At 39.9% G+C, this 144,179-nt stretch overlaps 1 protein-coding gene across 1 annotated transcript; it reads right to left on the reverse strand.

Moving 5' to 3' along the window:
- Positions 1–1,659: 1,659 nt before the first annotated feature.
- On the reverse strand, positions 1,660–94,495 carry LOC126267090 (uncharacterized). The gene is made up of 6 exons (XM_049971958.1): positions 94,262–94,495; positions 66,762–66,911; positions 47,409–47,570; positions 24,108–24,241; positions 4,866–4,987; positions 1,660–3,136 (listed from the first exon to the last, which is right to left on the reverse strand). Exons 1-6 carry the CDS (start codon positions 94,409–94,411, stop codon positions 2,913–2,915), a joined length of 942 nt encoding a protein of 313 aa, XP_049827915.1. The 5' UTR covers positions 94,412–94,495; the 3' UTR covers positions 1,660–2,912.
- Positions 94,496–144,179: the final 49,684 nt, after the last annotated feature.

Genomic DNA, 144,179 nt, shown 5'->3' on the forward strand with positions numbered 1-144,179 from the left:
CTGTCACAGAAATTTTACTTGTGAGACATACATCATTGAAGCCATGAGATGTTTATATTCATATTCAGCAAGGGCACTGATGACCACACAAATGCATGCACACACTGGAAGAGATAAGTACTTATTTTTTTATGTCATTTCACCTCCTTGTCTGTGATTGGAGGGGCGGGGGGGGGGGGGGGGGGGGGGGATAAACGGGATGAAGAAAGTACAAACTATCTTCTATATAGTCAGTCAGCAATGTGTTCCACTTCTGTTAAGGTAATGCACTCACTGGTTGTTACTCACCTGTGCAATAATGAGATATTTAACCATCAACTGACATCTTCTGTGATTATTCTATGGCATCTGAATACGTCATTCATAACATTGTACTGTATTAGCGTACATGGTGAATCACATATTCCACGAAAATGGGACTTTTCTAATTATTTTTGCATATATCTGTGACTGTGCAGACCTCTACATGTATGCACTTACAATACATGGCAGAATGTACTTTTTAGTATGTCCTCTTAAATTCACATATGAAGGGCAGTACTAGACTAAAAGAAACGGTCAGCTGATGGGGCACATCCTGGAGAATAGGAATAGTAAATTTAGAATGGAAGGAAGTGTGAGGGTAGAAATTGTAAAGGGGGACCAAGAATCGAGTAGAGTAAGCACATTCAAATTTATTGTAGGTTGCAGTAGTTATTCAGGAGTGAAGATGCTTGCACAGAATAGACTAGTATGGGGAGCTGCATCACACCAGTCTTTAGACAGAAGACTGGAATGACGATGTAGAATAGGGGGAGTTACCCTGAAGGCATTGCTGCTGTTAGGTATATAATAAAAGACTTGGTAACAAAATTCCTCCTTCCCAGTGAATTTTAATTTAAAGTAATGAATGCCATTTTTTGTTCTGGTATATATTTTAAGTCTGCAGCTCATTGTCTCACGGTAACGCTCTCACTTCCTGAGCACAGGGTCCCAAGTTCGATTCCCAGCGGGTCAGGGATTTTCACCTGCCATGGGATGACTGGGTGTTGTGTCATTTTCATCATCATCGTTCATCCTAATTATGATCGGAGGAACGCAACGGCAAATTACCTCCATTAGGACTTTGCCTAGTACAGCAGTGCGGGTCTCCCGCATCATTCCCTTACACTCTGTCAAGGAGCATGGGACTTCATTTCCATTTATTGTAATCTTCAATGTACATTTCTGGTTTGTTCAAGAATTTTCTTCATATGCTGAAAACCCTTTTTGCCAGCCAGGAAATGGCTAGATTCTTGTGTTACAGTATTATCTAATATGATGTAGGAATCACATTGGATAAACTTACTACAGATAACTGTTTTAGATAAAAGTGCCATTAACTGCTGTGGTTCTGAGAGAATCTCCACCAGTGCAAACAAACTGCTTTGTATAGCTGAAAAGATGGGTTTCAGATGACTGAAATATATATGAATAGAAAAATAAGATTCTCATTACTATGTGTGATGGGATTCAACAAAAGGTTGGTGCCACTTGCATATAGCATAAGTGCACTACGAAATTATTTGTATGAGCAGTCACGGAAGTGGGTTGGATGATATAGACTGGTTCATTTCTTGTTAACTTTGATTTCCATTATCATCCTTTAAAATGCAACAGGGAAATTAAGTAATACATGGATTCACTTCTGATATCTTTTAATCGACTAATACAGAGTCGAAGAAATATTAATTGTGATTATTTCTTCAAAATAACAATCAATATGATTTGCACAAAGCAATATGTCCTTTTTTACACTAACTTATAAGAAGAAATTATTTGTCTTGACTTGGATCTCTAAAGACACAGAGATAAAAGTTATCTCATGACGATTATCATTTTATACAATCCTATGCTAGTTGAAACAATAAAAACACTTCATCATATACATTCTAACCAAATACAGTGGATATATTAAGGTTACTGAAGTTATTGGGCATTGTGTGGGTTTGTGAAAGTTTTCCTCAAATTATAGTGTGTTTTGATGCAGTACTCATCTGTCATCTTTGGCCACTGACACTAATATTTTGGTGGGAAACTTGTGGACAGCGTCTTTATGTCATGGAGTAGTGTATAAGAAAACAAGAAACAATGGAAGTAATGAGAAATGATTATCAGCAGCCATACCTAGATAACAGTGTACTTTATTGAAAAAGATATGAAAACTGGCCAGTGAGTGGGTTGTCAAATTCTCGAATTAAAAAGTCCTAGACCACCTAGTCCATTTGTGACACTGTCCTTTGTAATCAACATGATTTCAATGTGGCCAGCTCTCTTTTATTGTTCACCAACTATTAACTTTTGTGACTGCCCTAATGATGCACAGCAATTTTATTTATTCTTCATGATACAGCAACAGATAAGAAATCGAGAAAAATCAGGAGTCACTGTGTGCTAGGTACATACAGGACATAAGATACATTACGTCACCACCACAATCCTTGCTGGTGCTTCTTTGTTCTGTAATACTGTATAAAAAACTGTCCTTACATTTATAGCTGATAATTTAATTAAATAGATGCAGTAAATATTATTCCAGCAGGGCATGTGATCTGTGTCAGGCTATGAATCATATTGTCCATGGAAGACAATGAGCAAGATAAACACAAGAGCCACAGCTTTACAAATCAGGGTTTGTCTACCCACTTTATGATCCATCTTCATTGCATTTCAACACAGAAAATTTTATCCAGGAGTCAGGCATTAGTTCACCAAAACATAAACAGATAGTCAACATTATTGACTCAAGGTAAGCAGCATGTGATTTGCAAAGTGTTGCTTAGCTTGGAAGAGAAACCATCAGCTGTGACTTCTGAGTGCTTTCACACCAGGAAAGCCTTAGACAACATAATAGTTTTAGTGTTATTTTCTATACCAGTAATTTCACAGTAGCTCTATAAGGGATATTTGTTTCTCAAACTGTTAAGTATTTTTATATGCTGATTTATTTCTTCATCACTGTCATTATCAGTCTGAATATCCACTTGCTTGATGCTGCCTGATGGTAATTGATGGATAAAACTCATTGGAGATGCAATCTTCTGTTTTCGTAATGGGGAAGACTTCTGTGCAGCATCCTTTAAAAATTTTTGTTTGTTGTCTCCCAAATTGAGAGATTCTGAAAAAATGAAAGATTATGGCAAAAGTCATACACATTTAGGATATATAAATTATGAATTTTCCAGTACAAAAAAATCACCCACAGAAAATATAACCTACACAAATTTAACTAAAATTAATTAATTTACATAAAATCTAATAAATACATCTTTACATGGTGTCTCACTATATTTTTCCTGCACTACATTTTGATGCAATCTCTTATTCACACTTGGGCCTTTAGTGGATTGTTTGCATCTCATAGAAACTAAGCTGAAAAATGACATCTTACCTCTCTTCATCATCCTACTTTTTATTCAATAATCAATATTTCAGACAAACTGGCAGCTTTGATCAAAGATGCTGTAATCCATATGATTTTGGAGGTATGTTGATGACATCTTTGTGGTATGTACATATGGGGCTGCAACACTTCCTTCATTTTAGAACATTTAAACTCTGTTCACCTTAGCATTTGTTCCACCATAGAGGAAGAGAAAAATGGATACCTCTGTTTTCTGAATGTCATGCTTTGTAGGAAAAAACATGGCTCACAATCGCTCACAGAGATTGGGTTACCTCAGATCCAGAAAGTTTGTCATCTGAACTTAGCCATCTCCACCCTATTTTTTTCCAGAACGGGTAGTACAATAAGCAGATCCACTGTGTATTTCAACAAACACATATCAAATATCAAGAGCAACCAGAAGATACAAAGAACTCCAGCAGGACGACTTTCCTGCCTTATATTGGCAATGTGTCCTTCAGTATCAGCAAGCTCTTTGTCTAAGTGCGCCAGGAAAATACAGTATGAGAAATCACACTTTAGTCTATATGTTGCATTGTTAAAGACAGATATGATAAACGTAGATGACACACCGAACTATGTAAGCCAAAAATATCTGCTGGTGCTGAGCTACGTCTTGATGTGGAACATGGCATTAATTATGTAGAGACCAAAATCTTATCTGCCTTCACCTATTAGGTTTCCATAATTAAAGAATCAGTAGAAATAAGCATAGCAAATTATTTACTCAACAGAAGAAACATGATTTCAGTTTAGCAAAATACATGAACCAGAATTTGTACCACTTAGGCATCATCGACCACAGGTGAACAATTAAATGAGATCACACTGACTAGGGTTCAGAGCCAGGACAGTAGACAAAATATAAACACCGTGCCTGCATGCATACACTGGGGTCCATTGTATTCCAGCTGGGCTATCCTGTGTTATGTGTGCTGCTTCTGTAGCACATTTCTCCACATCAGGCTCTATATGTCAGTGTTCCCAGTGATGATGTTATACCTCTGGCTCCTCATGCCTGCACTTTTCTAGCAGACCAGCATACAAATTTGTGATCTTCTACAACTCCCCACAGTTGCATTTGAAGGTGAGCAGCTGCCTCGTTGGTATATTGTGTAGTTTTCATGACACTGTCTGAAGCAATGCCTGAAACCCTTTTAAACAGTTGTTACATCAAGGAAGGCGCTCAAACAACACAGCATGAACGATTTTACATTTGACTGAGTGAAAATGATCTCTTGTGTCGTGGTAGTAGCCTTGTCACCACTCTACCACTACTAAGAGACCAATCCTCTCTATTAATCTACCTTACCCTCAGAAAGAAATGTTTACTTTATTATATCTTATTTTTGTAATAAATAGTTACTGGGAACTTCAGTTAGTGAGGCCTGTTTTAAATAATATATAATATGCATATGTGTTTGTGCATATTAAAAGTTACCTTTGCGTTTGTGTGTCTGGATATTTTTTGATGTATCGTTTTTAAAATAGCTGCTGTGCAGAAACTCTCGAGGCAACTGAGATGTTGAACAGCTCTCACCATATGCAGTAGCAGAGGGTGCCCTGCATATATAAACAACATCATAAACATTTGTGTGGCCATGACAACTGTAGTATCATTACTTAAGATACTCTATCTTTTCAGCTACTAAAAATACTTTATGAATGCTTCACTCATTAAATCCAAAACAAGTACCTGAAGGTATAAACTCAAAAATAAAAGAGGAACACATCGCACAAAGAGAAGCACAACAGTAGAAGGGACAAGCCACAATTCACATCACAAGTGGAAATGTGCATGTACAAATAAGATATTCAAAACAGTCAGTGAAATATTAATCAGCTGAACAGTGTAGCTAGAAAAATGATGTTCATTTATTCAAAAGATACTGTGACATGGCCAGAAGTAAGCACTGTGATAGTCCAAATGAAAGTTTCTCTATTGGCAAAATATGTTAATGAAGATTTTTACTTGAAAAGAAATTCTCATAAATTATGATATTTATGTTTTCTTTGTAGAAATCTTTTATGTTGTGGTTGGAATCCCAATTGTGGCTATCTTCTCATCTGCAACATGACACAAATAAAAATCTTTCTTTTAGCTGTACAAAAATTAAACAAATGAAATTAAATTAGCAGCAAAACCTCCAGTATCAAGGCAGATGTATATGTTGAATCACACTTACATTTTGTTCCACGGCATTTTACACTTGATGGAGTTACTTGCTTTAAAGATTTGACTGAAAACCATGTTTCAACAGGATAAGTGTACAGACCTGTCTTAGTAATTTGTTGCAAGCGATGGAGACAAATGAAGTTATTTATGGTAAGATAATATTGATTTATGTTGTTGAAATGTAACACGACACAGAATTTTGTATAGCAGAGATGTTCCAGCTCGTAAGTGAAATAGGAATTTAACGCTATCTTTAAGGGCAAGCAATAATGTTCACAGTACAGCTGATTTGTTCTGAAAGTGTTCGATGATCTAGGTCATTAGACCCATACAGTTATAATTTATCAATCAAATTTGTGTACTGCCTCCATTATAGGTCTTGAATATTTAAAACTGTGTAAAGGAAATCAGCATTAAGAATTTGGTGTATTTAAAATATATTATCTAAAATATACACTGACAGAAAAAATGAATTGCAGCACCAAGGAGTAGTTGTGTGACATAAACAAAAGTTGGTAGGCATGTTTAATCAAGATCATGAAAGACCATGTTTATAAAATTTCATGCCAGTCACATAAGAGTGGTGCGAGTAGTACCACTATGATGATGCAAATTACGTTTGCTTTAAATACACACTGTAAGAGCATTTGTTAGCATTTAGATTGGACATGGCGGGTTGATGTTAATCAAGAATGCGCCTTCAAGGCAACAAAGACACCATTATCAGCACCTTACTGAGTTTGAACGAGGTCATGTAATAGGGCTACAGGGAGCTGGATGTTCCTTCCATGATACTGCAGAAAGACTTGGCAGGAATGTAGCCACTGAACATGATCCTGGTAGGGGTGGTCATGAGAACGTACAGTCATAAGAAGATTGGGCTCCAGACAGCCACATGGCACTACCAAGAGGGAAGATCATCACATTTAGGCTTTGGCTCTGGTGCATTGTACTGCATCTGCAACAGCAGTATGAGCTGCAGTTGGAACCACAGTGACACAATGAACAGTTACAGATCAGTTACTTCAAGGACAGCATGTGCAATCCGTAACTACTAATGGGATACTTGTGTCTATTGTTCCCAGATTTGTTCTTTTCCACTGTCCTATGACTATGTCAGGATTAGTTTTGGTGGTTGTGCCTGGGAAGGGCCCCAAGACATGAACCACTGAAACCAGCGGTATGTATGCAGTGTAACCTACCAGGTCATGTGGCTTCATGCATTGAGTCACATGACGTGGTATGGAGTATGGCGACAAAGAGTGAATTACACCAGGTAAGCATAGGAACATGGGTACCAGGGAAGTTTAGGCAAATGTAGGAAGTAAGCAATTGAAGGTGTAGTTTATTGTAAAGAGTGTTTCACGGAAGTTACAAGTTTAGGAGTTCTCCAATTGTCTTTGCTCATAGATATGTAGTTTATGTGGAGAGATTGCCTGAGTCACATGTAGAACTTTTCTTTTTCCCATCCATTTCTACACTGCCCTACTCCTGCTCCATTTGTGATTCTATTCTGCTATAGGGTTGTTGTATGCTATTGAACTGAGCTAATAAGATAAAACATGGAGCAATGTCACAACAGTATCTTATGGTTTGGATTTTTGTCTTTTTTATCATGTGACACTGACTTAAAAAAGTATAACAATGTTCTGAGAAACCACAGATGCAAGATAGGTCATTACCCATGACATCATTGTTATATCACTCATGGTCCACAGAAGTTCAGTCAGCATGATAGCTGAGAGTCTGCTAAGGTAATTGTCACAATCAGTGAAAGGAAGGACAGAAGAGCATTTCAAGGTTCATGGAAATATGACGAGGAGAAATGTTACTGTGTTTTAGGAGTTGATTTAAGTGGCATAGTTTATAGCTGGCATTGCACCTGTGGTTAAATAAATACATTAGTGATATCATAAATGTAATGAAGCACGATACGCTCAATGGTCTCTATGAGATGAGAGGTGAAGTTTTAGAATTTAAGCATAGTTCTCCAGATGCTACCATCAGATGTGTGACTGCAGTGACTTTATTACAGATTCCTTTTTTTATAAATAATTTGTGTTAACTTCTTGTTGCAAACTTTTATGCCTGTTCCACAAAATAGTAATAAGATGTAATAGACTATTAGGAGAATCTATAATATGGGGGTTAGACAACTAGTTTGATGAATATGAGTGATACATCGATGAAGCTAGGCATGGGTTTAAGGGAGATAATTCATGGAAAAGAACAAATACCTATTTCTGTAATGTCAGGCAAGAGTACTGTTGTAGGACACTCCACACAATCCCAAAACCCCTAGTCCTACAAGATAGTTTGACACTGCTGAATGGACAAGTCACAGTCTTGGACTGTAAATATGTTACGGAAAACTCAGCTTGGAGAATACAGCAGAGAGCACCAAGTGAATTGTGTAATGTGGACATAAGCACATATGTAGTGGACAAAAAGCAAAGTGTGATAACATTTCGAAGTATCCCAGTATTTGTTCACAGGGCAGCCAGTGACTGGAATAATATAAAATGTGGACATATTTTATATGTATCAGGGAATATGTTTTAGCCTCAGAAGAGCTGTAAAAAGGACTTCTAAGAATGATGTGAATCTTTGACTAACTGAATTATATTTCTAGGTACAGTAACAGAGAGAATTTGGAGGGCTGATTTTTTCAAAGAGGAAAAGAGTGTAACAGAGCAACCCTAGGCAAGAGCACTCGTTGCTGTAAAAAAAATACACTTGCAGTTATGTGCTGGTACAGAATTACACTGCGGCACCTGTTGGGCACCGTCACCCATCTGCTCATCGCTGTCCGTTACTTATGAAACCAGGGACACATTGGGATGTGGCATACATGTATTTGTGGCAGCAACATCACAATCTGTTTTGGTGCATATAAATACTGGCTGTCCAGCAAGGCATGTCACAGAACTAGTGAGTCACCAAGTCATATCGTCAGCCTCTACTGTGAATTCGCTAGTGCTCCACTGTCATCCTGACAGGATTGCCTGCCAGGGCAGTCCAGCCACCACTGGAAGGGCTGAGGGCCAAACTGAGGCCCTCCTAGTTGCAGCCAGCTACTTGCCAAAGAGGGGTTTGCTCCCTGAGCGTCTTCTCCCGGTCACTTGCCACAGCTGTGAAAGGAGACTAGCTGTCCCAAACTCAGCCAGCTGTACTGAACTGCCACAGCAGTTTCTGGTGTAGCTTGGCCAACAACTGGTATTGTAGGCCAACAACTGGTATTGTACACCACACAAGGTAATGCTGTGTCTGGGCTGTGCTGAGTTTAGCAGCTGCCACCATCTTCATGGCAATGCATCATTACTAGGGTCTGTGCGTCAAGACCAGCCTTCCAGTGCTGCACCAGATGTGGGCTTCAGCTTGTAATACGAAATACTGAGAAGTAACAAAGGGATTCTGATTCTCCTCTCATTGGGTAGTCTGCGACTCAGTTTGTTGCACCATCCTCCAAAAGAGAACACCTGCCATCCTCTTCAGTACTGATTATACTGAAAAATTTGGTTCATTTGTTAATGACTGTTGTGTATCAGTTCAAACTGTTTGTTACTGGAGAAGGTGTAGAACTAAAAAATTAATAAATTTACAATCCATGTTCATTCTTGCTGATTAAAAAATTATGAAGCAGCTGAATTTCCCAAGAACAAGCCTGATTTAATCTTCAATATAGCAGAGGAATGTGCATTTCAGATCACTTAATTACAGCTAATGTCGGATACAGTTTGGAAAGTTAAGTGCTAAAAAACAGTATTGGCAGTGAACCTGGCTAAATAGGTAGAAAAAAGCTGTAGAGTATGGTAGTCAAAACTGTCAAGAGGAATGTTGTTACTGTATGACACAGTACTTTTTCTTTAGTGAAAAATTTCAAGATTTTGTTGAAAAAGAGGGTTATACTCTTGATCAGTGGTATAGTGCTGAAGAGCCATACTTAAATTTTACAATATTATTCACCAAACATTAGCACCATAAAATTTAATGATATGTTCTAATGCTTAAGGCTCTCACTACTTAACACTGTATTAGTAAATACAGAAGACCAAAAGACCTGAAAAATTTGTGGCAGAAAAATGTTCCTGTGTACCACAAAAGTCATCAAAGTGCATCATTGTCCATAGCTCACTATTATTTTTAAAAGTTAAAAAAATGTAACATATCTATGTGGCTGCTATGGAAAGCTCTTCTATTGCTGGACTACGCTCCATCTCACCTGATGGACATTTATCCAAAATGTGGGAAAGTAACTGCGAAATTTCTTGCATCCAGCATTATGAGCCTAATTACTACCATGGCAAGGCATTATTGAATTTTTACCTGAGATAAATGGAAACTTGTAATCTACCCCTCCCTCAATTTGTTGATGTCACTACTATTTACAATATACTTTTTACTAATCTTCTTTTCTTGTAGGTGGCTTCAGTTCTTCTTGTCTAGGGGCTGAGTCATGAAACTGAAATTTTTGACATTTTAGGTCCTCATGGCTCCAACTGACGTAATTAACTTTGAAGAATGCCAGTGCAAATTTTTTGTTTTGTTGATAATTTATTTTCTCACAGTTTTCTATATCACAGTCTTTTGAATTTTCTCATTAACAAAGTCAAAATTACATTGTTCTTCCTAAAATACAAAAACCCATCCGATCACATCAGAGGCACGCCCACTACTACTTCATCTGCAGTAATAACAATATTCCAAAAAGTTTACAAAGTTTCTTGACAAATGAATTTCTGTTAATTTATATTATTATTTTATAAATAAATCCAGAAATAAACATAATAAATAGCACCAAATTGCATAATTCATAATAGAAATTTTAAGTGTGCCAAATATCTCATAATTTCAAATGTTACTAAAAAAATAATTTTAATTGAACAATCAGAGCTAGTACATATACATCTACATGTAAATCTACATCCATACTCCGCAAGCCACCTGACGGTGTGTGGCGGAGGGTACCCTGAGAACCTCTATCGCTTCTCCCTTCTATTCCAGTCTCGTATTGTTTGTGAAAGAAAGATTGTCGGTATGCCTCTGTGTGGTCTGTAATCTCTCTGATTTTATCCTCGTGCTCTCTTTGCAAGATACGCGTAGGAGGGAGCAATATACTGCATTACAGATTGTAACAAAGAAAATAAAGTTATCTTTTTTAATAGATTTTAGCTTGTAATATAACACACTGTGTACAAAATCATGTGAAATTTTTTATAAAAACAGCTGAGGCAATATTGATCTGTCCAAAATTCGAAAATTAGTTCTGGTATCGACTACTTCTGTTGAGTAAAAGTAATCCTACAGGAGGGAGTCACTTTACAATATCCACCTCACAAAATTTGGAAACAATTTGTTCACAATTTTGTGATCTACTATCAAGTTTGCCAAACAGTGTACAAAATTATGCCAAAAGATAGAATACAGATGTATATTAAGTATCTGATACATATTACAGAAAACTTAAGAAAAATATGTACTATGCAAGTCATAATTTATACGTATATCAGGACATGGTATTCAGATTTTAAGATCCGTGGAACATTCTGTCACAAGACAAATGATACGAAGTCAAAACTACAACTGTAAAACACTAAACTATAGAAATAAGCGCAGTGACAATGTAAATTACTAGAATTACAAATCACAAGTTTGCATCTATAAAGTGACACCTTCAAACTCTTCAAAAGAGAAGAGAAAAAATTCCGCACCTAAATGTATGACGAGTGAGCTGACTCAAAAAACTCATGACATCGGGTACAGACCAGAAGAATGTATTCAGTCATCAGTAGGAATATTACACAAAATCAATCAGCCACTTAAACCAGAGTTTTTAAGAGTATGTTGATTCAGGAAAGGAGAAAATAATGAAAAACGATCAGGCCTAAGGATATGATGTGGGGACTGACCCACGAATCCAAACCACCCCGGGTACACACCAGCAAAAATTTTTCGACATAACAAAATGAATAAAGTTCACAATCATATCACTAAGTTCAATCACACGTAAAGGGTAGTTATAGGAAGCATCAAGCCTTGAGTGATAGTTGCACACTCTCCTTCAGTACACACACACACACACACACACACACACACACACACACACACACAGTCGTCATGACCAGGGATACCCAAAACAAAGTTAAGCATGAATTTGCCCACTACTCTAGTTCCAATGAGATGTAATATTACTCAGGGTAAATACAGGCCATCAGACTCAAAATTATCTTTGAGTGATGACATAATGGAGAGGACCAAAATCAGTGTGTAAAATCAGAAATGTATACACCTAGTTATACTGCATATACTCTTCCACACTATTTGCTAATTGTTCGTACAAACTAACCTACGTACATAGAGGCCTAGAAGATTCCTTTACAATTGATAAAAAAATACACACTGATTTAAAGTTACGCGAGGTATTTGGAGGTTAATCCCTCTACTTGAGAAAACATACATTTGTGTGGAATATCACTGCCCATGCCAGTTTCTAAGCAAACAGTTCCATGGATTCTTATTATAGGGTAACTTCTTGTCTAACAATTTACATAGTTGACAGGTGCTTGTGTACATTGCCCCACACCCATGATCCCTTGTAATTCAACTACACCAGCAAGGGTACAGCCATACACCAATGTGGAGTGGATCCACCCACATCTCTCAGTTTCCTCCCTAGAGTTCTCATCACACACTCCAATGGCTAGGTTACTTCCTGTCTAACATTCACATCAAATCCTGCAACACTGTTTTTTGTACTAAGTATGCTGTTCAATACCACCCTCACATTACATGACATATGCTCTGCATATATTTATATTGACAAAAAGAAAAGTATACAGGGTTTACGTCAGACTGGATTAAAAGGTGTTCACATATGAAACTTTAATAAATAGAGCTAAATGTAACGAAAAAATGAACTAATAAGGTGATACACATAGATATTCTAAGACACTATTCCTAATTCTTACAGTACAAAATATGAAAATTTATTACTAGTTATTTAATGGCATTGTCCCACTTCAAAATTGTAAAAGGAGATACTCATTTAGACTCGTAGCATAAATGATCAAATTCTAAAGCACAAATCTATAACAACACAATATTCTATAGTTGTATGAACTTGTAAATATAGTGTGTCACAGATTTAAACACAGTCAATAGATAAGAAAGAACTTTAGAAAGCACATCATCTTACATACTACATTCATGGCAACAAGACAGAACTTTAGAGATAACATGATCTTACATATTACATCCCTGACAAACAACACAATTATGTACTTGTATGAATCTGCAAACATAGAGTATATTTTCTTCCAAAGTAGGGGTCACTATAATCCGTGTTCAAAGGTCTTGTCTTCTATACGGAAAGTTAAAAGTACCTGAGATTTTACCAATTTGCTTTGCTTACCTGTAGCTCTCTTATCTTTATATCTAGAATGGGCAATTCCACAAAAAGATATTATGGGCTGTTACATTTCTTTCTGCTGTTTTTGAATCCTCCTATTTGGAGCAATGATCATTCTTTTTCTATACATATACGTTGCAGAGTTCTGATAGGTGAGGAAATCTTGATAGTCAATAAAAGTGTTTGCTTGCCTTCTCTCTTTCAGCTTTCCTTGTGCAGATTATGCTCAATGTTTGGAAATAATTTACTTTTGAAGAGTCAGTTTCACAAGGCTGGTCTAAGGGCCCAATGACACAAGCCACAGTTTAGAGGATCCATAACACGAACAGCCCGATCGAGGTGGTCTCCTCACAGATCCTTGATTGTGTTTAAATCCAGGAGGTTTGATGGCCAGAGGAGAATGGTAAACTCATCCTGTTGCACTTCAAACCACACACATACACTGCACGCTGGACATGTTGCACTGTCCTACTGGCAGAACTATTGGGCTGAGGGAAAACAAATTGCATGTACGAGTGGACATGGTCCCCAAAGATAGATGCATACTTTTCTTGATCCATTGTGCCTTTCAAAATGATGAAATCATCCAGGGGATGACACAAAATCATTCCTAGATCAATTACAATCACTCTTGGTTGGAGGGTGTTTTATTCCCTGACGTTTTACAACATATATGCCAACAGCCATGTCAGATGTAGCATAAAATGTGATTCATCTGAAAAGGCCACCTGTCGCCACTCGGTGGACATCCAATTGTGGTAGTCCTAAGCAAATTCCACCCTTCACTGCTTATTACTAACAGCCGGCTTGTGTGCATGAACCAAGCACCTACTGCAGAGGCCCTTATGCAGCAACATATGCTGAACAGTCACTGAGGAGACACTATTGGTAACCTGTCAGTTCCTCTGGGCAGTCAGTTGCTCAACTGTGGCCTGTCTATTCCCCCGTATACATCTATACAGCCATCATACAACTCTGTCATGTATGGCCCACGGTACACCACAGCTGCCTTGGCAACGGTTTTGGTCAGCACCATTTGCCATGCACAGTATACTTTAACCATGGTGGCATGCAAACAGCTTACAGACTTTGCTACTTCAGAGATGCTTCCACCCTTGGTCCACAAGCCATTATCATGCTCTTTTGGACATCAGGTAAATTGCTCCATTTCCACATGACAACAATGACTGCACTGTTTTTGGTGTCCCCCATACCCGCCGCTCCCCCATTCCTCCCTCCGGCATGTTTTATATGCCCCCCACTGTTAGGGCTATCACCTGCTGTCTTTGAGTGATTAATGCATGTTGACATCTTACATAGGTGGTGATCACATTAATATAACTGGACTGTGTCTCATAATTAGTAGCGGCCGCTCGGTGTATCAAGCTGAGAGGAGTGTCAAGGGCATCAAAAGTGCAAGTGCAAGATTTGTATACAGTGTGTATCAGAACTATTTTTGAAAACTGTCATGGTGAAGAAAAGGGGGGGAAGGGTGGCACAAAATGGTAAGCCACATGTGTGGCAAAATGTTCTCAAACCAGCCCTGTAGTTATTTGGTATGTAGTGTATTCTATGGCCTATTACAAGGACACTACAGTTTTCAGTCTTGTAGAAAATTTATAAAAAGTTAAAACCAGGCTTGATGGAAAATTCATGGACTCTGATTCAAGCCTCCCATTTCTGTCAAAATCAGAATATCAAGCTGAATTGAAGCACTGGACCAACTCACATGTTTTTTTCAATTTTCTTCATTTACTGCATTTAATGGAGCTGTAAGAAAATCCTTGATTATTTGAAAGTTTTTAGTATCTATCGATAATAATAGATGGTGACATGAGCACTATTGGCAAAATCAAACACAGCCACTTCTATGTGTACAACTGTGACTTAATCCATAATCCAATAATTCATATGTAAGAAGACATGTGGAAACTAGAACAGTTTCCTAGTCAATAATCCACCACTTGTACCATGCCTTTCAACTCAAGATAAAAATTATTTACCATATGTGTGTGTTCCTAGTGACTGGGTTCAGATTTTAAAAAAAAGAGCAAGAATGCTATTTATGTTACTCAGTATCAGAAGTGGGAGCGCTTTACTTCAGAGAAATTTGGAGAGGCAATCACCAAAGGAAAAGTGTCAACTGAAAAATTAAAAGCTGAGTTTCTATTAATCCAGTCTTGGTCAATTAAGTTCCTTTTCTGTAGTATATAAGAATTCTAATATTACTGACAAAACTGGATGTTTCTCTCCAAAAGAACTTTATTCTCTCAAGTAAATCAGATCCCTACTTTGATCAGAGAACAAATTTTTTCTGAGAATAAACAGGACTGTTCATCTGCCATTAGTCCTTTTCCCCATCTTGTATTATCAGTATTCTTTGTCAGAATATCTGGAAACTGAATATCCATACACTTTTTGTTTGTAACTGATGGAATATGTGACAATTGGATGTAAACATTAAAAAATAAAACAAACCTGGGGATGTTTTGCAAAATTATTTAGTAGTTAGATTTCCAGAGTTACAGATATTCTATATTTCATCATTAGTTCGCCCCACTTCTGGACACTAATAAGAAACTATACTTTTCTTTGCAGCGTTTTACCCTGCTCTTTAAAAGCTAGCTATCACACAAACCAAAATTGATATATTTACCACTGAATGACTTCTTCCAGAACTTTGCAACAGGAACTACAAAAGGTAAATCTCATGTTGCTAACTTAACTTATAATAGTTAGTATTTACTGTCAATAGAAGTCATCTCAATTATAAAATATGCTCTCTATTTAATAACATTTAACAGTCTTTCAAGTAATATATATAGAAATTTATATTCTAGGGATCACGCAATACCACTGTTTGTACACAGACTTTGGTGAACACGTTTCCAGGACTGCTTAAATTTTTTGATCTAAAACATTTTAGTTTGCATATTGTTTTCAACATTTAAAATTTTTTGGTTTGAACTGGCAAGGTCTTGTTCCACAGCCTTCTGTTCAACTCTGATGTCATCAACATCCTTCACTGATTCAACTATCAACTCATTTTTGAAAACAATAAATTTATTTTCTAAAACATCAACTTTTTCATTCAAACTCTTACTCATCTGACAACCCATGTTTTAGCTCTGAAACTCGATTACTAAGTTGATCCTTTTGATCTTGTATCCTGTCCACTTTACTATTGTTTTCAGTTTTCAGGTCATTTAACTGTCCTTGTAGTGAAGTAAATTTGCTATCGTTATGTGTTCTTATTTCAGTTAACTGATCATTAACTGCATTAAATTTGCTATTGTAGTCTGTACTTATTTCAGTTAATGCTCACTAACTGCACTAAATTTGCTATTTTTATTTGTCTTCCTTTCTTCTAGTTTTGCCAAAATTAATTGCAAAATATCAGTTTTTACTATTTCTTTACTGACTATGATTTTACTCAGCACAGACATGTCCTCGTTGGATACTACAGCTTTCAGTTTTACATCACTCCTACCCTCGTGCCTATTCATTTTGTTAACAAGCACACAAGTCCACAAACAAATTAAATTCAAAAAAAGTTTGTTCTTACTGTTATCTTTCCTTTTTCATGTCCCTGGTTGTAGCTGTAAAGTCCTCTTTCATTTGATCTGGTCCGTCAATGTTGGTAGTACATTGTCACTGTTGATATGATTTACTTTGTTGGAGCCTTCTTTCTTCATGTGATCGGAAATCTATTCATACATAAACTGGAAACTAGGTCCTCAAGGTTCCAATTGACGTAATTAACTTTGAACAATGCCTGTGAAATTTTTTTATTTTGATGATAATTTATTCTCTCACATTTTTCTATATCACCCTGTCTTTTGAATTTTCACATTAACAAAGCTGAAATTACATTATTCTTCCCGAAATACAAAAACATGTCCGATCACATGAAAGGCATGCCCACTACCACTTCACTCTGCGGTAATAACAATATTCCAAAGGGTTCACAAATTTTCTCATTAACTGAGTTTCCATTAATTTATCTTATTATTTTATAAATGAATCCAGAAATAAACATAATAAATATCACTAAATGGCATAATTAATAATGGCAACTTTAAGTGTGGCAAATATTGCATAATTTCAAATTTTACTAAAAAATATAATTTTAACTGCACAATCAGAGCTAGTACATATGGACTGTAACAAAGAAAATAAAGTAATTTCTTTTTATAGATTTTAGCTTGTAATATAACACATTGTGTACAAAATCATATGACTTTTTTTTAGAAAAACAGCTGAGACAATACTGACCTGTTCAAAATTTGAAAATTAGTTCTGGTATTGACGACTTTTGTTGAAGAAAAGAGATGCTACAGGAGGGTGTACCTTTACAAACTGTTACATGAAAAATTGTTTTTCAATCTCAGCAATGATGTATCTTTGCAAGAATATATGTGTACCACAATGGGCTGATGAAATTTGGAGCACAACTTGATAAAATTTCCTAACATCATCATGGAATAACTTTCTGCATCTGAAGAATGTAAAGAAATGTGGTACCTGACAGCAGCTGATAATCCTATTTGAAATATAATAAACAATATTCCTGAGCATAAAGACATTGTATTCAGGCAGGTAATGTAGAATTCATACTTAAATGATGAGAAGCTTGTTGAGATAGCTAAGAAATTTGTTGACTGAAAAACACAGTTTTGACAAATAATATAACAATGAGAAGAATGTTCCAGAGGATTCTGTTTTGGGTTAGGGCTTTTGAACCCACAATTAGTTTGTTTTTTAATTTTGATACCAATGTTGCATGTAAATATGTATGTATCAATCATTCATTATATAATTTAACAAGAGCTTATTTTTCTGTACAGACATGGATATAAATTCTTTCACACAGTTAAGGATTTTCTGTTTCAAATACATATGTATATACATTGTGCTCTAGATTAGTCCATCTTCATATTATTCAAAGGTGGAGGGAGGGGGGGGGGGGGAGGGGGGGGTTTATGGGCACTCAACATCGAGGTCATCAGCACTTATTCAAAGGTAATTTTGGAACCAACCACCACAATAATCAGGCTCTTCTGTACTTTGAGATTTAATTTCTTTGTTCTACTTACAGTTCAGACTGTGAAATTATTGATTTATTATTTTTACATGAGCCAACAAACAACTAGCCAGTTAATACAGGCTCCGGTACATTTTTAGCAGAGTGAAGGTGTTCATTGCTTTGATTTAGGCAGCAAGGCATGCCTACAGAACATGGCTGGACTGGGCTGTCAAATGTTTTTAAAATAGCCTCAGATTTTAACCGTTTTCTTATTTTGGTAGATATAGGTTCTCTTACAATCTTTTTGTTATATCCTCATTCACTCTTGGAGCGGCTACTCAAACTGGAAAAAACATTTCCTGAGAATTCCATAGATGAGGAGGAAGATGATGTCATAAGAAGCCCCTGAGAAATTAAGTGAGCAGGAGGAGAGATAGAGTATTTTAAATTGTTTGATTTATAAAGCTTGATAATATTAAATTTCAATTCAGTCTTCTTGTTTACAAATTAAATTAGTCATGAGGTTCCACTAAAGAAAATTGGTTGGCCATGTTTAAGTGCCTCAAGGCATTGACTCTTCATGTTATATGTTTTATAAGTACCAGAAATCTGCAATTATGTAAAAGGATAATTACTCCAGCAGCCCAATTAACAAGGGCCACTAACTTTCTTTTCATAAGTTTTTTCTCAAACTCTACAAAAACGATGTTCAGTTTCACAAACACATCTTTAATCGCTGTAACAATGTGAATTAGGATGGGCTGCTACTAACCACACAGACGACACATTGACCAGCACTGACATGCACATTTAAAAGTAGACACTTCAAAATTATTAGGCTATCAGACAAGGTCCTTCATCAAACGTAGAAACACGTGCAATTCACACATACAGTGCCACTGTCGTCTCTGGACACAGTTGTCCTGCAAGAAGGGTACAAATGCAGCTGAGATATTATGGGCCGGTACATTTCTTTCCGCTGTTTTTGAATCCTCCTATTTGGAGCAATGATCATTCTTTTTCTATACAAATATGTTGCAGAGTTCTGATAGGTGAAGAAATCTCGATAGTCAATAAATGTGTTTGTTTGCCTTCTCTCTTTCAGTTTTCCTTGTGCAGATTATGCTTAATGTTTGGAAATAATTTACTTTTGAAGAGTCAGTTACACAAAGCTGGTCTAAGGGCCCAATGACACAAGCCACAGTTTAGAGGATCCATAACACGAACAGCCCGGTCGAGGTGGTCTCCTCACAGATCCTTGATTGTGTTTAAATCCAGGAGGTTTGATGGCCAGAGGAGAATGGTAAACTCATCTTGTTGCACTTCAAACCACACACATACACTGCACGCTGGACATGTTGCACTGTCCTACTGGCAGCACTATTGGGCTGAGGGAAAACAAATTGCATGTACGAGTGGACATGGTTCCCAAAGATAGATGCATACTTTTCATGATCCATTGTGCCTTTCAAAATGATGAAATCATCCAGGGGATGACACAAAATCATTCCTAGATCAATTACAATCACCCTTGGTTGGAGGGTGTTTTATTCCCTGACGTTTTACAACATATATGCCAACAGCCATGTCAGATGTAGCATAAAATGTGATTCATCTGAAAAGGCCACCTGTCGCCACTCGGTGGACATCCAATTGTGGTAGTCCTGTGCAAATTCCACCCTTCATTGCTTATTACTAACAGCCGGCTTGTGTGCATGAACCAAGCACCTACTGCAGAGGCCCTTATGCAGCAACATATGCTGAACAGTCACTGAGGAGACACTGTTGGTAACCTGTCGGTTCCTCTGGGCAGTCAGTTGCTCAACAGTGGCCTGTCTATTCCCCCATATACATCTATACAGTCATCATACAACTCTGTCATGTATGGCCCACGGTACACCACAGCTGCCTTGGCAACGGTTTTGGTCAGCACCATTTGCCATGCACAGTATACTTTAACCATGGTGGCATGCAAACAGCTTACAGACTTTGCTACTTCAGAGATGCTTCCACCCTTGGTCCACAAGCCATTATCATGCTCTTTTGGACATCAGGTAAATTGCTCCATTTCCACATGACAACAATGACTGCACTGTTTTTGGTGTCCCCCATACCCGCCGCTCCCCCATTCCTCCCTCCGGCATGTTTTATATGCCCCCCACTGTTAGGGCTATCACCTGCTGTCTTTGAGTGATTAATGCATGTTGACATCTTACATAGGTGGTGATCACATTAATATAACTGGACTGTGTCTCATAATTAGTAGCGGCCGCTCGGTGTATCAAGCTGAGAGGAGTGTCAAGGGCATCAAAAGTGCAAGTGCAAGATTTGTATACAGTGCGTATCAGAACTATTTTTGAAAACTGTCATGAATGAAAGCCTATGAAGAAAAAGGAGGGAAAGGGTGGCACAAAATGGTAAGCCACATGTGTTGCAAATTTGTTCTCAAACCAGCCCTTTAGTTACTTTGTATGTAGTATATTCTATGGCCTATTACGAGGACACTACAGTTTTCAGTCTTGTAGAAAATTTATAAAAAGTTAAAACCAGGCTTGATGGAAAATTCATGGACTCTGATTCAAGCCTCCCATTTCTGTCAAAATCAGAATATCAAGCTGAATTGAAGCACTGGACCAACTCACATGTTTTTTTCAATTTTCTTCATTTACTGCATTTAATGGAGCTGTAAGAAAATCCTTGATTATTTGAAAGTTTTTAGTATCTATCGATAATAATAGATGGTGACATGAGCACTATTGGCAAAATCAAACACAGCCACTTCTATGTGTACAACTGTGACTTAATCCATAATCCAATAATTCATATGTAAGAAGACATGTGGAAACTAGAACAGTTTCCTAGTCAATAATCCACCACTTGTACCATGCCTTTCAACTCAAGATAAAAATTATTTACCATATGTGTGTGTTCCTAGTGACTGGGTTCAGATTTTAAAAAAAAGAGCAAGAATGCTATTTATGTTACTCAGTATCAGAAGTGGGAGCGCTTTACTTCAGAGAAATTTGGAGAGGCAATCACCAAAGGAAAAGTGTCAACTGAAAAATTAAAAGCTGAGTTTCTATTAATCCAGTCTTGGTCAATTAAGTTCCTTTTCTGTAGTATATAAGAATTCTAATATTACTGACAAAACTGGATGTTTCTCTCCAAAAGAACTTTATTCTCTCAAGTAAATCAGATCCCTACTTTGATCAGAGAACAAATTTTTTCTGAGAATAAACAGGACTGTTCATCTGCCATTAGTCCTTTTCCCCATCTTGTATTATCAGTATTCTTTGTCAGAATATCTGGAAACTGAATATCCATACACTTTTTGTTTGTAACTGATAGAATATGTGACAATTGGATGTACACATTAACATATAAGAAGATTTTTTTTTTAAATGAGTGACCTAAACAAAAGAGAGAGGGATAGACTTGATACAAACCTAAAGCACATATTCTCAGAAGGAAAAGGACCATCCTACAACATTGTCTGTTCCTATTACATTGAAATACTGGGCAGGCCAATCTTTCTTTACTGATATCACATTTAAAACAAAAATAATATATACAGAAACTAAGTTCACATAGAATATATTGTTACTGTAAAAACTAAGAATGGTTATATACCACAAGAGAGAAAATAAGTTCATAATGGCAGTTAACACAATTTCATCTGCCTCAGTATTACTATGTTGTGGGTTGATCACAGCTGCTTTCTTAGCCTCAATTCTTGATATCAGTCTGTGGAATGTAAACCTGTCAAAATAGTATTCAACCACACCTATGGTATATAAGGCACATGTGTGCCATTCAAGAGTACTCTTTAACTCTAAATATTATGGTAAACTTTTGAAAAATAACAAACTAGATCACTAGAGTATGTGCAGTGTCTGACACAAGCCTTCCACCTGTCTCAAAATTAGAATGGCATGCTCATTTATAAGGCTGTATTTTACAGATTGAGAGACTGCAGAAATTCTCTAAACAAGCTGAGCTTGTTCCATATTTTCTGGCTGTCATTAGAAAAAGCAAGTTACTTCAGAACTTGGTGGCAGGCATGTTATACAAAATGAGCAAGTGCACCACAAAGCCCGGAACTGCTGGGTTAAGAAATGAAACAGTCTATCACGCGAGAAGCGCTCGTTAAACGCGAACGGCGACGTATCAGCTGTCTGAAGCGTTCCCAATAAAATGTGATACTGCACAGACAGATGTGCAGATGGAAGGCTGCTTGTTTGTCTTTGTTGTTGGCAGGGAACAGACATTTTTAATGGATACTGGGGCGCATGTATTTGTCGTCGCACTATATCCATCAGTAGAAAGACACTAGGAGGTCCTCGTCCTAGATTGCTTGCAGTAGGTGACAATGACATAGATTCATGGGAGACAACTGACTGACAAATGACTGCTGCTGGCCACTTCAATATGCTGGAAGAATATCCAAGGCATATAGACTTACTTTGTGACCCTTCCCATTCCTTGGCCCCATTTCCATTAAAATGTGTCACATTGTTATGAAATAGGGGTAATGCAGGCATAGGTTTAGTAATGGATAGAAAAACATAGGAATGCAGATAAGCTACTATGAATAGCATACAGCAGTGAACGCATCACTGCAGCCAATATAGACACAAAGCCACACCCATAACAGAAGTACACATTTATATGCCAGCTAGCTCTGCAAATGATGAAGAGATTGAAGAAATGTATGATGAGATAAAAGAAATTATTCAGATATTTATGGCAGATGAAAATTTAATTGTGATGGGAAACTAGAATTCATTAGTAGGAAAAGGAAGAGTGGGAACACTTCTAGGTGAGTAAGGACTGGGGGAAAGGAATCAGAGGGGAAGTTGCCTGGTAGAATTTTGAATGGAGCCTAATTTCATTATAGCTAACATTTGGATTAAGAATCATGAAAGAAAATTTATAAGTGGAAGAGACCTGGATACACTTGAAGGTTTCAGATTGATTACGTAATGGTACAACAGAAATTTTGGAACCAGGCTTTTAATTGTAAGGCATTTCCAGGGGCAGACGTGAACTCTGGCCACAATTTATTGGTGTCATTTATATGGTAAGTAGCAATCTATCTTTCCTTATTATGACACACTAGTTATCTTTCTGTATCCTTTCACATATGTTTCCTCAATAATTTGCCTCAATTTGTAATGAATGGAATATCATAAATGTGTCATCAGTGAGTTACAAAAGCATACATTATAATTAAATCCAACATCATGTTAATGCTGACTACAGTAATTATTTATGTCATCCACTTGGCATTTACCTTTTATCATGATGTAAATGAGATGGACTAGCACTAATGAGTCACACTTTGTTATATGTTATACAGGTGGCCACCCCTTCACAAAAATATTGGAAAAATTTACTACACATTTTCTTTCAAGCAAAAAGCTGTCCTTGCAGTTCACACTGACTTGTAATGATGGCAAAGCAAGCCTTTCGGCTTACCTATAGCAGTCACCAATAAGAGATGTGGAAGGACACGCCGTGAATTGCACAGGTTGTGGGCACGTCGTGGAATGAAGAACGAGTCTCTCTCTGCTTGCGGCCTTCAAATGGTAACATGTTCCCTCTCCTCGCTCCATTATCAAAACATTATCCTCCAGGCTGCCCCTGGCTACTTTCCCCAATGGAGCTCTAAGTACCCTGTACATTGAAATATAGACCCATTTGACAAGTTTTTCTGTTCTCTTTAAAAATCTACCTGGACAGCCAGCTGATAAGTCCTGGCCCTCAACCTCCTGTACAATTTAATCTAATAGTCCAGAAGACACACAACTTCCAGTCAAAAACCACATTCCTAAACATCACATCAACTGATGGATTCCCAACAACATTATTACAAAGGGAAGTATGATTGTTCTGAATCAAGAACAAGAAGAAAACTCATCTATATGCTCATCTGACAAGAAATTTCTTTGATCAGTTGCAACATGTATATCCCCTAAGAAAATCAAAGGATGAAGTCTACGTGTGGAGCAAAACTGATGATTTATATACACTGGGAGTCAAATTACTGCCTTATTCATTATTATTGACATACCTCTTGTAATGAGTGCCTTCATCTTTACAGTTGCGTTGGTTACTTTTTCTGTGATCTGGAATCCTGTTGCACTGTTCTGTTGTTCCATTAAAGTCAAATGAAGTACTTCTCTCCTGTGTCTTGTGAGTGTGTGCCTGTTAAAATAGTTTTTGGCTGCTGTTGTAACTAATAAAACAGCAACAACTATTTACAGTAGCGGCCATAAGTACAAGATCTACAATTTCAGAGGAATATCTTACAGCAAGCAGTATCAACTATGAGAAAAGTTGTATAAATGCAAATAAAAATCTCACTAATAATACCTTCCCATTCACAGATGGCATACATTTCATGTTCCAAAAACAGTAGTACCACTTTGTCCCATGTCAGATTACAGCAATTCAGATACACCCAAAACAATCTGCACTTCAGTTATGATTATTAGCTTTCGAGATTCACTTTGGTATTCAAATATCTTATTTGTTAATTATACAGTACTAGTCATTAAAGCTGTGTCATGCAAGAACAGCCAAATTGGCATAAAGTATACAAATTGTTTGCTATACAAATGACTGGCATTTCAGTGCAACTGCATAAAGTAGGGAGGAGAAGCTACATCTAGATTCTGTATATAAGGAAAGATTATGTAATCTTTTCAGATGAGCCCCATTTCTGCATACAACATTACAATGGACATATCCATGTGTGGAGACTGAGGAGAATGAATAAGGTTGGACTTCATTTGCCATCATCACACAGGCCCAGTACATACTGTGATCGTATGCAATGCCACTGGGTACATAACATGAGCACCTCTGGCTCTCTTCCCACACAACATGGAAGTGTACACTTCTTATTATATTTTGTAAGCAGCACACTGATAGATAATGTTTTCATAGACCAAAATAAATTTAATCAAATAAAAACTTTTCCTGTTAAGAATGGTCTGTCTGATCATGATGCACAGCTAGTTACAGTATATGATATAGCTACATACAGTACTGCAAAACAGTCCTCCAAAATAGTGCATACAATTAACAATTTAAGAATTCAAAATTTTAGCAAAAGCTTACAACAGTTAGACTGGGACAAGGTGTACAGGGGACATGATGCTAATTTAAAATTTAACCTATTTCATGATAATTTTGTGAATATATTTGTAAACAGTTTCCCTAAGAAAACAGTGAAATATAATTGTAAGAAACTACAGGGATAAAAATATCTTTAAACAGAAAAGAGAAATGTATCTTATAGCTAGGAGGATTAATGATCCCGAAACAGTAAAACATTATAAAAACTACTGCATTGTATTAAGAAAAGTTATTAAAAAGTCCAAAAGCATGAGGTTAGGTTAGGTTAGAACCTCGCCTACAAGTGAGCGTTATGTTAACACATCTGCTAATAGAATTAAAACAATTTTGAATATTGTTAAAAGGGAAACAGGGCAACCAAGAGCACAGCAACACTGTATTTCTATCAAACACAATGAAAATGTAAATAAAATAGAAAGAAACTTCCACGTGGGAAAAATATATTAAAAACAAAGATTCCAAGACTTACCAAGCAGGAAAGCGCCGGCAGCCAGGCACAATGAACTGAGCACACAAACACACACACAGAATTACTAGCTTTCGCAACCGATGGTTGCTTCTTCAGGAAAGAGGGAAGGAGAGAGAAAGACGAAAGGATGTGGGTTTTAAGGGAGTGGGTAAGGAGTCATTCCAATCCGGGGAGCGGAAAGACTTCCCTTAGGGGGAAAAAAGGACAGGTGTGCACTCGCACACACACACATATCCATCCGCACATACACAGACGCAAGCAGACATATTTAAAGGCAAAGAGTATCATGGAAGTCCTGCTGTCCCGCGGTAGGATAGTCTGTCCTGTAACCCAGCAGTACTGGTGTGGGCGTGTTACTAGCAAACAGTCCCGAACAATGGCCAGTTGCATTGTCCCTGATGAGTCGCGGAAGCACAACATGGCAGGCATGGTTGGTACTGTGGGAATGAATGGATGAGCAGCCAGTGAGGTACGCCCCTAAACTGGACCAGAGGTTAAAGGCACAGTACTTAAATTTTCCACCTTGTAAATGATGTGGAAGGCTGGTGTGACAGGCACAGACAGTACTGCGGAAGGAGTGAGCAGCTGTATGGTCAGAATCGGGGCCCCCATAAGTGAGGGGGTGTAGGGGGGTTGTTTGGTACTTGATGTGGCAACAGTGAGTGTTTTCTGTGCACATCAGAAATGCACCCCATGTGGTAGGACCATAAATCACTGGTGAAACCTGCTGGTGGTCACATTGTCATATTACGACGTTCCTAGATGGTGAAGTGCATCAGGTGTGCTCGAACCCATGTGGTCGAGAAACTGGGCGACAGATCTGGTGTTTGAGCCCGACGAACTTGATGTATAAAAAGGTCCGTTATTAAATTGTGAGGAAGGCAAAACTGGCAGAGCTTGATAGCAGTTGACCATGTGTGCGTTTTGCATGAATGGAGACGTTCCTCACGGCACAACTGTAATCGATGTTGCGGCGTGTAGAGGCTCAAAGCACATGTGCGAATTTGGGTCCCTTTGAACATTAAATGAGTCGTCGATCGTTACACTATTCTGGAAATTGCCCACTTCACCTTTCACATGTTGGCATGCACAGTCCGGCAATACAAAACCTGAGTCCATTGTTTGAGGTAACAGCATAACACTTGGCCATTGTAAAGATGCAAAGTTTGAGATTAACTTTGTTGGAGATCGCAAATCGCTGTACGTTGGTGGTGAAACAACCATTGGCAGGGGATTGGAGTGGCCTAGTAGTAGTAGCGAAGCCTCCAAATCCTCGTATAAAATGTTGGGTGAGGCAGCCATGGCATTGAATGTAAAACCTGTTCAATTCCGCACAACCGGCATGGAAGTCGTAGAAATTTCAGGGTCATCAATGTGGGAAACAGGAATACGGACAATAAAATGTTCCCATAAATGTCTATACGTACATATATTTCAGCACAAAGAAAGATACATGTGTACACTGTACAAGGCACAAAGGCTGACTGGAATATTAACATGGCGGCTTGTCAGAGCAGTTAGAGTTCAAAAATTATGCTTTACATAGTCGATGTGACCTACCAACGCCACAGTAGCATCACATATTTGCAAAAATTAAGTACTAACAAAATTTCAATTTGGTTTTCAGAAAGGCTTTCCAACAGAAAATGCTATATATGCTTTCACTGATCAAATATTAAAGGCATTGAATAACCAAACATCACCCATTGGAATATTTTGTGATGTCTCAAAGGCTTTTGATTCTGTGAATCATGGAAGTCTTCTAGATAAACTTAAATATTGTGGTATGAGTGGAACTGTGCACAAATGGTTTAATTCATACTTAACTGGAAGAAAGCAGAAGGTTGAAATTAATAGTACAGATAGTCTGCAAAAGCAAGCAGAGTCCTTTAACTGGGGAAATATCACAAATGGTGTCCCACAGGGTTCAATCTGATACAACTAGAAAATCACACCCAACAAGCAAGAATTAACTGAGGAAATTGCAAATAATGTCTTTCAGAAAATTATTAACTGATTCTCTGCATATGCACTCTCACTAAATTTGGAGAAAACAGAGTTTATACAATTCTGTAGAGTAAATGGCATAAAACATTGATAAATAGATACTATGAACAGAAGTCTGTTGCTAAGGTGGAATATTCAAAATTTCTGGGTGATAGCAATGATGAGAAATTGAATTGGAAGAAACACATCGATGATCTGCTGAAACAGTTAGGTTCAGCTACTTATGCTATAAGGGTCATTGCAAATTTTGGTGATAAACATATCAGTAAATTAGCCTTATTCCTATTTTCAATCACTGCTTTCATATGGCATCATATTTTGGGGCAATTAGTCATTAAGAGAGAAAGTACTCATTGCACAAAAGCGTGTAATCAGAGTAATAGCTGGAGCCCACCCAAGATCACCTTTCAGGCATTTATTTAAGGAACTCAGGATATTCACAGTACCTTCGCAATACATATATTCACTTATGACATTTGTCATTAATAACCCATCCCAATTCAAAAATAACAGCAAAGTGCATGGCTACAACACTTCTGAATGACAACTCCTTCTACTCAATAGATGAATTTTTAGATGTGAAGTAGTAACTGCAAAAAAATCAATTAATTAATTATTTTGTGTAAAGAAAACCTATGTTAAAGTGAAATGTTCCACATCATTACGAAATGTCATATTCATGATCTATGGAACAAGGATTAATGTATGTATGTATTGCACTTTGTACACTCACATCCAACCAGTCGAAGGCCTACCCATCTGTCTCCTGTGTTTCACATACATCCGGCACTCATGCCTTCTAATCAGTCATTGTGGACATTCCTGTGCTGGTCCTGCTACCTTCTGAACACACTCACAGCACACTGCACTTTCACTCAGTTCCAGGCATATCCACTGCGCCCATCTTCTGGAGCTTGCGTTCCAAGCTTGCTTGAGCCCCTCACGTCCCTGGACCACCTCACATCATCGCACCAGCACAAGCTGCTGGTAAAGCCTGGTTCCCATCAGCCGCCAACATCTAATGTTTTCCTGGTACCATCATCCTCGACGTCCTGCCAGGATCTCAGTGAGCCTGCAAAGTGTCACTCCCCACAGCCCAGTCTTTTCTTTGTCATGCTTTTGAGCTTGCTTCTGCAAGGAATGCAGTGTTGGCTGGGCACTTATATCTCATGTCTCATACCCTTGCAATGTTTCAGGATGAGGGCTCAGCATGACACAGACTGCCATCTGCTTTTCTTCATCTGGTGATGCCCTCTCCAGCCACCTCTGAGTTCTGATCAACCTTGTGATATGTGGGATTTGTTACTGCATGTGGTTAGCCCCAGTGCCCTCTTTCCCCTTCCTGCGGCTGTCCCTCCGCATTGTCTGGCTTATCTCACTCACCCATTGGCATCGTCACATTCTGCGTGGTTGTCACTGGTCAAGCATTGCCTCTTATCAGCTGCACACACATGTGGTGCTGCTGACCTCTCCTCAGCCGTCCCCCGCCAGAGACACATTGCACGCCTCACCTTCAGGACATGTTTCTCACCTCTAGTCTCTCAGGCCTCAAGATGGCTTCACCATCTCTGCTTTAAGGGAGGAGGGTTGTGGTATCAATATGTGGCGCCCCTGGAAACTCAGCTATACCATAATAGAATCAGACTACTGGCAATCATCTCGCCACAACTTGACCACCAACAATAAACTGTGGGTCAGTGGAAGACACTCTATTCTCTAACAGTAAACATAAAGAGAATTACAGAAAGTTCTGCACAATCTCAAGGTGCCAGTGTTACCCCAGACAGCGCCACCACACAGAACTATTTTCAGACACTGGTGATGTGCCAAGTCACTGCACTGTCACCTTGCGCTGTCACTGCTTGCCACTGACAACAGCCTCATTGGATTCTACTTCTCTGTACGCTCCACAAACCACTGTGTGCAGTTGCCGCTCACTGCTTGCTGTACATTGTTCGAGTCACATGAAGCATTTATAGACACTGTGAGAAACTTCCTATCCCTGTGATCGAATGTAGACTCTGTGAGAACTTTCTGTTTGTGGTATGTTCATTGGACCGTCAAGCAATGTCTCTTATTTTCTTGTCATCAAGCAGTGACTCTCATTTTCCTTTGTAGATAGATTTTCATTGTATCTGTTGGTCATGTTCAGTGTTCAGTGACAATAAAGCCATTTTTCTATGTCTACCTGGGAGCACGTTCATTCTGTGTGCACCATACCACCAGACACTAACCCTCTTTTAGCCATATTTGAAGCATGATAGTATTTTAAATTTTCCTAGAAAAGTTCCTATTTAGTTCAAATGTATGTGAATTGCTATGGGACCAAACTGCAGAGGTCATTGGTCCCAGACTTACACACCACTAAAACTAACTTACTCTAACTTACGCTAAGAACAACACACACACCCATGCTCGAGGGAGGACTCGAACCTCCGTTGGGTGCGGCCATGCAATCCGTGTGACATGGCGCCTCTAACCGCGCGGCTCCTATTCAGTAAATGTATAAGAAGAGCTCTTTACACTTCTGGTATATTTGCTTCTACTGATGTTTTAGCCAAAACTACTTAGGTCTATTATCTTACATGTATGATTGTTCCTCACAAATTCACCTCTTTGTGCAATACTTCTGTGATAGCAAATGTTGATTTACAATCCTTTACATTTCTCTTCAATGGTTTTTAAATGACATTCAGAAAGGCATAGTAGAGTGCTTCTTTCTTCCTTTACTACTTGCTATTTTGTTTAAGAGCACAAGAATATTAATTAGTTCATTTTTTCAATTGTATAATAATTCAGTGGAATCACCATATATCCTTTCCCTCTTGATTTTGCAAGTTTAGGTACTTTATGTTGTCTCAATAATGTCTTTGTTAAAGAACAGATTAACATAAAGAGATGACCCTACATCACCAACAACATTCAATAACAGGGATTGTGCCATTTGCGAATGTAGTCTTGCAGGCACACACACATGCATACGTACATGCACCTGCCCACACATACACACATGTGCATGTGCACTCACTCGCACGCACACACACACACACACACACACACACACACACACACACACACACACACATCTACGCATCTAACTTCTTCACTTCTTCATTCTTGTTCTTTATACGTCATCAAGAAGAACAATCATCAAGAATGCAGATTCCATGAACAAACTGAAGCACCTTTTAGAATCTGCTGTATAGCTTACATTGCATGTGTAAACAATGTATGATCACAAATCTATAACCTATCTGCTCTCCTCCTATTATGATCCTAACCTCTCAATAGCACCAAAAAAGTCAATTTCAATCTTACAAATTTACTACTTAATTGCTTCAAAGTATGTCTCAACCACCTCCATTTCATTTTAATTAAACCAATAATGATATATTCCAGTCCAGTCTGTTTTCTAATTGAAACTTCTGATCTATAGCTCCCCGTTGCTCACTGGGCAACAGTCCAATTTTGAACAAACCTTCCATTAAAAGTTCATGTATCAATGCTATTAGCTGTAATTGGAAATACAAACTGTTAGTGAGTTTTCCTTTTTATTCACACCAGATGCTTGCTTTTGTTGTTGAGCTAGTCATTCTCAGTTGCCATAAACACAAAAATTCATCAGTTCATCTTTATTATTTATTATTTATTTATTTCATTTCATGTTCCGTAGATCCTGGTAGCGAGTGAATCGCAAGGATATGGAACATGTCAGATTCTACATAGTTCAAATATAACTTGTATAAACACAATAAAAAGATAAAATTAATTAAACATCAACTAAACAACAGCACAATCAATTAACAGAAAATTGTGTTTCACATGTTAAGGATGAGTACTATATTTATGATACAGAACGTGTCAGATTGTACACAGTTGACGTATATCTTACATAAATGCAATAAAAGATACAATGTAAATAAGATATCAGCTAAACAACGGCACATTCAGTTAACAGGACTTTTTGTCATATGTTAAGGACATGTAATATATACAGGAGTCAAGACAAACTAAATATTCCAAAGGAAATACAGGAATACTAATAAATAATTGTCATATGCCTATGAAAGTGAGGTGGATGCTTGTGCCAGTTACATCAAACAACATCTTATAATCAGGAGTTCATTTATTCACCTCTTTACACAAGCAAGGCTTACAAAGAACTGTATGGCGGAACTACACAAAGGTAATGTTTAGCTTAGTTCAAAGACAATAGACAATACTCCCCCCCCCCCCCCCCCCCGCAATACAGAGTGCTCTTGACAGGCCGAGGGGAGGGGGGGGGGGTTACTATGGACAATGGCGTCGGCAGGGTGGTCCGCAGGAGCCGGACCATGGTCAGCTCGACAGCGTCATCGAGGAGCTGTGTACGTCGGCAGGGTGGTCCGCAGGAGCCGGACCATGGTCAGCTCGACAGCGTCATCGAGGAGCTGTGTGGGTAGATGTCGTGAAAGAAGGTCCGGCCACTGAACCTGGAAGTCGTTGAAGCGCACCAGGCGTCGTACTGGGCGTGCTGGTCATGCGGCGACAAGTAGGCTGGCGGTTTGCGGGAGGAACGGAGTGACATCGACGATGATGTCTCCGGTGTGCGTGGCGAACACCCAAAGCATGTCCAGGTCGACGTTGGGCGTGAGGCGAACACATTTCACCAGGTGACAGGGAATGGCGGAGGTTGTGTCATGAGCACCGGATGAAGGGAAACACATGACGAACAGTGTGTCATTGCGTAGTATCATAGAGAAGTCATGGATTATGTCCGGGGGGACAGGCACAAACACCTCGAACGAGGACACGTTCAAGATGGGGGAGTGTGAGAAACCTCGACAGGGTGAGGCAGGTGATGGGGGAGAGGTCGAAGGGACCGGAGAAGAACCTGGCGGGGAGGGCGTGATCGTAGGTAAGCTTAACGTGGGGAGCATATGATCACTAAATGGAGTGAGTGAGACTGGGGCAGAGGGCAAGGTCGGAGAAGAGCTCGATGATTAAAGCTGGAAGTCACTCGACCGAGTGTGTAAGTCCGACATGGAGGGAGTGGTCGGAGCGTCATGAGCCATGACACTGAGGGGTGTGGTCGTGGCCTGAAGGGGGGTAGAAGCGGGCTCGACATGAGCAGCCTTAAGTCTGTTGAGAGCGACTGTAACAGCTGAATCTTTTATCTGGATGTCATAGGTGTTGGCTGAGCGCCGGAGAACTCAGTACGGGCTGGTATATGGAGTTTGTAGGGGAGCACGGACAGTGTCATCTCGGAGCATGACATACTCGCAATTGTTCATAGATTTCAGGATGTGAACCTTAGGGCGGGAATGGCTGGCGGGTGGAGGGATGTGGAGGTTGATGAAGTGGCGTCTGATGCGATCCACGAAGGAAGGTAAGTCAGACTGAGGGAGCGAAGCGGAAGGGCTCACAAGTTCACCAGGGAGAACAATGTTCTGGCTGTATATGAACTCAGCTATTGTGCCTTTGAGGTCTTCCTTATAGATCACGCAAATGCCGAGTAGCACAAGGGGAAGGGGCTCCATCCATAGAGAGTCGTAGCATTGAAGAGCTGCTTTGAAAGTGTGATGCCAGCACTCAATTAGCCCATTACTTTTCGGGTGATATACTGTGGTATGGATGTGCTGGATGCTGCAAATGTTACAAATCTCGTTGAACAGGGCCGACTCAAATTGTATGCTCTGGTCAGTTGTGATGATAGCTGGACATCCGAAACGTGATACCCATGACTCAACCAAAGCTCGAGCAACAGTTTCAGCTGTGATATTGGGGAGGGGGACTGCCTTGGCCCAGCAAGTTGTTCGGTCGATAGAGAGAACATAATGAAAGCCATTAGAGGGGGGGGGGGGGGGGGGGGGAGAGGGCCAACAATGTCAATATGAATATGCTGGAAATGCCCAGGAGGGATCGAAAAGGCAACAAGGGGCGAGAGGGGAGGGGTGAAGTGTGCTTGTGCTCTTTGCAGCGTTGGCACATGACGCAGGAGCATGCCCATTGCTGACAGTCCTTGTTGACATTTCTACACACAAAGCGCTCTGCTACGAGGTGGGCGGACGCACGAACACCGGGGTGGGCTAAATTATGCAGTGTGTTGAAGACAGCTCGACGGAGCGTGGTTGGGATGAGGGGGCATAACATGCCTGTGCTGTCGTCGCAGCAGATCTCATTAGAAATGCCATGAAAGGTGGTGCACACGAAGTGTAGTGAAGAAGTAGAGTCTGAAATCAGGTTTTGTGTGTCCTCGTCAGTGGGTTGGAGGTTAAGCAGTTCAGAGAGGTCTAACAGCGAATGAATGGCGTCGACTCATGAAAGGAAATCAGCAACTGTATTGTCAGCACCCTTTATCCCTTATTGTCTGACATGGGTGGTGAACTGAGATGTGAAGTCCATGTACCTGAAGCAGCGAGGAGGTGGGTCAGTTGGCGGGTTTGAAATGGCAGCAGCCAGGGGTTTGTGGTCTGTTAAAACATAGAAAGGGCGTCCCTCAACATCAGTCTTAAAATGCTTGATCGCTTCGTCTACCGCGAGCAACTACCTGTCAAACGCAGAATATTTCCATTGTGCATTGGTGAGCTTGCACGAGAAGAACTGCAGAGGCGAAGTTTGGCCGTCGACTGTATGGCTAAGGACAGCGCCGATGGCAGTATCGTTCGTGTCTGTGTTGATGAAAAGCTGCGTATTGGGATGAGGATGCGCGATGGTGCTGGCCTTGGCAAGAAGATTTTTGAGGGCAGTGAAAGAGGCAGACATAGCAGGGGTCCATCGAATGGGCCGTGAGATCCAGAAGTCTTGGTGCCTGCCAAGGCGTCCGTCAGTGGAGCCTGAATCTCCACAGCCCAATGTAGATAATGGCAGTAATAATTAACCATCCGCAGAAAGCGCTAGAGCTCTTTGAATGACACAGCTCTGGGTAGGATTAGTATTGTTTGTACTTTCTCAGGAGGCACTGAAATGTCATCGGCAGAGACCCAACAACCAAGAAAAGTAACAGCAGGTTGATGTAGCAACAATTTGTCCTGGTTGGTCTCGATGCCTGCTGCCGTGAGAGTGTTCATAACAGTTAGCACATGATGAATGTTGTCCTCGACAGAGGAGCTGAACACAATAATGTCATCAAGATATGCAAAGTAGAATTTTGATTCGAATAGCACCTCATTAATGAAGCATTGCCAGGTCTGGGTTGCATTTTTCAGACCGAAAGGCATGAATCGAAACTGAAATAACCCGATTGGTGTGGTGATTGCTGTCTTCTCAATGTCTACAGGAGCCATAGGGATCTGGTGGTAGGCCCGTTTTGCAATCAACGACAGAGAACGTGGTCGCACCTGCAAGGGAACTGGTAAAGTCGGCAATGTTGGGTATGGGGTAGGTGTCCAAAATTGTTCGTTCATTTAGTCAACAGTAGTCTCCGTACATGCGCCAGGACCTGTCTTTCTTGGGTGTCATAAGAATGGGCGTAGACCAGCTGCTGGCAGAGGGTTCGATGATGCCGGAGCTTAGAAGTTCAGAAATCTGCTTTTTACGGTTGGAGAGGTGCTTGGGACAAAGTCGATGTGGTTTAGTGGAGATGGGGGGGCCTGGCATGAGGCGAAGCTTGTGAATGGTGCCGACAGAAATGTTGCCGGTGGCACGGGAGAAGGTTTGTTTACAATATGTGGCAGGGGAAGTGAGTTTTGGATAGATGATGAAACACGGTGTTTCGCACTAGGGCCGGTGAAAGTTTGTGGTGTAGCAAGAATTCAATGCCTAGTACAGGTTCCCCAATATTGCACACTAAAAAAGTCTATTCGAGTTTGCAGTTTGTGGAGAGAGAGAGACAACGTGGGAGGTTGAACCCGAGCATTGTAGTTTAGTTGAATTCACAGCTTGCAGTGAAGTATGATTAGGGCGGTTGTTCAATGACACTAAGGACGTAGGTAGCAGCAAAACATCAGCGCCTGTGTCCACTAGGAAAAAGATCCCACCGAAATGTCTTTAATATAAAGTCGTCCATAATTATCCGATTGTTCCTGGACAGAATGGAGCACTAGGAGGTGCCTGTCATGTTGTGCGCAGGAGGCGGCACCCGGACCTACCTGCGATTGGCATTTGGGAAGCAGCAGGATGGTCTGCAGTTCCATGCCGCCTCACCAAACCGTATGTGGGTAGTGTGATTGCATTTCCTGCAGAAAGTTCGTTTCCAGAGGCTATGATTGAGGTTCGGTGGCCGCAGCTGGTTCAGTTGCAGAAGGGGGTGTGACCGAGGGCGGAGCAGTTGACGTCCCAGCTGTTTGTTTACTGCGTCCCGGAGCAAGCGGAACACTCGGTACAGTGCAGCCCCGGCCGTGGCACGAGGAGCCTGAGCCTTGTCAGGTAGGCAGTGGCTGGCGAAATAGAGCAGTGATGCATCATGTAGTTTGTCAGCAACTGTCATTCGTTGCTTGACAGGTTCGGGAGACCTCTGAGCCAGAGCAAAGTGGATCTGACCAGATGGCGAGGAGAGCTGTGTCAGAGAGTAGATCGGCACTGACCAGGGGCCATAGCCATCTCCAGAGTTGTGAAGGTTTGTCATTACCTAGTTGCTCGACGTGGCGCACTTGCCGTATTGCTGTCTCAGTTGAGCGCGCAAGCCGACGTAGAACTTTTTGGCTAGAGTGTACCGGGTAGCTGAGTCTGGGGTGTCGACCAGGTCAGCAATCAAGCCCTCCTGGTCCTGTGGTTGTGCAGTTGGGTGATAGGGCACAGAAATCTGGTTGATTCGTCGAGTTTGAAATGGTCGAACACTTCGTCCACAATGTTGAACCACGTTGTTGCCCTGTCAGGATTAAATGGCAGCAACGTTTGGAAGAACATGTTGAGTTGAATTCATCGGGGCACTGCCTGAAACGAGCTGCTGTTGATGCAGTATTCCAGGAGAGTGTGTTTCCAGGGTATGTGGTGACAACAGCTGGGTGGGTGGCAGTGTGAAGGTGAAGTGTTGTGGTTGAGCGCGATCTGTCATGACACGGAATGCCAATGCAGGCGAGACACTGTAATGTGTCCGGATGAGGCACCGAGATACGCTGAGAACGGTAGCGGAAGCTCGACTGGAGATGGCACGGAAGCGACAGGTGAGAAAAAGTTCAAAGTTTGACAACGCATGCCAGGCCGTGGAAAACTCAACATACGATCAGAGTCGGAGCCACCTGTGTTGCAGGGAGGCTGCAGAGGTGCGGGCTGTCCAGAAGGTCAGTGAGGAAAATGATGTCGAACGTCAGGCGGAATGTGTGAATGATCACTGTTCATAGTCACTTTATTCTAAACAGTGTGCTGGTAAGGTGAATGTCATGGCAGAAAACACTGAGGTGTAGCAATAGGACACAGACGGAGGTCAGGCACAGATAACAAGCTATTGTTCCTGTTGCAGACCGAGGTATTGAAGCAGGAAGGCATGTGCTGATGCTGAACCAAGGCAGGCACAGGCATGGTCGAATGCTGAGGCGGTTGACCTGTGACCAAAGCAGTTCCGGCCATGTGGCAGGAATCCGCATGGTACTGTATGGATTGCGGCATGGCTAACTGTTGTCCTGGCGGTGGTAGGTTATAGAACAAAGCATTTGTAGAAATCGGCATTGATCCTGCACTGCACGGAGATCCGTCAGAGGTAACTGCACCATCGATGAGGGAGGGCACATGTGGTGGGAACAAAGGTGTCTGATAGCTGGAGTCATGCACACTCCCAGCCTCACTTATTGTTGCAGGCATGAAAACGTCCAGCAAAACTGGCATAAATCGTCAAGTGAGAGGCATCATGTTGCAGTCCTGGCAGGTGTACATCGCCCGCAACACGGTGCATGTCGATCACAAAATCTGGCGTTAGGCATTGGGCCGAAGCCATTGTTCAAATGATGTGCTGATGTAATACACGTGAAAGTAACCGATGTGGAGGCTGCGGACACAGTAAAATGGCAAAAACGGAAGATGTTACAACTCGGGGTGATCAGTGAGGTGGATGCTCGGGTCAGTTACACCAAGCAACACCTTATAATCAGGAGTTCATTTATTCACCTCTTCACACAAGTAAGGCTTACAAAGAACTGGATGGTGGAACTACACAAAGATAATGTTTAGCTTAGTTCAAAGACAATACTCAGATCGATACTAGTGTCAACCTCATCAATGCCACAATAGTACTCAAAATAAGCCTGTCAATTTGTAATTGACTTTCAGACCAACTTCCAAACTTGCCTTCTTTCATTAGTTAATAAGTTTTATCTGCAATAGAGGAAAACAGTATGTCACAAGTAAATAACAGTGGTAAAAGTATTTTCCATTAGCACTCATTCTTCATTTTTACCCTGTCTGGAGATCTAATGAGAATAGATTTTGTAATGAGATATTGTCTTGCCTGACTAATCTTTTAATTTTGAATTTATCACTATTCTGATGAAGCTTAATAGAACCAGTAGCACTGATGAATATATTATTCAGGATATTAACGGACTGATTTATTGTTTCTCAAGACTATTAGTACAGATTTTGTTGAAACTGAGGCAAAGGCATCCTCAAACTCTGAAAATTCTAGGAGAAATGGTAATTCACACTAACCACTCTGTCTTGTACATGGTCCATTATACTACATTCACTCCTGCAGTACACTTTTTCTTTTGTGTGATTGAAATCTTTTTTGCCAACTGTTCCACACATGATGCTGACATTGAAACTGCTATTAGTATACAAAATGTGCCAATGCAAAAAAGGAAAATGACTTTGCCAAACTAAAAATGATTCACCTTGCCCTTTTACATTTAACTGTATTGTCTGCATGCAATTCTTTATTTCCTCAACTACTTAACAGTGATATCAAGCAATATATTTTTATTTTTGAACTATAACATCTTTTATATACCACTCATAGAAGTTTATTCTTGCTCTCTTTCACACCTACATGTATGTAAACACTAGCATGTGTGTGGGCACTCACACAGATGCGCGTGCTCTCTCTCTCTCTCTCTCTCTCTCTCTCTCTCTCTCTCTCACACACACACACACACACATACCTGCATGTGCGCATGTCCAAGAGCGTGCGTGCACACAAACACACACATCCTCTCTCTCTCTCTCTCTCTCTCTCTCTCTCTCTCTCTCTCTCTCTCTCTCTCTCTTTCTATCTGTATCTCATGATCGGTAAATGGAGACAAATAATTAGTGATTTGCATTAGGTGACAACCCATTTTATTTAAGTAGCAGTTGCAATTTAATTTCAACTAAATATGGTGCACATGGTGATGAATCTTTGTAATATGAAACATGACAGCTACTGAAGGGCAATGATGCAAAGTGCAACTAGGAAGGACAATAATGTCACATAGATGAAGGTGTAAGCAGATGAATGATGAACACTTAACTTCACTTAACGAAGGTTTATTCAGCACTTGCACATACAAGAGCACGGAGCGAACTGCCTCTGGCCAGAACACGTACGGTATATATACATTTACAGAACATTCTAGTACAAATATTCTTGCCATTTGTGGATACTTCTAGAATGTACTGGAGCCAAAGACAGAAATTAAAAAGTTTCAATTCAGGTGCGTTTTGGACTCACAACCCTCCATGCAACAAGCAGTATCATAACCACAACACTAAAGCGACTCCACTACTCGGCTTCTTCAGCAACACTGCACCCTTCTTAACAGAATAGTGTCTAAGTGTTATGTTCTCCTACTCCGAAAATGAGTCATTGGTCATGCACACTCCAACTCCCGATGACTGATGTTCACCCTGGCGGTGATCTTCTTAGAACTTCTCTTGTTGCTACATTCTTTGTTGTCTTTCTGCTTGTTGCCTGTTGCTGGAGCTTCGAATTTACCCTGGGTTGCAGGATCCTTATAGGGCTTCATTTGAAGGACGTGGACCGTATCTCTGATCTTTCGAAGTCTTGTGTCGGGGTTGAAATCTTCAACTTCATAAGTAACATCAGACAACTGTTTTACAACCTTATAAGGTCGAAAGTAGCGCATGAGGAGCTTCTCAGAGAGACCAACCTTCCGAAGAGGAGTGAAGATCCAGACCAGGTCACCGGGCTGGTAGACAACAGGGCAGTGGCTCACGTCATACCTTGGGCGATCGTTTTCTTGAGCCTGCAGTGTGCGGATTTGAGCTATCTGCTGAGCTTCCTCAGCTCTGGTTCACACCTGGCTAATGTAGTCGTCGTCCATGTCATCAGGATGTAACGGAAACACAGTGTCCATCGTCATCATCGTCTCATGCCCATGCACCAGGAAAAATGGTGTAAATCCTGTGGTGTCTTGTTTGGCAGTGTTGTAGGCGAGCGTCACGAAAGGTAGCACCTCATCCCAGTTGCTCTGCTCAACATTGACAGCATGTCGGCCAAGGTCTTATTAAGGTGTTCAGTAAGTCCGTTAGTTAGGCAGTCATCATTTGATGAGTAATGTTGCACTGACGGTTTATCTCTGTCACAAGATTTGATTGAAAAACTTTCCCTCAGTCCATAATAAATGACCTTGGGACACTGTGTTCTAATAAATGTCTTCTACGATGAATTTGGCTACCTCAAATGCTTCAGCTGTTTTCATGGCTTTTGTAATGGCATAGCACATCAGATAATTAGTGCAAACAATAATCCATCTACTGCCATTAGTAGATATTGGAAATCATCCGAGGAGGTCAATCCCAACACGGTGGAAAGGCATTTTCTATGGTGGAATTGGTATGAGTTGCCCAGGTGGTTTCTGAGGAACTGCCTTTCTCCTCTGACACTCTCAACAGTGAGACACATAGTGACGGAGATTCTAAATAAACCTGGCCAGAAAAATCTCTTGTGGATCCTATGATATGTCTTAATAAATCCTAAATGTTTGGCCTCAGGTGTGTCATGGAATTTCTGTAGAACATCTAAGTGCATGTGTTTAGGAATCATTGGTAGCCACCTCTTTCCAAACAGATCAAAGTTTTTCTTGCAGAGTAATCCATTAACTACCTTAAATTGTCCTTTCACATCCTCTGACTGATTTAAGGAAAGCATAATTTGAGATATCTTGGTGTCCTTCTTCTGCTCAGCAGAGAGATCCTAGAGTGCAGTGAGACAGTCACTATCTTCATCAAAGCCTTGATGGTCTTGCACAGGGTTTCTTGAGAGGTAATCGGTGTCTTGGTGTTGTCTTCCACTTTTGTATAATATGATAATGTCATACTCTTGAAGACATAGTGCCCACCTGGTGAGTCGTCCTGTCAGATCCTTAAGACCTTTCAACCAACAAAGTGAATGGTGTTCTGTAACAACTGTGAATGGCCTTCCATAGAAATACTGTCAAAATTTCCACATGGCCCAGATCACAGCAAGACATTCTCTTTCTATAGTTGAGTAGTTTCTCTTGTGTTTTGTAAGTGTCTGAGAAGCATAGGCTATAACCTTCTCTTTTCCATCTGAAATCTGCACCAGAACAGCACCGAGCCCATACCGACTGGCATCTGTGTGTAGCTCTGTTAGGTCAGTCATCAGAGCTTTTCGCAGAACATTGAAAGAATATTTTTGAGCACCATCCCAGATAGATTTAGCATCGGCTTTTAACAACTCTTGGAGTGGCTTGGCTTTGATACACAAGTCTTTGATAAAACGATGGTACTAAGAACACAATCTGAGGAAACTTCTCAAATTTCTAATACTTTTAGGAATAGGAAATTCTGTTATAGCTCTCACCTTTTCTGGTTCTGGTCACACACCTTCATTTTACACAAGGTGCCCAAGTCTTTTGATTTCTTTTGCTCCAAAGAGACACTTCCTTAGATTAAGTTTCAGTCTGGCTTGTTGCAGACACTTATGTGGTCATCAAATGTCTCTGAGAACACTATAATGTCATCTAAATAACAAAGACACATCATCCACTTCAGGTGACTTAGAAGATTATCCATCATGCGTTCAAAATTTGCTGGTGCATTACACAAACCAAACAGTGTTAACTAAAACTCATACAGGCCCTCAGGGGTGATGAATGCAGTTTTCTCACAATCAACCTCATCTACTTCGATTTGCCAGTATCCCGAGTATATCTCCATGGTTGAGAAAAACTTAGCCCCCTCCAAACAATCTAGTGTATTGTCAATTCGTGGAAGAGGGTAAATGTCCTTTTTAATTGTCTTACTAAGCTTCCTGTAATCAACACAAAAGTGCCAACTGCCATCCTTCTTCCTGACGAGAACCACTGGTGACGACCATGGGCTCTGTGAAGGCTGAATGATGTCATTCTTCATCATTTTCTCTACCTCGTCACAAATTATTCGACGTTCCATTGCTGACACACGGTATGCTCTCTGGCTTATTGGTTGATGGTCTCCAGCGCTAATCTGGTGATTCACTGTGGATTTGTCTAATTTGCTCTTCACCTGTGGATTGAAGCATTCAGAGAACTCATGAAGAATGGCAAGTAGCTTCTTCTGTTGTTCCTCAGTGAGATCTGGTGATAGTTGAGCTAGATATTGTCTCATAGTGGTAGTGCTAATTTTACCCACAAACTCGGCATGGGAGGTTTCTATGATGCTCAGCTGTTCTGCACTTAACGGTTCAGCATTTGCTATGTACATGATCTTGGAAGGATATGAGGTTCTCAGTGACAGTTAACTATCCACAACTCACCGAATCCAATCTTAAATGACACAACAGAGGCTGGGATGACAAAGTTATTCTTCAGTGGTACGTTTCTCTTACATTCCATGGGTTGATGCATGGCATGACACACAACAGCTACCTTTCTTTTGCTGACTGTAGGAATGATCACTTCATCCAAGACACAGTTTCCACAAACTCAGATGCGCATCTTCCTGCCCACAGCATCTTATCTTGTCTAGCATACTCTTTGAGCGACCACAGTCTATAATTGCTTGAGAAGCTTTCAAAAAGTGCCATCTGAGAACAACGCCATGACTACATTCTTGTGAGACAATGAATTCTAAGGGCCACTTATACCCACACGAATGACACATCGTCCTGCAGGTTTTACATATTTCCGATTAGGCACCTTCAGCAGAGATGTTTTGTTGTTGATGAATATGGTTTTCTGCAACTGGCGATGGTACTTCTCCGAAATGACTGAATATGATGATCCAGAGTCCACATGAGCTTGAGCCGGTCAGCTATCCATGAGGATATCAACATAGTTTCCTACCATTTTTGTAGTGATTGACAGCGGAGGATTTTTCTCTTCGGTGGCCTTACCTGTAAGGAAGTTTGCACCCTTTAGTTTTCTACGTTGCAATGGCTAGGTGATCAGCTGGAGCTTCTAAATGGCAATGGAGACATTGATCGGCGTGTTGGGGAGCATCCTCTCCAGCAGCTAGCTTGCAGCTGTTGGTGACATATGTCGTCCTGCACCCACATCTTCGTGTTCATCTCCGTCGTCCCAGAGTTGGCATTGGCTAAGATCGGTCTGCTGTATTGTGGTGCGGGCATCATCAAATAGCCGCCACCTTTCTCAACAATAGCAGACCACATGTCCCGGTCATCCGCAGTGAAAACATACTGGCTGGTTATCCTTAGTCCTCCAGACATCAGTCTTCTTTCGTGCCCAAACAGGTTCCTCATGTGGCATTGTAGGAATGTAACTTCGCCTGGGTCTCTGCTATTTTACCATTTTAAAGGGAAATGAAGAATGAGAGATTGGGTTCAATGTCTGTTCCACTCCCTCCCTTATGACCTCTTGAAGTGTCCTTATGACCTCTTGAAGCGTCTCGGTTTTTTGCTTGCCGTGCAATCCAAGAGCCTTCTGAACTTCCTCTCTCATTATCTGATGAAGAACACTTGTGAAATCAGTTTTTTCCTGCATCACAGACATGAATATGATGTTTGGAAGCTGTTCAAACTTCTTGCATGTAATTCTTTTTTGATGCATTGTCTCACTATACTGGCATCATTTTATGAAGTCGTCTGCTTTTGAAACCTCCATCAGGAGTAGGCCTTGATGCATGTCCTCAGCAACACCCTTCATTAGATGTGCAACCTTATCTTCCTCCTTCATTGGGGGATCAACTATTTTACACAGCTCCAAGATGTCTTGAATTTAGGATGCTGTCATTTCTCTGGACACTGTGCCCTGCACTTTAATTTATCTTCAGCCTTGCACTTCTGTCATTGTGTGTCGCTGAAATACTTGCACAGTTCCACCTGAAATACTTCCCAGTTCATGAACTTCTCCTCGATGTTCTCATCCCGTTGCTTGACAGTGCCCTCCAAGTAGAAAAATAAGTTGGACAAACACACGGTATCATCCCATTTGTTAAATTTGGCTATACACTCATATACCTTCAGCCACTTGTTTGGATCTTGGCCACCATCACCAGAGAACCCAGAAGGATGTCTCATGTGGTGGCACACAGTTGCTGTCATTGTGATGTCCTCTTCTTCTTCTGTCTTCGATAGATTGCGATCTGTTGAATACAGCTTGAACTCAGGTTTCTCGCCACGTAAATGGTGGCTCTGTTGTGGCCTGATGGGAGCCACTGTCGTTGACTATGTGTGCTATCACAGGTTCCAATACCTAGTGCCTCCACCAGAATAATGTCATGTAGAAGAAGGTGTAATTAGATGAATGACAAACACTATCTTCATTTAACAAAAGTTTATTTAGCACTTGCATGTACAACAGCAAGGAGCGAACTGCCTCCGGCCAGAACACATACAGTATATATACAGCTACAGAACATTCTAGTACAATGATTCTTGCCATTTGTGGTTACTTCTAGAATGTACTCGAACCAAAGACACAAATTTAAATGTTTCAGTCCAGGTGAATTTTGAACTCATAACCCTCTATGCAACAATCTAGTATCATAACGACTACACTACGGTGACTCCGCTACCTGGCTTCTTCTGCGACAATATTAATCTGAAAGCTCACACATATAGACAAGAAGGCTGTGAGACACTGTACATTTGTGTTGCAAGGCAGTGTTCATTAGATTTTTCTGCCCATAAAACTAGTAAATATTGATGTTGCTGTAGACTGTGCCTCAATAATGAGGACAGTGACATTATATATTTATCACCAAGAACAGAAACAAATTAATATCTGTTGTTCATTAAACTGTGCCCACACTGGACTAGCTGTACCACACAGACATGCGGCACAGAAAGGCACAGACCAGAACACAACTGCAAGCATGAAACAGTGTTCGTAGGTGTGCAGCAATGTTCCAGTGTGTGCATCAATAAGGATGGAAAATGACAAATATCGTACAAACAGAACATGCATGAACAAACCATTTCCTTTTATATACTGACATTGCACAGAACTAGTTCTCTGATGCACACAGCACCACGATTTCACATCCACATTGGAGGTGCCACACTGCACTGAATCTCTTTCCTCGATTTTGCGCAATGTGGCACAGGGTGGTGCAGATGGTATGGACATGGCTTTATTTATTTATTTATTTAATACTGCAATTACTTGACAAGTTGTATGGGAAACAGTTTGGTGCAATGACTGACTGTCACAGTATTTTGATAACAAAATTCATTGTTAGGGTCATGAACTAACGATGTAAAATATTACCAAATGAACCACTAAAACAAGTGTGCTCATCATTGATCCAACACTTTGCCTTGTATATGCGAATAATAGTCAATACCACAAAACTTACGAAGCTCAGGATTTATTTATGTTAGTGGTACTATATGTTAATAACCTTTCATTATATTTTGAAAAGATGACAATTTTTTTGTAGATAATATAAATATTATTGTACAATGTAAAGGCAAATCTAGAGAGAAACTTTTATGAATATTGTGATTGGATTTGTCAAAGATATGGACTATAACAAAAGGGCAATGGCTAATGCCAGTGCACGCTGGCCAGGGAAATGGTGATACTAGTTGTTCCTCAAACAAAGGTAGTACGTTACACCACATGGGCTGAGGCAACGTCCTACTGAAATGGGGCATACACAGTTGCCCAAAGCATGGGCAATACCTAAGGTTTACCACTGTCTTCATATAATAGCTGCTGCTCAGAATGTCCATGATACTACCATACTGCTCCACAATGCAGGCTGCTAGAATGTGATCACCACATCACAAAATTAGTACCTAATACATATTTGGTCATCACTTTAGAAGCTGAAGTAGCACTCCTAGAAAATATTATGTTCTGCAGCTGAGCATGCCAGCAGTTGGGTTGTTTCTGGAGAAAAGAAGCTGACATGTAATGGCATGAAATCACCATTCCACAATGCAAGAGACAACATTATATCATTGACAGTTACAAGTTCACAACCACTGCAATTCTTCCAATGTCAAATCAACACATATACATATAATGTAAGGTTCACAGCCTTGTGGACAAGATAGCAGTTGTTCCATAAAATTTTTGGCATGCAGTCGCAGAAATTTCACTTCTTCTTCTCCTTCTGATATTTTGCTGTATATTGTCCAGCATCTAGTGAACTGGCTCCCTCTGAAGATGGCTGGATGGTTTACAGACAAAATATCAATAGAAAGAAGAAGTGAAATTTCTGCAGCTGCATTCCTGAAATTTTACGGAAAATCATTGCACCATGAAAATATTAAGATGTACAAGACAGTAGTCACACCCACTATGATAACACTGAGTCACCCACACTTAGTTGTTGCTGTGTGTGGCCCTCTTCTGTTGATTGGTTCATCACATGGATCACTATCATAGCAGCATGACCTATACGAGCTGGTATCTCATGGTATGATAAATCCACTTCCCCAAATGCTGATTATTTTGTGCCATTTTAACTCACTCACATGCTGATGGTATGCCTTCTGATATTAACATGTCATATTAACACTTGCTTTTATGTTTTCACTTTATTTAGTCTTCACTAACCTTAGCATAGCACTGACATTTCTGCTAAGGCCAGAGAAAGTTTTTGTGAGTCCATGGCTAAACATATGTTCACAATCTTAGTTAATAATTCCTGGTATCCCGTTAAACTGAAATGAGTTATTTCTTCGGGATGTTTTCTCAAACATTTGTGTATTATGTGTCACACATACACGGTCCAGTGAGATTAATGTGACCACCATCTATGTCCAATGTCAACACGGAATAACCACTCACAGACAGCAGGTGGCAGCAGTAGCAGTGGATAGCATAAAAAGCGAGTTACAGGTATGGGGAAAACAGTTAAGTTGTTGTCATAATGACTAAATGTAGTGATTTTTATAATGTCCAAAAGGGCACAATCATTGGCTTTCAAGCCAAGGGTGGAAGCATTTCCAAAATGATTATATTTGTGACACCGTAGCTTCAAAGTGTGTGGTTCTAAGAGCACCATGATAAATTTACCATACTCCCCTGGCCACCAAACTCCCCAGATTTTAACCCATTAACCCTATTGAGAATCTGTGGGGCCATCTCAATCAGGTGATTCACACCACAGATCCTTAAATGAGAAACCTAGTGCAGCTGGCCACAATACTGGAGTTTGAATGGCTCCATATCGCTGTCGGTACTTTTCAGAACCTCACTGACTCTCTTCCTGCATATCTCACAGTGGTCTGTGCTGCAGAAGGTGGTTATTCACATTTTTGATAGGTGGCCATATTAATGTGAATACACATAGTCACACCTGAAAATGGTTAATGTACAGCTGTATATCTATAGGCTAACCAACTAACTGGCTAATAACAGCCAAAATATCATAAACAGTTGTCATATGATGTCATTCCCATAAATTTTTACACAGGCTTAAATTACCACAGAATCTTACACTCATGGCTTAACACTAAAAACCACATCAGACAAATCTTTTCCATACCTGTGCGGTTATTCTATTACCATTCAAATGTGATTCTTTGAAGCCATTTGAAATACAGCGTATGTCCAAATCGTCACAGCTATTATCAGATTCTGCTTGTGTAATTCCACTTGCATCTGGTTCAGAACTGTTAAGGCTGCTAAATACATTTGTTTTTCTTGCCTGTCACATAATTAAAACAATCACTGAGATTGCATTCCTATTGATAACATCCAGTTCTAATTAATATTACATTACAATTGTGAATACTAAAATCCTTCCCAGAAAAAGCAACTGAATTGAAAACTTAAACAATGAAAGCTAGTGAAATGAAAAGCATATATACATGTACAAAGGAATAAAAAAATTTAATCATTAAGTGTTATATAATCACAGTGATGACACAGTGATTCAATGTTAAAATATTGAAGAATGGTCTACATTAATCAGTTTTTAAAGAAATGAATCAGCCTACTGTTGACCTAATCAAATAATGTAATGTGAGCATGCTAACTTGCCAGAGAATAAGGTGAGCCACACCTATATCAAACCCTTATAATGGATTAATGACATGGGCTGGTTCACCAGTGTGCATGAGTGTGGTGGTTTGGTTATTTCTCATACTCATTTAAGCAAATGCTCAACTGGTCCCCAAATTCCACCTTAGAGAATATGATACACAAACAGTTAAAACACAAAAATAATCAGAACAATGTTTATACAATTTGCAGACAGATTTACATCTACATCCACATGATACTCTACAATTCACATTTTAGTACCTCGCAGAGGGTTCCTCGAACCACCTTCGCACTATTTGTCTACTGTTCCACTCTCTAATAGCAAATGGGAAAAATGAACACTTAAATCTTTCTGTACAAGCTCTGATTTCTGTTGTTTTATTAGAATAATCACTACTCACTACATAGGTTTGGGACAATAATATATTTTCATATTCAGAGGAGATAGTTCATGGTTGACATTTCATGAAAAAATCCCACCACAATGAAAAAGTCTTTCTTTCAATGATTGCCATTCCAAATCACTTATCATATATATGACACATTCTGCCCTATTTCGTGACACTACAAAACGAACTGCCCTCTTTGGACTTTCCGGTGTCCTCCATCAGTGCTATGTGCTAAGGATCACATAATACACAAAAATACTCTTGCAGAGGACAGACATGCACAGTGTAGGCAGTCTCCTTAGAAGACCTGTTGCATCTTCTAAATGTTCTGCCAATAAAATGCAGTCTTTGTTTCTGAAAATGATTTTATTTGAGAGCTTAGACCCACTGAAATAAACAAACCCAAAGTGCCTGACTTTACTTAGAAATAATGAAATCAAAATCCTGATCCGAACCTCCCAATATGTGTCATCTGGTAAAATTCTGCTCTAAGAGGCTAAAAAATTATGTTTCCTCTTACCAAAAGTGCTTGGAATTTAATAGTCACTTTTAAGAAGAATAACTTTAAGTGTCTAGTCTGTGATCTTTTACAGCCAGCTGGGACTTACATCTGTACTCTTTTCTACTGTATGGTGTTGTGCTGTGGAGAGGAACATATAAACACATGAGCAGAGGATTTGTGCCACAAAGGAAAGCACTGAGAATAGTGGCTAGGATCAAAAGGAGAAGCCTCATGTAAAGAGCCAGTTATAAATTTTAATATTATGAAAGTGTAAGCAATGTATATGTTCCAAGCAATTAAAAAAGTAATACAGAACAGAAAAATTTCTAGCAGAAATGTGGAATTTCATCGGTATGATATGAAGAGTACCTATGCATGAGTTTCACTTAGATTACAGGAGACTCATACTAATGGAACCATTTCAAAGGAACCATGTGCTATAACTCTATACCCAGCAAGCTCAAAAAGTTAGAGGACAAAAAATTTAAGAGCGACCTCAAGAAATGGATTGCAGCTGAGTGTCCACCTGGCTCAGAAATGAATCATGGCGCCGTAAAAATTAAAAACCTAAAATGTGGTGAAACTAGATCTTTCGTCATTAAATGTACTTGTGTAACTTAAGAGTAGGTATATTTTACATCCAAAGCCTTGTGATACTAATTTTTCCATGAAATAAATATATGTGCAATGTTATAATTTTAACCCTTAGCACTTGCCCAGTGGAGCAACCCTGAGTATGTAAATATCACAACAGACTCACATTTTGGCTATCACCCTACACTAACTTCAATTCGCCATAACTGTATATTGGGGCTCTGCTTTATTTCTTGTACTGGAGTGTTCTGACATATGTCTGCAAGTGATATAACAATCAGGAAATGCATTTGTTGAATGCATAAGAGCTATTGTTGGGCGAATTCCTTAAACCCAAAGTCATTTGTGACCATTACATAACATAACATAACCTGGACTGGAGCAGATTTGAAGGGAAGGGACAGCCTAGGTCTTCGTGGCAAATGATCTGGTCCAGTCCTGAATCCCTGAAGCATTACACCAACAACCTGAAAACAGCTTTCGCATCTCGCAACTACCCTCCAAACCTGGTACAGAAGCAAATAACCACAGCCACTTCCTCAACCTCCCAAACCCAGAACCTACCACAGAAGAACTCCAAAAGTGCCCCACTTGTGACAAGATACTTTCCGTGACTGGATCAGACTCTGAATGTGGCTCTTCAGCAGGGGCACAACTTCCTCAAATCCTGCCCTGAAATGAGATCCATCCTTCATGAAATCCTCCCCACTCCACCACGAAGAGGGAAAGACAAAAGGATGTGGGTTTTAAGGGAGAGGGTAAGGAGTCATTCCAGCCCCAGGAACAGAAAGACTTACCTTAGCGGGAAAAAAGGACAGGTATACACTCGCAGACACACACACACACACACACACACACACACACACACACATCCATCTGCACATATACAAACGCAGGCAGACATATGTAAATGCGAAGAGTTTGGGCAGAGATGTCAGTTGAGGCGGAAGTACAGAGGCAAAGCTGTTGTTGCATGACAGGTGAGGTACGAGGGGCAGCAACTTGAAATTAGCGCAGGTTGAGGCCTGGTGGGTAATGGGAAGAGAGAATATATTGAAGGGCAAGATCCCACCTCCGTAGTTCTGTTAGGTTGGTGTCAGTGGGAAGTAACTAGATAACCCGAACGGTGTAACACTCTACAGCTTAGGTCTTTGTCGCAAGCAAATCTGCTCCAGTCCTGAATCCCTGAACCATTACACCAATAACCTGAAAACAGCTTTCGCATCCCGCAACTACCCTCCCGACCTGGTACAGAAGCAAATAACCAGAGCCACTTCCTCATCCCCTCAAACCCAGAACATCTCACAGAAGAACCCCAAAAGTGCCACACTTGTGACAGGATACTTTCCGGGACTGGATCAGACTCTGAATGTGGCTCTCCAACAGGGATACGATTTCCTCAAATCCTGCCCTGAAATGAGATCCATCCTTCATGCAATCCTCCCCACTCCACCAAGAGTGTCTTTCCACCATCCATCTAACCTTTGTAACCTCTTGGTTCATCCCTATGAAATCCCCAAACCACCTTCCCTACCCTCTGGCTCCTACCCTTGCAACCGCCCCTGGTGTAAAACCTGTCCCATGCACTCTCCCACCACCACCTATCCAGTCCTGTAACCCGGAAGGTGTACACAATCAAATGCAGAGCCATGTGTGAAAGCACCCACGTCATTTACCAACTGACTTGCCTACACTGTGAAGCCTTCTATGTGGGAATGACCAGCAACAAACTGTCCATTCACATGAATGGACACAGGCAGACAGTGTTTGTTGGTAATGAGGATCACCCTGTGGCTAAACATGCCTTGGTGCATGGTCAGCACATCTTGGCACAGTGGTACACCGTCCGGGTTATCTGGATACTTCCCACTGACACCAACCTATCAGAACTCCGAAGATGGGAACTTGCCCTTCAATATATTCTCTCTTCCCATTACCCACCAGGCCTCAACCTCCACTAATTTCAAGCTGCCACCCCTCATACCTCACCTGCCATTCAACAACATTTTTGCCTCTTTACTTCCGCCTCGACTGACACCTCTGCCCAACCACTTTGCATTTACATATGTCTGCCTATGTCTGTATGTGTGCGGATGGTATGTGTGTGTGTGTGTGTGTGTGTGTGTGTGTGTGTGTGTGCAAGTGTACACCTGTCCTTTTTACCCCCTAAGGTAAGTCTTTCCACTCCTGGGATTGGAGTGACTCCTTACCATCTCCCTTAAAACCCACATCCTTTCGTCTTTCCCTCTCCTTCCCTGTTTCCTGATGAAGTAACCTTGGGTTGCGAAAGCTTGAAATTTGTGTGAGTGTTTGTGTGCTTTTTATTGTGTCTATCTACCAGCGCTTTCTCATTTGGTAAGTCACAGCATCTTTGTTTTTTATATATATTTTTCCCATGTGGAAGTTTCCCTCTATTATATATACGCACAGAGTGAGGCAGTTAAGTCATAAACCCCTTGTATCTCCCCAACCATAATAGATACAAAGATGCCATTTGGACAGTGAATTGCAGGGACAGGGGCTACTTGAATACACCATATTTCATGTTTGTGCTATTTTTTATGACAGAGATATGGAGCCTTCTTTTGTTTTTTAAAATGGAACTCTTTGTTAAATTTTAGCGTAACATGATGGGCTTAAAAAGACGGTTTAAATATGTGTATATCATAATATTTAGGCGAATAGTCTTTGAGACACGGATATGTTGTCATATCATCTTCGTCCTTCGAAGTGGTGTTGTCCAATGCGACCTTTCCTGTTGTCCACTAAGAAACTTAACAAGGAAAGCATTGTTTTCCTGCTTCTCGATAATGCTGCAAGTTGACACACGAGGTAAGTGGAGAGAAGGGTATAAATGTGCTGTTGGGGTAATGAGACATCGCATTTCCATCACAATTTCCTGGAGCAGGTATGTGCACCAACAAAGAAAAGTTAGATATGCTTCTAGTGTATGGTGAAAGCAGAAGAAATGCTGTTAGGGCAATAAAGCAATATGGAGAGCTGTATCCTGATTGTGAGCATCCTATGTGCCAGCTTCTTGCACGTGCAGAAAACTGCCACAGGCGAGGTACATGCATAAAGAAAGCGTTCTAGTGTTGGCTCATAATGACCCTACTGTTCCGTTGTGATGTATCGCCTTGGAATGTGGTATAAGCCAGAGAAGTGTTCTATGTATATTGAACGGCATAGATTTCACTCATTTCACCTCTCATTACATCAAGCACTCTCCAGTGTGGATTCCGAACGACGCCAGGAATTTTGCCGGTTTGCTCTGCAGCACCTACAAGATGATCTACCATTTTTTCAACGGGAGCTTTTTACTGATGAAGCGACTTTTACCAACCGGGGTAATGTGAATTTGCATAACATGTGTTTCTGGTCAATAGAGAACCCTCACTGGTTTCGACAGGTAAAGCATCAGCAACTGTGGAGGGTTAACGTGTGGTGCGGCATTGTTGGAAATATCACTGTGGGGCTGTACGTCATTCCGGGTATACTAAATGGCAATAACTATGCAACAGTTCCTGCGAAACGCTCTGCCCATTTTTCTGGATGAGGTACCACTAACTACGCGTCAGTGTATGTGGTTCCAATATGATGGCTGTCCTGCTCACTCTTCCCGTGTGACTACAGAGCTGTTAAATGAAAAGTTCCTAGATTGTTGGATAGGACAACATGCTGAAGTGAAGTGGCCAGCCCGGTCTCATGATATGACCACTCTTGATTTTTTCTGTAGGGAGCAGTCAAACATAAAGTGTATGCTCAAATACTAACTACGTCAGTCAATATGAGGAAATGTATCATTGATGCATGCTCTGATATCTCATGTGACACCTTCACAGCCATTCACAAATCTTTCGCACTGGACTACAAATGTGCATTGCACAGCACACACACACACACACACAAGCAAGTACACCTCACATACACACACACACACACACACACACACACACACACACACACACACACACACACAGGGTGAGGCAGCTAAGTCATAACACCCCTTGTATCACCCCAACCATAATAGATACAAAGATGCCGTTTGGACAGTGAATTGCAGAAACAGGGGCTACTCGAATACATCACATTTCATGTTTGTGCTATTTTTTATTACAGAGATATGATACCATCTTTGGTTTTTTAAATGGAACCCTATGGGCGTTCAAAAAGTTTAGCACAGTCGTCTAATTTTTTTATTTTTTGCAGGAGGAGAATGAAATTTTTTGAGGACATACTTGGCACATTTAGCTAAAGTATTTTCTTTTATTTACACGTTAGCCATAATGGACCGTGAAGTAGATGTCACGTTGCAACAACGGTCAGTGATGGAGTTCCTCTTCATGACTGGTGATGACTCTGCCACATTGATCCACTAAAAGCTGGTCCCTGTTTATGGGGAGGACACAGTGGATCATAGCAGTACCCAGCAGTGATTGCAGAGGTTTAAAAAAGGTGATTTCTGCCTATTGAACAATCCACGATGTGGTAGACCAACGATGGCAGTGAGTGATGTGAATAAGGAGACTGTTGATCAAATCATCCAAAATGACAGATGTGTTACTGTTTGTCATTGGACAAGCTGCGACTTGCCATCAAGACCCAAAGACCACAGCTTCAGGGTCATCTCATCAGACTACACCCTGACAATGCCAAACCCCATACAGCCCTTGTGAGACAGGAGAAAATCACGAAAATGGGTTGGAAAATTGTTCCTGATCCTCCCTGCAGCCCAGACTTGGCTCCAGTTGATTGTTACCTCTTTGGTTGTCTGAAGGCCCACCTACGCAGCAAAACATTTGATAGTGAGAAAGACATTATTTCCTGTGTCAAGCGATGGTGTACAAGTCAATCCCCAGAATTTTACCAAAGTGCATTTACATCACGGAAAGAACGCTGGGCCAGATGCATCACAGCTGATCGAGGCTACAATGAGTAGGCTCAATGTATAGCGAAATGTTCCAAGTATGACCACAAAAAATTTAGTTCTCCTCCTGCAAAAAATTAGAGAGGACTGTGCAAAACTTTTTGAATGCCCTTTGTATAAATGGAAAATCCAAGAAGGCATGTAACAACATTATAAAAAGGATAGTTGCTACTCATCATACAGCAAACACACAACAAAAGGACTGTCACAAAATAAGAAATAAGAAAACTAGTTTTTTATGAAGAAATAAAAAAGCTGTCTTCGAAAGATTTTGTTGTCCTCTTTGGTGGATCTAATGACATTTATCAAAATGATACATCTAAAGCCTGCTGCAAATTAAACAAGTGTTTATCTGAACTAAGTCATACAAACGTTATCCTCATAAATATACCACAAAAGGTGCGACTTGCTGTCCTGGTCATGTGTAAACAAGGAAATTAGTGCCGCCAATGAACTTTTTTTCAGTATATGCAAACAATATAGAAATGTTTCTGTTGTTAATATTAATACCATTGGACGCAGATTCCACACTACTCATGGGCTGCACTTAAATGGCCTTGGAAAGCAACTTATTACATTAAAGCTAATGGAAATTATTCAGAGACTGCAATACTTACCAACAACATCACCAATGGTACCTGTATCATCATCACAGAAAGTATCTCTAGGAGTGACTAATGCAGAATCAGATACAGTAACAGAAAATGCAGCAGAAGTACCTAAAGAAGCAATACTAACAGAAGTAGAATCAACAGCAGCGTCAGAAGAACCACATTCAGTAACAGCAGAAGTAACTCTTCCAGCATTAGAACCAGCTCCTACAGCAGTAACATCATCTCCCTCACCAGCAGTAGCAGCACAAACTACTTCACCAGCAATAGCAGAAGAAACACCATCAGCAACAGCAGAAGCAACTCCTCCAGCAGTAGAACCAGTTCCTATAGCAGCAGCACCATCTCCCACACCAGCAGTAGCAGAACCAACTCCTTTACCAGTAATAGCAGAAACAACTCCTCCACGAGCAGCAACTAAACCACCTTCACCAACAGCAGAAACAGTACCAGCTCCTCCTCCATCACCTTCAAGAGTAGCAGAAAAGAATAGACCAGTCACAGTAAGTAAAGTATCATCTTTGTCTCATGATGAAGTGATACCAAATGATTTGGGAAAACATGTTCCTATAAAACGTGTGGACAGTAAAGTGGAACAAACTTCCAACCTTGTTTCAAACAGACCCCAAAAACTACCAAAGAGAAATGAAGATTTTTTATGGTTTATCCCAAGGAAGTCCAACTGCCACCTAACATAGATTCCAGGGCTGAAAAAACAATTAAATGTTCTCCATTGCCCCATAATACTGTACTCCTCCCCTCCTGTGACAGTAACTTCTTATTTATGCACTTAAATGTCAGGTCTCTGAAAAATAAAACTGATGAGCTTGGTACACTATTAAAAAGTAACAAAAGAATGATTTTATGTATAAACGAACATTGGTTAAAGGAAGAGGATATAAAACTGTATGTCCCATCAGGTTTCAGATTAGCTACATACTTCTGCAGACCCAGTGAATCCTATGGGGCTTCATCCATATATATTAACAATGATCTAGACTTAAAGTTTTCTGTTCTTGAAGTTAGTGACCTATGCGTTATAGGTGTTTTTGAAGCACCTGCTTTTATTATACCTAGTATACAGCTCATAACTGTGTCTTTATATCACACTTCTGAAAGTAATGTAGAACAATTTATAGAATGTTTAGAAAAACTTGTGATCAGTATACAAAAATATACTAAATACAAAATTTTAATCTTTGGGGATCTAAACATAGACATTAGGAAAATGACAAGCAGAAATGTTAATTTAGTACACATGTTAAGATCCTATAATCTCTTTTTTGCTAATGAAAGTCCTACAAGGCACTCCTCCTGTCTTGACAATCTAATAACAAATGTATACAAATGTGATTTTGAGCTAGGCTTAATTAATGTCGATTACCTGTCAGACCATAGAGGTATATGGGTGAAACTAATTACTAAAAAACCAAAAGAAGACGGGGAACAAACTCAGTGTGTCAGACTATCTACAGATACAAATATTAGCAAGTATAGAGAAGAACTTAAGTCTATAGATTGGAATACTGTTATACATTCCTCTAGAAATGTTGATGAAGCCCTCAACACATTCGTCAAAATCATTTCTGAAATCTTCCACATATGCTGTCCACTGGTTAAGAAACAAAAAAACAAAAAAAAGTTAGGAAACCCAGCCACTCAAAGTTACAGAAGTGGTTTTCACCCCAATTACAAAAACTGAGACTATTACTTGTCATGATAAGGTCAAAAAGGGAGCAGTAGATAAAGAAACTTACAAAAACCTTAAAAGAAAATATAGATCTGAAATTAAAATAGCCAAGTGCAAGGCAAATGGTGATTTCATTAAAAAATCACACAATAAATGTAAGTCTGCATGGAAAGTAATAAAAGCAGAGCTAGGTATGGATACAAACTACACAGACAACACAAATGCTGCTAACGTCACTGCTGATGATTTCAACCCCTTTTTGGCAATTCTGCCAATCTTAGCCTTCCAACCCAAAGCAACCAGAATTCCAATTCAACACATTCACCTATTTCTCACCCCATAACTGGCAGAAATTTTCAACAAAACATTAGAAACATAGTGTCAGCTTGTAAATGGAGAGAAGTTCAAGTAACTGATATAATTAAAGCAACCTCTAAATTAGGATACTCTAGATCTGGAGATGTGTATGGCCTGTCAAACTATGTAATTAAAAAAGTTGTAGATCTCATATCATATCCTTTTTGCATACTGATAAACTGGATGCTCTCGAGTGGACACTTTCCAGAATGTCTCAAAAAAACAGTTGTCATACCATTATACAAAAAGGGTGACAAGTCCTGTATCAATAATTATAGACCAATTTCACTTGTGCCTATTCTCTCAAAAATAATATAACATTGCATACTGCAGCAAATATGCACACACCTATCAGACAATAATATATTAAATGTTTCTCAGTATGGATTCAGGTCAAACTTATCAACAGTCAAAGCAGTTGAAAACCTTATCTCTTTTGTACTAAGCGCATTTGAGTCAGAATTATCTGCTGAAGCCATTACAATTGACCTGAGTAGGGCTTTCGACTCAGTTAACCACAAATTATTATTAGATAAACTGTGTTGCTATGGAATCAAACACTTGGAACTCTCACTAATTGAATCATACCTCAGCAATAGAAAACAAATAGTAAAGCATAATGACCAACAGTCACAGACTTTAATTATAAAAAGAGGTGTTCCTCAGGGCTCAGTGCTTGGCCCTCTACTATCTATATTGTTTGTAAATGACCTTCCGAATAACTTACCCTGTAAATCTATCCTCTATGCTGATGACGCAACATTAGCTAATTCTGGAAAGGATATAAACATATTGAAGGAGGAAAGTGAAGAGTGTCTCAAAATATCTAATATCTGGTTTAAAGCTAATGACTTATCTATGAACCATGAAAAGACTGTCAAGATAAGCTTCAGTTTATCAAAAAGTAACATGGAGTTATCATCTGTTAAACTACTAGGAATACACATTAACTCAAAATTAACTTGGGACACACATACAGATTATGTATTTCGAAAGCTATCACGAGCTATCTACCTACTAGCCAAACTAGACATATGTGTTACACAAGATTTATTGCTTCAGTCATACTATGCCTTCTTTCATTGTCATCTACAATATGGCATTCTTTTATGGGGTAACTCTCCAGGAGCCAAAAAAATTTTCACTTGGCAGAAGAAAGCAATTAGACGTTTTTGCGGAATCACTGACAACAGGACCTCATGTAGACCTTACTTTAGAGACTTAAAAATTCTCACAGTCCCATCTCTTTAAATATATTGTTGCCTATTAAACATGAAAGAAAACTTAAACCACTACACTATAAGGAAATCAGTTCATCAACACAATACTCGACAAACAAATATGATTTATATTCCCACAACCAGGCTTAAGAACACCCAATCTAGCTATGAATACACAGGCATAAAATTATTCAACACTTTACCCGTACAGGCTCAATTGGTTTCAATGGATATTTTCAAAACAAAAACCAAAGTGTGGATGAAGAAAAATACTTTCTACAGTGTAGAAGAATTTCAGAATAGTTGTAAAGATTATCTCATTTATTGATAAACTAAGGCTTACTGTTATGTATAGTTATGGATGTAGAGGCAGCTAGCTATAAGCTAATAGGGTACAACACTGTCATTTTTTTTTCATGTAATATTTTTGTTATATGAAACATAATGTACAAATAGCTATAATACTTCTGACAACATTGATTGCATGTTAATGCTGATAAATTATGGCTTACTGTTATGTATGGATCTAGGTGTAGAGGCTGTTGTAAGCTAATAGTTTACAACATTGCTATATTTTTACTGTGTAATTTTTTGGTATGTAAAACATAATGTACAAATAGCTGTAACTCTTCTGACGACATCGATTCCATGTTAATGCTGAAAGATGGATAAAATAAATAAATAAATAAATAAAAAAGCTTTCAGCCAACAAGGCCTTTGTCAAAAGTAACAAACAGACAGACAGACAGACACACACACACACACACACACACACACACAACTCACACACAACTCACACACACATGACCACAGTCTCTGGCAACTGAAGCCAGTCTACGAGCACCAGCAAAAATTATTAAATACAATGAACTTTCAACCAAAGCCTTCTTCAGAAAAGGAAACACACAAATATTCACACAAGCAGCCACACCTCATGCACAGAGGACAGTCTGGCCAGTGCGGTTGGAGATAGTGGTCATGTGTGCGTGAGGTGTGACTGCTTGTGTGAATGTGTGTGTGTGCTTACCTTTCTTATCTGAAGAAGGATTTGGCCAAAAGCACAGTGTGTAACAGATTTAAAGTCAATTATTTTGGTTCAGAAAGTTGTCCACAGCCTAGGAACCACCATTTTCAACAACTTTCCAGTAGCCACAAAAAGTTTTGTTACTATCAGGAACCTAGAGGATTTATTGATGACCGACTCTTTCTATTCCACTGGCGAATTTATTAGTAGGACCAGTCAATGGACACATTACTAACTATATCAAATAATGTAAGTATTATGTAAAATATGACTGCTGCACATCTTCAGTGCTCTATTGTGGTCAATATAAGTAAGTGTGGTGAAACGCTTTTTGCTTGATTATGCATGGCTACAATAGCCCAAAAATTGTCTTATATACCTCTGTGAATAGCACTACACACTAATATGTTTTTGGCGAGTATATTATTACCTCTTAAAGAAAATATACTTCCATTTTTTTATCAAAAACATTCTGAAGTGGATAGATTGCAACTTGACATGTAGAGGAGGTGATGAGTTGTAGACAGACTAAACTTTAGCTTTCGGCTACTGTCTATAGCCACTCAGGGCCGGCACAAATGTTCACTTGCTACTACATACATCTATTCATTAAAATGTCAACTCATTTGACAATGCAGAAAATAGGATTTAATAGAGACAACAAAAGTCGCACTCTTGCATTTATGAATCATAAATTGGTTACTTGCATATCCATAACATCCTCAAAAATCCTTCAGGGAAATGGGAACTATAGTTTAACATGGAATTCAAACTACATGCCATTCCTGGTGTATCTTGATATTCTGAGAGGTAGCTAAATTAAAGGAAGAAATATTCCATTTTCTGATCAGGATTCAATCTTGTGACCTTTTATTTTCCAGGTACACACTTCACCACTGTACCACCAGGCCCAAAAGTACTAGTATACTGACTTTTTGGGGGGGGCAGGGCCGAGGGGGACTGTCAGTTTTGAAGCACAGTTTCATAGCAAGTTACCTGCTCTGACAACTCCATAAGCTCTAACACGTTTTCACAACCAGTGATCTTTTGCAGCTAAGCAATATAGGTACACACCTTCACAGAAAAGGTTGTTTTCATTTCAATGGCTTATGATACACCACAGTTTTTATTTCCACCAAAGCAGTACACAAAAAATATAAAAACTGCAATGTTTCAACAAAAACATAAACTTTACTCTTAGTATCTGGAATAAACTGTTAATTTTACAAATCACTGCAAGGAATTGTACTGCAAACAAACTACTTCAGGTTGTTTCAGCTCATAACATGATTTATTTGACAGAGAATCACTTCTGGTGTTAAATCTGCAGTGTGATCTTGATTCGTTCACATATCGTGTTTCACATACTGGCACCACCTAATATCATTATGGAAATGAAGTAGGTGGTGCAACATTACTGTTGACCACCATGCTGCCATTACCTAGATGGCACTTGTCAGCAGGAGTGCACTATGACGAGACCATGCCACACTCCTGCATACATAAGCAGAACCTGTCTGAGGTAGTTGAGGTGTAATCTGTGGAGTGTGCAGTGAGTGTGCCATTGATTTCGCTAAGGTGTTTATATTTCCACTTTTGTGAAAGGCAGAACTTTGACACAGCATGAAATGGACTTTGTTTTGGAATATGAACTTGTGATAGCTTACAGTGTTTCCAGGAAGCATCCTCTGTGCAGGGTGTCAGAAATTCCTTTTACAAACTTCCAGGACTTTTAAAGGGGTGTGATCACATAATATTCTGAATAGGAGCTAATGTCTGGAAATTTACTATTTTCACCCTATGAAGGTTTCAGTTCAGATGTGTAATGTGTCCACATCTACTGAGGCAAACAGAAAAGTTTCAGAGTTGCTTGTCTCAGTATGCAATAGGGTAGACAGGATGATATGTACTGCTACTGAATGTCCATCAGGAAACATGGTTTCAGCATGACGGCACACCACCTCTCCCCTCATGTGATTTGGAGAGTAGTCCAACCACGTGGCTGCTGCAATAGCCAGATTTAACTTCTATGGACTACTTCTTGTGGGGTTGTATGCAAAGTTTAATTTACAAGGCTTCTGAAGAGACAGAGAAATATCTGCTGCCACAAGTTCTGGCCACAGCACTAGAAACTGAAGAGACATCAGGCGGAACAGAGAGTGTTTCATAGATACAACGTCTGTAACAATGTTGATGATTATCACATCGAGCTGCTGTTGTAATCCATTTGTAAGTACAGTATGCTGATTTTCTTCTTTCATTTTGGAATAATATAAACACATAATGTCTAAGTGTTAACACAAACAAATAAGCTTAGGTGATAACTGAATGTTTTGCTTTGTTTCCTTTCGAATTGTTACCTAATAATTCTATTGCATCACATCTAATTCAGTTCCTTAAGCAGAAATGGATGAGTTGAACATGTGAATTGAAAATGTCATAAACAGAAATGGTACATTTCTAGGCATGGGTTCCTACTCAAAATATTGTATACTCACTCCCCCCTACAAGTCCTAGCAGTTTGTAATGGGAATTTCAGAGCACCTCATATATCTCTTCTCGTGAATAAACTGGGGTGAGTCCCCACTAGTTTCACTGTAACTCACCTTTTACAAAATACGATAAATCCCATCTTCATGTGTGTGGAGCAAATCAAGTAATTATGACCAGTACTAATCTATTTACATTGTTAATTAAGATAATTATTTTCTTACATAAAATGCTAATTGGTATGCCATTTCTCGCACAGTAATTAAATTTTTTTCATTGGGTCTACCTTCCCCGTGCACACACACACACACACACATACACAGATATATATATTCAGATGAGGGACTGTTAGATCATCAGGGGAGTGTGCAGAAAAAGAGGGCAGTAAAGGTCTGTGGGTGCACTTATGGAATAAGGCTATGGAATGGGAACAGGGTAGGGAATAGGTGGGGGAAGGACAATGATTAACTAAAGTTGAGGCCAGGAGAGACATGGGAACATGGGGGATACATTGCAGGGAGAGTTCTCATCTGCGAAATTCAGAAAATCTGGTGTTGATAGGAAGGATTCAGGTGGCACAGTCTGTGAAGCACTCATTAAAATGAAGAAAACTGTAAGGGACAACATGCTCTGCAATTGTGTGATCCAGCTGTTTCTAGGTCACAGTTTGTTGGTGGACATTCATGCGGACAGACAGCTTGTTAGTTGTCATGCTCAATGATGGCATAGGTGATGCCAGTGACCAGACTGGAAGAGCTGGTAGTGGGAGGACATATGGGACAGTCTTGAATCTAGGTCTACTGTAGGAATATGAATCATGAGGGATGGACGAGGATACTGTGTAAGTACAGAGGGCAGTGGAATACCACTGTGAGAAGAGTAAGGAGGATAATGGATACAACAAGAGGCAGTCAAAACCTTGGTGGGGAATGTGATTCAGTTGCTCCAGTTCTGGGTCATGAGGAAATGTTCCTCTGAGGCTGGACAGTGGGATTTTTGGAAATCATAACTGGAGACATAAAGCATGGGAGATTTGTTTCTGAACAAGGTTAGGGGGGCAATTACAGTTTGTGAAGGCCTTAAGAAGGCTTTTGATATATTTCGAGACGGACTGCTCATAACTACAGATGCAGCGGCAAAGGGTGGTTAGGCTGTATGGATGGTGCTTGTTGGTATGGAATAGGTGGCAGCTAACAAAGTGGAGGTACTGCTGGTGGTTGGTATGTTTGATGTGGACAGAGGTACTGATGCAGCCATGTTTGAGGAGGAGGTCAGCTTTGAGGAAGGTGGTTTGTTTGGTTGAGGACAGCCAAGTGAAGCAAATGGGCGAGAAGGTGTAGAAAAAAATGTTCTCACCCTCAATCCAGATTACAAAGATGTCATCAATGAATCTGAACCAGGTAAGCAGTTTTGGATTCTGGATGGCGACGAAGGATTCCTGTAGATGGCTCATGATAGGTTGGCATAAGATGGTGCCATACTCCAGATTTGTTTGTAGGTGATGCCTTCAGTGGAGAAGTAATTGTGGGTGGGAATGTAGTTGGTCATGGTGACCAGGAAGGAGGCTATAGATTTGGAATCCATAGGATGTTGGGAAAGGTGGTGTTCAATAGTGGCTAGGCCATGGGCATCAGGAATGTAAGTGTAAAGGGAGGTGGCATCAATAATGATGAGCAGCGGGGTGGTAAAAGACCAGGACTGTGGAGAGTCAGTGGAGGTTATGGTGACAATTTACTGTGCCCCCAGTAAGAGAATCTCTGCTCTCATAGACCAACAACTTCAGTGTATCACCAGTAACCTCCCATTCTATATAAAACATACCAACCATTTCCTCAACCTCTATTTGCATGAATGTGTGTGTGTATGTTGTATATTGTGGAAGAAGGCCTTCCGGATGAAAGTTTATGTTTTTAGAAGTCTTTTTGTTGTGCCTGTCTGCGACTCAACATCTCCACTATATGCTGAGTAGCAATCTTTTCTTTTCATAATACAAGGGTCATCCACAAAGTAAGTTCCATTTGGTTATATAAAAAAGGTGTATAGATGCAGAAAAAATATTTATTGTACAAAAATCTACAACTGTTGAACTACTTTTCTACATAGCTTCCAAAATTTTGTAGGCACTTGCCATAACATGGCACAAGTTTTTGTATGCCTTCTTCATAGGAGGTTGCCGCCTTTGTATTCAGCCGTGTGGTAACATGCTCTTTCTGTTCATCATCATCGTTGAAGTGTTGACCATCAAGGACAGATTTTAGGTGTAAGGAGTGAGGTCCGGGCTGTACATAGGATGATCAAATGCATCCCAGTGAAATTCCCGTAAGAGTTGCTTGGTCACATGCCATGTGAGGTCGGAAAAAAACAACACCTTTTGACAGTAATCCTCAGCACTTGTTCTGTATTGCACAGCTCAATTTCTTAATGGTCTCGCAGTAACCAAGTGCAGTGATTGTTTGGCCTCATGGTAAGAAATCAATCAGAAAAATGCCTTTTCTGTCCAAAAAAAATGGTGCACATGACTTTTTGAGGTGTCAAGATTTGCGTAGGCTTAACCTTCATTGGGGATGAAGTGTGCCTCCATTCCATTGATTGCCATTTTGTTTCAGGGGTGTCATACGATACCCAAGTTTTGTGCCCCGTGACTATCCAAGAAAGTAAACCATCGCCTTCTTCATTGTAGCATGTCAAAAACTGAAGTGCACTGCCCATCTGTTGTTTTTTGTGTTGTTCAGTAAGAATTTTGGGTACCCAATGTGTGCAAAGTTTTCAAAATTTCGGTTTTTCAGTGACACTTTCTTGAATTAATGATTGTGAGATTTGCGATACTTCCATAGCAAGGGCACTAAGTATAAACTTATGGTTGTGCTTAATCTTCTCTTCAGTTGTGTGAACCAGTTCATCAGCAACCACAGACAGGCGTTCACTTCATTCTTCACTGTGCACTTGATCACGTCCTTCATTGAACAGTCTGACCCATCTTCTAACCATTGAATTACTTATAGCATTTTGTCCATAAACCTTGCAGATTTTCTGATGAATTTCCTTTGGTTTAACTTCCTTTGCATTTAGAAAATGAATCAAGATCTGATTTCACACGTGGGCGGCATTTTCAATTATGGCTGACATTATAAAGAAGCACTACAAAGCACAAGTCGGCGGCAGCAATCTGAAAATGGCATACAAGTCTTCCCCTTGAGTCAGAGTAACTTCCGTGCATGCTCGGAACTGCGATCATAGCGCTGCCGCCGATAGAAATAGAAAGGGAACTTACTTTGTGAATGACCCTCATATTGTTATTATTCCATCCAGGATTTTCCATTGTTAGATTAACTATTTTCATGTAAAAGTCATAAGAGATTACAAACTGTATTAATAACAGAAGATTCCATCAAATTTGCAGAAGCTCATGATATAATGTTTCATAAAACATCAGTTTTTATTTGTAAATCTATCAATGAATGTTTTCATAAATGTGTCACATTATTACACACTCCAATCCTCCCACCAACTGGGAGAATCATTTAGAAAGGAATGCTCCCTCTTGTGACCCAATATCACTTTGTATTGGTGCAGCTGTGCCTTACCTTTTGCCGGGGCTTTGATTATCTATCATCCTACCCAAAAATGAGGAACATCCTACTAAAAATCCTTTCCACAGCTTCCGAAAGAGATATTACATCAACCACCCAATTTATACAACATCCTGGTCCATCCCACTGCCACTCCCACTCCCAGCCACCCGTGAAAGCAGCCATATCATACAACAACTATACTGCAACCACATCACAGATTTTTACTTTCGTATGTGACCAAGAAAGAAGCTGACCACACAGTAGCACTGCTGCTGAGCATAACATGTTCAAGTTTGTTGGCCACTCCACAACCAGAGCCATCAGGATCCTTCCCTCCAGCACTAGCTTTTCTGAACAACGTATATGGGAGATATCCATGCAACACATCCTTCACTTATGTAATCCTCCTGGCCTAAATCTCCACTAACCCAATGTCCCCACACACTCTACCCAATATTTTCCCTTTACCCTGTCCTGTCATCCCATCCTAGTCCATCCTCCACATTATCTTAATTGTATATTGCACCTCATTGGGCCCAGTAACTGTGTATTACATCACATTCCTAGCCCGTGTACCTTCCAACACTCTTTCCTGCTTTCCTAACAAATGAACCTGCTGCCTTCCTCCGATCCACTAGGTACCCATCCCCAACCCCTCTTCCTGCTTCCCATCTTTCTCCCTCTAACCACCCTACATGATACAATCCCCACCCCATCCAACACAACCCCCATCCCACCTTAGTCCATCTGCTGAACTGTAATCCTGGCACTGTGTCTAGCCAGCACCATGCTTATTGACGGATTTCTTCCAAAAGCTAGCAAGTTTTTATTCTCTTTAGTGTGTGCCTATTGATGGTTCAGTGCTTCTGCTATTCAGTTAACGGTCTCCTTTATTCCTAAATTATTTCCTAAACAAATGTCTCTAGTACGTTATTTGGTAGTTAGAGTGCTATAATTATATTTCAACATTTGGGAAACAAGCTCAATTACAAAAACTTCAACCCCAGCATAGATACAGATAAGTTGTCACTCACCATTATTTTTGATGCAAGTCAAGTCAAATTCTAGTACATTCAAACCTGGTATATTTTGACAGATCTGAAAACATAACTCAAGGTAGTTATAAGTTGCAAGGCAGGATAGTTAATGCAGCTGCTGGCACTGACTATAACACGTTGGGACATACGCGGCAAGAGTTGGCTATTGAACTGACATTTGCTGCATCCAAACTGTGCCTATATTGAAGACCTGTAATGTGAGTTAAAGCTCGGAGAGATACTCAGTCCTCTGATGTATGTATATTTATTGTATGTCTTGTAGTTTTTGAGCAGTCATTTTCTGAAACACTGGAGGCACTTCTGAGTAATCGTGTGTACGCAATAAAATGAAACTCGCACCCACATTCTCCATTGAGACAGATGCATGCATACACAAACATGTACAACCAAAATAATAAATTTAAAAAATACAAAAAGACCTTAGTCAGTGGTTCTCCTTCATGTGCACGTGAATTTTTTGTCAACACACTTTCTGCCATTATGCATTGTTTTATGAAGTCACTTGATAGCTCCAGCTTATACAAACATCGAAAACATACATGTTTTGGCAGCACATCATCTTCAAAAATCTGAAAGCAATTTCACACTAACTTCAAGCCAATGTCTTCAATGTAAACTAGTTATTTGTACTTATGAAATAAATTTGACACTATGAAAAGAAGAACAGAGAGAAGTAGTCTGCTTTATAACCAAACGCCATTTACTAGTTTTACAGTTTGCAATTACTATTATAAATATTTGATGTACTCATATAATTTCTCACTGTTGGGCTGTAAACCTCTATAAACTACTGTAACAATAATATGAGGATGATGAAGACACTAGCTGCAGTGGACGAATTTATTTCTTCAAGCCCTCTTAATTATAAAGTATTGGGAACAACATAACCACAGGTCCATTACAGTTTCCTCTTGCATTTCAAAAATACTAAAAATTTTTGTGTATGACTAACATAGAGAATGTGTATATTAAAATAAAATCCTGTGTAACGAACAACACAGATTCAGAAATAAGAGGTGAATAGTAAATTCCATTAATGAGTGCACTTGTTGTACAATAAGCATGACAGACAAGAAACATTAATCAACCTGACTATTCACTGACCAAAAGCTTTTAACATGGTGGATCACAAGATTCTACAGTCAAAGGCTGAAAAGTATAGTATTTGAGGTGTGTCCAACAGTTGGATCATTTCCTTCATGAGCAACCAGCAAGCATCAAACATAATAATATCAACATAAAAGACATTTAATATGAACATCAGTATTAACCAATACCTATGTCGCACAGTATGTATATTCCAAGTACTTTATTTTTTATTATGAGTGATTTCCAATTCCTGACTGAACTAAACATACAATTCATTACTGTAAAGCAACAAGCACTGTAACTATTAGCAACCAGTGTGCACTTCGAATTAATGCCTATGTTGCCAAGGTGACTGACAACTAGTTGTAACAGGCACATGTGTTTAGAGATATAATGAAGGACAATTTGGTTGGTGAGACTATTGACAATATTCTTTAGTCAATTTTCAATGTTAAAGCCTTCTTGTTGATATATGACATGTGGAAATGGACAGATAAATGTCTGAGTTGGCATGGCATATATTATTATAATCAATGTTTATATTTCTCATGGTTTAGTGTGTAAACAGAGAAGCTGGTATTTTTTTTATAAACAAAACCTTAGTCAGGATTACACTAATAATTACAGTATTTTCAATGAACTGTGCTTACTACTGGCTACTTGGTTGTTCTAATTTAGATGCTCCTTGGAGAGTGGTTACCTGCATGGCATAGTCTACCCTGCTGCTACTGACTATAACTCTTTCAGTGGAGATAGTCACCCAAGAGCAACAGACAACTATGGATCTTGTATTTGCTCACATGTTTTCCTGGATAATATAAAAGTCTGATAGCAGGGAATGTGCCTATGTCCCCCGTCCCCCCCTCCCCCCTTCTCCCCCCACTCATTCCGCATAATGCCCAAGACATGACCGCTCAGCTCAAAAAACATTTTTAGTCTTGCTTCTGCCCTTATTGACAAAGCAATTTCTGAACTATATGTCACTTGTTACCTTTATTCCTTTCATAAATATTAATACTGTAAATATTTCTTTACCATGATACATATATTTACTCCAAGCTGGAGGTAAATTATTTAAGAGTTATTAAGGGAAAGAGAGGATTGGGTTGATAACCGACAATGAAGCTGAACAGAAAACTTCAGCACTGCCTAGAATGAAAGATAAATATGGAAAGGATAGAGAGTAGCTCAACTCAGGTAAAAAGACAAAGAAGATAGGCAAGACAGGAAAGCCAACATCCCAAGGACACCAATCAGTTCAATGAGTAGTGGTCCCATTTACTAGTGTTTACATGGGTGGAATGTACAAATACACTATAATAATTGCTCATAAATAAGTTACGATTTATACAAAAACTGCCAATTTATATATGACAAACAATACAGTAGCTCATATTTGTGTATTCTTATCTGTCATTAATAACTTGTATATACACAGAAAATAATTTCAAACAAAAGTAAAAGCCTCTTATTAGCATAAAAATTTGTTAACTATTTACAGAAATGTGGGCCAAATCCTGGAAAAACAAGCCATACCTCAAAAAATTCTGGGGCTCTTCCCACAAAATTTTTCTACACTAATCTTTTACTTATTACATGGCCTCCTTCAAAATACTCTCCTCCACAATTGATAAACTGCTCCCAATGTCATTTCCACTTCTGGAACCAGTCTTGCTGGATTGAGTGAAGCGCCATCTACAAATTTTATTTTACCTCTTTTCTTTTTGCAAATCTTCATCGTTTCAATGGGGTTTTCAACTTGGGAAATTAAAAAAAAAGTCAACAGGGGACAGGTCCGGAGAGAAAGGTGGATGAGGCAGCACAGTGATTTCGTTTTTTATGCAACAGTCATGCACCAACAGGGATGAGTGTGTGACTGTTATCATGATATGATGCAAGAGCTGTGAATTGTCTCACCACATATTAGGCCATTTCCTTCTCACGTGCATTGCAACATGTCACGTCAGCACCATCAATTATTATTATTCTTATTATTACAACGATTGTTCCCCTTTAGAAGAGCAATTGAACTTGAATTCATAATTTCATCTTCGGATGTTTTTCTTCTTTGCTTCCCAAAACCTCCTCATCCTCTCAGAATGCTCCTTCTTCCGTTCCTCTGTCCATTTTTTACTAGGCTGACACGATGTTCTTTCCCCAAACTTCACACTTGCGATTTTATGCCGGCACTCAGTGCAATCTTCGAGATTTTTTATGTTGATCTGCTGTAGATCCCTCTAGACTTCTTTCAGCCATTCTGAGCCACATTTACTCCTTGTTATAATATTGAATAATTTATTTGCTGTTCTGGAGTCTTCCATCCTGTAGGTGTGTGTATAAAATTTGGCTCGGCGCTTTCTGATTTCATCTGTTACTATGTTGATCTTTCTATAGAGTTCATTTTGTGGTCTCTTCATCCAAATGCCATTTTTGTTGACTGGACCATAACTCTTCCTGAGAATTTTTCTTTCCTGCTTTTCTATTTCCTTAATTTTTGAATGACCATCAATCACCACTGTTTCAGCTGCATAGATTGCTTCTGGAAGAATCACTGTTGTATAGTGCCTTAATTTTGCGTCTGTCGAAATGCACTTCTTGTTGTAATGCATCCATGTTAGCTTTTAGGCCTTCTGGAGCTTGGTGATTCTTTGTTCATTGGCAATTCGGTTTAATCCCGAGGACTGTATAGTTTCACCGAGGTATTTAAAATGGCAGACTTGTGCAATTTTACCATATTTTGTTATTAAAGGGGATTTATTTTCTGGCTGCCTTTCCATATACTGGGTTTTTTCATAAGATATCTGTAGTCCGGTTTTTTGTGAAATTTCATGTAGTTTTTCCACTGCGTGAATCGCCTCTGTTCTGTTATTGGTGATAATTGCAATATCGTCAGGGTCCAGTGAATCACATGCTTTCCTGAAGTCGATGAATGTAGCTACTGTGTTTCTGCATTTCCTCATTTGTAATATTGTCTTTAAGCACCAGATCTGTTCCGCACATGAGTGTCCTTGTCTGAATCCGGCCAGGTATTCACCAATTAGTGTATCTGCTTGGGATTCTATCATGTTTAAAAGGGCTTTGGAAAGGATTTTGTAAGCGACTGGGAGCAGGGAAATTCCTCTGTAATTGTTCATGCTTGTCTTGTCGCCCTTTTTGTGTAGTGGGTGAATTAGAGCGCATTACCAGTCCCCTGGTATCTGCTCCGTTATCCATATATCTGACATTATATGGTGTAATTTCTGCATAAGTATAGGATTGTTTAGTTTCCAGAACTCAGCAATGATCCCATCTTCTCCTGGTGCTTTGTTATTTTTCAACTGCTCGACCATCTCCATAATTTCTTCAAGAACCGGGGCATGTGAGTCTGGGTGTGTGAATACTGGAGTGGTTCACAGTTGAGGAGGGAACTGAAATATTGGGCTAAAATTTTGCAGTTATTTTTCGTGTTGGTTTCCAAAGAGCCATCGGGTTTCTTGAAGCATAAGCTAGGCGCTTGGTATCCCTGTAAGTTTTATCTGAAAGTCTTATAAAAATTTCTTGTATTATTTTTGATGAAATCCTGCTGGATTTCAGAGAGTCTGATAAAAATTTCTTGTATTATTTTTGATGAAATCCTGCTGGATTTCAGAGAGTCTGTTGTTGTCATATCCCCGTTTTTCTTTTCTAATTATTTTTGAGGTCTGCTTTTGAGTTTTAAGAAAGTTCTCCCAGTTTTCTTCAGTTTTGTTTTTATTTGGACAAAATGATGATCTGATTCAAAGACACCTTTGCGGGTTCTGATGTTTTGAATTTCTTTTATGTTTTCTTTGGAAATTGCGACATGGTCTATTTGGTATTCACCCTGTCTAAGACTGGGTGATCTCCATGTGGTTAATTTATGTGCAGGTTTTTGAAACTGGGTACTCATTATTTTAAGTCCAAAGTTTTTACAGAAGTCGATTAGTTTTTCACCATTCTCGTTGGTATGTTTGTGTTTGGTGTGGGGTCCTGTGGTATATCTGAATTTTTTTTCCTTCCCTAATTGTGCGTTAAAATCGCCTACTAAGATTTTCACATGGTGCCTAGGTACTTTATTAGTTGTTTCTTCTAGTGTTTCCCAGAAATTGTCCACTGTTTCAGGGTAGATTTTATTGTGGTGATTTGTGGGGGCGTGCACATTTTTTATATTATTATTATTATTATTATTATTATTACTATTTTTTTAAGAACCTTTCCACCAGATCCAACCTCGAACCTTGGTCTCAATATCATAACCATAGACCCACATATCGTCACCAGTTTTAAATTTCTTAAGGAACATCTCATTCTCATTTGCGCAGCCCAAAAGCTCTTCACACATTCTGAGGTGAAAGTCTTTCTGGTCTTAACCCATGAGCTGTGGGACGAACTTGGCAGCAACAAAATGCTTTCCAAGATGCTGTATCAGGATTTCATGACATGATCCAACTGAAATGTTACATTCTACTGCAGTCTCTTGGACAGTCAGTCTTCAACTGGAATGCACAATTTCATTGATATTCCTAAAATAAGCATCATTGATAGACACTTAATTGTGTCCTGAACAAGGGTCATCTTTAATTTCCGTCCAGGCACTTTTTAACCATTGAACCACTTGTAACACAGAGTATGACTTAAGCACTCATCACTGTAGGCTTCCTGCATTATTTGGCGTGTCTCTGTAAATGTTTTCTTGAGTTTCATGCACACATGTTGCTTCTCTAACTCTGCCATCTCCAAATTCATAAATTGTGTGACACAATGTTCTACTCAATATAGCACTGAACAATAACTAATAGACATACAACAGGGAAACTTCTGGCACTTACACATAAAACACAGGTGTGCGCAGGGATGCCAACACAATTGGTGCGAAATTACAAGTGTCCCAGAAATTTTGAACAGATCTCATACATGTGTATCATGCGCATTACTGACTCAAGGTGGCATTTACTTCAACAGTTTTCTTCCAAGGCAGTTACATTTCAATGCTTGTACCCCCCTCCCCCTCACCGCACCACTCCATACTCACCAACAGCTTCAAAGATCCATGTTGTTGTTGTTGTTGTGGTCTTCGGTCCTGAGGCTGGTTTGATACAGCTCTCCATGCTACTCTATCCTGTGCAAGCTTCTTCATCTCCCAGTAACTACTGCAACATACATCCTTCTGAATCTGCTTAGTGTAGTCATCTCTTGGTCTCCCTCTACGATTTTTACCCTCCACGCTGCCCTCAAATACTAAATTGGTGATCCCTTGATGCCTCAGAACGTGTCCTACCAACCGATCCCTTCTTTTGGTCAAGTTGTGCCACAAACTTCTCTTCTCCCCAATCCGATTCAACACTTCCTCATTAGTTATGTGATCTACCCATCTAATCTTCAGCATTCTTCTGTAGCACCACATTTCAAAAGCTTCTATTCTCTTCTTGTCCAAACTAGTTATCGTCCATGTTTCACTTCCATACACGGCTATACTCCATACAAATACTTTCAGAAATGACTTCCTGACACTTAAATCTATACTCGATGTTAACAAATTTCTCTTCTTCAGAAACGCTTTCCTTGCCATTGCCAGTCTACATTTTATATCCTCTCTACTTTGACCATCATCAATTATTTTGCTCCCCAAATAGCAAAACTCCTTTACTACTTTAAGTGTCTCATTTCCTAATCTAATTCTCTCAGCAACACCCGACTTAATTCGACTACATTCCATTATCCTTCTTTTGATTTTGTTGATGTTCATCTTATATCCTCCTTTCAAGACACTATCCATTCCGTTCAACTGCTCTTCCAAGTCCTTTGCTCTCTCTGACAGAATTACGATGTCATCGGTGAACCTCAAAGTTTTTATTTCTTCTCCGTGGATTTTAATACCTACTCCGAATTTTTCTTTTGTTTCCTTCACTGCCTGCTCAATATAGAGATTGAGACTACAACCCTGTCTCACTCCCTTCCCAACCACTGCCTCCCTTTCATGTCCCTCGACTCGAATAACTGCCATATGGTTTCTATACAAATTGTAAATAGCCTTTCGCTCCCTGTATTTTACCCCTGCCGCCTTCAGAATTTAAAAGAGAGTATTCCAGTCAACATTGTCAAAAGCTTTCTCTAAGTCTACAAATGCTAGAAACGTAGGTTTGCCCTTCCTTAATCTAGCTTCTAAGATAAGTCGTAGGGTCAGTATTGCCTCACGTGTTCCAACATTTCTACGGAATCCAAACTGATCTCCCCCGAGGTCGGCTTCTACTAGTTTTTCCACGTCTGTAAAAAATTCGCGTAAGTATTTTGCAGCTGTGACTTATTAAACTGATAGTTCGGTAATTTTCACATCTGTCAACACCTGCTTTCTTTGGGATTGGAATTATTATAATCTTCTTGAAGTCTCAGGGTATTTCGCCTGTCTCATACATCTTGCTCACCAGATGGTAGAGTTTTGTCAGGACTGGCTCTCCCAAAGCCGTCAGTAGTTCTAGTGGAATGTTGTCTACTCCGGGGGCCTTGTTTCAACTTAGGTCTTTCAGTGATCTGTCAAACTCTTCATGCAGTATCGTATCTCCCATTTCATCTTCATCCACATCCTCTTCCATTTCCATAATATTGTCCTCAAGTACATCGCCCTTGTATAGACCCTCTATATACTCCTTCCACCTTTCTGCTTTCCCTTCTTTGCTTAGAACTGGGTTTCCATCTGGGCTCTTGATGTTCATACAAGTAGTTCTCTTATCTCCAAAGGTCTCTTTAATTTTCCTGTAGGCAGTATCTATCTTACCCCTAGTGAGATAAGCCTCGACATCCTTACATTTGTCCTCTAGCCATGCCTGCTTAGCCATTTTGCACTTCCTGTCGATCTCATTTTTGAGACGTCTGTATTCCTTTTTGCCTGCTTCATTTACTACATTTTTATATTTTCTCCTTTCATCAATTAAATTCAATATTTCTTCTGTTACCCAGGGATTTCTACTAGCCTTCGTCTTTTTACCTACTTGATCCTCTGCTGCCTTCACTACTTCATCCCTCAAAGCTACCCATTCTTCTTCTACTGTAATTCTTTCCCCCATTCCTGTTAATTGCTCCCTTATGCTCTCCCTGAAACTCTGTACAACCTCTGGTTCTTTCAGTTTATCCAGGTCCCATCTCCTTAAATTCCCACCTTTTTGCAGTTTCTTCAGTTTTAATCTACAGGTCATAACCAATAGATTGTGGTCAGAGTCCACATCTGCCCCTGGAAATGTCTTACAATTTAAAACCTGGTTCATAAATCTCTGTCTTACCATTATATAATCTATCTGAAACCTGTCAGTATCTCCAGACTTCTTCCATGTATACAAACTTCTTTTATGATTCTTGAACCAAGTGTTAGCTATGATTAAGTTGTGCTCTGTGCAAAATTCTACCAGGCGGCTTCCTCTTTCATTTCTTTTCCCCAATCCATATTCACCTACTATGTTCCCTTCTCTCCCTTTTCCTACTACCAAATTCCAGTCACCCATGACTATTAAATTTTCGTCACCCTTCACTATCTGAATAATTTCTTCAATTTCATCATCATCTGCAGAGCTAGTTGGCATATAAACTTGTACTACTGTAGTAGGTGTGGGCTTCGTATCTATCTTGGCCACAATAATGCGTTCACTATGCTGTTTGTAGTAGCTTACCCGCATTCCTATTTTCCTATTCATTATTAAACCTACTCCTGCATTACCCCTATTTGATTTTGTGTTTATAACCCTGTAGTCACCTGGCCAGAAGTCTTGTTCCTCCTGCCACCGAACTTCACTAATTGCCATTATATCTAACTTTACCCTGTCCATTTCCCTTTTTAAATTTTCTAACCTACCTGCCCGATTAAGGGATCTGACATTCCACGCTCCAATCCGTAGAACGCCAGTTTTCTTTCTCCTGATAATGACGTCCTCTTGAGTAGTCCCCGCCCGGAGATCTGAATGGGGGACTATTTTACCTCCGGAACATTTTACCCAAGAGGACGCCATCATCATTTAATCATACAGTGAAGCTGCATGCCTCGGCCGTAGTTTCCCCTTGCTTTCAGCCGTTCGCAGTACCAGCACAGCAAGGCCGTTTTGGTTATTGTTACAAGGCCAGATCAGTCCCAGACTGTTGCCCCTGCAACTACTGAAAAGGCTGCTGCCCCTCTTCAGGAACCACACGTTTGTCTGGCCTCTCAACAGATACCCCTCCGTTGTGGTTGCACCTACGGTACGGCTATCTGTATCACTGAGGCACGCAAGCCTCCCCACCAACGGCAAAGGTCCATGGTTCATGGAGGGGAGGCAAAGATCCATATACATCTCAAAAAGGAGAAGAAGTTGTTGTCTGTTGTTCCCAAGTTGTTAGGGTGAACCACACCTAATTAAGCTGTGCAACTAGGTATACTAATTAAACAGTTATCTCCCAATCTTAATGCACTGAGTGGGTGATCCCTCTACATCTAAAACTGTACTCTGCACACCACTAAGAACACAGAGTGGAGGGTACTTCCCATTATATGATATATTACAATTTCTTCTGATCGCAACTGAGTATGGAGCCTGCAAAAAACCATTGCTTAAATGTCCCTGTGCATGTGGTAATAAGACTAATTTTAACATGTGAGTCTGAGCTTTCCAGGCATATAATGACTTAAATATGCTCTTGGGTATTCAGTGGGGTGGTGGTGTTATCCAAATGGTGCCATTTGACTGAATACTTGAGGACACTCCAAAAGTCTAATATTGCCTTTGAAGTTCATATGGGACAATACATTTGGAGTCTATAATATACTTCTAGATAGCCCACCTAACACTCATTCTTGAGTTTGTGTGCTTTCATGGGATAGCTGATGTCTACCTTTAAACGTCTGCCATTTCAGGTTTTTCTCCATCCTCTTGATGCTCTCCCTTGAGTCTAATAAACCTGTGACCACCTATGCCACCATTCTTTGAAAACATTCAATAATCTCTGTTAGTCCTATTTGTTATGGATCTCACATGGATGAACAATGTTTTAAGAAGGAACATTCAAGTGATTTTAAGCAGTATCTTTTGAAGACAGACTGCTTTTTCCAGTTTCTTACGAATATACTGAAGTCTGCACCTGCTTTACCTATGACTGAGCAGGCACAATCATTCTATTTGATATCCCTACAACTTTTTACATACCAATATTTGTATGAGTTGCCTGGTTCAAATGGTGACTCACTGATATTATAATTATCCAATACTACATTACTGTGTTTCCAGAGTTACACATTTTTACATTTCTGAACATTTGAAGCACGTTGCTAATTTGTTCAAAGTTGATATCTTGTTAAGATATGACAGACATTTGTGCAGATTTCTTCAAAGAGTACTTCATTGTTGTGGTATCAACGTTCAATACCACACTTGTTAGAGGTTGCAATTGTCGATCACAGTCCGTACTAGTATTGCTGGACCCATGAGGCGAGTCTAGCACCACTCCGCGTCTTGCAAGAAGTCTCAGCCACTCTTGCTCGGGATGTCAAGTAGGAAAGTAGTATAGCTGATAGGCAGCAACCTCTAACAGGATGCTTAGTTAAAGTATGGCCTCTACGATGCCTATATAGCTCTCTGTTTGTAATTATATTAATCCTGACTATGAAGACTCCTGTACCACCAGTTAAGTACAATATATTACGATTTATCAACAACTTCTAATTATTTTAGTCATTGCAGACCCAGACCATGTAGAGCCCAGAAGAGAGCAATTAGGATAATAGTGAATATTAGTAAATGTCATTCCTGTAGAGAATACTTCATTAAGTATAATATACTAACAGTGTATTCATTATATGTTCTATTGACTATACTGTTTGTAAAAGAAAATATGGAGCACAGTATAATAAATAGTGATATCCATAGTTATAATACAAGGAAGAAAGAGGATTACCACATAAAATTCAGAAATAAAAAAGCAACCGATCATAAACCACTTTCTGCTGGAAGATCTTTTTACAACAGACTGCCAAAGACCAGAAAAATGTTAAAAGGAAACATACTTAAAATAAAATTAAAGCAGCTGTTAATTGCTAAATGTTTGTACCCCATCAATGATTTTTGATGTTGTGTGTACTTTATTTCTACTACTAAACTATTATTAACTGTAAAAGTTATTATGGACAAATAAACCATTATTATTATTATTATTATTATTCTTATAGCTCTTTATCAACTTCACTGACAAACCTGCTGTATATGCCAAGAAGAGATTTGCATGTTTCTATTTAGCACTGGCCACCAGTGGTTCACATTGGCAACGATTCGTTCATCATCATCATAACAATTATAATGAGTGTACCATAATTAATATTGAAAACTGACGTGAGTGAAAGTATACTATAATAGAAACAAAAGCATTCTAGTGAACATGTGTCCAAAAATGAGCTATTAGTGAGATAATTTTGAATGTATGAAGGTTAACTGCCAAAAACTTAAGTATGAAATATTCTCCTAGTTACCAGTAGTACAAATGTATTTGAAATACACTCCTATCATTGCTAAAAATAAATTGGCATTAAATAAGGAAAAGACAATTCTAATGGAGTTTATGCTAAATTACAAATCAAGACAAGTGGATACTGAACCAGAGTTATCAATAGAAACAACTCATAAACAGAAATTCCTAGGTATTATAGTTGATGAACATCTTACAAGGAAGGAGCACATCAGCTACATGTGTAAGAAAATCTTGTGTAATACCTACCTGCTAAAACACCTTTCTAGCATAATAGTGTCACCAGTCTTAAGACAAATCTATTTTGGTATTATACACTCCCACCTACAATACGGTATTGAGATTTGGGGCGGGGCACCAACAGTATACATGGAAAGGGCTTTTAGAGCCCAGAAGAGAGCAATTAGGACAATAGCAAATATTAGTAACCGTCAATCCTGTAGAGAATACTTCATTAAGTATAATATACTAACAGTGTATTCATTATATGTTCTAAGGACCATTCTGTTTGTAAAAGAAAATGTGGAGCACAGTATAATAAATAGTGATATCCATAGTTATAATACAAGGAAGAAAGAGGATTACCACATAAAATTCAGAAATAAAAAAGCAACCAATCATAAACCACTTTCTGCTGGAAGATCTTTTTACAACAGACTGCCAAAGACCAGAAAAATATTAAAAGGAAACATATTTAAAACAAAATTAAAGCAGCTGTTAATTGCTAAATGTTTGTACTCCATCAAGGATTCTTAATGTTGTATATGCATTATTATTATCAAGGATTCTTAATGTTGTATATGCATTATTTCTAGACTAAACTATTATTATTGTTCATGTATGTACTGACTGAGTATGTCCATGAGTGCAAAAGTTATTATGGACAAATAAACCATTATTATTATTATTGCACCTGTCTGTGACTCAACGCCTCCTCTGTAAGGTGAGTAGCAGTCTATCCTTTTCATAATACTGTTGTTATTCCATCCTAGATTTCCCATTGTTCAAAATATAAACATTTTGATTATTTCTTCCTCTAACTGGATTCAAATTTCACCCATGACCAATGAATTGGAATGTGTTAGATGCATTAAATGGCACATACACATTTTGCTATTCATGTATAATGACATCTAACATGCCAATGGGGTCCAAGAGAGAGAGAGAGAGATTAAGCAGGAACTGTACCTCAAACTACAAGATTACCTGACCTCAATCATCTGGGTTTTCTGTCTGTGTTTATCTTAAAAGTGAAATTTACAGCACTCCTGTTGCCCAGTTGAAGAGCTGTAGCACCAAATCATACAATCTTGACAAGAATGGCACGTGGACCACCACCTTTAAGCAGGCACAAGTGTACAGTAACTTGTGACATGTAAGATACTGAAGCAGTAGCCTACTGTGTTTTTTGTTGAGGTAAGCCAGGAGTGAAATTTGAGGCCAATTTGACAAAGACTTAGTCAAAAATTTTACATTTCAAATACATTTTAGTGGCAGCTCACAACCACACATTCATAATTATCCTGTAAATGGCTAGTTTGTGGACCCATGTTTCCTGAAACACATTTCCTTCTATTACTGTATACTTTTTTGCTTGTGCCCATTTTCAGTATTAATTATGATAGACTCTGTAGAAGACAGCAAGATCCGCAAAAAGACTGCCAGGTCATAAAAGTATAATAAGATCAGTACGGGCCCAATACTCTTCCCTGGGCATGCCTGAAGGTACATTTACATCAGACAATGATTCTGTTGTGGTCCTCACTTGAGGCCACAATATACTGAAGCTAAAATAACTTCTGAAACAACAACAATAATTGGCAACTGGTAGGTGAACCAAACCAATGTTGCTGATATTAGATTTACAGGCATAAGGTCATAGTCCAAGACATAATTCTCCACCTAATGTTTCATCTTCCATTGCTGGAGAATTCAACAGAGAATTTAACAACTCAGACAGTTGCTGAAGACTCAAAACAAGCTCAGAAAGCCGAATTGTTTATACGTATCCACACAATGGTCGGTTCATGACGTCATCAGCCTCTGATGATGTTCCAGCAGTGGAAGATAAAACATTAAGCAGAAAATTATGCCTTGGCCCACAGCCTTATGCTCATAAATCAAATATCAGCAAGTCACAAGTACTGCCCATGAGAGCCTACACTGTATGATCAAACAGTAATAGTTTTACAAGAAATATTCATCTGAGCCAAAATGGAAATTATTATGAGACAGTTCCAGAGTAGTAAAATAAAATCCAAGTACATCTTAGCCAGATACGTGTATTCCATAATCAAAGTTCTACATAGGCAACTGGGGATGTGGGGATGGAAATCATAAGTTCATGATTTGTAGCACTAAACACACAGTAAACAGTTGTCGCACTGTGAAGTCCAAAGGAAGAGGAAAACTGGATAACGTCAAACTGATGCAGAGATGGCTATCAGATAGCCTTACTTTTGGCCTCATACAGATGCTCACATGACTGGCCTGCAATGTCAGTCTTATTCCCACCCCAGGCGCCTTCACAGGACAAGTGAGACGTTACACATATCAATAGTCTATATTATCCTGCTGCACAGCCATGAACAAGCATTTAGGGCCAGTACCTACCAAGCTGATGCAGTGGAAGAGTCTGGAGAGACATCTGGGGTTTGCAGCAACACTTGCACTAGGTATGGAGTTTCTTGCACAGGCCTAGATATTTCTGGAAATGGAGGTGGTGAGGTCAGTGATTAGCCATCAGTGAAGGTGAATTGACACCCTGAGTACATCCCACAGCTCACTGGAAGGAAATACCAGGTGGCTATCATCTGAGATCCCTGAGTAGCTGTGATGCTGGAGATGGTGGACTCCATGACAAAGGACCAACACCACCTGGTGTCCCTGTTGTTCTGCCACAAACGTCCAGATCCACTTTGTACTTTGCCCAAATTTCTGTGCCCACACCAGCCTTGTACAGAAGAAAACCATAAATTATAAACACTTCAGACAAGAAGAGAATTGAAGCTTTTGATATGTGGTGCTACAGAAGAATGCTGAAGATAGGATGGGTATATCAAATAACTAATGAAGAGGTGCTTATTATCAAGAAAAATATGTGTATTAGCACCTGCTCCAGTTCATAATAATAAAGTTTCTCGCTTGCAGCCATAAAAGTGAAGAAATCCATAAAATGGAAACTGAATGCCCAGGTATAAATTTGTTCAAAATAAACATATGATAAACCTTGTCTTGATTGTTTTGTTTTCATTTCTATTCTATACAACAGGCTAAGTATCAAAGTATTTAGTGTTTATAAATGGGAATTAATAGAGATTTGATTCTGTATGAGATTATGTAATGTTATTCAGTGTTAAAGGTTGTGGCCATTAGGCCTAATTTGTTTGCAGGTATCCACGAGTATAAATACAACAGCAAGTCACTAAGAGCTAAAATCTCATACATCACAATTATTTATAATAGTACAATTATGAGTAAGAAATGTATATACTGTGACTTCTGAAATTTTCCCAGCTTATTTCTTCTTCCACTAATTCTTTGGTTTGCAGCTGGCTCCCAACAACGATATTTCTGCCCAGAGACGTACGGCCATCCTCAGGTGAGTAGACAAAGTGCTGAAGAGACCTGATGCAGTCATGGTATTTATAGCGAATTCTGCACATGCGAATCGTACTGGCAGCTTATGGCGCATGCGTTAGGAGGTGACATGCGCAAGGTAGCACAGTTGTGCGTGCTGCCCTCAGTGGTGAAGTGAGAACAAACTAACTGCTGAGCATTGATTCTGCATGTCGATTGCATTGTGACCGAATCATTTTAATAATAGGATTCCAATTTTTATCAAGCTGTGTAGAACATGAAAGACATACCCATCTGCAGCAACCTTTAAAATCAGCAGTGGCAGAACATTGCATTTCCATGGGACATTCAATGGAATATAATAATACCAAAATTTTAGCACTGGTTTCCAGCTTCTGGGACTCTGTAATTAAAGAATCTATGGAAATACGTGCTGCTGATAATTTAATGAACTGTGACAACTTCCACCTTGATAAAAATTGGAATCCTATTATTAAAATGATGCGGTCACTATGGAATCGACATGCTCAGTTGATAATAAGCAATTAATTTGTTCTTACTTCACCACTGAGGGCAGCACACATTAAATGTCGTGGAAGAATGTTGATGGTATCCGGCTGCAGACTCGAAAATTACTGGAAAAAAAATATATATGCTGTCACAGGTTGATCAATAGTTTGGAATTGATGTGTGGAGGTTGTGTGTGAATTGTGATTTCATCAGGTGACTTGCAGTGGGACAGAGGAAGGGATTTCTGGTGAGACTCTCCTATAGATTTGTAAGTTCTGTATAAAACACATCAAGATTACAGAAGAAGATTTGAGCCCTTCGGGCAGAGACTGAGTCCTTGAAAACTGAATAAGACCAGTTAAGAGGGAAAAATAAAATGGGAATTGAGAAAAGATTACAGGAAAGACATGAAAAGGGAATAGTCTGGATATTCCTACTGCCACTGAGCTACAGAACAAATGTAGAATGTCATCTGTTGAAGGTGAGGAGCGTAATCCAGTTGCAGAAGAGCATAGGTTGCAACAGATCCTCAATAAGAGACTACACTAAGTAGAAAAAGGAAGGTGTTGCTGGTAGAAAGCATTCAAGGAAGTGGTGCAGAGCAACAACTGCAGGAGAAATGAGGATCAAATAACCATTTCACAAATACTTGGCCATCTGCTAGATAATATTGAAGCAGTAGATCTGAGTGAAGTGGATCAAGTATTTACTGGTGTGAGAGAAGACAACAGCCTGGTGAAGAATAGAGAATGTAGTGTAGTACCAGCAGTGACACAGAGAAGATAGATGCAGCTACAGCACACACACCTGTGAGCTATATTGAAGTTCTGCATCATTGGTGCAACCAACCCTGGGTGAACGAAGCCTTGCCTTCAGGTGAGTAAACTTGGAACTGATAGAGTTCCTGCTGACTTCAGATGGGGGCTCACATTGGTGTCATATCAGTTGCTGCTATTGGGAGATAGGGAGACACAAGGTATGGCCTCTGCACATTAACATAAAGGCTAAAGGTAGATTAGCTGAACTAACAGCTGAAAATATAAGGGCAGAGGGGTGGGGAAGGGAGGGACGGATTGCGATGCACTGTCCTATAAAAAAGAAACTTATTTGAATAATATCAATAAGAATCAGAATATTATAGGACTAAAGAACAAAAAAACATATATTCACATGATCTAGGATGTCATAAGGAAATTGATGCAGACCATAGTATCCCATTTCTGTGTCAAATTAAATAAGAATTTTCTAAAATATCCAGACAAAAATGGAATGTGTTCTGTTGTTCATTTTCCTATCAGCCTTACACAAGAAAGCAGTACACAAATATATTGTAACAGTTTTGTATATGAACACTTTACCAGTGACATAAATGTTTTTTCAGTGGTGAGCATCTGCTCTGAAAATAAAGCTCAACACTCAACTTCGCTTATCTATCCATACCAATGCCCTACAGAACCAAGCCTTTACATAGGATATTCACACAATGGGGCATCCCAAAGGCATTTTAACATTATTGCCAACCACCCCCTCCTCCCCAGTGGGGAACTTCTGCATGCATCTAGTGTACATCTTACGATCAATGCAACATCATTTTTAAGGATTTTTTGTGTTGCATATCTGAGACAGAGGCTGGACCAAGGATGTGGAAAACTGCCTAAAAACCACATCCAGGATGGATGGTACACTGGCCCCCGTCATTAATCCAGGAGGTGTATTCAAGCTGGGGCGGGCATGCCTCCCTGTCTTCCACAAATGTATGCTTTAACATGGGTGCCCCGACTATCCAAGTCGGTTATGAAGCACAATTGACCATACTAAACAGTTTATTTGATTACAATGAAGTGATATAATGGAAAACAGAGTAATTAATTAACAGACAACAGAAAATTACAAGGCAGTATCTAGGAAGGTGACTGGAAGATTTTGTATAATTTGACAGATATCAGTTCAAATTTTATGTATTTATGAATGAGTTTGTATCAATTCTTATCAGCTGTTTCCCCAAAAATGCCCTGGGCTATAACAGGAACCAAAATATCATGTGCAAGGACATGCAAACAGTTTGGAACAATTAACTGTACTAAGGAAACTGAACTAAGGAAAATTCATCAACGGAAATCTGTATATAATGTTTGAAATCATCACTGCAGACAATAAAGTTAAATATATATCAGCAATAGTTAAAAGAGGAATCAGGAAATCGAGGACTGTAAGGACTTTATTATTAAAGAAAACAGCCGAAAATGAATGATAGCAGCTAGGTAGCCAATATGCTTAATAACTGCTTTCTTGCAGTAGATCACAAGATTGGCATAACAGTTCAAAGGCTAAAGCAATAGAATATAGTGTGGTGATATATAACACTCCAAAGGACAAATGACATTCAGAACTAAAAATTATAAAATAACATTCAAATATAAAGGTGCAGACATTATGCAAAGATTTTAATTTTATTTTTTACATGTTGAGGGATGACATGTCTTCAGCATGGGCCAGTGATTGCAGTGATTTTGCTAGAGAAAATACATGCTAAGATGTGCAAATACATACTCCTTAGATTGACGACCTGCCCTGGAATGCACAGACTTCCAAGTATAGTTATATTAACAATGAACGCATGTTGGCAGATGTAAGAACAGAATTTTTATCAGATTACTTTTATTTGAAATGTGGAACAATGAAGGCAATCACATAAGACAGTTAGTGTATGTGACAGTGAAAATAATACACAAATTGTTAACTCTACAGTAGCATCAAAAGTTATTCAGAGCAATGTGGTGAAGCAATTCTGAATTTTAAAGCAATCAGAACAAAGTCAGAGACGAAGTCTGAGAAATATAATGGTCACACAAATTTAAAGAAGATCAATATCACACTGAAAGCTGACACCACGCAGGTGTGTCGCCTCAGTGCAGGACAATGATCAAGCAATAAATGTTTATTGCTTGAAGTGAATAAAATATTTAAACTCTGGAAGGAAATATCATACAGACCACAAAGAGTGAAGGAAATAAAGAATACTACGGAAAACTGATAACAACATAGCAATTTGCGTGCCAGGTGCATATGTTGTTCCTTGCGAGTGCAGCAGCAGCATCTATTTAGGTCAGACAGAGTGTTGTACAGAGCACAAGGGACATATTAAACAGAGAGAGCTAGACAAGTTGGCCACAGCTGAGCATTGCCTGAAAAACAGACACAAAATACAGTCTGACAACATGAGAGTTTCTGCTCATGCATTGACATACTGGGATTCAGTTATAAAAGAGGCAGCTGAGATTAGAATGAATAGCAACAATTTTAACAGAGACCAGGGGTACGCACTTAGCAGGGCGTGGAGGCAGGCTTTGGAAGTTGAAAGGAAGCAACAATGAATGCTTGACACTTGTAGAGCAGTGGGAGCAGACGCTTGTAGAGCAGTGGGAGCAGCAGTCCAAATGTGGCACCAGCCCCATGTGCCACCTGACATCACTTAGTCCCGTAGCAAGAGCTGCTATGAGCTGTCCAACTCGCCTTCATTGCTTCTGTCATTTCAGCCCTCTCTGATAGGTACCAGAGGCTGCAGTTGGCACTATATAAGCAGAAAACCACGCCAGCCCCGACAATAAGTGGTTTTACTCCTGATGATGCTGGTGGAGATAGCCATCAGAAGCTTTAGAATTTTATCCAAACTTGCACAGGTTGAAAACTGAGAAGATTTTATTCAGATATGCCTCTGTGAAAGACTCTGAGGACATAATTCTGACCTAAAGCAGAACAGTTAACTACTGGTCTAAACATAAAATTAACGTAAACATAGCCAAACATGTTTTCACAATCGATGAACAGACTCAAGAAGTTCATGAACAGGCTTCAAAGCTTGATGGATAGCCTAAAGCTTATGATAAATGAACATATTTTAAAAATGAACATATTTGAAAATAGATAGTGAAGACAAAAAGCTTCAGGAATACATTGTGGAATCATATCAAGAAAACGATCAAATAAATCACAAATTATTATAATTAAAGACAATTATGGTATAGGTACTGAATTTAAAAGACAAATTACATTCTGAATTAATTAAGTTACACGATTTAGTTAGGAATGAGTTAAAGGAACAGTTTAGTGAAGTAAATACAGGCCTAAAACAAATTAAAGAATCTTCTGGATGGGGATTTACAGAAGTGCAAAAACAAATTTCATACAGTAGCCTAAGGTTAAATGTTTTAGAACAATGTAAAGATTCAGACAGAGTAGTTACCTCTGGTTCCATTTTCACAACATGGTTTTATTGAACGGAAAGTTCAGGAAAAGGTCGTTACTACACCTCATTTGCCAGCTGGCCTTGAGAAAACAGAAGCAAAATTTTCAACATTAAGAGGAGAAAGTTATTTAAATTCTATTAACTACAGTTTGACTGGTGGAAGAAATAGGTAAATGAATATCATAAACTGTTTAAGATCACAGAAATGACTTGTTGCCATGTAGTATTTGATGTTGATTTGTTGGAAATGTTTGATTCTGATAGAAAAATCTGTAATTGTGATTTAATAGCAACATTAATAGAAAGAGCTACTAATGAAATTCTGTTGAAAAGCTATGCGAATTTGATTTAAATGTGGAATTGAAAGAGAGAGTGGTCACAAAATGTAAAAATAGGATTGTTTATGGGGTTGTAATTGTATTGCAAAAGGTACTGAAAGATGTATTAATTAAGAGAATCAAAATACCACCACACAGTTTAATGTATCATATCAGGGAATTCACATGCTTTAAGAATATATAGCCGACAGCGGCAAGGTTCCAGGTTGGACATTTTATTTCTTTGTATTTCACTTTACGTACAATGATCTTGTCCCTTTATTATTCTGTAGACTCTTCTGTAGTTTCTTTCATTGCCATTATCTCTTGGTAGTGCTTTCACTGATTATTAGATAGCAACAGCAGGAACATAGTTCACTTATTCACTCATCATTATTTAGATGAAGAGGATTGATGGTCAGTAGTTTTGAGATCCCTGTTTGCACCCCACATTGGATGAAACCTGGGCCAAACTAAAGCAGATTCATTTATTCATAAATTACAAAAGTATGCATTCTTTCCCTGAAATATGATTCTGACTATGAAAGAGGAATTGTTTACTGGAAAACTTGAATTCAATGTTGTGACCTCCTCTGGAATTTTTATAAATAAATAGAGTGTAATGTCATCAAATTTCTTGAAGCACCCTTTGCCATGTTTGTTCAATATACTGCTTCTTATAGTCTCAAAGTCATCAGTAGGATGAGAAACGAACTTTGTACTTACACAAGCCTTTGTCTGGCTGTACCACTAATCTTTAGTAGTTGCCAGTTGCTGGTGTGTATGTTCCAAATAGTCAACTATAGACAACTGTTTGGAAATCTCAGAAGGTTTTTATTTAGTATCTACTCATGTGCTTGTTGTAGAGCACCTGGCACAAAGCCTTGGTTGCAAAGAGGAGGTGTTCATGGTGATTTTAGCCTTTAGTGAGATATCAGTGTTAGGCTACACCTGCTTTAGTATCTTGTACTTTACCTTCAAGGTAGCCTACTCCACACCATTTGTATACTCGTTACAAGCTAAGAAATTGTCTTCATGTTCTGCAAGTGTATTATGTCGTCTTTTTATTTTAGTATAAAACTGTAAAACATATTTCTAAAAAAAATAGTGAGGCATGTAGCTTTGGACATTACGTTTCAACTTACAGAGGCATGTTTACTTGGGACTGTAGCTTTGCTAACAGATGATAATACTGAAAAAGAAAGAAACATGTTACAAATGTGGAGATAGAATTTCATGAGATGATTACTGAGGAGGGGGTGTAATTCACAAAGCAGGTTACTGAAACCAATCTTTGGAGGCTTTGGGGGTGGAGCTGGTGTTGTCTGTCCTATAGCAAATTACCACCCTTTGTCCTTGGGGCTATCTTCCTTCCTTCTTTGATCTCAGCATACTGGGTCTTATTTTTTCCTTTCATACAGCCCAACTGGGTATAAAATCATTCTTTTCCTCTGTGCATATTTATAAGTTCTCATTGTGAGACCCTTCCTTCTTCTGTGTGAACTTTAAAATCTATTATTGGAAATATCTGTGATTTTGCAATCACCATAAGAATTGCTTCTTGTAAGTACAGATCATACTTTACAGCTACAAGCTAGTTTTATTCTGCACAACATTGGAGTGTGTCTCAAAAATCAAATATTTTATTGCAATTGAAATTATATTGTCCTACTTTCACCTCATTTCTCAGATACACCACTGTCCCCTTTTAAACTAATTTTCCTTCTTTTATCTTCTGAGGTGGTATTTGTGTATACAACATCCTCCAACTTGTCTCCCAATACTGTAATACAGGTGTAAATGCTCCTTCCTTCGTATACCTACTCCATCTTCTACCATGCTAGATACACTATGTGATCAAAAGTATCCAGACACCTGGCTTAAAATGACTAACAAGTTTGTGGCACCCTCCATTGATAATGCTGGAATTCAATATGGTGTTGGCCCACCCTTAGCCTTGATGACAGCTTCCACTCTCGCAGGCATACGCTCAATCAGGTGCTGGAAGGTTTCTTGGCGAATAGCAGCCCATTTTTCACGGAATGCTGCACTGAGAAGAGGTATCGCTGTCAATCGGTGAGGCCTGGTACGAAGTCTACGTTCCGAAACATTCCAAAGGTGTTCTATACGATTCAGGATTCTGTGCAGGTCAGTCCATTACAGAGATGTTATTGTTATTTAACCACTCCACCACAGAGCTGCATTATGAATAGGTGCTCAATCGCGTTGAAAGATGCAATCGTCATCCCCAAATTGCTCTTCAACAGTGTGAAGCCAGAAGGTGCTTAAAACATCAATGTAGGCCTGTGCTGTGATAGTGCCATGCAAAACAACAAGGGGTGCAAGCCCCCTCCATGAAAAACACTATCACACCATACTACTACCGCCTCCAAATTTTACTGTTGGCACTATGCACGCTGGTAGATGATGATCACCAGGCATTCGCCATACTTACACCCTGCCATTAGATTGCCACATCATATACTGTGATTTGACACTCCACATGTTTTCAACTCTCCAAGTGTGGAAATCATGTAGTTTTGAGAGGAAGAACTTGTCGAACTATGTTCAGAACACATTTTCATCCACAAAGTAAGTTCCTTGAAGGATGTTCAGCAGAAGCAGAAAAGATGAAAATCAGTAGGTGGAAGATCAGATGAATAATGTGCATGTGCACTGACTTCCCCACATAATTCATAGCATCACTTCACACAGTCTTCCTGGTCATTGTTCTTGGATTGCATCTGCATGACATCCCACTCGTTAGCAATAAATGTCAGCAGTGATGGTTCCACCTCAGGGAGGAAATTCATAGTACACCACACTGTCACTGTCCCATCATATGATGCATGCAGGTCTTGGTGTGTGGAATTATTGCTTTTTTAGACCTCAACCATTCTATTCTTTTCCTTGTGTTAGTGTAATGACTCCATTTCTCTTTACCAATAATGCTACAGGACAGGAATGGTCAGTGATGTTCATGTGCCTACTGATGACTAGCAGGCAGTGATGTACATATGACCACCAGCTTATTATTGTGATTTTGGCTTAGAGCATGCAGTACACATACAACCAATTTTTGAATCTTCCCCGTTGCATGCAAATGTCATGCAATAGTTGTGGAATGATCATAATTCATCGCATTTGCCAGTTCTCAGGTACACTGATGTGGATTATTGTGGATTAATGTCCTTAAACGATCTTCATCAAACCCAAAAGATTCTCTAGAATGTGGAGTGTCACAATGTCAAAACAATCCTACTTAAACTGAGAAAATCATTTACTTGTCATGCTCTGTCTAATGGCAATAACCCCATATGTGGTTCAAATATTTCTGACTGCCTTTGCTGCTATCATCCCTCTATTAAACTCAAACAGAAGAATATTCCAGAGATGTTCTTATTTTTCCACTTGGCACTCCATTTTCAAGCATCCACAACTACACCCACTACCTCCAAATGACAAAATGTAGACTCACACAGCAACAGTGAACTACAAATAAGGAATGACAACTGATAAATAAATTCACAGCAATATTAATACTAACATGGAGGGGGGGGGGGGGGGGCTATGAACTTATGCAATTAAACCAATACAAATAATAGTTTGGAAGGTAGGAGACAAGGAGCTGGCAGAACTGAAGCTGTAAGAAGGGGTCATAAGTCATGCTTGGGTAGCTTAGTTGGTAGAAAACTTGCCCACGAAAGGGACAGGTCCTGAGTTTGAGTCTCAGTCTGGCACACAGTTTTAATCTGGCAGGAAGTTTCAATGTACTCAAAATGATTTCCTGGGCCAAATAAATAAAGTACCACAAATAAATACCCAATGCAATTTACACACAGTCTGATAAATTGGAAGGAAAAATATCTGCTACATTCTAAGTTATCACCCACTTAATGTACCTTTCTTGCTGCTAGTGACATTCATATGAGTACACTGATAACTGAGAATACATGTGATAGAAGTTACACTTCCCAATAAAATGATCTGAGAGCACATTTGGTACGCTAAGGTGCACATCTCTCCTGAGTACAAGAAGTATATGTGAAAGCCTGCATAGTGCTGCATTCTGGGATGATACGTTATAAGCTTTAAGCCAGTACCTGGAGTGCATTTGGAATACAACTAGTACAAGTAAAATTGTGGATGGAAGGATATTACTGCTATCTTTAATGAAGCATGAGGTATGTATTTTTCTGAAATACAGTGATAGCCTAAATTGTATGCTTTTAAGAGTGCTTATTGTAATATTTAAGGCACATAGAAACAATTTATATGTAAAATGGTACTATGTTTCAACTGGATGCTTGTGTAGTAGTGATTTTGTGTTAATACAATGTGAACAATTGAGAAAGAGCCATACCACATCAGGATTTCAGAGTCACAAAATTAAAGGATGAGTCATACCAGGAGTCGCAACATTAAAGATACCAGCAGAGAAGATAGGAGAGGTAACAATTTTACATTGTCACATTTCCAAAACACAGGACTCATTGCAACATAGCAGAGATTCTTCACAAGACAGTATTTGTGCTCAGATCTTCATCTAAGCTCCAAGCGCATAGATCCAAGTGGATAGACATGAATATAGCTCCAGTTAAAAAACAGTATTACTCTGATGTTTTTAAGAGACTTCAGTCTAAGCTTTCATCATCCATACAGTGACACATACAATAAGTGTGGTAAATTTACGATTGATGCGACCTCCTCAACCAGATCCTTGCTTGTGAAGCCAAGAGGCAGAAAGAGCTTTATGTAAGAAAGGTGCAAAGGGCAATGGACAACAACAATTGGATAAGAACACTTGTCCTGACCCTACTGCAGAGTTTGCATCTGACATACAGAAAACTCCACTGATACTATTTTTGATTATGAACAAAATATTATTTCTGAGAGTATTGTGGACCAACAATTTAGGTGTGCAAGTTCTTAAACATCTGGAAAAGCCAAAATGGATCTACTGCAGGGAGGCATTCACAGGTAATTCTTTCAAGCTTAGTCAAATATTTAGAACAATAACAGTTGAAACATCCCATATCATTGAATACAGTGACAGAAGCAGTGGTCCAGACAGAACAGCCATATTTTGAAATACTGGATGTACATCTTGAAGCAAAACCAACACAGTAACACAACTGATCACAAGTTCCTTGGACGTGGCCAAATATATATGGAATGTAATCAAGATTTTGGTCTCACTGAAAAGGCAAGGAAACACTTGAACTACAAATTATTCCCCATGACTGGATGGAAGCAATGAAGTTGGTCTGCAGAAAGTTTTTCACAGTGGAATTGAAAATAGAAAACTTTCTTTCAATTAAAACTAAGTTGTCATAGAAAAGATCAAAGTTCCTACAGACAATCGAGGAAATAAAATACAATGTAGGAATATTACGTGGGTCCAAATTTCCAAAGACAATCCCCTAACAATGCAGTTCAGTCACTCACTTAACTGTGATCTTGAGTTTATAGAAGCAAATTGTAGGAGGCACAGTATTGGTTGCCTATCAGTGCTTCTTCTGTAGCTTTTACATGAAGCTGGCATTGAAATAAAATTTGAGAAGTGCAGTAATCTTCAAGAGATAGAGAACTTCACCCCTCCATTTTATCGTGACTTCCGTAACAATACAGGATATCCCAGAAATGTTGCGACAGACTTCAAAGGGCTGTACCACAAGTCTTAAGGCACAAATCAAGGATAGGAATTAATTTCCAGAAATGTCTTCCAACAATGCTTGAGAAGTTATAGCCACTGGCATCTGCCAATAGGCCACCCCCTCAGCAGTAAACATAACTTCATACCTTGACAGACCATAGGTGGAACATCTTGCAATGTTGTTTGTTATTCAGTGATCACAACTGATTGCCATGAACACCAGTGGAGGAGATGGGGCTAGCTGCTATATAGACAGGCTTGCCTTCTATAAATGCAATGCCTTGGTGAATAATGGTTTTGGACCCCACTAAAATCTCCAATAATTTTCGGCATAAACGAGAAAAATAAACAGCAGATGGAAATTGACATCTGAACCATCATTTACCAAGGCAACAGAGCACTGAATTCATAGGAGACAATGCCTGTCTACACAGCATCTAGCTGGCGATTGTGGCAATCAGTCAAGGTCACTGAATAACTAACAATATTGTGTGATGTTCCACCTATGGTCCATAAAAGTACAAAGCCGTATTTGCTGCCAAGAGGCTGGCCTAGTGCCACCACATGTAACTTCGATGCTTGGCAGCATCATTGGATGATGTTTCTGGACACAGGTTTTTGTTCTCAATTTGTTCCTCAAGACACCTTTTACAACCCATTGAAGTATGTCACATTTGTGGAATACCATTTACATCCCATAGCCAGGCAGCAATTAAAATGGATGCAAGAAGTGGGAACAGACAAAGGAAAGAATATGATGGAAGAAGGGAACGAGAAAGACCGAAAAGAACACAACACAATGATACAGAGTTATGAGTGCTGTCCTAGGGAGATAAATTATTCAATGGCTGCCCTGGAAGGCACTGATTCTGTAGTCACAAACTGTGAGACGAATATGGAAAGTGACTACGAATTATCTCTCTTATATGTTGGAGTACACACTATTATATTAACTATCTTACTACTAGCAAGAAATTTCAATGCCTAAATGCCAATACAGTGGATACATAGTTAAGAGGTTAGGGATAGCTGTGATTTCCTTTAAGAACCTACAGAGATCCCCAATTTCTATCCCTGTTTACAACAAATTTTTGATCAGAATGCAGAATTCCATTCTGAACTCCACACAATACACCAATTATTCTTGTGTCTTCAACTATGGCTATTGTAACACAGTTAATTTAAGTTAAACTCTCTTTTAACACGACTGTTAATTCGGACTATCCTTTCGTTAGCTGGGGCACTTGCCTTCCAGAGAACTGGTTTTCGCAGTTATTTAAGGTTTCTCACGGCGCCGTATTGGGGCGGGTACATATTCCATATTTTCAGTCACCATGCAAGGAGGAGGAGGCGAACCAAGAATGGTCCATCTTTTTCGGTACGCACATATTAACTGTCATATCGCAATTTCATTACATAATAAATGTTTTCGCACTACGTAATAATTCAAAATCCTTTGTAATGTCTTATGCAAAACTAAATTTAACTTTCTTATTATTCAGATTTGCAGGATGTATCAATTGCGTTACGAGAGTATTTACCCCCAATGAAAAGTGAAAAGGACGGATATTACTCACGTAGGTAGGTGCAAAATATAGTGACCGGTGTACAAATCAATATTTACTGTGGCGAATCTATTGTAGGCTTTACGTAACAAATCGTCAATAACTTTTGCAAATAGGGTTTCAGCCGATTACAACTGACTTCCAAGTTGGACAGCAGTATCACAAGTGAAACTCTTCCTATGTAGCGGGCAGCATCGGCCTGTTCGCCTGTTTTTGTAAAATTACTATGCTTTCCGACGATCGTTGTTATCGCGAATGACGTAATAGAAACTAAACGTATAGCAATGGATACATCCTCTCCACACGCCCATTTATCCTTCTTTCTTTAGATACTAAATGTGGTGTATTCACTCACGCACAAGAATGCATGTAACAATGAAACATATCTGAACACAAATAATAATAATAATAATAATTGTGTAGATATCATTTCCTTAAAACAAAAAACAAAAACAAAATATTTAAAACGTGCAACATGAACACGGACCTTTAATCTTGGGATACAAATACGAATCTTATCATGAATTTCTTTACTCTCTGCAAGCTTTGAAAAGATATCTAAACCAAAAGAATCCCGGTTTAGACACAGGCGACACGTCATAATTGTGTTACATCGCACATTTGCCGGGTCATTCATATTATCAATCACTAAACGCACTTTTGATATACTAAAAGTATCGGCACCACATAGGCCTAATATTTTCCTCGCTGATCTCGTGACTCAATTGTCTCAGGTAGAAATTGTTGGAATTTAGAATCGATGCCTCTACTACATATTTATCTTTGCCGCAGTTGCTACGGACGCTTTTATAGACGTCCCTATTAATATGGTTGTGTTTTGCCTACCCTTGTGTTACATTCGTTCTGCGCGTGTTAATAAAAGCATTTATGTTCACTTTCAAACCGTGACCATGTTTTTATTTCAAGTTCAATAACAACAGGTTATGGGCCCAGGCACAGTCACCCAGCGGGTTGTTTGAAGTGAATAAAAACTATGTTTTTTTCGTCACACGAAGACGCAGATACAGAACGCCGATATCATGAGCTCAGTCAGTGCTAATTCGTTGCCGTTAATTGAAAAACTGAAAGGAAGAGAAAATTACAATACACGGCAATTTTCAATGAAAACTTATTTACAGCACGAACAATTGTGGCCGTGTATAACGGGCGAGATCAAATATGACGTTAAGATATGCACCGCAAGGGCCAAAATAATCTTATCAGTTGATCCTGCTATTTATGTGCATCTGCAGAGCACGTCATCTGCAAAAGAAGCGTGGGATAAATTAAAACAAACTTACGAGGATTCAGGACTTTATCGAAGAAGAATATGAGTCGAGAATAATTTCAACGTCAATTAAATTGGATGATCTTGACTTTGAAGTGAAAGACGAGTGGGTAGGATCCTAAATAAGTGCGAAAAATGATAATGGGTTTAGAGAACTCCAACACGCCGATAACGGGCGAGTCCATGAAAAACATATTACTACAGGAAGCGTGTGGCAACTGGTATGTTAACCACGTGGGTCTCCAGGCAAATAATAATAAAAAAAAAAAACGGCTTATCAGCTCACACCACTATCCCAGAGGTCCGAGATGTTACAACTGCAACAAATATGGACACACAGCGAAAAACTGTCACAGTAAAAACAAGGCAAGAGCAAAATCAGTTATTAAAGAAACCAGTTACAAGACGTTCTTCATGATGCCACTGTCAACTAAAGATATACACAGAAACTGATTTGTGGATTCTGGTGCGTCAGCTCACATGTCAAACCATCCATGTGATTTAAATTTCGTAGCGTCAGTTCTCAGTTCACAAGTGGTCGTGGCCAACAACGAAAATTTACCCGTTAAAGGGACAGGTTGCATGCATAATGAAGCTGTGACAGGCCGAGAGAAAATAAATATTAAGGTGACGGATGTACTTTATGTTTCTCAGCTGAGTACAAATTTACTTTCCGTAAGCAAAATAGTGCAAAAGAGACACTCAGACATTTTTGACAACAGAGGCCGTCGCATTCGAGATACAGAGAAGAAATTGATAGTTACAGCTACGTTAATAAAAGGAATGTATAGGCTGGACCAAACAAGTAATTGCAGTGCAGAAACAAAGTATGCAACCTTGTCTACTGATACGAATCTATGGCACAGAAGATTAGGCCACCTACACTCAGATGCGATGGAAGAATTGAGGAACGGTTTGGGTAATGGTATCAAATATTAAAGAGCCGTTGACACTCCATGCGTTACGTGCCTAGAAGGTAAGCAAACTAGATTTTCCTATCCTCACTCCACTTCTAGAGCTAAAAGAATTTCGGAATTAGTGCATTCAGATTTGTTGGTCCAATGCAAACCACATCGATTGGTGCAGCAAAATATTTTCTAACTCTGATTGATGATTTCTCTAGAAAGATTTTTTTGTATACTGTTAGTAATAAATATCGAGTACCTGGCATTATACACAATTTTAAATAGTTCTTAGAGAATCAGACAGGCGAAAGGCTTTGTATCTTGCGAGCTGATAATGGAAAAGAGTATATAAACGAATGACTGACGAAATTTTTAGGGGAAGAAGGAGTTAAACATGAAACCATGGTTCCCTACACCCGAGAACAAAATATTGTTGCAGAAAGGTACAATAGAACAATCGTGGAAAAGGCAAGATGTATGTTATTTGAAGCAAAATTACCTACGAGTTTTTGGGGAGAAGTAGTGTCCACCGCAGTTTATCTCATTAACAGATCACTGACTAAAGTTTTGAACAACATAACGCCAGAGGAAGCTTCCTCAGGAAAGAAACCTGACCTCCGACATCTAAGATTATTCGGCAGTAAGGCATTTGTACACATACCAAAAATCATTAGGCGCAAATGGGACAAGAAATGTGTACAGTGCATACTCGTCGGATACTCTGAAGACAGCAAGCCATACTGGTTGTTCCATCCGGTTCAACAAAGAATCATTAAATCCAGAGATGTGATATTTAAAGAAGAAATAATTCAAGAGAATAATAGCAAGTCAGGAACATGTGATCATTTGCTGGAACGAAATCAGGTATCTATTCCGTTCACAAATAAGGAGGAGAACATTACGATTAAAGATGACTCAGAGGATAACGGATCAGATAACAGCATTTCGGAAGAAACAATCTCAGTCGAAATAGAAGAAGAATCAGAATCGTCTCAACAAGTGCTCAGAAGATCTTCCAGAATACCCATACCGAAGAAGATGGATGATTATGTGACCTATCGTACTAAAGGAGATTCACAAGAATCAGAGCCATTAACTTGGGAAGAAACTTTCTAATCCAAGGATTCAGAGAAACGGTTTCAAGCAATAGAAGAAGAATTGAAGTCACATGCGGAAAATAAAACTTGGGGATCAGCTATCCTGCCCTAAGCCATAACTGCGATTGCTGCTAGGCGGGTCTTTAAGGTAAAAATAGACTTACACGGATAGATAATTCGGCATAAAGCTCGACTTGAAGTTAAGAGATGTACACAAGTTGAAGGTTTAGACTATGAAGAAACCTACTCACCACTAATACGATATAATTCACTCAGATATTTGTTTAGTCTAGCTGCTAAATACGACTTGGACGTTGATCATTGTGATGTGGTGACAGCTTTTTTGCAAGGTGATTTGAAAGAAGAAATTTATGTTGAAATTCCCACAGTTGACTATGTGACAAGAACAGTCAAATATGGAGGTATTAAAAGCCTCAAGAAAGCTGTGTCTGGACTTAAACAGGGAAGTCGCTGTTGGAATATCAAACTGGACAAAGTTCTACTAAGTTTAAATTTCAGCAGGTCCACCGCTGATCCATGTGTTTATCACAGAAACCAAGGAAGTGATATATTAATTGTAGCTGTTTAAGTAGATGACATGCTGATATTTTGTAACAATATGCAACAGAAAATTGCATTTAAAGGACAACTAAAGGAACAACTTAAACTAAAGGACCTCAGAGAAATATCCAATTGTCTAGGGATCCGAGTGACAAGAGATCATAAGCTTGGACTTTTATAGTTGGATCAGACTAATTATATAAATCAGATTTTACGAAAGTATATCACGGAAGACTGTAATCCAGTATCCACTCCGCTTGACAATAACCAAGTATTAACTCATGAAATGAGCTCAAAAACAGAGAAAGAGATGCCATGAAGAAAGTCCCATATAAAGAAGCCATAGGTAGCTTAATGTATGCACAACTAGATACTAGATCAGATCTAGCGTACGCAATCGGAGTTTTGAGCCAGTATAATAATAACCATGGAATATCCCACTGGCAAGCTGTAAAGCGAAGGTATATAAAGGGAACTAAAGACTTCAGCTACAATTTTCCAAAGAAGACCATGGCATCACAGGTTACGCTGATGCTGATTGGGCTGGGGACATAGAAGATATAAAATCAACCACTGGTTTTTTATTTATGTCACAAGGTGAAGAATTTCATGGAATAGTAAAAAACAACCAACAGTACCCCCCTCGATGACAGAAGCAGAATATAATGGCTTTAACTACTGCATGTCAGGAAGCACTTCGGCTGCAACGTCTGCAAAGAGAGATATCCCCTTTCGCAAAAGAGGGCCCGATATGATTGTTTTGTGACAACAAAGGTGCAATGGATCTGTCAAAGACAAGTGGATACAAAGGTCGCACTAACCATACTGACACCAGACATCATTTCATCAGGGAAATTTCCACAAACGGAGTGCTTGCAGATATGATGACAAAGCCACTGCCAAGAACCAGACATCAGCAACTAACACAAGAATTTAGACTCCGAGAATGAAGTATTGAGAGATATCGCTTTTAGTGGGGGTGTTGGAATTTAGAATCGATGCCTCTGCTACAAATTTATCTTTGCTGCAGTTGCTACGGACGCTTTTATAGACGTTCCTATTAACGTGGTTGTGTTTTGACTACCCTTCTGTTACATTCGTTCTGTGCGCGTTAATACAAGTATTTATGTTCACTTTCAAACCGTAGCCGCGTTTTTATTTCAAGTTCAATGACAACAGATATTGTTTCGAAACATCACAGATACTTGGTGACAAGTGCTTGGTACAATCACAAACGTTTAACAATATGCAGGACGAGAGACAATGTGTTGAGTAAAGAAACTTAATTGTTCGTCCGCAGCTAGGTCGGTCGCTGACGATTAAATTGTTTTAATTTACATACATGTGTGTTCTCAAGGAAAATGCAATAACGTATTATCTACAGCTTGAATGTGCAACGAGGAAGGCAGATTGCGTAAGACAAGAACAATATAAAGTACAGAAATAAAAATTTCCTCTTAGTAAATTAATGAATGGTCAAGATATCGCCGAATGAAAATTACGAGTGCAATAGCTTTATAAGAAAAATTAAAATTTACGATTGAAAGCGCATAATGTGCGAAAAATAAGTATGTATCGTAATAATACTTGTCTGGCGTTTTAAATTATAAAAAAAGTTTTTAAAAGAACCGCGAACACTGAAAATACGAAGATGAATGATGTCTTTAATTATGTTTGGCAGAAAATCACAGAGCAAAATACGGTACATTAGGGTAAAAATAACTTAACTGCTCCTTTCTTTATTGCAACCAAAAATTACACCGTAACTGTAACAACAAACCAAAAAACGAAGATATAATTTTATAATGTCACGGAACACGGCCGCACACAGAATGAACGTAAATATCTAGTGCACTCACACGACAAAATCCGAAAATGAAGCAAAAAAAAAAAAGATTAGCATTACAACAGTATCACTGCTGTCAACACTCCCACTCTTGTTTTATTGAGTTTGTTTTGAGATCATTGACAGAGCTTTTCTGTTTGATATGAATTGTCTCTAGTTAAAGGTTTTGTGAAAAAGTCTGCCAACTGTTCATCCGAATAAACATAACAGAATCTCATTATTTTCAACATGTTCACATATATAATGGTATTTAATCTCAATGTGCTTCGTGTGGTTGTGATGGTCTGTGTTTTTAATTGTCAACATTGAGTGTTGTTGGTTTGTCTAACTGAAAATCAAGTTCACTGAGAAAACCACGCAACCTAACAACTTCAGTAACAGCATCTGAAACTGCTATGTATTCGGCCTCCATTGTTGATCTGTTTACACATTTATGTTGACGTAAGCACAATGTCATAGGCCCACCTGCTATCTAGCTCACATAGCTTGCTGTTGCCCCACAAGTGACTCAGTCACCAACGAAGTCGGCATCTGAGTAGTCCACGAGTCCAGTAGACTCAGCTTTGTACCTTATGGTCAGATCCCTAGTCCCATGTAGATATTTCATAATCCTTTTAAAGCATGCCAACGAACGAGACCAAGATGATGTAAAAACCTACTCACCATGTCCACAGTAAACATGATGTCTGGCTGTGAGACAGTTACTGCAATTATAAAGCTGCCTACTGCCTGCCGCTAAGGTTGGCTTTGCACCTCCTTCACCTCATGTTGGTTTGCAGGAGAGTGCCCACTGTGCAACATGGTTCTAACATCAAAAGGAGTGGAGTTCGGTTTTGAATCATCCATGTTGAACTTCTGAAGTAAACAGCTGATGTATCTTTGCTGGCCTCTATAGACTTCTTTTGTAGAAGGGCTGTGTTCAATTTCCTATCTACAGAATTTTTTTTCTTTACCTACAGTAATTCCAAACATTGATCCCAGTGCTGTCAAAATATTTTCCAGTATTTTTGGAGACTTACAGATAAGCAAGCCATCATTCACATAAAGTACCAGGTAAACATCAGTGTCATCTGTTAATGTATGGAAAACACCTTTGTCTACATTTAGTTGCACAAAGTCAAACATTGTCCGAAACTGTACAAATTTTTGATTCCAACAATGTGGTGATTGTTTGAGTCCATATACACTCTTCTTCAGTTTGCAAACATTATTTGGGCCTTCTATAGCAAAACCTATTTGTTGCTCCATGTAAACTTCATCTTTCAAATCCCCATTCAAGAATGCCAGCCCACTCAGTCGTACCTGGCTCATTGTTGATCTCAGATACATTTTCATTAGTTTAAGCTTCGAAAAACTTCGTTCTCCACTTGCCACAGTCACTGGTTGCGTTAGCAAAATTCGTAATGCTACACTAACGTTGGGCACAAGGCCATACTCTTGTATGAGTTTCAACGTTTCTATTGGCGTTCTATCAGGCTTCACCAACACTGACTCTACTTTAAGTTCATCTTTAAAATCGACAAAACTGATGTTCTTAGCCTGTCCGTGACTAAAGCTGTCCCACAGCTTGGAACACTTTTCACTTAGAATGTCAGGTGACATGTCCTTAATTTTACTAATGTCATACAAAAAAAATCAAAAAGCTCACTATGACTTTTGAGCTGTTGAAATCTCTCACAGAGAGTGCATATTTTAACATCTAGTACTTTAAAAGAAAAATCTAATTTGTACTGCAATTCTGGATCTTCAATTTTCTCATCTTCTCCCTCATATTGGAACTGTTTCTTCTTCCTTGGGTTTCGTATCTGTGTTGTACCACCTACGACCGGGTTTTCTATATATCGAATTGGGTGCTAGTTTCTTACAGTGAAGCAGATAATCTTGGAAGTTTGTGAACTGTTCTGTTATCTTTTCGAGTAAGTCAACATCTTCCGATCAACGGCCTTGCCGCAATGGTAACGACGTTTCCCGTCAGATCATCGAAGATAAGCGCTGTCCGGCTGGGCTAGCACTTGGATGGGGGACCATCCCGTCTGCCGAGCATTGTTGGCAAGCGGGGTGTACTCAGCCCTTGTGGGGCAAACTGAGGAGCTACTTGATTAAGAAGTAGCAGCTCCGGTTTGACATACGACCGGGAGAGCGGTGCGCTGATCAAATGCCCCTCCATCAGCCTGTGGGCTGAAGATGACACGGCGGCCGGTCGGTGCCGTTGTGCCTTCCAAGGCCTGTTCGGACGGAGTTTAGTTTTAACAGATTTCTGTTGGGGATATGTGAACAAAAGGTCTCCAGCGTGCATAGTGGCACACAAGATATGATGTGCAAAGTGCATTAAACTCTGTGGAATATACCTGTTTCGTGCTTGTTGATGGGGCAACGTAACATATTTTGGTAGTCAAATGAATAAATAAAGCATAAGTTTATTTTGCCCCTTAAATAGTTGTTACCTGTTATCTAGCTGCGTTAATCTGCATAAACTACTACAGGTTATGTTGCTCAGGTACTGGATTAAAGCGAAATAATAAGCTTTAAGGTGACGTATATTTGCGCAAAAAGTGCGTGCAAGTTCATATAAAGTTGGATTGTGTACTCTATACGAAGAAGAAAGTAACTGTAAAATGAGTACAACACAGAAACCGCAAATAGAGCGGCTTTCAGGGCGCGAAAATTACGCGACCTGGAAATTTGCCGTTGAGGCGTATTTGCACTTGGATGACTTAGGCGGCGTCGTAAACGGTAAACTGGCACCTACAGCTTCTGCCACTAAGGATCGGAAGGCGAAATCAAAACTAATCCTTTTGATTGATCCAGTGAATTACGTTCACATAGAAAAGGCTATGTCAGCAAAGGAGGCATGGTACAAACTGAAAAACACATTTGAAGATGACTACGAAGGCTTTCCCGGCGTAATAATTGATAATATTCTTCTCGGGTATGCAGCCGGATCGTAACGTCTTCAAGACACAATATTTCCGCGGTCCAACTGGCCGCCATCTTCAGGTGAGAGTGCTGGTGCACGATCTCGCCAGAACTGACTTCCCAGCGCAAGCGGCGGCCTCTATATAGGCCGCAGAAGACCCACAACGCGTGCGCGAGAAGGTGCCGTAACCGCCCTCTAGCGCAGTAGACATACCCCGCCGCCAGTGATGGAAAGAGGCGAAATCGAGATATCGCTGTCAGAAATTAAAAAAAAAAATTAAAATGTTATTCCGACGATAGAACCACAGACCGCTGTTTTTTAATGTCAGACAACACTGGGTCCCAAGTCTTACTTAAAAGAAAACCCTTGTCTCTATTAATAAGATTGTCAGATAACCGAATCTCTATGGATTCTTTTAAAATACAGTCCCAATAGCGAGATGCAGGGGCAACCATTTGTGTCTCGTCGTATAGTATTCTGTGTCCCTCGGTGAGACAGTGTTCCGCCACTGCAGACTTCTCAGGTTGAAGCAGCCTTGTGTGCCGCTGATGCTCAACACATCGCTCCTGAATGGTCCGGATTGTCTGACCAATATAAGTCTTTCCACAGTGGCAAGGGATCTTGTACACACCGGGCTTCCTTAAACCCAAGTCATCCTTAACAGAGCCAAGGAGCGCTCTAATCTTAGCTGGTGGGCGAAAAATACTTCTGATGTGATATCTTTTCAGAATCCTTCCTATCTTCGAGGAAATGCTCCCAGAAAAAGCCAGAAAAGCTACCGATTTGCAGGTATCTTCTGGTGGTTCAGGCGAAGGTCCAAACTGGAAAGCACGATGGATCTGTTTATCTGTATAGCCATTCTGCTTGAACACAATCTTAAGATGGTCCAATTCTTGTGTCAAGCTTTCTCCATCTGAAATGGCATAAGCTCTTCTCGCCAACGTCCGCAGGACCCTCGTACGCTGGAACGATGGATGACAGCTAGAAGCATGTAAGTAACGGTCCGTGTGCGTAGGCTTTCGATAAACGCTGTGTCCCAGTGTCCCATCATCCTTTCTGTACACCAGAACATCCAGAAACGGAAGCTTTCCATCATTTTCCACCACCATGGTAAATTTGATGCTAGGATGCAGGGAATTGAAATGATCTAGGAAGCGGTCCAGAGCTTCTCTCCCATGAGGCCACACCATAAACGTATCGTCAACGTACCTCCAGAAACAGGTTGGTTTTAAGGACGCCGTCTTCAGCGCCATGTCCTCAAAATCTTCCATAAAAAGATTGGCGACTATTGGGGACAAAGGGCTCCCCATAGCCACTCCGTCAGTCTGTTCAAAATATTTGTCATTGAATAAAAAGTACGTCGACGTTAACACGTGGCGACAAAGCCTGGTTGTTTCCTCATCCAGTTTCTCACCAATTAATTGCAAGGATTCTTCCAGAGGAACCCGGGTAAAAAGCGACACGACATCAAAGCTCACAAGCAAATCCCAGGGACTAAGAGACAAGGACTTCAATCTCTGAATAAACACCATATAATTGGAAATGTGATGTTCGCATTTACCGACGTGAGGGCCAAGAACAGATGCTAAATACTTGGCTAGATTGTAGGTAGGAGCACCCAAATTACTCACGATCGGACGAAGCGGGACCCCATTCTTATGAATCTTGGGTAGACCGTATAATCTCGGTGGCACGGCAGCACCAGGACGAAGTTTTTTGAGAACGTCGTCAGGTAAAGAACTCTTCTTCAACAGTGAAAGCGTCTTCCGTTTTATCCGTTCAGTTGGGTCGCCCTGCAATTTTCTGTATGCTGAGTCTTCAAGTAAGAGGTCCATCTTTCCCAGATAGTCATCACGTGACAGAAGAACAGTTGCGTTGCCTTTGTCCGCTGGTAGAACTATCAGATCTTCGTCCTCTCTAATGGACCGGACGGCTGCCCTTTCGAGAGAGGAGATGTTACTCCGTGGAGGCGGCGCCCGCCGCAATGTATGTGAGACCTCTTGCCTAATCTCTTCAGCTTGATCCTGCGAAAAGCTGGACACTGCTTGTTCGACTGCGCAGATGAATTCGGTGATAGGCACATTCCTCGGTGTAGGGGCAAAATTCAGGCCTTTCTCCAACACTGACAGCGTGGCATCGTCCAATTCTTTACTCGTGAGGTTAATCACTGTCCGTCGACGGGTGTCGTCATCAGATATCATGGGTTGAGAACAAAGCGGTTGAAACTTCGAAGACTGTTTCTTGACGGCGCTCCTTGCACTTGGAGTTATCGTCGCTGCTGTCGGATGCATCTTGGGAATGGGTGGATAGTTCTTCTTGGGCACTATCAGATAGTACTTTCACTTTATGATTTATATAGTTATACAGTATGAAGCATTCATTTACTGGCTTGGCATTAATAATTTAATTTTCTCCGTTAGAAATGGAGAAATGTGCCTGTAAATATAATGTGTTTGTCATCATCATCATCATCGTTTAAGACTGATTATGCCTTTCAGCGTTAAGTTTGGAGCATAGCCCCCTTAAAAGAATTCCTCCATGATCACCTATTCAGTGCTAACGTTGGTGCCTCTTCTGATGTTAAGCCTATTACTTCAAAATCATTCTTAACCGAATCCAGGTACTTTCTCCTTGGTCTACCCTGACTCCTCCTACCCTCTACTGCTGAACCCATGAGTCTCTGGGGTAACCTTGCTTCTCCCATGCGTGTAACATGAGCCTGTTCGCCCTGACTGCTACATCTATAGAGTTCCTTCCCAGTTTTTCTTTGATTTCCTCATTGTGCACACCCTCCTGCCATTGTTCCCATCTACTAGTACCTGCAATCATCCTAGCTACTTTCATATCCGTAACCTCAGCCTTATGGATAAGGTAACCTGAATCCACCCAGCTTTCACTCCCATACAACAAAGTTGGTCGAAAGATTGAACGGTGCAAGGATAACTTAGTCTTGGTACTGACTTCCTTCTTGCAGAACAGAGTAGATCGTAGCTGAGCGGACCTAAATGGAAGACTAGAAGAATAAATATATGTGATTCCACTTGATAAATTTATGCGCCCTTATCAAGGTAAAAAGAGAATTTGGCATTTGAAGAAAGGCTTATATGGATTAAAGCAAAGTTGCCATTGCTGGATTAAATGTTTGCATAAAAGCTTCATAAAACTAAGCATGTTACAGTCAAAGGCAGATCCCAGTATATATAATAAAAGGAGCAATGGCCATTTGGGTAGATGATTTTTTATTTTAACCAATAGTGAAAGCCAGATGGACTTCTTTAAAAACAGTTACGTTCAGAATTTAATATGCATGATTTACAGGAAATTAATCAACACTTGGGCATGAAGATTCTAAGAAGTGCCAACAGAGAAGAATTATGGATTGATCAATCTCTGCACACAAGGAAGATGTTAGAAAAGCTCAATATGGAAAATTGTAAACCTATTTCTACTCCTATGGAAAACAATGCAAAACTGCTAATAAGCGATGATGACAAGAAATGTAAGGAAAGTGTACCCTATTTGGAAGCTGTAGGAATTCTAATGTACTTAGCACAAACTTCCAGACCAGACATTGCATTTTGCCATAAATGCAGTAAAGCAAGTTTTGCAGTGATCCGAGGGAAAAGTATTGGATGGAAGCCAAGAGAATATTCAGATACTTAAATTGAACTGCTGATTATAAGTTAGAATATTCTAAAACTGGGAACGTAAACTTGGAAGGATACAGTGATGCGGATTGGGGATATGAGCTGGAAAGCAGACACTCCATCAGTGGAAGTGATGATATCATGGTCATGTAAGAGACAAAGAATTGTTGCTTTGAGTACTGTAGAAGCTGAATATATGGCCTTGTCCTCCACAATCAAAGAAGCTCTTTGAATCCGTACACAGATGAGTGAATAGAATCTCCTCCAACATTAAAGCCAACTGTGATATTTTGTGACAATATGAGAGCTGTTGAACTCGCAAAAAATTATGTCTCCAGTGTAAGATCCAAACATATTGACATAAGGCGTCACTTTATAAGACATCATGCGGAACAGGGGAATATAATCCTCAGTTATCTAGAAAGAAGAAATGTTATCTCATCTCCTAACCAAGGCTCTCAATTAGGACGTATTTCAGAAGCTGATGAAACATTATGGTTTAACCTCGGATGTATAGTGTTTATTATCTTAAAAATTATTGTTCAAGGGGGAGTGTTGGGTATATGTGAACAAACATTTTCCAGTGTGCATAGTGGAGCACAAGATATGGTGTGCAGAGTGCTTTAGACTCTGTGGAATTTACATGTTCTGTGTTTGTTGATGGGGCAACATAATACATTTCGGTAGTCAAATGGATTAATATGTGTTGTGCAAATAAAGCATAATTTTATTTTGTCCCTCAAATACTTGTTACCTGTCATTTAGCTGCGTTAATCTGCATAAACTACAACAATTTCGATATATCTGTGGTAATATTTTGCAGGTGTTTGCTAACAACATTGATATGGAGTAATAAACAATACCATATTACCACTGAACAAAGAAACGTAAAATCAGGAATAAGGTGTGCCAAACTGCAAGCCTCATGTGCAGCCATTCTATCTGTATTTCCATCTTCGCTTATTTCAACTAGGGCATCATAGACCTCCTCTTTGTTATAGTTGAGAGGAGCGATTACATCGATCCTACTTTCCCATCTTGTCGTACTTAGTGGCTTCCAATTTAGGGTAGATATATGATCATTCTAGAATGCCCCGTGTCCCATAGACACAGATAATAAATCATAAATTTTTGTCACCAAAGAAAAGAATGAAACTGCATATTCTGATGCCTTTGCAGCATCATTTACAACTAGATTCAAGGAGTCACTACTGCAGAGAACATAGTATATATTAGGATTTAGATCTAAGATCCTGTTTTACATTTCTGTGTTCTTGCCTTTCATGTTAGAACCGTTTACATAACCCTGACACGTCATGTTCTCCAAAGGTATCTTCATTTCTTCTAACTGTTTTAAGTCTACCTCTGTATGCCTCAAACAAGGCGTATCTCTTACAGGTGCCAATCCAAGAAAATGTTCACTAATATTTACATCACAAGTGTCAAGACCAGTAGAAGTCATATTCGCAAAACGCACTATCGTTGTCATTTGTTCAACACCAGGAATATCTGGTGTACAGTCCAAAATTAAATTATAATATTTAGCAAGGCTTAATAAATACAACATTTTGTTTTTAATTTTTGAGGAGACTGTGAATTATTTCATTTTGTGTGGCATTACACAGATAATGACGAGACTTATTTTCACCACACGTTGTTCTCCTTATATGATTGCTGAGAATTGAATCAAATTTACCAAATAATTCGACGAGTTCTAAGAAGTTCCCTTTGTTGTGAGTGAACAGTTTGTCTGAAGTTCATCATAAGGGTAAAAAATGTCGAGCCAAAAACTAAATAATTGCTTAAATGTGTTCGATTACATATTTCCAATTCCAGATTTCTTCATTTAATATCTGTCGGCTTCCTGCATCTACAGTATCGCCAGATTTTAATCTTCTGTCGAGCTCCACCCACTTTTGATACCATTCTAAGTGCACTTGGGATCTACTGTGACTAGCTAATGTCTCATAAATGTGCTGTCAGTTATTACAACCAGCATATTTTAATGTTCGAAATAAGTTTACAGCTGAAACGAAAGACAGCATTTGGACTTTTTGAACAAACTAATCATTTCCACTGACAATTTCACTATTGCAAAAACCTTAACTGTAATTTTTGAGATAAAGCGACGATCAGAATCATACTTAGGGCAACTTACAAATTGTGTTATCTGTACTGGAGGCCACATTTCGACTAACTTTGTCCTAACAAAACCAACTATTTTGTCAGGCCATTTTGCACGATCTGAATCAACTACATCACCGAAGGTTTGAGTGTCAGATGTGTAGATTCATTAAGTGGAGGACAGAGTGCAGAAATATCAAGATGTATTATACTAGGTATAAGAAAATATATCACACTGTCATAAAATGTTCTAAGAAAAAGACTATTGAGAAGGCTATCAGCCTTTCAGAAAACGAGGCAAGGACACCATGGAAAATCTTAAATAGAGAAGCAGGTCATAAAAAGGAATAAAAGGGACTGTTCCAAAGAAATTAGGTGGAATAATACCCACTTCATAAATATCTGCAAACATATGACAGACAATATCACTATTTCAGCAACTAATGCTTTAAATGGGTTAAAGCTCAAGACACAACCGTTAAGTAATTCGATGTTACTTGTTTTGTACTAGTGAAGGAGAAGTAATTACACTACTGGCCCTTAAAATTGCTAAACCACGGAGATGACGTGTTACATACGCGAAATTTAACCGACAGGAAGAAGATGCTGTGATATGCAAATGATTAGCTTTTCAGAGCATCACACAAGGTTGGCGCCGGTGGCGACAGCTACAACGTGCTGACATGAGGAACGTTTCCAACCGATTTCTCATACACAAATAGCATTTGACCGGCGTTGCCTGGTGAAACGTTGTTATGATGCCTCGTGTAAGGAGGAGAAATGCGTACCATCACGTTTCGATAAAGGACCGATTGCAGTCTATCGCGATAGCGGTTTATCGTATCGTGACGTTGCTGCTCGCGTTGGTTGAGATCCAATGACTGTTAGCAGAATATGGAATGGGTGGGTTCAGGAGGGTAATATGGAACGCCGTGCTGGATCCCAACGGCCTCGTATCACTAGCAGTCGAGATGACAGGCATCTTATCCGCATGGCTGTAACGGATCGTGCAGCCACGTCTCGATCTCTGAGTCAACAGATGGGGACGTTTGAAAGACAACAACCATCTGCACGAACCGTTTGACGACATTTGCAGCAGCATGGACTATCAGCTCGGAGACCGTGGCTGCGATTCCCCTGGACGCTGCATCACAGACAGGAGCGCCAGCGATGGTGTACTCAACGACGAACCTGAGTGCACGAATGGCAAAACGTCATTTTTTCGGATGAATCCAGGTTCTGTTTACAGCATCATAATGGTCGCACCCGTGTTTGGCGACATCACGGTGAACGCACGCTGGAAGCGTGTATTCGTCATCGCCATACTAGCGTATCACCTGGCGTGATGGTATGGGGTGCCATTGGTTACAGGTCTCGGTCACCTCTTGTTCACGTTGACGACACTTTGAACAGTGGATGTTACATTTCAGGTGTGTTACGACCCGTGGCTCTACCCTTCACTTGATCCCTGCAAAACCTTACATTTCAGCAGGATAATGCACGACACCATTTTGCAGGTACTGTACGGGCCTTTCCGGATACAGAAAATGTTAGACTGCTGCCCTGGCCAGCACATTCTCCAGATCTCTCACAAATTGAAAACGTCTGGTCAATGGTGGCCGAGCAACTGGCTCGTCACAATGCGCCAGTCAATACTCTTGATGAACCATGGTATCGTGTTGTAGCTGCATGGGCAGCTGTACCTGTACACGCAACCCAAGCTCTGTTTGACTCAATGCCCAGGCGTATCAAGGCCGTTATTACAGCCAGAGGTGGTTGTTCTGGGTACTGATTTCTCAGGATCTATGCAACCAAATTGCGCGAAAATTTAACCACATGTCAGTTCTAGTATAATACACTCCTGGAAATTGAAATAAGAACACCGTGAATTCATTGTCCCAGGAAGGGGAAACTTTATTGACACATTCCTGGGGTCAGATACATCACATGATCACACTGACAGAACCACAGGCACATAGACACAGGCAACAGAGCATGCACAATGTCGGCACTAGTACAGTGTATATCCACCTTTAGCAGCAATGCAGGCTGCTATTCTCCCATGGAGACGATCGTAGAGATGCTGGATGTAGTCCTGTGGAACGGCTTGGCGTGCCATTTCCACCTGGCGCCTCAGTTGGACCAGCGTTCGTGCTGGACGTGCAGACCGCGTGAGACGACACTTCATCCAGTCCCAAACATGTTCAATGGGGGACAGATCTGGAGATCTTGCTGGCCAGGGTAGTTGACTTACACCTTCTAGAGCACGTTGGGTGGTACGGGATACATGCGGACGTGCATTGTCCTGTTGGAACAGCAAGTTCCCTTGCCGGTCTAGGAATGGTAGAACGATGGGTTCGATGACGGTTTGGATGTACCGTGCACTATTCAGTGTCCCCTCGACGATCACCAGAGGTGTACGGACAGTGTAGGAGATCGCTCCCCACACCATGATGCCGGGTGTTGGCCCTGTGTGCCTCGGTCGTATGCAGTCCTGATTGTGGCGCTCACCTGCACGGCGCCAAACACGCATACGACCATCATTGGCACCAAGGCAGAAGCGACTCTCATCGCTGAAGACGACACGTCTCCATTCGTCCCTCCATTCACGCCTGTCGCGACACCACTGGAGGCGGGCTGCACGATGTTGGGGCGTGAGCGGAAGACGGCCTAACGGTGTGCGGGTCCGTAGCCCAGCTTCATGGAGACGGTTGCGAATGGTCCTCGCCGATACCCCAGGAGCAACAGTGTCCCTAATTTGCTGGGAAGTGACGGTGCGGTCCCCTACGGCACTGCGTAGGATCCTACGGTCTTGGCGTGCATCTGTGCGTCGCTGCGGTCCGGTCCCAGGTCGACGGGCACGTGCACCTTCCGCCGACCACTGGCGACAACATCGATGTACTGTGGAGACCTCACGCCCCACGTGTTGAGCAATTCGGCGGTACGTCCACCCGGCCTCCCGCATGCCCACTATACGCCCTCGCTCAAAGTCCGTCAACTGCACATACGGTTCACGTCCACGCTGTCGCGGCATGCTACCAGTGTTAAAGACTGCGATGGAGCTCCGTATGCCACGGCAAACTGGCTGACACTGACGGCGGCGGTGCACAAATGCTGCGCAGCTAGCGCCATTCGACGGCCAACACCGCGGTTCCTGGTGTGTCCGCTGTGCCGTGCTTGTGATCGTTGCTTGTACAGCCCTCTCGCAGTGTCCGGAGCAAGTATGGTGGGTCTGACACACCGGTGTCAATGTGTTCTTTTTTCCATTTCCAGGAGTGTATATTTGTCCAATGAATACCCGTTTATCATCTGCATTTCTTCTTGGTGCAACAATTTTAATGGCCAGTAGTGTATTTTACTCCCACAACAGAAATCTTAATAATCGATTAAGCCAAAAGGCAGCAGAGCAGCTGTCTCTTGAACAATTAAAATGTAAAGGTATTAATAATAAGCATCGGATATGGAAGCAGAGTTTAGTACTTATGTGTACCTATGATCATGAGAGACGCGAAGAACGAAAGCTGCAGTCGGTTCGAGAGGTACCTAATGTAGTGCCTCGAGAATTTCGACGCAAATTCTAGAGACCCTCGGCTTTCCATCATCTCGAACACCCGATATTTTACGTACGAGTGTGAGAGACACGGGAGTGTCTACCTCGTCACCGGTTTCTGTGTGTGCAGGATGGAAGTGTATCGGGAGAATACGGCAACAGTGACGGTCGATCGGCGCGGGCACGTGGTTGCTGTGCTCACTGCAGAAGTTACATAACCAGCACTAGGGTCAAGCGCGCCTTACTCCGTGACGGTGCTACGTCTGTCATTATTGTGAACAGTTGAATTGTGTAAGAGAAAAGAAAAGACATATTTTTACTTACTTACTGGCTATCTAGAGTTGCGGATGGTGGACTTGCGACAACCTTGAGAGATTTTTGGGACTGTATTTATTGTAAAATTAATAAAGAGTTTCTGACGGACCGCGAGTCATTGGGCTTACGAAATATGATTCATTTATGTGAAAACTGTTATGTGGTGTTCCGTTTGTGGAAGTGAAAATATAGTAGGTTGGATTTAAAAGTATCTTGAGTGTACGCAATCATTTCTAAGAGTATAGAAAATTCCTCCAAACAGCATCATATCTTCGGAGAAGAAGTTAGGGGAGATCGTCACAGCCGGCTATCCTGAAAAAGAAGATCGGCAAAGCACCTCCAAGTAAGCCCAGTGGTGAAGGGGACGTGTGAATCTTGCCCACTAACACGACACGGCTTCTTCTAGTCGCTGGAAACCGCCAGAATGATTGCAATCAAAAATACATAATTCTGAACGAAAGTATCTGGACGCAGATAAGGGAGAACGAATGGTAATTCGTGGCTCCCACGGACGAACAGTTCTGTGTAATCAGTTCAGCCGACTGATGTCATAGTACGCGGTAGCGGCAAGTTAACGTTTCTAGGAAAATGTAACGGCTGTGGAGCTCGGATCCTACTACAATCAGAGCGTATACTATGTACCAGTAAGTAATGCAGATTTAGTACCTGCCTTAAACACAGAAGTAAACTATTGTATTATAGAAGATGAAAAGCATAAAATATCAGAAACACCTGTAATGTTACCTTTAGAGCATGTAGTTCGTCAGCTGGACGATTTGAAAGCTGCAGGGCATAAGGTTAATTAGTTGCAAGATGAAATTAATTATCAACAAATAACGACCTTCAAGGGATGGTCGATGAGTGAGTATTCCACCTGGGGATACTCAGGATCCGCTATATCATTTATAATTATAATTTTGTGTTGTCTGTGTGTTTGTTGTAGATGTTGTAGGACTTGTAGTAAGAAATTGTGTCCAATAGTCATTACAGACTGTTGTGCCAGATTTGTGGAACGAATACCATTGTAAATGAACGTGCCCCAGGCACACAAGTCAGGTATAGCCCAGTTCAGCAAGCTGATGTGAACTATGAGGAGAAAGACCTGGTCTCTTACGACGCTGCGTCAATCCTATAGCCAGCGTCAGCTGAACAACGACTGAGAAGGGCTACCTGTCCTCTGGCAGGGAGGATTAGGGAGAATGACTCCCTCGCCCCTATTACAGATTCCCCACAATTACACATCGATAAACGATAAATTCCCAGCACAAACTGCTCGCACTGTTAGAATGTAGGTTCATTTTATAAATATGTAACTATATTGTAAACGAAAAATACTTCTAATGATGTAAGAATGTGTGTAATGTTGCCTGATCCTGTTGACAATGAGAAAAACGAATGATCACATTTAATGATGTACGTCATGTAGTATAAGTAGTACAGTACGGAACGAATGTCATAAACGGAACCAGTGATCCGATAGCACTACTGATGATGCAAACAGAAAATTTTATAGTCCCTGAGGACAGGTTCTATAAACTTTTTCCTGTGGTCGCGAAATCCACTGTTAAGGGATGGAATATGGCATTAAATTCAAATTTATAAGCGAGGCCCTGCACCGCAAGACGACGGAGGTGCAATCGGGTATTCAAACAGCGGCAGACTGGCGACGATCTGTACACAGGATAAGTACACGTGGAAACAGTCTCTGGTTAGCCAGAGAGTGACCGAAGTGCTGTATAGCAGCTCGCGACAGTGACACAAGAGCCTCGTGAGTTTCCCATACATGGTAATGTACACTCCTCTATGGAGACGTGCGTCAGAGGGAGTGTTCTAGAAACTCGACGAACGTTACAAAAAGGGGACCCTCCCCAACCCAAGAGAGAACACAGTTGGTAGTCGTCTGAGGCGCTACCCTTGCGCCGGGCATCGTCAGGCTGAGGACTGGATCGAAATAATACTGAGAAGATATTTTCAGGACCGTGAGATAGCAGACAGGTGACAGTAAGTTACGTGAAGCCGTACATCGTAACATTGTGCACTGGACCATAGAGTAAATATCTCTGGAGTGAGCATTCACAAGCGCAGAACTGATTTTGTGTTGTTAACATTGCCGGCCTGGTCACGTGTTCTCGAGACGTCGTGTGTTTGTCCGTATAGTGCCCTGTAAATTTGGAATGTCACTACATCCCTAGTACATACAGATTCTTTTCGTAAGTGTCGTGGATTATTTATATATGTTGCACAGACATTTTAACAGTATCAATGTGATACCGGGAATAAACCAGCTACGTAACTTTTAAGGGCAAGTAATATTGCATTCTGCTTCTTTGCGATAGGTGTGACAGTTCAGATGGACTCGATTTTTGGTAGTTTTCGGTATAAAACGGCACTTTATAGTGTTACAGAGCCTGACGTACATTTTTGCAGTGATATTCTTGCAAAACGACTTGACAGAACGCTAGCACTTTTGCAAGTGTCCGAAAAACTGCGAATTTGCCACACATTAGCGATTATATCCCTGCTAATTCGTCCTTTTTTCTGCTATTTCTACTTATTTATTTTCTCGTTTTTGCGACCTAAAGCACCATTTTTCTTACTTGTGACACTTTGAAGTACTTATTTAACGCATTTTACGTACTTGCTCCCAGTTTATTAAATAAATAGTAGACTGAGTAATCTATATTCATAATTGACAAGTCACTGATAAATGCATGGAGGATAGTATTTGCTGAAACAACTAACCATTCTCTTTCCTGTTTCACTAGCAAATTTACGAGAGGATTGTTTGTAAGCTTTTGTACGAGCCGTAATATTTATTATATAGTCATAAAATCGTTGAAAAATAGGTCTACAGACTCAAGCCTTAATTATAATGTGTCTCGAAATTTTTAACGTATACAGTGTCTCTTACTAATATGATAACTATAATAGAGCTACATGGTATGTACCCATGAAAAGTTACTATCCCCCCTTTCACAGATTTTTCTTTGCATCCGTAGCAACAACTGTAATTCACCATCGCTATTACACTATCAACAAACGATGAAATACAACAAAAACTCTTGAAATTATAAAATTCAAACGCTGCGGAAAGCACACATGCACAGCGAAGTCCCGAAAACACGTGACAATCCTGATTTAATGTTGACAACATGCGCAGAACGCAATGCTCACTCCAGAGATACTTACTCTATGCACTGAATAGAAGAAGTTAAATTCAGTAGTGCCAGAAGTAAACTTCCAAAGAAGCTTATCAGTCTGATTTTGATTAGACCTGAGTTTCCTTGCGCTGTACACCGAGTTCTGTGTCCCTGAACACTCTCTTTAGCTTGTGTATTCTTTACAGGGTGGAGTTCTCCAAGCTGCATACGAGAAATTCGCCCATCGATTACATCGATCGATGTAAGCCCTTGTAATTACAACGTGTCCTTGTCACTCCCTCTCGGGACGCGACAGCAGCGCTGCCCACCCAGGCAGGACAGGCACAGCCCGTGCACATAGCTCCCTCTGTAGTATCGTAGCAGCACATGGCCGGTGGGCCCTCATGACATGGCTGCACGCTGGTGTCGCTCTCATCACGCCGTGCCACACTAATGTGGACTCACTGGCGACTGTCATATTCCTATGCCGGCAGCGATTCATAAGCGCCTACAGCACGATACTTAGACTTTCTCATGCTAGATTGAGTGATTGCTATTACCAATGCTCATATCACCAACAAGTGGACGTCGACTGTGCCTGGAACTAGACTGTTATGGTACTTCTTCAAATGGCTCAAATGCCTCTGAGCACTATTTGACTTAACATCTGAGGTCATCAGTCCCCTAGACTTAGAACTAACTTAGACCTAACTAACCTAAGGACATCACACACATCCATGCCCGAGGCAGGATTCGAACCTGCGACTGTAGCAGCAGCGTGGTTCCGAACGGAAGCGCCTAGAACCGCTCGGCCACAACGGCAGCTGGATTTCTTCTACTCGCCACTCTGATCACCAGTGTCATCCACGAACTTTGCTAATCATCATCACAGTGACAGAGCTAGCCGGTCACTGAGGTTGTGCATAAATATCTTTTCTGTCTGTTGTGGTAGAGAAATTAACTGTGTTGATGATTACTCACCCCTGCTGTTATTTGTTGTACCTCCACTCATGGATGCAACATTCAGAACAATATCCTCAAGCAGAAGCTTATTTATTGTAATCAGTGCTACTACAAACATATAAATGTGTAAAAAAGACAGTAATCATCTAGTAGATTCTAGTACGTAAAAATTCACATGGCTGGACCCTATCAACAGGAAGATTGTCAGTCAAATGCAAATTCTTTTTTTCCTATGTATTCTATATCTATTCTGTTTAATGCTAATGCTCAGTAATATCTTCATTCTGTGTTCCATGGAGAAACGAGTACATGAACTTTTTGGTAGATTAATCAAGTTTTAATCTGTGAGGAAGCTTTGTTGCAGAGTGAAAATTCAGTCTGGATTATTATGGATGTATGTAAGTCATTTCAGATGTCTGTATCAAATTTAGTTTCATAGAACCCATAATTGACAATAAAATGATGTTATTTGTATTAGAAAATAATGATTGAACATTTCTTTATTATAATTTTCAATTGACAATAAATATGGAATTCAAATATAAGTAAAAAAGTTAGCTATGTAGGATATTCGAAATTGAGAATTTTTGACTTCCAAACTTCTACATTACAATTTTTATTTTTATTTAAAAAAGGGGGGATGGTTCCAGGGGAAAGTGGGGCAGGGACATATTGCGAGACCTGGCCATAATGTCTCAGTTGCCAAACAGGAACAGACACAAGGGGTAAAAGGCCACAGAAGAATATTCGTTTATTTATTGACAAAAAATTATTTTTCATGACTTGTCTCTGTCGCCAAGATTTTAAAAGAAGAAGGGATGCATACTACTTGCGTGAAAACAAACACAAAGTAACACTTCTGGAACACTCACATGCAGCGTCTGTACTCCACGGACACTGCCACCTCATCTTCATGGCATGTCTTCTTGTAATGTCATGTAGGTACTGTTCTCTAGTCAGTCTCCTACGTGTGGATCTACCAAATTTATCTCCTGCCGTGAATGATCCAGCAACGGAGCAGATCGTGGAAGGTGATCCGCAAGAAGTTCTAAAAGTATTGGCAGTACATAGGGTTCTTCACAGTAGCACAATGACGACGGTTTAAATAGCTCCAAAAACCCACGAGTCCTATGACACACCACCTCCAAACAAATAATGAATGACGTGACCTCTGACCCATGTGAGGGCACTGTGTTCCGTCTTCAGGTAATAAACAGCGTTCAGATAGAGAAGAGTACGTGAATCGAAACAAGCGGATGACACCCCTAAAAAGAGAGCCAAAATTTGAGACACAAAATTCCATCTGTCTTCCGCCGGTCTGCAGTGTAGCCAGTGTTCGTCTATATTTTGAATGTTGCAAAGGCGAATCGACAAGATGAATCCTATGGAGTCTCTCTCGAGTAATCTTTCTTTTCACCGTCGCATACCAGTCGAACGCCCCTCTGAATCTAGCGTCACCGTGTTGACAGTGCAGCATACTACGAGGGTCACTCCAAAAGATATGCACACTGTTTTTCTAAAAATACAGTTTTCATTCTGCAAGTGTGAAAGTTTTACAGTGTTTAGATATATCCTTCCCGCTTGTTTTCAGACTTGGTTCAACCTGTTCTTGTTAGTGGCGCCGTCACAGTATGTCTTCAAGGTGACTGCTACACTTGACGTTCGTCAGAGGCAACGTGCTGTTATAGAATTCCTGTGTTGTGAAAACGAGACAGTGGGAAACATCCAAAAGAGGTTGAAAAAGGTGTATGGAGATGCTGCTGTCGATCGCAGTACAGTTAGTCGGTGGGCAAGCAGGTTACGTGATTAAAGTGGGCACGGAAAAATTGAGGTTTGTCCTCGCAGCGGCAGGCCTCGTACTGCACACACTCCAGATAATGTGCAGAGAGTTAACAAATTGGTGACTGCTGACAGACGCATCACAGTGAACGAATTATCACGCTACGTTGGGATAGGGGAAGGAAGTGTTTGCAGAATACTGAAAGTGTTGGCGTTAAAAAAGGTTTGTGGCAGGTGGGTTGCCAGGATGTTGAAAGTTGCTCACAAAGAAACAAGAAAAACGGTGTGCAGCGAACTTTTGGAACAGTACTAGAATGATGGAGATGAATTTCTTGGAAGAATTGTGACAGTTGATGAAACATGGCTCCCTCATTTTTCACCAGAGACGAAGATGCAATCAATGGAGTGGCATCATGCAAATTCACCCAAGCAAAAAAGAAATTCGAAAACACACCTTCTGCTGGAAAAGTTATGGCTACAGTGTTTTCCGATTCCGAAGGACCCTTGCTTGTGAACATCATGCCAAGTGGAACCACCATAAATTCTGATGCATACGTGTCGACAATGAAGAAACTTCAAGTGCGACTGAGTCGTGTTCGACCACATCGGCAAAAGCAGGATGATTTGCTGTTGCACTACAATGCACGGTCACATGTCAGTCAAAAAACCATGGAAGAGACCACAAAACTCGGATGGACAACACTGAAACACGCGCCTTACAGTCCTGATGTGACTACCATCTCTTTGGGAAACTGGAAGACTCTCTTCATGGAACAAGATTTGAAGATGATGACTCCCTTGTGCACGCTGCCAAACAGTGACTCCAACAGGTTAGTCCAGACTTTTACCGTGGTGGTATGCAGGTGCTGGTTACAAGATTGCGTAAGGCAGTTGAGAGGGATGGAAATTATGGGTAGAAATGAAAATATTGTTCCTAAAGGATGTATCTACACACTGTAAAACTTTCAAAGATGTAGAATAAAAGATGGATTAAAAAAAAATAGTGTGCATTTCTTTTGGAGTGACCCTCGTACCTTCCATAGCACGGTAGGATATGTCCGTTCGATGACATTAGACGACCAGTGGCGAAGATGTCACTGGCTGTTGGTAAACGAGAAACAGGAAGAACATCTCATAAGTAGCTATACTCTAGATAAAGCATCCCAAAGCAAGAAAATGGCACTGCTATCTCAGTGAGCGCCAGTGGAAGGTCCTCCATCAGTAAGTCTGTAAGGCTGGTTGGACCTCGCAGTCAAAGCTTGAAGTGCGTACCAAAATGTAACAACAGTGCTCGATCGTGAACCCTGACCAGGCCAAGTCCGCCTCATTCTTCAGGAAGAGTGAGAGAGCCTTAAATATCATTCCAGCGCTGACACATGAACTGAATGCTGCTATGAGGCTCCCAGCTACGTGTTTAGGCATCAGTAGCATTTGCGCTACGTGCGGAATTCGTGATTCGTAACAGACATTAATAAATTCGGCCCACTGATGAAGGTCCACAGCATGGAGACGACATCCTCAAGTCTAGCGAGGGTGTGTTGCAAGAGACTCTGATAATTAAGAGTCGTCCTTCGTGAGATTTTGTCCTTGAATTCGATACCAAGACAGAGGATTTTTATCGTACAGTCTGAGCGGGCGACGTTTGCAGGTGTCATCCCAGTGCCAATACTCTATATCACAGATTTATGTACTGTGATATGGCTCCACAAAGCTTCACCATAAGTGGCTAACCAATCCATGACTCTGCAGACATCCTTTTCATCACGAAGTGTTAACACCAGACAATCTGCATACGCAGTGCATGTAGCAATGATGCCATCAACAGACAATCCCTTAGGGTGGTGTCACAGACAAAACGACAAAGTTTCCATCGCTAAAGTGTACAGTATCGTCGATAAGGGGCATTCCCATCTAACCTAGAGGCGAATCTGCAAGGTGTTCGACAGTCTACCGTTGGCAAGCACTTTTGATATTGCGCCACGTAAGAGATGGAGCACCACCTCGGCGAAAGCACCCAGGTCATGTAAAAATGGTTCAAATGGCTCTGAGCACTATGGGACTTAACATCTGCGGTCATCAGTCCCCTAGAACTTAGAACTACTTTAACTAACCTAAGGAGATCACACACATCCATGCCCGAGGCAGGATTCGAACCTGCGACCGTAGCTGTCACGCGGTTCCAGACTGAAGCGCCTATAACCACTCGGCCACACCGGCCGGCCCGGGTAATGTATATTTGGAAAAACAGCAGTTAAGTACATATAGACTGACATGATCAATGCTTGACTAAAGTCTATCACGGCCAGTGCTCCCGGTATATGACGCACCTTAACGAGAACCATCAGATCTCTGTACTGACACAGCGTGGCGCGGATATTATGCGTCCCACCCATCAATTCCTCATCCATTGATAGAACACAAGACGTAGTATGCCGAATTCGAGCCGCCAGCAGGCATGTGAAGATTTCGTACCACAATCCAACAAAGGTAATGCTTGGTAATCTGTAATCCTCCCCAAGGTTCATAGTTTGGGATGACGACCCCTTTCACATAGGCAGGTGGAAGTTGTACCTCTGGCGTCATGAGATGTGGACATATAGTAGTCCAATAGGGTACTAATAGCCTCTGGAAAGGCCTATAGAACTCCAGGTGTAGCCCATATGGCCCTCGTGTCTTATTGGGTGCCCCTTTTCCTATGGCATCCAACACTTGTTCTTCAGTCTCCAATTCTAGCAGGCCCTGTCTCCTCTCCGCATACAAGTGAGAATAATGCATAAAACATGTATTGTTTGTGTTTCATTGCATGATGTGACCGATGCCATTTTCTGTCATCATCTCATGGATCAAAGTCCCGTGTCTGCGCTTTCATTCCATGGCTATATGGTACATAGAGGGCCGTTCGTTGGCGATTCTGATCATTTGATGTGTAAGAGTAATGGTCCCTTCCAAGTGCTGATATGTCAAAATCAAAGTCTTCGCTTTTGCTCAGTTGACAGTCATCTGGCGGTCTAGTGATGGGGGCATGGTAGAACTCTGTAGTGCTGTGCCTCCACACCGAAGCTTCCCTACTAAAAATATATAGGTGCATTGATGGCTCAGCTTGGCACAGTCCAATCACCACTGTAAAGCAGATGTATCATTCCTCGTCGTTGTAAGCAGTCTCCACGTGTCTCCCATCACTGCTTGACATTCCAATGAGGTCAGGTGAGTGGTGTTAAATTTCCGATGGGTGCGGCTGCACCACACCAATTGGCATCCAAATGTGATGGTACAGATGTGATCTATGTTGTCAGTAAAAGCTGCTGGCCACAACTTAGCTGCCATGACTGCCTACCTGAGAGAGCAGAAGGTATACATCCAGTCAATTCTGCTAGAAGAATGTTCTGTAAGATGCATGAATTCTAGTCTGTCAGCATAGATGATGTTCCAGTTTACAATGACAACGCCGAGTGCTGAGCATAGTGAATGGTAAGGAATTTGGTCCTTGGGAGATCGTCTACAGTTAAAATCAACCCTCCCCCCCCCCCCCCGCCCCCCATCACCGTATCATCTATCCTGCTTCAACCTAATTACATTAATTCCTCAGTAAAGAAAAAACGAACGTTCATGCCTCTTGCCCCTTGCTGGCACCAGATGGTGTGTAAGCAATGACGAGGTGTATCCCTTGGAGCATAAGTGCCATGCCCCTGGCATTTGGTAGGTAATGTACATTGGTGGCTACTAAACCTTCTTTGAGAAGTATTGTGATGGCATTGCTCATAAATGATGCATGTGATACTCATGTCATGTAAGCAGTAGCTAAGAATGTATACTTATTGCAATAAAGCCACATAGTGTAACAGTGACAGCTTAGAATGTGATCGGATGATATTGATGTCGCAAATCGATATAACTGTCATTCGACCTCTAAGGCAGTAGTAGCCATCTGTGTAAGTGGTGACGACGAATTTCGTCACCCCAACGCCACCCTTTCTTCTCTGTTATCATGCTGTCAGATGTGGAGGATTGTGTAAATCCCCCTCCTCTGCAAGTGATGTGTCCACCAAAGAGAAGTCTTCCACGTCGTCCGCCCGTAAGTCACTAGAGAGAGGCTGCTGGTGTGTTACAACGGCTACCAAAGAGGCATTTGTCGTGGTTCCTCGGACTGCCACGGTGTTCCATCGTCCCCTTCATCCCCAAACTGGTGACGATTGTCTCGGTTCCTAAGGGGGGAGCAGTGTCGGTTGACGCTTCCATAGCAGGGGCGTGTATCTGTCCGCAGGAGACAGTTGTCAGATGGCGTCCATTGGAGTTTGTTATGCTTGCAGGGTGAACGCTGCTTCGGAACGTGCGTGAGGGTGTCAACACGCGGATGTAGATCTGGTTCCTCTGCACCTTCTGGGAGCAAAGCTTGGGCTGGCACAACTCGTGTATCAACATACATCCACATGTTGTGGGGTGGCAGTTGCTGTTCAGGTTTACCTGGCGACTCCCAGCAGCGAGCGAGTGGTACTCGCCTCGTCAGTAACAAGTCTGTCTGTCTGAGGTGGTAACCTACCTCGATTACCACCACCAGATGTCATACATGCCATCACTTGCGCATAAATAATTGCTAGAATCGAAGGAGGAACATGTTGTACTACTTGGCCTGATGGAATCTGGGTTATCCTCCACTGCAAACAATAAGAGCGAACATGACCCTCCCATCCACACCCTGAGCATGTGCACTGTTGTACATCATGCACGTTAACTGCGTGACAACCAGCAATGTTCAAGTATGAAGAAACATGGTTTGTGAGTTCGATTTTGATATGTCTTACTCCATTGAGCATGGGATACGTTGTAAGTCTGCCACTTATCAGCCACATGGCTAATGACAGTCCTGTATGGCTTAAGAACGGAGATAAAGGAATTGGCGAGTACCTCAAAAATCCTCTTGATTGGGTCTGCATGTTCAACGGTAACAGGGCCCATATGTCCATCTGAGTGCCTAAACTGGAGTCTGCCAATAGCACCAGTAACCACCTCCGTGCAAGCTTCTTCATTAATCATCTGGATCTAGATGTAGTTCATCACGCAAGAAGTTTTCTACTTCATATGCTCGCGGTCGTGGATATTCGGCTTGGAACGTAATCTTGATAGTGTTTTTTTTTTTTTTTTTTTTTTTTTTTTTTTTTTTTTTTTTTTGTATAGGAGTTCGCCATCTTACTTCAATGAACTTATAGTGACTCACTCTCGCGGAAAGTAAACAAACTGGCGTACCCCACCAGAGTGGTGGAAAGTTAAGCATGTGTCCTCGCCGCTCTGTCGCTGATGACCAACTTTGGTTCAGCTATAGGCATCTACAGCACTTCAGCCTTTTGGTTTGTGTGCTTGTCAGAGCTCAGTAATCATCTCATTTCTTGAGGCAACCGACTGCGTCGCACTGTGTTGTAAAACTGATGTCTAGGCACAGACTTCCAAATTACATAAGTACACTCTAATACAATTTTTTTAAAAAAAGGCGAACCACGATGGAGTTATGTGAACTACTAACAAACTGATATTCATATAGATATCGACGGAAAACGCAAAATTATAAACTTTGGCGGATGGTGGATGAATGTATGATGTTGCTGCAGCTGGTAAGGATAGTAAACAGGTGACACATGGATACCAGGGCATAAAGACTTTGTGAATTTCATTACATGTACTCAGTTGGACAGTAATTATACCTCATAGACAGATATGTGTACAATATAAGTAGATGTCACCGTTTGCGAGAGAACATGCAGTTGGGCTCAAAGAAGCTAGTTGGAATAATTGTCGAACCGCTTGACATTTGAATAGGAGCAGTGCCACTATTTGACGATGTTAGCAAGGATGGGTGAACCATGGCTGAGAACAGTGTCAAGAAGGTAGTGGCAGACGTAGAGAAATGACAGAACGCGAGAACTGCGTGAACTTCAAGAGAGGTACTCAGAACCCTGTATTTATGAATCGATCCAACATGCAGCTGGTGCTTGAGTGATCACAAGGACCATTGACAGGCGGCTAATAGAATGGAACCTGAGCTCACAGAGCTCCTTGTGCCAACTTTCATTGACATCTGTACACCGACAAGTCCATTTACAGTGGCGTCAGGCACTTTTGACGTGGAATCTCACTGACTGGAGTAGAATTGTCTTCAGTGATAAGTCCCACTTCGAACAGAGCCCTGATAACCAAGAGGAGGTATCTGGAGACGCCCCTGACAGCGTTGGTATACCAACCTGATTCTTGCCTGCCATGTGGCCTCACAACCAGTGGTGAAGGTCTGGGGTGCAATTTCATTTCATAACTGGACCCCTTTGGTTGTCATCCACAGCAGTCTTACAGCAAAGTGGTACATCGGCGATATTCCACGCCCTGTTTTGTTACCTTTCATGGCAAATCACTCTGGGTTCAGATTTGAGTGCGATGATGCCTGCCCACACACAGCGAGAGTTTATACTGCTTGTCTTTGAACTTACCAAGCCCTACCTTGGCTGACAAGGCTGCTGGCAGGGGTAGCTCGTTCTTAAGGGCCAGAGGAGCCAAGCCCCACCAGAAATTTTGTGATGTAACTTTATTCGGCGTATTTTCTTCAGTATTATATCAAACAGTTTGATGTAGTAAATGTGACACAGACCAGAGGTAATCAGGCCCAGTTTCCACTGCTGTGTAAGAGAGACACGATGTTTCTCTGAGCTTTCGGTACCAAGGTCACTCGACCAGCGCCAGCGTCAGGTGGCTCACACTCTCTCGACACTCTGTGCTCATGAACATGCAGTCACAGTGACGTGACAAAGCAGTTTCCCTTTCTTCGCTTCACCCGTTGCCGTAGCATAGCGTAGGGCCAGCTCAGGTAGGCACCTTGGATCCTGCACCCTTGGAAGAACTGTCAAAGCTGCGTCCCGTCCCCCCCCCCCCCCCCCCCCAGAAAAACTATCTTTCTACAAATATTTTCAACACAGATCTAAGACATTTTGTAATTTGTAATTTAATTTTTGTGTAAATTTCTAAGGGACCAAACTGCTGAGGTCATCGGTCCCTAGAGTTACATACTCCTTAATCTAACTTAAACTAACCTATGCTATGAACAACACACACACCATGCCCGAGGGAGGACTAGTACCCCTGGCGGGAGGGGCCCCGCAATCCATGACATGGCGCCTCAAAGGACGCCACTTGTAATTTGTAAAGTACGTTTAATAAAAGTGAAGCATTATTGTGGAATATTATTTAAATGAGCTATATTAGGCGAAACAAATTGCACCCAACATATTAAATGTATATCAGTATAGAAAAATAAATTACAATTTGTCCAAACTTTCTATAAAAATTGAAAGTAAAATAAAATCAACGTCTTATTGTATGTGCCAGCTCATATTAAATTATTTGCGGTGTATGAATCATTAATACGAAATAAATGAAAAAGGGCTATAAATATGTGTTGAAAAACGCATTACTTTTCAAGAATTGTGTTCTTATTATAATTTTACTTTCCATTTCCTTGCTTTGAGCACAGCAAACGCATTGATAATGTCATTGAAGTCAAAATTAGCAGCTGATCATATTCAATAGAGAAGATAGCTGAAACTCACAGACTGCTTCCTTACACCCGACCATAAGTAGTCTTTTTATCATCTTCAATTTGTTGAAAGGGTGTTGTAATTGTCACAAATATGCTCTACGTTATTTCGTTATTGGCATAAGCACCTCGTAACCCATACAACGAAAACAAAAAATTCAAAATATTTGAATGGCAATCTGTGTTACGACCCTTCATCAGCTCTCTCTCCCAGAATTTGAAAATAGATATTTCGTTAACCAGCTCTGCTGTATCGTTGTTTCAGTTATATTTGGCAACAAAATGTGTTGTGTATGTCTCAAAACAATATACAAAGCTCTCATTTAGCAGCTGGTCATATTCCTTAGAGAAGATAGCTGAATTTCACAGTCTGCTTCACCTACATCCGACCATAAGTAGTTTTTTTATCATCTTTAATTTGCAGAAAGTGAGTTGTAACTTTCTTAAACATCCTCAATCTTATTTCGATATTTGCATAAGCATCTCGTAACCCATACACTGAGAACAAAAAATTCAGAATATTTAATATATGTTGGGTGCAATATGTTTCGCCTAATATACTGTAGCTCATTTAAATAACCTTCTTCAATAATGCTTCAATTTTATTAAACCTACTTTACAAATTACAAAAGTCTTATATTTGTATTGAAAATATTTGTAGAATTTTCCTCGCAGGAAATCAAATTGGTCTGAAATGATGTGTTATATATCAGATCCGTTTCCCATTTCATTTATTATTCTACAAATATTTTGAAGCAGTGTGGCTTAAACAGTTTCACTCCACTCCTTACATGGCTGAAATCAGCAAAAATAGGAAACCTCCCATTAAACAGCATAGTATTTGCCAGCCTCTTATATCTTACAATACCGTAGCGAGGTACCAGCTGGCTGTAATAGGCAGCAGCTGTTAACTCACAATGGAAGTGAGGCATGTTCAGTCCTGTATTCCAGTTCCCTCCTGCCATTCATCAATGGGGAACGTTGCAGACAGCAGACGTGCCGATGTCTCAGTTGTGTTCTGTATCCTCGAACAGTGTTGCTCAGACTCGATTATTCTTACAGTGCTTTTAAAATGGGTAAAGTATGGGTAATTTGTTTGCTAAAAATGCCCATTAATTTCTTAAGTATGGAAGGGAAGCTAGAAATCAAGAGTTTAGGCTCACATCAGCCAACTACAAAATTACACACACAAAACAAAAAAAATCTGAGCCCATTTCCATATATACCTTTTTATTAGCTACAGTATTACTTGGATTAGGCCTATATTTACAAATGTGTAGTTACCATATATACTATTTTTCTAGAGTTTTTAAACAGTAAGACATAAATGAAGGTCATATAACACAATTCGGACCAACTCCGTTATAAAGTCTATTGACTTTTTTCTGGTCCCCAACAACAAAAATGAGCACCAGCCGCCGCTGGTCGCCGTATCTCTTCCCAGCTGAGAACATTTGGAGTATTATGGATAGGACCCTACAACCAGCTCGGAATTTTGACGATCCTATGCGCCATTTCGACAGAATGTGGCACGGTATTCCTCAGAAGGACATCCAATAACTCTATTAATCAATGGCAAGCGGAATACTGCTTTCATAGTGAACAGAGGTGGGCCAATGCATTATTGAGTTGCTCAATTTCTGAAGCTATTCCTCTTGAATAAATCATCCAATATTTTTCTGAAATTGTAATCATTTGTTTGTCTGAACATCTACATCACGCCTACAAATGTCAATCCCATTTGGATAATAATTCATTTGTGGTGCATGGTTTTTATTTTCGTTTTAGATTTTATACATAAAGAAAATCGAACAGGGTCAGTCCATAACGTCTCCTTGTCAGATAAAAGCTGGTAGGGACTCCACTCAGAGAGCACTCTTAATTATGTTGTGGTACTACGTTCATTGATAAACTTTTTTTATTGATCACTTCAGTACATTCTAATTACACTATAATCACAACTGTGTAGCAAATATGGAAGTCACTAGACAACAGAACAAAAGACAAATATAAAATATAGCACACTTCACGAAACAAGAAGGGTATTATTAGTTCAAGAACTGTAATCTCTTATGGTCTTGCGGGAAGAGTTCCCACACAACCTCCCCCGTGTATAGGGAGCACCAATGTGGATCTACATTTAGTTGAAGACGTAGTCGTTGATGTAAGTTGATAATCAGTGGTGCACCCTTAACAGGGTTGCAGGGCATTTTCGTGTAGAGGGGATAGTGCAGCTGTTAGTAGGGAAGAAGAAGTATGGGGCAGCAGCAGTGGCAGTGTCGCCAGACGCCATGTGTTGCAATGTTGCTGTGCATCCGCAGGTGCAAGAGTGATGTGTCGGTCCTAGGAGTCGGTGGTGTCAGGTAGGATCCGGGCAGGTTTGAGGTATTGAGTTGCAGGTTTGTTGTGGAGTAATAAATCAAATGTGTTTGCACCTATCTGTAAGACTTCGAGGGGCTGGATAATAGTGGTTGGAGAGCCACCTCTACCGTGCTGTCACACAGCATTACTAACTTGCAGGTTGCAAGGGTCTTGTGAATAAAGATCTTGGGAGTTTTGTGCAGTTGAGAAGACGCCATTCTAATACATGGGATGTGCTGGTTCACACGGCTGATTAGGATTGGCAACTGACTGGTGTTTGGACGTACTTTGGGATAGAGGAACTTCGCCAGTATATTCAGAGGCTCTCCATACAGACTCTCTCTCAATAATGCCTGAAGGTCCTCCTTCAGAGTTGAAGATATTTCCAGCACTAGCCAAGGTACGATGACACCACGTCACAAAGCCATGGTTGTGCAGGTGGTACATGGTGTTGTGGTTGCATTTCACTTTACACATTTTGCATATTTCTGAGACCAGGGCTGACTCAAACTGGCAGCCTTGGTTCTTGGTTATTGTGACCAGACATCCGAAGCTTGGGATCCAAAGTTGAATGAATGCCTTTTCTGTGGTCTCTGCTGTAATATCTCATATGGGTGCTGCTTCTACCCACCATGTAATGCGGTATTTGCGGAAAGCATGCATGTGTATCCTCCAGACGCCGGGAGCTTGCCAGTTAAGTCCAGGTATACGTGTTGCAGTCTTTCTGTCGAATATCATATCCTCCAAGGTCTGGATTTGCGTTGCTTGCCGTGTTTGCAAGCATGTGTCCGCATTTTGCAGTGAAGTTTCTTATTTGGCCAGACAAAACGGTCTGTGACTAGTTTGGTTGAAGATTGAATTCCAGTGTTTAACAAATGATGGAGACTGTGGTGGAAGATGGGATGTCACATTGAAAGGGGAACCATTGGGTGAGCTTTCTTTTGTAATGCGTCACACCAGATTTGTTTATCAGACTGAGAAGATAGCTATATTCAACTCTTAAGCCAGGGATTGGTCCTGCAGTAGCGTGCGGATTTGTGGGTCTTGTTCATCTACATCTACATGCATACTCTGTGAATCACTGTGAAGTGAATGGCAGAGGGTACGTCCCACTGTACCAGTCCTCAGTAAAACATGATTTCCTACTTCATAACTCTGTTATTTTTTTGATCTCTGTGATGTTGCAATTTTCTAAGATGCACTTGACGAGTGAGAGCAGTCAACATGAGTCTTACCTTTTCTTTTGCTTGTCCTGGAAATTTCCTAAGGGAAACAACCAACTCGTTGTTTTCTTTGACATTCAACCTCTAATCTGCAGGAGTATATTGTGTGTCGTAAATAGGAATATAGCTCACTACCGGCTCAAACAAGTTAAGATATTGCACACAGAAAGTGTGTTGATTATGTGTATAATTTCGTATGAGCCTGTTTAACTCATGGAACACTCAATTCGCAAGGATTTGCTTGTGGGTTGAAGTGTAGTATTAAAATTACCTGTAATTTTCTCGCAAAAACTCTCTCCATTTATAGGCATTGAAGTAAGATGCATTGTACTGTAGCAAGATCTTGGGTTTTCCTGCTGTGGGTTTGTAATCACCCGAAATGTTTTTGATAATTATGGCAGTTGTAGCACACTTAGCAGCATTTAGCTTCACAAACTTAGAAAAATGCCATATTATACAGTGACATTTTTGATACAGCCATAGGTGGTCAGTGTGGATTGGCAGCATCAACAGCTATGATTTCATGTGGTTTCTTAGGCAAAATAGAGTGCAACTCACTTCTACTAGTTTTGTTGATAGATATTTCTTTCTGACCCAAGGGCTTCATAATCAGTGTACTTTTCATCGCATATTGGGACAGTAACAAAATAGGCTACGCATTCTTACATATTTTGTGGCACTGTTGAGCCCCCATGCATGACTTGTGTCACAAATAAGTTTAACTATGTTTTCGGACAGTATGCCTTCTGTAGAACAATATGTTATTATGTCGGGTGAAATAGTGCCAAACTGTTCACATTACCTTGTCTCAGCTATGTTCTCACTTTGTGCCATCGTGGATCTGTTTCTTGTAGTAATTTCATGTTTCTGCACATATCAATACAGTACTGTCGGTAGTATTTGTCATTCATGAGTATTATGCAGCTGTCCTTTACTTGTTCTAGTGTTTCTGCGTTTTCGATCAGACCTTGTGGCAGTCTAGACAGTGTGTCAGCTACAATGTTTTCTTTTCCTCTCGTGTGAATTATTCCCAACTGAATATTCTTGTAAAAATAATTCTCATTGCGCTATTTGCAGATGTTATAATTTGCAAAAAATCAAAAAGATCAAAGCCTGGTGATCAGTATGTACTAATGTTTCTACTATAGGGTGTTCCACTTAAACCTCACTGATTTCAAAGACCCAGGAAAAAAAACCATAGTAGATACGACAATGAAAGATGCACCACATTCTAGACCATCTGAAATTATTTATTTATTTATCATCAAGAATCCTGGAGATACTAAAAGGTATCACATAGATTATATAATGGTAAGACAGAGATTTAGGAATCAGGTTTTAAATTGTAGGACATTTCCAGGGGCAGATGTGGACTCTGACCACAATCTATTGGTTATGACCTGTAGATTAAAACAGAAACTGCAAAAAGGTGGGAATTGAAGGACATGGGACCTGGATAAGCTGAAAGAAGCAGAGGTTGTACAGAGTTTCAAGGAGAGCATAAGAGAACAATTGACAGAAATGGGGGAAAGAAACACATTAGTAGAAGAATGGGTAGCTCTGAGGGATGAAGTAGTGAAGGCAGCAGAGGATAAAGTAGGTAAAACGACGAGGGCTGCTAGAAATCCTTGGGTAACAGAAGAAATATTGAATTTAATTGATGAAAGGAGAAAATATAAAAATGTAGTAAATGAAGCAGGCAAAAAGGAATACAAACGTCTCAAAAATGAGATCGACAGGAAGTGCAAAATGGCTAAGCAGGGATGGCTAGAGGACAAATGTAAGGATGTAGAAGCTTATCTCACTAGGGGTAAGATAGATACTGCCTACAGGAAAATTAAAGAGACCTTTGGAGAGAAGAGAACCACGTGTATGAATATCAAGAGCTCAGATGGCAACCCAGTTCTTAGCAAAGAAGGGATAGCAGAAAGGTGGAAGAGGTATATTGAGGGTCTATGCAAGGCCGATGTACTTGAGGACAATATTATGGAAATGGAAGAGGGTGTAGATGAAGACGAAATGGGAGATATGATACTGCGTGAAGAGTTTGACTGAGCACTGGAAGACCTAAGTCGAAACAAGGCCCCAGGAATAGACAACATTCCCTTAGAACTACTGACAGCCTTGGGAGAGGCAGGCCTAACAAAACTCTACCATCTAGTAAGCAAGATGTATGAGACAGGCGAAATACCCTCAGACTTCATGATGAATATAATAATTCCAATCCCAAAGAAAGCAGGTGCTGACAGATGTGAAAATTAGCGAACTATCAGTTTAATAAGTCACAGCTGCAAAATACTAACGCGAATTCTTTACAGACGAATGGAAAAACTGCTAGATGCGGACCTCGGGGAGGATCAGTTTTGATTCGGTAGAAATGTTGGAACACGTGAGGCAATACTGACCTTACGACTTATCTTAGAAGAAAGATTAAGAAAAGGCAAACCTACATTTCTAGCATTTGTAGACTTGGAGAAAGCTTTTGACAATGTTGACTGGAATACTCTCTTTCAAATTCTGAAGGTGGCAGGGGTAAAATACAGGGAGCAAAAGGCTATTTACAATTTGTACAGAAACCAGACAACAGTCATAAGATTCGAGGGGCATGAAAGGGAAGCAGTGGGTGGGAAAGGAGTGAGACAAAGTTGTAGCCACTCCCCGATGTTATTCAATCTGTATATTGAGCAAGCAGTGAAGGAAACAAAAGAAAAGTTAGGAGTAGGTATTAAAATTCATGGAGAAGAAGTAAAAACTTCGAGGTTCGCCGATGACATTGTAATTCTGTCAGAGACAGCAAAGGACCTGGAAGAGCAGTTGAACGGAATGGACAGTGTCTTGAAAGGAGGATATAAGATGAACATCAACAAAAGCAAAACGAGGATAATGGAATGTAGTCAAATTAAATCGGGTGATGCTACGGGAATTAAATTAGGAAATGAGACAATGAAAGTAGTAGATGAGTTTTGCTATTTGGGGAGCAAAATGACTGATGATGGTCTAAGTAGAAAGGATATAAAATGTAGACTGGCAATGGCAATGGAAGCTATTCTGAAGAATAGAAATTTGTTAATATCGAGTATAGATTTACGAATCAGGAAGTCATTTCTGAAAGTATTTGGATGGAGTGTAGCCATGTATGAAAGTGAAATGTGGACGATAAATAGTTTAGACAAGAAGAGAACTGAAGCTTTCGAAATGTGGTGCTCTAAAAGAATGCTGAAGATTAGATGGGTATACCACATAACTAATTAGGAGGTATTGAATAGAATTGTAGAGAAGAGAAATTTGTGGCACAACTTGACTAGAAGAAGTGATTGATTGGTTGATAGGGCATATTCTGAGGCATCAAGGGATCACCAATTTAGTATTGGAGGGCAGCGTGGAGGGTAAAAACCGTAGAGGGAGACCAAGAGATGAATACACTAAGCAGATTCTGAAGGATGTGGGTTGCAGTAGGTACTGGGATATCAAGAAGCTTTCACAGGACAGAGTAGCATGGAGAGCTGCATCAAACCAGTCCCAAGACTGAAGACAACAACAACAACAATATTATCATCAATATACCTCTACAAGTGAACCATTTGCAGCATGAAGAACATCGAGTCTATATTCAGTTTCTTGCCAATATATTTTTAACATTTCCTCTGTTATTGTTGCAATTGCATTAGTGATACGATGTCGCAAAGTAAGAATATCGTCCACTTTGGTCGCATATACGTGGTCCTTAACGAATCCCTACATGAAGAAATCAAGCAGTGTAGTGTCGGGGGATCGTGGTAGACAGGAAATGGGTCCTCTGCATCCGATCCAACGATTGGGAAATTTCCTATCCAGGCACTTGCGAACAGCCATTGACCAATGCAGTGGAGCTCCACTTGTTGAAAAATGATAATGGGTTGAAAGTCTCGTATTTGAAGGTACAAAAACTGTTCCAACATGTCCAAACACACTGACCCATTCACTGTTTGTTCCGCAAAGAAGAACGCTCGAACAATCCTGTCATGCATTAACCCACGCCAGACAAGCTATCACCAACATGTTCAATGACAACATGTGGATTTTGCGAACCCCAAATCCGAACATTATGCCTATTAATCCTTCCTGATAGATGAAAGGTTGCCTCATCTGAGGATAAACATCTTTCCAGGAAGCTGGCATCCATACCAATACGCTGCAGCACATCTGCAGCAAATTGTTGTCAGCCTGGTTTGTCATTTGGCGTCACATGTTGCAGAATTTGCACTTTGTAAGCACATATACGAAGATGCTGGTGAACTGCACTATGCAATGTTGATTAAGGTACATCAAGTTCCCTGGATGCTTGACGAATTGAATTACATGGGCTTCTGAGAAACGTTTGTCTGATGTCTTCCACTGTCTCTTCAGAAACTCCGTAACGTGCACTGCCAGAATGTTTAAGAACACTTCCTGTTGCCAGAAACTTCTACACCATTCCTTAATAGAGTTCACATCAGATGGATCACATTCATACACACGACGATAATTTCTTTGCACAGTAACCCGCGATTTTGTTTCTGCAAACCACACTACTGCTTGCACTCTCTGTTATGGAGTCTCCATTTTCATTTGATACGACCATGTTGCACTCTGGTGACGATACTTGGCACTTCTGATGCGAGAATATAACATCTTTGAGATGCTCTACAGTGTGGTGCATTTTTCATTGTCATATCTACTGTAGTTTTTTTTTCCTGGGTCCTTGAAATCAGGAAGAATTTGGTGGGGCACTTGCATAATTGAGCTTTTTTAATGCCCACACAGTTTGTATTGTTTCTAATTCTGTCACTGAATAAGAATGCTCACATTCATGAAAAGTTATACTTGCAAAAATAATAGTTTTTGCTTCGTATTTACCTTGTTCGTGTCCAATTTCAAACAGACATGAGCGCAGTCCTGTGTATCAGGTATCTGTAGTGGCACAAAAATCTTTGTATGTATCAGGGTTACATAAGATATCTGAATTAACTAGTGGTTGTTTTGCTGTGTTAAAATCATTGTTGCACTTCTGTGTCCAAAGCCATAAAGTGTTCTTCTCTAATAAATCTAATAATGCTGTGCTATTTAACAATTGTTCTGGGGTGAAAAGCAGAAAGAAAGAGCAGAGACTGAAAATTTCTTTTAGCTGCTTCTTGGTGTTTGTATATGGAAAATTCCTGACTTCACAAATTTTATCACGATCTGGTCATATTCCTTGTGAGGATATGATGTGGCCTAAAAATTTGATCTCCTCTCTTTCAGACTTAGATTTTTGCAAATTTACCATTACTCCTGCTTGCGAAAACTTCTGCGGTGTTCTTTTTAGAATTTATAGATGTTATCGAGTATTTGTTGCCATCATAATGTTGTCAACATACAGTGTTAAAATTTTCTAGCAGTACTGGACCTATTACTGTGTCTAAAGCCGTAATGAACACTCCAGAACTGAGATTAAGTGCAAAAGGTAGAATGCAAAACTAACAGCCCGTACTGCCAAAAATAATGGTTGTCTATTTTCTAGATTTTGGTGTCAAATTTACCAGCCAATATGACCTTTTTAAATAAATAATTGTAATTGCTCTATCAAGCTTTTCAGGTATTGTGCATACATATACAATTATTTTATTTATAGCTCAAGTGTCTGACACAAGATGAATACTTCCATTAGATTTGTTACTGCCAACAATGGCCTACAATACAGAGAAGTTTCAATTATATTCAGTTCTAGCATTTGCTTGCTCTCATCCATCACTGTTACTCACTTTGAGAAGGGGATCATGTATGTGCTGTTGAAAAGTGCTTCATGGGGGCGAACTTCCATATTGTAAATACAGGTTTTAATAACACATGGTTTTCATGTAAATACCTATAAATAGTGTAGTAATGGGTCATATAACTCACTCTGTTGCACCCATGTAGTTGCTGTAGATTCAATCACTTTATTGCTTCAGAGTTTTCACAAAGTCTGATATCCCATTTTTCATTATGGGACAGCTAACATTATGGCCTAAGAATTGTGTACAGTAGTTCTGGAAGTATTTACCATGAATTAACTTTTATCTGTCCAGAATTAGATCGGTCTTTCGCCACTGTGCTCCGAGAAACATTTTCCTAAGGAGAAATCGATCATAACGTATTTCTCTCTCAGAAAACCTACGTCTGACAAGCAGTCATTAACTAAATGTTCAATTACTAGGAAATAGCATTCTATTTCCCAGCATAATTGTCACAAAAACTGCATTCTTACCCCCATGTGACTTAATGCCAACTTCGCTCACGATTTGGCATTTCTGGACAGGAAAATATGGTATGAGGCCTAATTCCCTTATCCTCTTATACAAATTGTATGATATAGCACATATTGATGCCCACATACCGGGTTAGTACACCACTCACGATAGTTTGTGTTGTGGTCTGTAACTCCTCGTTTTATGGGCCATGACATTTTGTTTATTCTTCGGTTATCTTGTCACATAGATATATGTTTTTGTTATGCCTCAATAAGAACACAGGATCTGTCTGATAACCATTTTGTTTATTCTGGTTCTTGTTCTCATTTGTGACAGGTTGTCGCCACCTTTATGAACACCAGTTATCGTCTGGGGGTGAAAAAGAGACCGAATCTAGTTTGATAGGCCATCATTTGATGGTTGGTACTCATTCGCTAGCTCTATTGTGTTCACTTGGCGATGACATGTACTTTAGTCACTCTAAATGACATGGCTCTCTCCATTACTATGTGTGTTATTTTCTACTAGCTGCAGATTGGTGACACCTGCTGAACATTGGAATGTAGCATGGCGTAATCGTTTGGCTATTGTTTTTTGTTTATATGTTGCCACGTTGTATGGCTAGTGGCAGTCTGGCTGGTGCTGGCTATTATTTCTTTCTTTTTTTGTAGTCGTATGGGCCATGAGTTCGTTACTATACGACAGCAATATCATCTATCAATGATTCTTTGATGGTCGTTTTGGATCTGAGTAGTTAATTGTGTTTGAACAAACTGCCATGGAACATGAAAATATGTGAAAATTTCACTACTGGTCTGGATTATACAATAGGTCGTTAGCAGGGAGCTCAGCACACACATTTTCATTGCCAAAACTTCGTGCACTTTGCATATGACTGGAACTTTATGCGTGGGTGAGGGATATGTAACACTTTCCTGTACCTGTTGTAGTTCCTTTTACAAATCAGAAAACTGTTAGGAGACATTTGTTGCCAGACAGAATATCTTTGTCAAAAGTTTGTTTAATTTCATGAACCTGTTCAAATTTTGAAATCTGTGTGCTTATCTTTATTATCCAGTCATCCAGAATAATTAGTCCTAAAAGTATGCATATGGTCATCAAACTGTAACTTTAAATTATTTGCACGCTCAATGGTGAAATGTTTTACTTTAGACTGAAGTGTATGTACAGTGTCATAGTGCGTGGTATTTTCACCAGTGAACTATTCCATATTAGTAGACAAATTCTGATAGACATTGGATAATTTTGTTACACTGCTAGCTAACATTTCGTGTTGCTTCAAATTTGTATTCTCTTGCGATATTTGCTCTATATCTAGGGAAATGTTACCAAACTCTGACTGCAAATTAGATACAGCTGATGAAAGCTCTGAAATTTGTGTTGCGATACTTTTCGTTGCTTCTTCGAGCTTTGTCTCATTTCATCTTTAGAAGTCAAGAGTGGTCATATTAGATAATACCTATCGCAACATTTGTTGTACTTTAAGTTCGCTAGAAGCTTGTGGCAATGCAAGGTCGGATGAAGGTCGAACCAGTGCATTCACGATCTGTTTATTACATGAGGTTGAAAATCTGACTGAAATGGTCACTTTCCGATTGCGTATTGGTTTCGCACACAGCAGTATTAACATTCTTCATGCTTGGATAAATTTCCACTTAGTTACTTTCTTCTTTTGAAGATATGTTACCAGAATTTACTTCTGCCATTTTTTGTTTCTCACAGATATTGACCATAATATCGAATTCACTGAACGCTTCACGCATAGCCCTCCTTACGCATATTTACGTGTTGCTAAATGACCACAATACTGATCGCATTTACTCCGATAGTGAATGCCCCATTATGTGTGAGATGTAACAAGATCGTTCATCTTGGATTGGCTAAACTGTGTCTTGTTAAGTGTTTTGTACTGTATAAAAATATGTAACTAAGATGGAAATCTAATGTACTGCTGAGATATTTAAATAAAAGGCATACGATCGCAGCCCAGCACTTATTACTTCAAGAACTAAAGCACAATAATGAATTCCTTCTTCGCCGATTTCATTACTTATGTGGCGGCTTTCTAGAATGCCAAACTATAGAATAATACGCAGTTGTTCACAATAACTTTTATTACCTTCACACTCGATAACACAACGATAAACATAAACAACTCTAAGTCACTAACCCGACTGCGGCAAAGTTTATGCTCTAATAAGTCAAGCGATGCGATCGCGGTAAACTCATGTGGCAAAGAAAGTCAAAGGTCGCCATACTTACTTTGTTTCATGTTAATTCTTTTCATTTAGTTTTTGTTTCTAATTAATTCATGTGTCCACACAGCAATGTTTTTTTAGCTATCACTCGACCATTTAAAAAAGACATACGGTTAGAATAGTCAGACCAATTACAATTTTATACCATATACATTATTTAACAATCGTCATGAAAGAGTTACTAATAAATTTTCATTCAATAGACATTATTTAACCGTTGTACGCGCACTGTCGCCGGCGTGTTGGCTTCCACCTGCACTCACTAAATAAATGCCAAACCAGCGATATAATGCATATTGTAATTGTACCAGACTGGTGTTGGGAGCCGAACTACCTTTATGTAAATTACATATAACGATCTGATAATCGCTCATGTGGTTTAACTACCTTTATGTAAATTACATATAACGATCTGATAATCGCTCTATGTGGTTTAATTAGTTAAAATTCTAAGACTTCGTCTTCGAATGACTGAAGGGTCAGGTTGTTTGATGAGAGAGAGAAAATACTGAAAATTAGTAACAAAGTTTTGCCAACAGCGGTTTGGTGCCACTTCTAAATGTTGCGTCTCTTTCACAAAAGGCTGAAAAAAAAAAACTGGGAGGACAGTAATTACTGACATAAATATGTGGCATCATATTATAATAAAATATTTGATCACATTTTATGTGAGAGTTAGTTTAATTTACTGGAAATTGTTCAGAGCTAAAGAGAATGATGCTTACATGACAAGATCGTGATGGAAAAAGATAAAAGTGATCCGCCACGCATCTCCTAGCTATTCTCAAAAAAACTGAAGACTGCACCCTCTTTTCTTTGTACAGATAGTATAAATGTTGGCATATGTACCTGAATGGTTACAAAAATATTTTTAGTACAAGAGGTCTTACGAGATAAATCCCACCTCAGTTACACGGTTCACAAATGTTTAGAAAACTCTGATACACTTTCACATTCAGACAGCTGGGGGTACACACATTCTGTTCTGGGATGGCAGCAGAGAGAGCATGTGGCCACCATTTAAATTAACCATGCCAAATCCATAAAATAATCATGTCAACCCAGCACAGAAGCAGGATAAAGGCACAAGGAAAGAAAGAAGAGAGGAAAATTGAATCCACCAAGACCAGAAATTGAAACTAGGCACAAAACTATCTTGGCAAGACTCAGTATGAAGGGTGTGCGTGAACTTGTTAGCTTCTTCTATTGGTCACATGACTCATTTTGATGTATAACTGAAAACTTTAGAGAAAACCTAAGTTCACTAGTAAGTTTCCCAATCATACTGTCATCATTGAAGGAGTCTTTAATCATCCAAAAATTACAGTTTTGTAGGCGGTGGACAGACAAGACACCCTGGGAATCATTATTAAATGCCTTCTCTGAGGACGACATAGAACATTATGTTCAGAAGCTCACTCACAATGGAATCATATTGGAGCTAATAGCAACAAATAGATCTGACCTCTTTGTTCACATAGAAACTGGTATCAGTTTCCATGGAATTGTCACAACAATGATTAACAAAGTACAAAGGGCAAGTAAAACAAGTAGAAGCATTTACATTTGCAGTAAACTAAATGAAAAGGCAGTAGTATTGTATCTCAATAAGGTACTCAAAACATTTAGCTCAGGAGAGGAGCAAGTAGAACAACTGTGGCTCAGGTTTAGAATAATAGTTGAGCATGCACTTGACAGGTACATACCTAGTAGAACAGTTCATAATGGCAGGGATCTTCTACAGTCTGCGGTCACGCATGTTTGCAGTGGTGTTAGAATTAAATTGGAGCAATTGATTTTATACGTAAAGGAACATTTGAAAACAAGAGTTCAATGTGTCTACCATTCTGCTACCTCCCAATTTCAGTTCATCTTGTCCATGTACAGCTGCTTGAATGTTCAGGCAGAACTTGATAGTATTTCAAAGACGTGCAAAGGTTAGCAACTTGCTTTAAACGTTTAAAAACATAAAGTTGTTCATTTTACAAAAAATGCAGTGTCCTGTGACTACAGTGTCAACAAGTCACATGTTCTATGTTCAAAAACGTAAAGTTGTTCATTTTACAAAAAAATGTAGTATCCTGTGACTACAATATCAACAAGTCACAGTTGGAATCAGTCAACCCACACAAATGTGTGGGTGTAAAATTTTGTAGGAATATAAACAGGAATCATAACATAGACTCAGTCATACATAAAGCAGGCAGCAGATTTCGTTTTATTGATAGAATAATAGTGAAATGATATCAGTCGGCAAAAGACATTGCTTACAAATCACACGTGTGATCCATTCTAGAATATGGCAAAGATTGTTGTATCAGTTCCAAACAGGACTACAAGGGAATACTGAAAGTATACAGAGAAGAAAAGCACAAATGGTCATATGTTTGTTTGACCCATGACCGAATGTCACAGAGATGCTGAAGAAACTGCACTGGCAGACACTTGAACAATGCACTTCAACCCCCTACAAATTGCACCACATAAGGATCATTAGGACCAGATTTGATTAACTGCACTGTGCACAGAGGCATTTAAAGAGGCATTTTTCCCACACGCGGTATGTGAATGCAATGAGAAGAAGAGCTGGTACAATAGAAAGTACCCTCTGCCCTGCACTTCATAGTGGTTTGCAGAGTATGGATGTAGATGTAGGCAATGGGTGGAAAAGTACTGCTATTGAAGTATCCTGTTAGAAAGAAAGAGCTCTACACAATTCAGAGAACAAGCAGTAGTCCAGATTCGAAACACCATCACTGTCAGTATTTGCAGTCTTCCAGCTGGTCATTACAGAAGCAAAAGTCATATACTGTGCAAAAAAATAAAAGACTCTGAGAATAAGATAAAAATTATTTGGAACATTATTAAATAAGAAACAAACAAACAGAGGTGATCCAAATGGAAATGAGCCCCCAGGAAATAGCTCTGGTAGAAATGGTGAGACTTTCAAATCTTTGGCCACCAAATCCAATAATTACTTCATTATATTGGCAGCAAACATTGCACCAAGAAAGAAACAACCACATACATATGTGTTAGATTGAACTGTGCAGATAATGAGTACACTGCCAACAGACATTAGTTTCAAGAATACAATTCCCAAGGAGATTATAGAATTCACTAGGTCACTAAAATGTACTGCAGACTTGATAGGATTACTCTTAAGCTATCTTTGTAATCAGTGAAATTTCATCTTTACATCACATTAGTATTTCATGGATCTCACAGAGAGGATTCACTAGGATGTGAAAAGAAGTCAAAGATGTACATTCAGTTTAATAAGTGCAGTTCAGTGACAGAACATTACATTACTGTATTGCAGTGCTAATTCTCACCCCTAGAGTTTACCCTGACTAGCATAATGCCCATTTTTTCAGGATCTGGCAAATTTTATTTCTTTATTTAATGTTGTGACGAGATGCTCTTCCTAACACCACAGTCACTAACGAACCCTGTGTAAACCTTGTCCTTTGTGTTATTCAATGACCTATTGTGCACTGTATTCTCTGAGATGGAATTTGAGGACCAGCCTAAATGAGAGTGGGAAACTGCCTAAAAAACATACTCAGGTTGGCCATTTACAGGTCACTAGAAGTCTTTGTAGAAGTTGTTTTGTCATAGTGCTACGTTCACACACTGCACTATCCTTTTTACGAAAGACAATATTGGTAATGGCAAACAACATTAATGAATATATGTATAGTGAAATAGTTGTCTAAATATGTAGTTTTTGAAGAGTTCGCTGCATGATGTTCTAAAATTAAAGCCAGATATAATTTCTCAAAGATGCTTCTGTATACTGAAAATACAATGCCTGTACCTTGAATTTCCCCCCAAAAATGGCTTTCAGTATATGTCCTGACGGACTTAAATGTTCTGCAGTAACACCCATCCACAAAACTGAAGATAAGCAAATCATCTCTAATTACATGTGTATTTACTCCTTCCATTCTTTTCAAAAATGTTTGAGAAAGTGGTCAACAACAAAATACTGATTCATTTAACGGAGTAGAATTTGTTAACTGTCTCTCAGTCTGACTGCCACAAAGGATTGACCACAGAGTATGGAATATAAAACCTCACAAATGAAGTGGTAGCAGACCTAAACACGGAAAGTTAGCGTGTTGGTACATTCTGTGAGCTTGTCATCATAAAAATCTGCTTGGTAATCTTAAGTGTTATGACATTAATAGCATCCCTCTTACAAGGATGGAATCTTATATTTATAATAGAAAGCAAAGGGTCTCACTGACAGACTGTATCTCAGACATGTAAATAACCTCAGAATGGGAGAACATAACATGCAAGTGCCACAAGGATAATCCTGGGCCCACTCTTGTATCTAACCTACATAAATGTTTTTCAAATGGCTTTCAAGGACAGTTCAAAAACGAAAATGTTTGCAGCTGATACAAGCATACTATTCAAGGAACTGACTCAAGTCTAACAGACACAGCTCAGATGATAGCTGAACTCACCTGCAACTGGTTCACAGCTAACAATTGTCAATCTCGCAGAGACTCATATTATACAGGGTGCATAAAAAAGAATAATCTCATTTGGCACGTCTATATTTCTGAAAGTAATAAACATATATAATGAATTTTGTCTTTTGATGAATGAGAAACTAAAACGGTTTTTTTCTTACTTTTTCATAGGTGTTCAATATCCCCCCCCTTGAGATGCACCACAGGATATGTCAATGCAATATTCAAGTTGTTCCCACATTGCAGCGAGCGTGTCTTGAGTTACAGCTTCCACTGCTGCTGTTATGTGATGTCTCAGTTCATTCATTGTTGTTGGTAATGGAGGCACATATACATAAATCCCCACAAGAAATAATCACGCATAGTCAGGTCTTGTGGTCTTGGAGGCCAGTAATGTAAGGCTGAATCATTTGATCAAATGCGACCGATCCATTGTTCAGTAACCCTTTGATTTAAAAATTCCTGCACTTCCAATTGCCAAAGTGACAGTGCCCCATCCTGTTAGTAAATGAAGTCCTTCAAATCAGTCTCCAACTGTGGCTAAAGAAAGTGCTCAACCATATCGAGATATATGCTTCCTGCAACTAAACAACTTTTCCTGTGAAACTGTACAAAATACATTAAATTTTGGAGAGTCACTCCCACGTTTACAACTTCATGTGGTTGTTCCATTCTCAAATTATGATGCTTCAACTTTCCATTTAAATGGAATGTTGCCTCATCACTAAACACTAAGCGCATAAGAAAACTGTATCCTCCATCTTACCAACAATGAAATTACAGAACTCCACATATTGTTGTTTGCTACCTTCATGAAGAGCTTGCAATAGATTAATTCTGTATCGTTTCATGAGTAAACATTGATGCAACACACGCCAAGTGGACATTGGGGGAATATTTTGCTGTCGAGCTGCATGGCAAACGGAAATCTGCGGACTCCTTGTGAAACTAAGGCCGATTTGTTTGACGTCTGTGTCAGACACTCAGGTACGGCCCGGCGAATTGCCTTTACACAGACAACCTGTTTCTTGGAACTGTTCATGTCATCATCTAATGCTCTGAACTGTACGAGGATCCACACTGTATCTAGTAAGAAAGTCATGCTGAACAGTTATTACAGATCCGCACTGCACAAGAACTAGAGCACAAAATGCTTTCTGCTCTTGAGACACCATTTTTACTAGAATTGAAGTGGGCACATACTGCTGCTACCTAGCAGGAACCATGTAAAACTCGAGAGTTTGCCTTTTCCAGCACTATGTTGTCTATGCACATATCTCAAATAAGTTATGATTTTTTTAATCAGGTGATTCTTTTTGATACATCATGTACAATTTCAGACCAGTAATAATGACTTGTTATCATCAGAAGTAGACATTAACAGTAGTAAGCTAAAAGAAATAAAAGTCCCTGAGGTCCAGCTGGATAAAAAGTTAAAATGGAGTCAGCATATGTGTAAACTAATCAAGAAACTCAGTTCAGTTAGAACCATCTCTCGTTGTGTTGAGCTAAAGACAAGAGTGACAGCTTATTTTCATTCCCTATGTAATTATATTTAGGGGCAGTGCATCTAAAATACATAAAATGTTTATTTAGCAGAAGTGAGACTTAAGAATGTTGTGTAAATACCAAACATGTTGCACAAGCCTTTTTAAAGATCTTTGGTTTCATATACTCACTTTCCAACACAATTACTCTTCAATGGCTTACATAGCCAATATTAAAAATCAGTCAACAAGTACTTTGCAACAGTGTCACCAATGAAATATTCCAGTATTTCTTATTTATTTATTTAGCAAACATTGTATCACATTTATGATACAGGGTTTGTCAGGATACAAGACTGTATGAAATTTTACATAGAAGTATGTACAAAATATAGGTACATTTAAGTTGTAATATTACAATTAGACAGGTGGCACTCTTAAAAAGTCAACATGTCTTGACTGATAACAATAAAATAAACACTATTCTACTTAATTAAGTGTAAGAAAATGGAATTTTATGTGCACACATATAGACATCAAAGACAAACAGTTGAAAAGTTATTGACACACCTTGACTGTCTGTACTTAAGTAAGCAATATTCTAGTTAAAATATGTATAAGAAAATAAGGTTTCATGTC

This window comes from Schistocerca gregaria, chromosome 4 (genome assembly GCF_023897955.1).
Source record: "Schistocerca gregaria isolate iqSchGreg1 chromosome 4, iqSchGreg1.2, whole genome shotgun sequence".
NCBI lineage: Eukaryota > Metazoa > Arthropoda > Insecta > Orthoptera > Acrididae > Schistocerca > Schistocerca gregaria.

Excerpts from the sequence above, each read along its gene's own strand:
- LOC126267090 (XM_049971958.1), bottom strand. The coding sequence starts at position 94,411 with ATGAATGACCCGGCAAATGTGCGATGTAACACAATTATGACGTGTCGC. Across the intron at positions 24,242-47,408 it reads GTAATAGAATAACCGCACAG|GCACACACTCACAAGACACA; the intron begins GTATGGAAAAGA and ends CTATTTTAACAG. Across the intron at positions 3,137-4,865 it reads CCAGACACACAAACGCAAAG|AATCTCTCAATTTGGGAGAC; the intron begins GTAACTTTTAAT and ends TCATTTTTTCAG.